This window comes from Malania oleifera, chromosome 8 (genome assembly GCF_029873635.1).
Source record: "Malania oleifera isolate guangnan ecotype guangnan chromosome 8, ASM2987363v1, whole genome shotgun sequence".
NCBI lineage: Eukaryota > Viridiplantae > Streptophyta > Magnoliopsida > Santalales > Ximeniaceae > Malania > Malania oleifera.
Window position 1 is genome coordinate 107551559 of NC_080424.1, and position 127447 is coordinate 107679005.

The window sequence follows — 127447 nt, forward strand, 5'->3', positions numbered from 1 at the left end:
AAAAGTGCTGATATTACATAAAGTATAATAAAATCATTAACTACATAACTAAACATGCCAATCTGTATGAAATTATTTTTCATATTAATACTACTATTTCTAAAAGTCTGATAGTACTCATAATATCTGAGAAATTTCCTTGGATGGCTGTATGTCGTGATTTAACCCCTCATGATAGGGTTGTGCAGTCCGAAGGCGGGACCTATCCTAGCTGGCCGACTAGGGTAAGTCAACTAAATTCCGACAGTCTGATCGCCCCCCCTCAATCCATATCTGATGGAGAGTTTGTCCCGACGTGGGCACGATCGACCTCATACCATTTACTGCTTGAGTAAAGTGGTTACACTCTAAACTAAATATCTGTAGTTACGGTACCGTGCTCTACTGTCTGATCCATAAGGGTATGACACTATATAGGTTACTGATATTTGTATTGTACTATTTTTACTGTGGTTTCTAAAATAACCATAACCCCATAGAATTTATTTGAAATTCTAAATAAATTGACCGAAAATCTGATTTCTGTATAACCGAACTACTGTCTGAATATCTGTTTATTGGGGCGTTATGGTACTGATAAATGTATTATTCTGAAATTACTAAAAATGCATATTTCTGAGTATATTGTACACTGATATAACATGCAAATATCGTGGTATTTATGTTAATAACTACAAACATGGTATTCACAAATTCTATAATATAGTTTTGTTCTGTTATCAACTCAAACCACACAAATACATAATAATATTGTCAAGTTTTGGAAACTATAAATATATATATATATATATATATATATATAATCTGAATAATAATTTGGTAAAAATATATAATTCATGCTGAAATCGTAAAATAGTTTCCTAGCATAGCATATATCTCTTACTTGACTATTGAAAAGCCCCTACTGTATACTGGTCCAACACCCGCAGGGCTTCCTACTCAATACTCTGAAAACAAAATTTGCTAGAACAAAATATCATTATTTATTTGTCTCCATCATTTCCTACAACTTCCAGAAGGTTAAAAACTGACTAAAAGACCTTACCCTGATTGTGGGAAGAAATTCAACTCGATTCCACCGACGATTCACTCTGGTAAACTTGAAGAGAACTTCGCCATGAGTGTTGTAGTGGCCTTAGATCGTCGATCCGACGACTGATGGGGCCGGAATCGAAAAAAGATGGAGGAGAGACCGTAGGAGAGAGAGAGGGGAAGTTTTCCATCAAATTTCTGCGATTAAACCAAATTTAGGGCTATTTATATTACGGCTTTCGTCAGTGAGCCACGTCATTTTGTCGACGAGTCTAGTAGGAAATTAGTCAACGAACTCTCCCCTTCGTCGACAAAATTCAGAATCGCCAAAACCTTCTCACGGTATTTTCTCGTCGACGAAACTTGCCCTCGTCAACGAGACCCTTTTGTACCCTTATTGATGAATCCCTTGTGTTCGTCGACGAGGACATTAGAAAATTCCTTGGGTTATTATATCCAAAATGCAACGTCATTGACGTTCACATTCGTGGACAAAGTCTGCTGGCTTTTTCTATTTCTATTTCCATTTCCTCCCCTCTTTATTATTTAAATATCATTATTCTTTAGGTCGTTATAGAAATGGCCTCCAGGAGAGTCAAAACGGGGGGCTCGTTCACTAAGAAAAAAAAAAGAAGAAAAAAGAAAGAATATATATATATACAAACCCTGATGCGACCCGACCATGCAGGCCAGGTCGGGTCTTCTTGCCGCGTATTCTCGCGGGTAGGGCAGCCCCCCCTTTCTTATTTATTTTTTTTCTCTCTTCTTCGAGAAGCAACGCACCCTTCTCCTTTCTCTGAGCTCCCTCCTCCTTCCCTTTCCTTCCTAACTCTCCCTTCTCTCCCTCTTCTTCCTCAAACCCCCTCTGTTACAACTCCTACCCTTTGTCTCTCTTCCCTTTTATCTATTTTCTTAACTTTTTTTTCTTCCCACTTTTTCTCCCTGTTTTCCAGTGTCATCCCGCTCTTCTCCGGAGTTCTTTCTTCTCAACTTGCATCTTCTACAACAACTCCAGTGGACCCCTCCCTCGGCTCTCTCACCTACTGCCAGCCGAGAAGCTCCAGACCATACCTAAAGACTCCGTCAGCCACTGCTACTGCTAGAGAAAGCCACACCCGTGTTACTCTCCCTTCCTCTAAACGTCATGCAACACCAGCATCATCCTAAGTTGTCGTTGCTCTCTCTTCTCACGCACGAGCCACCCTTCTTCCAAGCACACCCGAGAGCTCCCTCAAAACCCTGCTTCCACTACTGCACATCAAGATAATCAGCTAGGCCACTCTACTGCCAAGCATACCCGAGAAGCTCCATAACTCTCTCTCTCTCTCTCTATCTATCTATCTATCTCTCTCTCATTTTTTTCTTTTATTCTATCATTGTTAATTAGTCGAATATTGTTAGAGTTTTACTGAAGTTTATTGGAAATTTTAGATTTTTAATATTATTTAGGGTGTTTTGTTATTATTGAAGTTTATCTATTTATTTACTTTCTCTCAATTAATTTCGCGATAGATTTAATTAATGCTTCAATTTATTTAATTAGTCTAGTAAGGTCTGGTTTGGTTCTAAATTTTTTTTTAAAAAAGAAAAAATTTGTTTTTGTTTTTAGAAATTAAATTAGTAGCCCTTTTTAAAATTTAATTTTTCATTGATGCTCGATTAGTTTAGGGTTAGCCTTATTAAAGTTTTCATTTTTATCGTGTTCTGTTATTGTTTGAGTTGTTTAAGCATTAAATTTTTGTTGAGTTCGTGTTTGCGTTTAAGTTTGGTCTTGATTCAAATTCTTGATTTTGTTAAAGGTTCGGTTTTTATTGTTCGCGTTTGTGTTTGCGTGAGTCTCATTATTGCGTGTTTTAATTATATGTTAAAGTTACCGTCTTTAGTTTCTATTCTGAAGTTTAACGCGTGTTTCAATGTCTGCTTGATTAAACGCAGGATTTCTGCTCTTGTTATTTAATTCAATGCATGCTAGTATTAGGGTTTAATTTGCGTGTTCATTTAATTTGTCAAATGAAATCTCAAACAATATTGAAAATCTCGAATCTGAATTGAGTTCAGTAACTTTTTTATTTCGATTGGAAACATGTAAAATTTGAGATTAAACCGCATTTCCTGAGGAGACGATCTAACCTTTGGGCTGAATATTACACGATATAACTCCTATACTTGGGATAACTTCCGAGCTGCTCATTTTTCTAGTGAGTTAAGTTTTTCTAGCCATTGCCGGGGAATGTCGGTCTTAGTTTCAAATTAGTGTTTTTCCCATCATTTTAATTGGTCTCATGAAAAAAGAAAAAAGAAAAAAGAAAAAAAAATGAGTTCTGAAAAAAAAAATAAACAAATAAATATGGTTGCACCTGCACCATGCACGCTTATGGATTTTTTGCAGCTTCAATACACCACTGCACCATCTTCCATTATTTTACCTAATGAAGAACTTGATTTTATGATGCAGCATAAAAGGACGTCATTACTACCTCAGTTCTATGGGATGGAATCTGAGTGCCCCTATCGACACCTGTCAAAGTTTGAATTAACTTGCAATATTTTTTTCTCTCGTGCTATAACTGATGAATTTACTAGACTACGTTTATTTCTTGCCTCTTTGAAAGATAGGACGCAAATGTGGTTTAATTTCTTGAGACCTCACTCTATCACTAATTAGGCTGATATGGAGCGTGAATTTCTACATATGTTTTGTCCCTCATAGAGAACTCAATTTTTGTAGGAACAAATTCTTCAGTTTATGCAGCAGGGTGATGAGACTTTTCGGGCTTGCTATGAGAGATTCAAGGATCTGCTAAGTACTTGTCCACATCACGGGTTTGAGTCATGGAGGTTAGTCAATTGTTTTATACAACTCTTACCCTTGATTGCAAGTACTTTGTCAAGACTATGTGCAATGGAGAACTCTTCAACACAGAACCGAATCAAGCACTGTCATTATTTGATTATATAGCTGAAAGTGTCCCATAATGGAATACATGATACAATCAGGCACCTATGACAGTACAACCTATCAGCACAATCGGTGGTAAAGATACATATGAGTCAACATATTACCTAAACACTCTTCTGTCTCAGTATCAGCCACAACAGACCCCTCAGAGCTGTACGCCGTCGAGATTTCAATCGAATGAAACACCTGCTCCACTAGAAAAGTCTCTTGGGGATGTCTTTCAGCAGTTCATGCAGATTCAAATCACAACTATCAATCAGTCTACTCAGGACTTAAATGAATTGCAGGACGCCGTTAATGTGATAAGCACACGGTTGGATATCTTAGAAAAAGAGGAATTTCCAGTGAAACCTCAGCCTAGTCCTCAAGAATACCAGCAGCAACAACAACAAATACATAATGTTTCTCTTGAGACAGCAGAGGCCGTCATTACTTCGAGAAGCGGGAAATAAGTTCCCCAACTTGAGATGCTCATCGACTGACAACCAGTTTTCTCGACACCTGAAGTTATGGCTGAGACATATGAAGTCAAAGAAAAATTAGAGGAAGCGGGCCTAGAAGTGAAGTAGTCAATTAATGAGGAGGCTGATACTAATAAAGAATACCAACCTGTGGTACCTTATCCTCAGAGCTTGGCAACCATGGAACAATCACTTTCGACTAAAATAAATGTCAAGGAATCTAATGCTGAAACAAATCCCTGCCGTGGTGAGATGATTGGTACACCTGATAAAGAGGATGAGCAGAATGGTGAATGTTTAAATTTAAAGGAACGAGGTAAAAATTTTAATGCTAATGCTTTTAAAGAACTAAAGGTAACTGTTCCAACAACTTTTCCTCAAACACCAGTTCGTAAAGAAATAAATGTCCTGGAAAATATGCTAAATAAAGACCCTTTCTTGTTAAAATAAGAAAGTAAATCTGCACACGTATTGTTTGGAATTTTGAAGAGTATTAATTCATTTAAGGCTGACTTTTTTGTAGGTATGAAGACTGATTCACTATGGTGGCTCAAATTTGGAGACCTACTAGTTTAATTTATAGACTTGCACCCACCAGACGAAATTCCTCCAAAGCCTCCGCCAGACAACTGTGATGTTTTTCTTTCCCTTCTTTTCATTTTGTTTGACCTTATTTTATTTTTAGTTAATTGTCAAATACATTTTCTAGTAGTTCAGTTTTCCTTTTCCATTACTTCTCCACCCAGGTACGCCCTACTTTTCCCATGCATAGTTTTTCTATTTCCCTTATACTTTCACATCGAGGACAATGTTCCATTTTAGTCGGGGGGTGAGCATTTGCGTGTGACACTATGCACGTATACATACTGAGTTTTCTATTATAAAAAAAACAAAAACAATTAAAAGAAAGAAAGAAAGAAAAAGCATTTAGGATAAACAATTATGTCATGATTAACACTAACTTATACCCTTCACATACTTGCATATAACCTAGAAATTACACACTTGAGTCATTTATGCATAGTTTCTCTTTATATGACTTTGCAACTCCATGAAGAATTGGTTGGTACTACACTCGTGTTAATTTGGCTATATGATCTCTTATATTTACACGACATCTCACGAGACAGAATAGACACATTCACGTGATTTATTACACTTAGGATTCTTTATGAGTACTGAGAGAACACCCGTGGTGACTATGACACCTTGTGAGATATTCTTGAGCTATTTATCGTCATTTTGCGTGCTAACATCAAATCAGAATTTATGAAACTCAGTTCTCTTTTCCTCTAGATGATTCTTTGTACACTAGTCTCTGTTTTTGATTTGCTAACCTAGAAGTGACATCTAGTGGGGAGATAGAAACTTAGGTCTCGTAGCCTACTCAAGATATGAAGGTTGATGATAGTTATGGTGCAACCCCAAGAGGGGGGTGAATTGGGTATTTAAAATTTATTACCTATGTATACTGATATTAACAATATGTAATTCAGCCTAGGGTCAGTCTACGCAATCATCAAGCTAACATACACGTGCAGTAAATGTAAATTGCAGAAATGTAAAGATCACACACGATATGTTATCGGGGATCGGCCAACTGTGCCTGCGTTCCCGCCTTGGCCACACCAACACAAAGATTACCACTATAATGCTTACTTAAACGGGTGGAGCGGCACCTATACAAATTAGGTCAATTCAAGGGGCTAACCTTAACCGACACACCTTAACAGGATGACGCACCTAGCTTTCCTAACTGAGTCTAAGTCAATTCGTGACTATTCCACAGGGCTAGTCTCTCTCTTAAGGGCCGTGCCTGGAATACAATCAATGTGTATAAATTATTTGTACACATAAATGCGCTTCAACACAAGCATATGTGTGCACCAATATAGCTCAGCCAATAATGCAAGCACAAATGATATGTAAATATGCTCAGTGCTCTAATGTGTGCTAAACACTCAATCACGCATATATTTTAGTCCAGATTTAGAGTGTATATCTAAGTAAGATTTGAAATACACTATTTGAATATCACAAAATCAGATCAGGATTTCAAATATGCTAAGCAAGATAAATCAAATAAGCTCAATCAGATATTTCAATGTATAAAGCACAATAGAGTTGTTTGAAAACTAGCTTTTTATAAAAGGATTTTTGCACACAAAATCTAGGTTTTGGTAACTTGCAACAATAATGCAAGAACCAAAACCCTTAAAGTCTTTCCATACTATATTTATCAAATGAAATCGGTGGAAAAACTTTAGACTATACGCTCAAGTAAAATCAATCGATTAATATACCAAAAGAGAGTATTAGCTAGAAAAATTTAAGCACAATAGCCTTATAGAGATACTCACAATGCTTAGAGAAAGAGAATGAGGAGTATATGAGTGTTTTTAAAAAGTATTTGGCTAATATAGGGTTTTTAGGATTTTGAGAGTTGAGAGAATTTTTGCCCTAATCAAATTTGTTAATCCTTGCTAATTAAGACAAATGAATGGGTATATATAGGTAAGGAGGCATTTTTGACCGTTGGGGACAAAGAGGGTATAATTAGAATTGTTTAAAAGACCATTAAGAAAATTAACCCAGTTTACCCCATTTAAAAACCAGTAAAAAATATTTTTAACACGCGAGGTTCGGGTGCCCGAACAGACAAAGTCAAAAATTCAATTTTCAGAGGTTCGGGTGCCTGAAGGAAGAGTCGGTCAGCTAATTCAAAGTCAGTAGCAAATGTTCAATAATTCGGGTGCCTGACTCTCAATTCGGTCGCCCGAGCCTCTTTTGAACGTAAACGTTCGGTCGGCCGAGTAGTTGAAAAGAGCTACACGGCATAGGTTTGGTCGACTGAACCCTCTAAACCCTTTTCAATTTTCAGTCCAATTTTAGCCAATTATAATTCCCCTTAAATGAAGATGATTATGGGGACTTATTAGTGCATTTGTTTAGAGACCTAAAAACTTTTTATCCAATTAGAAAAATTCGGCGTTGGTCGACCAAAGGGTGATCCTTAAGGTCTGTGTAGGTACCTAAAGTCCAACCATGGTCGTTTTGAGCATACCTACCTACCATGCATGATGCAAATTATTACAAGCCATACACGCGCATAGTTCATAATAAATTACATCCCAGAATAAAGAAATAATCAAATGAATACAAATTACAACACATAGATCTTCATTCTTCGGCACGAACACCGCATGCCATCATGATATGTCTTTCAGTCCTAAAGTGCGCACAAGGTGAACCTGCATGCATTCTCAGTACAACCATTAGTATCAAGAGTATTTGCCATAATCAAAACTGAGTGTGACCAATAAGGTCAACAGCTAAGTCACCCCTAGAAATAGACTTAGTTCATGAACTACTGTTCGAGCTTAATTACCATTGATGATATGAACAACAGAAGAAGTGTAATAATTGTCCTAATTTACCAAGAAAAGACAAAAAATGGAGAATGAGCAGAAAAAGGAATAAGAAATAGAAATGCACATGAAATGAAATGCTAATGCCTGCTCCACAGAAATACCACAAAAAATGTCAATGACACGACACATGTTCTTCACGTATAAAGATTATTCAACCGTTTAATGCCTCGAATATATTCACGTCAAGTTTGTGAATGAGTTTATCTAGGGTGGTTTCGGTTGGGCATGGCAAGTAGGTGAGAAGATGCTAGGGTGAAGGATCCGATGTAGTGACCCGAAGAATAATAGCATTTTAATAATAAGAGGGAGAGAAGATACTTATTCTTAATTGTCACCATATTAATTTCCCTATAATCTATACACATCCTCATGGACCCGTCTTTCTTCTTCAAAAATAATACTAGAGCTCCCCATGGAGATACACTAGGTCGTATAAATCCCTTATCAAGTAAGTTTTGCAACTGATTCTTTAATTCTTCCAACTTTGCGGGCGCCATTCGGTAAGGTGCTTTAGAGATCAGCGTTGTACCTGAAAGCAGATCAATAGAAAAATCTACCTCATGATCAGGTGGCAAGCCTAGTAGCTTATCTGGAAACACATCTGTAAACTCCTTCACTATTGGCGTACTAGTGAGCTTCAATTCATTCCCTAACATTTCCTTTATAAAGGCCACGAATCCCTGACAACCACTCAGGAGCAGTCTCCTCATCGGAATAGCTGAAACTAGCTGAGGTGGGGATTGCACTCGCAACCCTATAAACCTGAATTCTGGTCTACTTAGAGGTCTGAGCATCACTTATTTTGAATGACAATCTATATTGGCAAAATTAGTTGCTAGCCAATCCATGTCAAATATTACATCAAACCCGTGCATGTCCAGCACTATCAAATCAGCAGGAAAAACTTTCCCCTGGATATCCGCTGGACAGTCCCAAAGCACCCTACTACACCTCACTACTGACTCGATCGGTGTACTTACTAACAGTTTAGTGTCTAATAACTATGTTTCTGCCCCACGCAATTTAATACACCCCATAGACACAAACGAGTGTGTGACTCTTGAATCAAATAATACAATAACTTTATATGAAAGCATGCTAACCATACTTGTCACCACGTCACCGGCTGTCTCAATATCACTCGGTGTCAAAGCAAAAACTTTAACTAGAGCCATATTCCTTTACTAGCCTTCACATGGCGCCTGATAGCCTCCCTAAGTAGGTCTAGAAGAGGGAACAGGTCCAATTTGAGCCTAACAGTCTCTCATCTTATGCCCTGACTCCCCACATCGGTAGCAGATACCTCACCCTGTAACGTCCTCCTTAACTCAACACATAATAAACATAAATAATAACAACATCAACCCGAACCCATGGGTAACGGGGACACCTGTCATTTATAGCGGAAACCTATGCAGCAGTAAGTATAAATCACATTCTCAAAATCGTAATATACGTAGTACCATAGTTTACTACATCACCAAAATACTGTGTTTAAATACAATCTCCAAAACATCAAAAATAGACATAGGATCATACAACAAAAATCTCCTGATCCTAGATCAAAGCTTACCCTTTTAGTAAGGAAGCTCAACTCACTCAATGGTGGCCACGACCTGCCGGTCTTTCAGGGTCTCTTGAAAAATCATTTAATGTTCGAGGTGAGACACTTCTTAATAAGGGAAAATAAACTAAATACAGCTGTGTGGCAACATGAATATTTATTGCGATTATACATATACAGTACATTTAATATATTTGTAAACATTTATCATAATATACTGAATCTTCATATACTTTCATATTTGTTGATAAATCATATCGTAGATAAAACATCTGTCATGACTAGTAATACTGAAAACATACCTAGGATGAATAGCTAGTTGATGTCAAGTATTACCCCCCATGATGGGTTGTGCAGCCGGAAGGCGGGACCCGACAATGGTTGCCCGACTACTACCCAGTCAAAAATGTCTGTAAGTACGATGGGTCCGCCTCACCCTGGTCTGGACTTCCAGGTGGACATCTACAGCTCGACACTGAAAGCCACATCGACTATCCATTTCCCACCCTCTCGTGGGGTGGTTAGTACAAGTCTAAACATAGATATCTGATCTATATAGCTACGGTACCGTGCTCCTGAACTGAACTAAACTAACATTCAGGTTCTAATAACATATAGTACATGATAATATAACATTTTTCATAATTTCATAAATACAGCCTCGCGCCGAACATTTCATAAATACGGCCTTGCGCCAAAATCATTCATAAATACTGTTGCGTGCCGAAATCATACATAAGTACGGCCTCGCGTCAAAATCATGCATAAATATGGCCTCGCGCCAAATTCATACATAAGTACGGCCTCGCACCGAAATCATACATAAATATGGCCTCGCACCAAAATCATACATAAATACGGCCTTGCGCTGAAATCATACATAAATACGTCATTCTGAAAATAATCATTTTATCATGTATTTGTTAGAATCATAATGTACTGTATACTTTCATAATTTCTCAAGCCATACTGCATTCATATCAACATCATATCATAATATTTCTCCACGTAAAATAATATTCATACCACACATTTGCTGTATAAAACCATACATTGTATTCTAAAAAAAAATCATGATTTCTGGCATCTCATACATATATACACGTTTCAACATAATAATAGTATTTTTCCCAAACGTGCATTTATTCCATAATATTCAAATATCGTACAAATTTTTCAGGAAATCAATTTGCTTATAAATAATAGTAATTTGCGTGAAAAATAACTGCTTTAATTTATTCCCTTCCCTGGTTACCGAGAAAGCCCCTAAAATATTCTAGCATGATGCTCGTAGGATTTCCTGATCACTACCCTGAAAACGAAAACTCTCAGTCTTAAATTTAAGTATTTTCACGTGTATATCGTTTCCTATAACTACCGTAAGACCAAATTCGACATAAAAAACCTTACCTCAACTCAGGGATGATTTCCAACTTGCCTTCACCAACGATCCGCTTCGGCATATTTGGAGAGAACTTCCCCAAGAGCGTCGTGGTGGCTTCAGATTGTCAAACTGGTGTAAATTCGGCCCAAAATCGAAGAAAGAAGGAGAGGGAGCCGAAGGGAGAGAGAGAGGGTGAGATTTTTGTAAAATTTGACTTTTAAATCCGAGTTTTGGATATTTATAGGACTAGATTCATTGACGAGCCATGTCATCTCATCGACGAGTTCTTTAATAATTTCGTCGATGAAACCCACTCCTCGTCGACGAAATTCAGACTGCTCCAAAACCTCTCTCGGTATTTTCTCGTCGACAAAATCTTGGCTTCGTCGACGAGATCCTCTTATATCCTCATCAACAAATCCCCTATGTTTGTCGACGAGGCCCTGACAACTTCTCTCGGTTATTTTCTTCAAAGTGCAATGTCATCGACGAAGTCAACTACCCTCCTTCTGTTTTTGGATCCATTTCCTTTTCTTTTATTATTTATATCTCATTATTATTCGAGTTGTCACATTCTCCCCTCCTTATAAAATTTCGCCCTCGAAATTTACTATTCATGTAATCTATCATCCCTTAGTAGGCAAAATGGTCTACTCATTTTATTACTCACCCTCACTTATGACGAAGGAATACCGTGATAACATCTCAAGTCGTGGGAGAGTACATATACTAAAGAAAATTTCCCCAAAAACTAAAATACCTCATACTACCTAAAACATTACATGTACCTGCAAAAGAAACATTACATATTTACTCACATTCCTTAATCACATATGGACTTCTTCAAAATAATTGCGGGTATTTATGTCTGATCTGTTCCTCAAGTTCTCAATAAGCCTTTTCTACTGCATGATTCCTCCATAAAACCTTTACTAGAGGAATTTTCTTATTACGTAGTTCCTGTTCCTTTCGATCCAAAATCTGCACTGGTATCTCCTCATATACTAACAAATTACTGAGCTCTAACTCACCATAGCTGATAATATGATAAGGATTTGGGACGTATTTCCTCAACATAGATACGAGGAATACGTCGTGCATCCTAGATAATGTAGGTGGCAAAGCTAGCCTGTAGGCCGTCGGTCCCACTTTCTCTAAAATCTTAAATTGACGATAAACCTAGGGCTAAGTTTACCCTTCCTACCAAACCTCATAACTCCTTTTAACAGAGCTATCTTCAAAAATACGTGATCACCCACATCAAACTCCAAATTCCTACGGCGATTATCGATATAACTCTTTTGTCGGCTCTGAGTTGCACTAATTTTTTCCATGATAAGTCGAACTTTATCGTACGCCTGCTGTACCAGCTCTAGCCTCACAACTTGCCGCTCCCGTCTCGTCCCAATACAAAGGAGATCGACATCTCCTACCGTACAGTGCCTCAAACAGTGTCATGCCAATACTAGACTAGTAACTGTTATTATATGCAAACTCTACCAGTGGCATGAACTGAGTCCAACTACCCCCACAATCTGAAACACATGCTCAGAACATATCTTCTAGTATCTGTATCGTTCTCTCAGTCTGCCCATCTAACTGCGCATGAATGTCGTGCTAAATGATAACTGAGACTCCAGAGCCTCCTGCAGGCTTTTCCAAAATTGTGTCGTGAATCGCAGGCCTCGATCTGACACAATAGATACAGGCACCCCATGAGAACGAACTATCTCCAAAATGTAAATCTTCGCTAAACGGCTAAGGGAATGGCTTATCTCAATAGGGAGAAAATGGGCGGACTTAGTCAACCGGTCTACTATCAACCAAATCGCATTCTGGCCATGCGATGTCGACAGTAGCCCTGAGACAAAATCCAAAGATATATGATCCCACCTCCACTCTAGAATAAATAGCGGCTGCAACTGACCCGCTGGCCTCTGGTGCTCAGCTTTTTCCTGTTGACACATCAAACACTTGGCTACACACTCGGCAATCTCCCTCTTCATACCATTCGACCAATAAAACTCTCGCAGATCCCAGTACATTTTCGTACTACGGGGATGAACCGTATACAAAGATCTGTGAGTCTCATCTAGAATAGTTTTCCTGCTGTCAGCATCAGTAGGAACACATAATCTAGAATGGAACCACAAAGCTCCATCATCTGAAATGCAGAATTCCTCCCCCTAACCACTCTGCACTCTATCCATTACCTCTACTAATTCTGGGTCTTCTTTTTGAGCGGCTTTAATTCTTTCCTGTAGAGTAGGCTATAACACTAGACTGGTAATACATACTGGAGTATTACTCTTGATCAATTCAATGTCGAGTCTCTCTAGATCCATCATGATCAGATGCTGGATCTCCACAGCCTTCAACGCTGATTTCTCAGACTTCCTGCTCAGTGCATCAGCTACTACGTTTGCTTTCCCAGGGTGGTAATTGATGGTACAATAAAAATCTTTAATCAACTCTAATCACCTTCTTTGCCTCATATTCAATTCCTTCTAGGTGAAGAAATACTTCAAACTCTTGTGGTCAAATAAAATCTCACACTGCTCGCCGTATAGGTAATGCCTCCAAATTTTCAGTGCGTGCACCACTGCAGCCAACTCAAGATCATGGGTAGGGTAGTTCTTTTCGTATTCTTTCAACTATCTGGACGCATATGCCACCACCCTACCATGTTGCATCAGTACATAGCCAAGTCCCTTCAAGGACGCATCATTGTAGATAGTATAACCGTCACCCCCAGACAGGATGGCAGGCGCTGTGACTAACCTCTGCTTCAGTTTCGGAAAAATCTGCTCACACCTGTCGTCCCATTCAAATCTGGCATTCTTCCTAGTTAGTCGTGTCAGAGGTCCTGATAAAACTGAGAACCCCTCAATGAAACGACTGTAATAACCAGCTAACCCCAAGAAACTCCTGATCTCCTGTACGTTCCTTGGTCTAACCTAATTCACTACCGCCTCAATCTTACTGGGATCTACAAAGATTCCTTCTCCTAATATAACATGCCCCAAAAACACAACTTTCTCGAGCCAGAAGTCACATTTGCTGAACTTAGCATACAACTTATTCTTCCTGAGCATCTGCAAAACTTGCCTCAAATGCGTCTCATGCTCCTCATAGCTCCTCGAATAGACAAATACATCATCAATAAAAACAACCACAAATTGATTTAAAAATGGATGGAAGATCCGATTCATCAAGTCCATAAATATTGCAGGAGCATTCGTCAGACCAAATGGCATGACAAGAAACTCATAATGCCTATACCTGGTCCTAAAAACCGTCTTCGATACATCTTCTACTCTCACCTTTACTTGATGGTAACCTAATATGAGGTCAATCTTAGAATATACCCGTGTACCCTAGAGCTGATAGAATAAATCATCGATACGGGGTAGAGGATACTTGTTCTTGATAGTCACTTTATTAATCTCCCTGTAATCTATGCACATTCTCATAAACCCGTCCTTCTTCTTCACAAACAGCACTAGAGCTCCCCATGGAAATACACTAGGTCATATGAAGCCTATCAAGCAAATCCTACGACTGATCTTTCAGTTCTGCCAACTCTTTTGGCGTCATTCGGTACGGTACTTTAGAAATCGGCGCTGTACCTGGAAATAGATCAATGGGAAAATCTACCTCTCAATCAGATGGCAAACCTGGCAATTCATCTGGGAACACATCTGTAAATTCTTTCACCACAAGTGTATTAATAAGTTTCAATTCATTTTTTGACATTTCTTTCACAAAAGTCATAAATCCCGGACAGTCATTCTGGAGCTGCCTCCTTGCCTAAACAGTTGAGACCATCTGAGGTAAAGATTGCACTCATGACCCTATAAATCTGAATTCTGGTTCCCTGGGGGTTTGAATATCACTTCTCTAGCACGACAGTCTATAATAGCAGAATTAGCTGCTGGCCAATCCATGCCAAAGATGATGCCAAACCCGTGCATATCTAGCACCACCAACACAGCAGGTAGAATCTTCCCCTGAACATCAACTGTATAACCACAGAGTACCTTACTACATCTCACCGCTGACCCGTTCGGTGTAGCCATTAATAATTCAACATCTAGTGGTTGTGTTTCCACCCCACATAATTTAACACACCTAAAAAACACAAACGAATGTGTGGCACCAGAATCAAAAAGTGCAATAAATTTAAATGAAAACATATTAATCGTACCTGTCACCACATCGTTGGCCGCCTCAGCATTGCCCGGTGTCAAAACAAAAACCCTAGCTGGGGCCATCTTCCTCTACTGGCCTCCACGTGGTGCCTGGTAGCGTCCTTTAGCAGGTCTAAGAGCAGGAGCATCACCAATCTGAGCCTGGCAATCCCTCATCACATGCCCTGGCTCCCCACATCGATACCAAACACCTCACTCGATACGACACTTCCCTAGGTGCCTCTTCCCATAAGTTGGGTAAACTGGAGGTGGCTGTACACCTTGAAAATCGCAATTCCCGGCAACTTGCCTCTGGTCTCTGTAATAGCCACCTCTCTTCCATGAATCACGTTCGACCCCCTGCTGGGAACCAGAAGGTGTGGATCTCTTCTTTTATTTCTGCTCCTCAGCCTCCAACCGCTCTCCAATCTTTGCTATAGCGGCCTTGTCAACTAGCTTGGCAAAGTCCTGCAACTTCAGTATTAATACCTGCCTGTATATTCCTCTCCTCAGGCCTTTTTCAAACTGTCGTACCTTCTTCACCTCATCTGGAATGATGTACGGGGCGAAGCGAGATAGCCCGATGAACCTCGCTGCGTACTACTGCACTGACAGTTGTCCCTGCTTCAATTCAGAAACTCCTCAATCTTAGCCTCCCTGGACGAGGCTGTAAAATACCTGCCAAAGAATATTTCTTTAAACTGCTCTTACGTCATCTCCACAGGTACGGTCCTTTACTGCTTTAATAATCTCACCGTCGACCACCATCTCTCGACCTCTCCATTCAGTTTATATGTGGCAAATAGTACCCTCTGCTCCTCCGAACACTGCAGTACTGCAAACACTTTCTCTATCTCCTACACCCAGTTTTCAGCGATTGCAGGATCTATTCCTCTTGAGAAAGCTGGAGGATGCATCTTTATGAACTTCTCTATTGAGCTACTGTGGCCTGCCGATGGACCACCTTGTTCCCTCGAACTCCAAGAAATTTCTACCATAACTTGCTGTGCCACGCTACTTAAGACGGCATCTGAATCACTACCCGCAACGCTTGAGGGTCCAGCACCCTCACACCCACTAGCGTGGGCACTACTGCTACCAGGGTCCATCCTGAAAAGCAAATAACTTAACTCAAAACCCCCTTCTTTATACATATTATCCAACTCATATAATATATTCTCCTAATTAATTCGTCACTCATGATCTTAATTAAAGGTTCAATCCTGCAACCTAGATACCCAACCCGACGATAGTTTATAATGACTTTCTTGAAATCGTCACCCCAAGAAAATCACACAAACCACCATGGAAGTCCTGCATCTATACTACAAAACCAGACCTCAAATTCCCTTATCCTATGCTCTGGTATTATTACTGCTGCACTCTAGAGTCTACAGAACCTATTATCCTAGGCTCTGATACCAAACTGTAACGTCATACTTAACTCAACATATAATAAATATAAATAATAACAACATCAACCTGAACCCGTGGGTAACGGGGACACCTGTCATTCACACCGGAAACTTACGTAGTAGTAAGTATAAATCACATTCTCAAAATCGTAATATACATAATACCAGAGTTTACTACATCCCTAAAATACTGTGTTTAAATACAATCTCCAAAACATAAAAAATAGACCTAGGATCTTACAACAAAAATCTCCTGATCCTAGATCAAAGCTTACCCTTCTAGCAGGGAAGCTCAACTCACTCAACGGCAGTCACGACCTGCCGATCTCTCAGGGTTTCTAAAAAAATCATTTAATGTTCAGGGTGAGACACTTATCAGTAAGGGAAAATAAGCTAAATACAGTTGTGTGGCAACATGAATATTTATTGCGATTATACATATATAGTACATTTAATATATTTGTAAACATTCATCATAATATACTGAATCATCATATACTTTCATATTTGCTCATAAATCATATCGTATATAAAACATTTGTTATTACTAATAATACTGAAAATATACCCAGGATGAATAGCTAGCTGATGTCATATATTACCCCCCATGACGGGTTGTGCAGCCGAAAGGCGGGACCCAACAATGGCTGGCCGACCACTGCCAAATCAAAAATGTCTGTAAGTACGATGGGCCCGCCTCACCCTGGTCTGGACTGCCAGGTGGACGTCTACAACTCTACACTGAAAGCCATATCGACTATCCATCTCCCACCCCTTTGTGGGGTGGTTAGCACAAGTCTGAACGTAGATATTTAATCCATATAGCTATGGTATCGTGCTCCTGAATTGAACTAAACTAACATCTGGGTTCTGATAACATATAGTACATGATAATATAGTATCTTTCATAATTTCATAAATACGGCCTCGCGCTGAACATTTCATAAATACGACCTTGCACCGAAATCATTCATAAATATGACCTCGTGCCGAAATCATACATAAGTACGGCCTCGCGCCGAAATCATACATAAATACGTTATTCTGAAAATAATCATTTTATCATGTATTTGTCATAATCATAATGTACTGTATACTTTCATAATTTCTCAAACCATACTGCATTCATATCAACATTATATCATAATATTTCTCCATGTAAAATAATATTCATTGTAACAACCTGGAAGAATAATAGTATTTTTAATAATAAAGAGGGAAAGAAAATGGAAACATGAACAGAAGGAGGTTCATCGATGACATTGCATTTTGGAGATAATAAAATTTCAAAAATTTTCAAGGTTTGTCGACTAATACAGGGCTTCATTGACGAGCGCATGAGGAAATTCATCGACGAATACAGGGGTTTGTTGACGAGAAAATACCGAGAGACGGTTTGAGCTACTATGAATTTCGTCGACGAATACAGGGTTTCGTCGACGAATTTACTGAAGGATTCGTCGATGAATCTGGCCCTATAAATAGATAAAAATTAGATTTTTATCACACTTTCACAGCGCTCTCTCTCTCCTCTCTCTCTCCCACGGACCCTCTTACTTCTCTCTTCGTTTTCGGGACTATTTCTCGTCAGATCGAAGATTTGAAGCTACCACGATGCTCCTGGCGGAGTTCTCTGCAAGTTTACCGGAGCGGATCGTCGGGGAAACGAAGTTGAATTTCATCCCAAATCCAGGGTAAGGTTTTTTTTATTCAGTTTTTTGTTTTATGATAGTTATAGGAAATGATGTAGGTTGAGAAATATTGATGTTTAGTTATGAGATTTATGATTTTCAGGGTGTTAAGTGGAGAACCCTGCAGGTGTTAGACCCATAATAATAGGGGATTTTTAGCAGGAAACAGGTAAAGGAAATATGCTATGTTAGGTTATATGAATATGTTTTTAGTATGAAAATTATAAATATTCCACCAAAGTATTGTTTACAATAGAGATTTATACAATTTGCCAAATGTTATTAATGTGTTTTTTTAAAATTATTGTGTGGCTTGAGAATATGTACATTGTTTAGAAACATGCTTTATAGTATTTTTCAGAGATGTGTTTTACAGAATATATAGACAGTGAATGTATTTTACAATAATTACAGAAATACCATGATTATACAGTTTTACAGTACCATGATATATAGTTTTACCGTTCAATACAAAAACACATAGTTATAGATACAGTTTTCTACAATGTCATGGTTTACACAGCTATTATAGAATCATGGTAAAACTGATAGTGGTGTATAGAGATATATTATATAGTATCAGATCCTGTTGGACTATACAGTTTACAGAGCACGGTACCTTAGTTACATACAATTATAAAGTGCAACCACCTATTTAGATAATACGTGGTATAAAGATCGATCCCATAGAGCCCACAAGTGGACAGGCTCCCCATCAGATATGGGTAGAGGAGGGCTAATCGGACTATGGAGTATAGTGATTTATTCCTAGTTGGCTAGCTAGGGTAAATCCCGCCTATAGGCCACACAACCCTGTCATGAGGGGTTAAATCATGACACACAGTTATCCACAGGGAAGTTTACAGTTATTATTATGTTTATACAGCTTTATAGAAATAGAAAATATATACATTTATTAGTAGTATTTTGAATAGAAACCTAAAGTACAGAAATGTCAAGTAACAAGAAAAAATGAAAACTATATTTCTAGTATTGTGCTTTACAGATTCAGTGATACATGATTATATGAAAACAGATTTGCATAATATTGTAGCTCATTTGCCACACACTAGTAATAGCATATTTCGTCTTACTGAGTTTTGACTCATCCCAGTGTTGAATTATTTTTCAGGTGAGCTAGTTGGGCAAGCGGACCAGGCTCGCAGATAAAGAGGTCACAATACCGCCTTGTCAGAGAGAGCGAGTATATTTTTTAGAGTATTTTTGTAGAGTCCTCATCGATTGAGGATGTTGGGGGAACAATTGAATATGTGTATTTTGGGAACCTACTAGCACTCTGGTATTGTATTATTATTATATATGGATATGCTTATTTGATTTTCACTTCTTGTTGCTTAGGTTAATAATTAGAATCAATCTAGTATGGTATCAGAGCATGTTATATATATATATATATATATAAACAATTAAATAGCAGGTTGCTACATTCATGCCACACATTTGCTGTATAAAACCATACATTGTATTTTTTTTTTTTTTAAATCATGATTTCTGGCATCTCATACATATATACACGTTTCAACAGAATAACAGTATTTTTCCCAAACGTGCATTTATTCCATAATATTCAAATATCGTACATATTTTTCAGGAAATCAATTTGCTCATAAATAATAGTAATTTGCGTGAAAAATAACTGCTTTAATTTATTCTCTTACCTGACTACTGAGAAAGCCCCTAAAATATCCTAACCTAACACCCATAGGATTTCCTGATCACTACCTTGAAAACGAAAACTCTCAGCATTAAACTTAAGTATTTCCACGTGTATATAATTTCCTATAACTATCGTAAGACCAAATTCAGCATAAAAAGCCTTACCTTAACTCAGGGATGATTTCCAATTTGCTTTCACCAACGATCCGCTCCAACAGATTTGAAGAGAACTTCCCCAGAAGCATCGTGGTGGCTTCAGATTGTCGAACCAACGTAAATTTGGCTTGAAATCGAAGAAAGAAGGAGAGGGAGCCGAAGGGAGAGAGAGAGGGTGATATTTTTGTAAAATTTGACTTTTAAATCTGGGTTTTGGATATTTATAGGACTGGATTCGTCAACGAATCACGTCATCTCGTCGACGAGTTCTTTAATAATTTTGTCGATGAAACCTACTCCTCGTCGACGAATTCAGACTGCTCGGAAACCTCTCTCGGTATTTTCTCGTTGATGAAATCTTGCCTTCGTCGATAAGGTCCTCTTATATCCTCGTCGACGAATCTCCTATGTTCGTCGACGAGGCCCTGACAACTTCTTTTGGTTATTTCTTCCAAAGTGCAATATCACCGATGAAGTCGACTACCTCCTTTTGTTTTCAGTTTCCATTTCCCTTTCTTTTATTATTTAAATCTCATTATTATTCGGGTTGTCACACGCCCGACACGACACTTACCTGGGTGTCTCTTCCCACAAGTCAAGCAGCTGGGAATGATTGCATACCTTGAAATCCATGATTCCCTGCTTCCTACCTTCGATCTTTGTAATAGCCACCTCTCTTCCACGAATCTCAACTGAACCCCTGCTGGGAACTTGAATGCGTGGATCTCTTCCTCTGTCTCCGCTCCTCGGCCTACAACCACTCTATAGCTTCTGCCATAGTTGCCTTGTCCACCAGCTCGGCAAAATCTTGCAATTTTAGTATCAACACTTGCTTATATAATTATCTCCTCATACCTATTTCAAACTGTCTTACCTTCTTCGTCTCATCTGAAATAATGTACGAGGCGAAATGAGATAACTCAATAAACCTCGCCGCATACTGCTGCACTATTTGCTGTCCTTGTTTCAGATTTAAGAACTCCTCAATCTTGACTTCTTTGGACAAAGTTGGAAAATATCTATCGAAAAATATCTCCTTAAATCGCTCCCATGTCATCTCTATAGGCAATGTCCTTTGCTGTTCCAAAAGTTTCACTGTCGTCCACCATCTTTCAGCATCTCCTGTCAGTTTATATGTAGCAAACAACACCCTCTGCTCCTCAGTACACTGCAACACTGTAAACACTTTTTCAATCTCCTGCATATAGTTTTCAGCGACTGCAGGATCAGTTCCTCCTAAGAAAGCTAGAGGATTCATCGTAATAAACTTCTCAATCGAACTATCGTGGCCTGTAGACGGACCACCTTGCTCTCTAGAATTCCTTGCAATTTCAGCCATAACTCGGTGAGCCACATTGTGCAGTACTGTGTCTGAATCGCCACCAGCTACACCCGAGGGCCCAACACCCTCATTACCACTAGCATGGGTGCTACTACCTCTAGGGTCCATCTTGAAAAGACAATAAATTTAGCTTAAAACCCTATTACCATAACATATAATCTAACTAGTATATTATATCCTTAATTGATTCATTATTCCTGATTTTAATTCAAGGTTCAATCCTATAACCCAGATACCCAACCTGTCAATAGTTTACCAGGGCTTTCCTGAAATTGTCACCCTAGGAAAGACACACAAACCATCACGGAAATCTTGCATCTAGACTACAAAACCATACCTCAAATTCTCTTATCCTATACTCTGGTATTGTTACTACCGCATTATAGAGTCTATAAAACCTTACATCTTAAGCTCTGATACCAAACTGTAATGACCTGCTTAACTTACCACATAATTAATCATGTTAAATACTCCGATACCATTAACTAATGAGATAACAACGTCAACCCGAACCCGTGGGTAACGGGGACATATCTATTATACACAGCGGAAACCTATGCAGCAATAAACATAAATTTCATACACTCAACCATATAATACAATATACCATACTAGGATCTTACAACAAAAACCTACTGACCCTAATTCAAAAGGCTCACCCTCCTAGCAGGGTAGTACAGCCGTCTCAACGGCACGGGGCATAGTCCACCTCCAGGTTCCCTGAAATGGTTTAAGCTGGGGTGAGACACCTCTCAGTAAGGGAAATAAACTAAATATAGTTGTATGGCAACATAAATATTTGTGTGCTATAATAAATATACAGTACATGTCACATGCTGGAAAACACTGATAATATCATAACTGAGCAAACATACAATTTCATAGTGTTACTAAGACATACTATATTTCACTGTTCATAAAATCATCTGATATAACTAGTAACTCTAAAATTTACCAAGGATGAATAGTTAGTTGATGTCATGTATTACCCCCCATGATGGGTTGTGCAGCCCGAAGGCAGAACCCAACAATGGCTGACCGACCACTGCCGAGTAAAAGATGTCTATAAGTACAATGGACCTGCCATATCCTGGTCCGGACTGCTAGGTGGACGTCCACAACTCTACACTGAAAGCCACATTGACTATCCATCTCCCACCCCCTCTACTGACAGGGGCGGTTAGCACAAGTTTGAACTAAACTGAACTATATAGCTACTGTACCGCGCTCCTGATAATTGATCTGAACTATCATATGGGTTTTGATAACATATAGTACTTGATAATATACCGTTTGAACATAAATAAATTAATAGCATTTTTTGAATTCTGTAATAACATAAATATTTACGGCTTTGCGCCGAATATATTCATAACTGCGACCTTGTGCCGAATAATATGCATAATTGTGGCCTTGCGCCAGCTATCAATAACGGCCTTGCGTCGAACATATCATACATACTGATCTGAATAAATGTATTGTTTATTATAAATTCAGAAATCATGGTTTACTGTATTATCATGTTATTCCTGAAAATAACTGCAAACATGCTTTTTTTGTAAAATTGACTTATCATAATACAATATGCGTAAAATAATATTCATACCACACAAATTGAATAAAATCATAAAATTTGTTCTAAAATCACATTTCCTGACATTTCATACTAAAAATATATATTCCCGTGTAACAGTAGTATTTTACCAAATATACATTTTCACAAAAATGCTCATATACAATATATGCTTTATGAAAATTAATTTGCTATTAAATAATAATATTTTTTATGAAAAATTACTACTTTAGTTTATTCCCTTACCTGACTATTGAAAAACCCCTACAATAACTAGTCCTACACCAGCAGGGTTGCCCGTTCAACACCCTAAAAACAACATCTCCTTGAACAAAATTCTAGTATTTCTTCGAGTAATACCTATTTTACAACTGTAAGAAATCCGATTATTAAATAAAAAGTCTTACTCTGAATTTGGGATGAAGTTTAAGTTAGCCCCACTAACGATCAACTCCAACAAACTTGAAGAGAAACTTCCCAAAAGTGTCGTAGCGGCCTCGAATCGTCGATCCAGCAAAGAATGGATCCAGAATCTTAGAGAGAAGGGAGAAGGGACAAACAAGAGAGAGAGAGAGAGAGAGAGAGAGAGAGAGAGAGAGAGAGAGAGAGAGAGAGAGAGAGAGAGAGAGGTTCTTCGCGTAATTTCTGTAGAAAAATCAAGTTTAGACTATTTATACACATGCACTCGTTGACGATGCCTCAAAGGGAGTTCGTCGACGAATGCTAATTCTTCGTCAACGAAATTTAGAGCTGAAAATAACCTTTCGGTAACTTCTCATCGACGAGACACGTGTCCCCGTTGACGATCTCATCAAGCATGTTCATCAACGAACGTGCTGTGTTCGTCGACGAAACCCCTATTGAATTCCAAATTTAATTTCCTTTCTCTCCCATTTCCCTTATTATTCAATTAATATAATTCACTGGGTCTCTAGAGTTTTACTAATGCTAGTTTCATTTATTAATTGAGATTGAAAATAGTCAAAATAAGACATGTCAAATCTTATTTAAATTATTATTATTTATTTGTAAAAATTTTAGAATTAAACCTAAATTGCACATTAGTGCAAACAAACAAATGATTTAGCTCAATTATAATCACAGTCACGTACCTTTAAAATACATACATCAAGGGTTTGAGTGATGGTGTCTTATTTCAAAAACTTTTCTCTATTAGCATGGGTATGATTTATTAGCCTTTAGTTTGGTGCTGCTCAAGAGAGGTTGAAGGATTCATTAGGTTGTTTGGGGTTGGATTTCTAAACTACTAGAATTTTTTTTTTGAAATTTATAATTTAAAATGAGTTTTAAAATGCATAAATTAATTATTCTTTTAATGAGTGACAAGTCAATATTTAAGTATATTTATTCATTATTTAGCTTCTGATAGCCTCAATCTCGAATATGTATTAAGAAAATTATAATCTTTTGAACATTAATAATATTAAAATTATAAATTCAATAGATCCAAGTAAATAATACTATTAAGAGTGAGCTATCCACCTTAGCAAGACCAATATCATCTAATTTAACTAAATACATATGAATCTGTGTTATTTATGACGTTGACGGATGAGATAAAACGAATTATTCTTAATCCCAAAATCTTGCCCCCAAAATAATTTGTCCCATTTACAGTTCTACGTGGAGCCCGCAAAGCTTGCTGTCTATCCCACACATGCTACCAGCGTTCATTCGCTACCCGCTTTCTGCCTTCGCGGGAAAACGACGAAGCTGGCATTCCTCCGATGGCGTTCCAGCCCCAACGGATTAAAGGGGTTCTCGCGCGCTTCAAAAATTGCAGAACCAGGTACAATTCGCTTAGCCTCCATCAATCATTTACGTCGTTTCCATTTTCAACCACCGACTTTCCCGTAGAATCCACGAACAACGAATCATCACAAAAGGATATCGGGAACCAATTCAGTAATGTGGACGAGCGTTTCGTGTTGGATGAACTCTCTGATTTGTTATTTAACTCTCGTAGAACTCCGAACCTCTTTACAGAGAGTTCTTCGGACAAGAATGTATCGACTAGGGCCGTTGATTCGTTTTTACCCCCCGAAGAGAAGTTGAGAGGCGTCTTTCTTCAGAAACTAAGGGGTAAAGCGGCTGTCGAACGTGCCCTAACAGATGTTGGCGTAGATTTAACCACCGATATCGTTGCTAAAGTCGTGAATAGTGGGAATTTAGGCGGCGAAGCGATGGTCATCTTCTTTAATTGGGCAACTAAGCAGCTTTTGGTACCAAAAGATATTTATAGTTATAATATCATCATTAAAGCGCTAGGCAGAAGAAAATTTTTAAAATTTATGGTGGATATGTTGCACAGCATGAAAGCAGAAGGAATAAGCCCTACTTGTGAGACGTTATCGATTGTAATTGATAGTTTTGTTAGAGCTCGTCGAGTGACCAGAGCAGTTCAAATGTTTGGAAACTTAGAAGAGATTGGGCTGAGACCTGATACGGAATCTTTAAACGTGCTCATGCAGTGCCTTTGTCGTCGGTCTTTTCTAGGGGCTGCGAATTCCGTGTTCGATGCGATGAAAGGGAAGGTATCATATAACACTAGAACATACAATCTCATCATTAGAGGATGGTCGAAATTTGGTAAGGTTAGTGAAATCGTAAAGACTGTGAGGGCAATGGTGGAAGATGGTATTAATCCAGATTGCTTTACATTTAGTTGCATTATCGAGTGTTTAGGGAGAGCTGGTCGTATTGATGATGCAGCTTCTGTTTTTGATAGCATGGTGGAGCAAGGCTGTGCCCCGGATGTTGTTGTTTATAATGCAATGATTTCTAATTTTATATCAGTAGGAGATTTTGATGAATGTATGAAGTATTATGAGCAAATGTTGAATAGTAAATGTGACCCAAATGTGGATACCTACAAGAAATTGATTGCTGCTTTTATCAAGGAACGAAGAGTAGCAGATGCACTAGAAATGTTTGATGAGATGCTGGGTCAAGGAATTGTCCCCACTACAGGTACAATAACCTATTTTATTGAGCCCTTGTGTGGCTATGGTCCACCACATGCGGCTTTGATGATCTACAAGAAAGCAAAAAAAGTTGGGTGTAGAATCTCATTGAGTGCTTATAAGCTATTACTCATGCGACTTTCTAGATTTGGCAAATGTGGGATGCTATTCAATATATGGGATGACATGCAAGAAAGTGGTTATTCTTCTGATACAGAAGTTTATGAGTATGTCATCAATGGGCTTTGCAACATTGGGCAGCTTGAAAATGCTGCACTTGTCATGGAGGAGTCTCTGCACAAAGGCTTCTGCCCAAGCAGGCTTATTTGTAGCAAATTGAATAACAAACTTCTGGCTTCAAATAAAGTGGAGAGGGCTTACAAGCTTTTTCTAAGGATAAAAAATGCTCGTTGCAATGAAAATGCACGAAGATATTGGCGCGCTAAGGGGTGGCATTTTTGAATGTGCATGTTTATCAGCTGGCAAATGTAACCATATTATGCGCAGGGTGCTTTGCACTTCCTACAGCAGGTTCTTGACAATTCAGCAGAAGGGGATTTTTTTTGCGGTAAGTATGATGCCTGACATTGTTTTAAGTTCTCTAATCTGTGCAGATCTTAGCGTCTCCGATGAATGTGCATTAGTTGACAATAATAATAAGCTCCAGGGAAAGTACGTCGACATGTGATGCTATTTTTCAAAATGCTAAAAAGTTGAGAATATCGTATGGATAATTGATTTTTGGATTAAGTGCACAAGAATCACTGCACTATGCCTCATGGTGTCAATGTGAATGCCGATTTTAAATTGGTTATTCATACCCATGATTGTTTGTGTTGTAACCTAAATTTGGGATAGGCCAAATGAGTTGAATTCAACCCAATTTAGGTTGAATTGATCATATAATTAATTTAAAAGATTAGAGGGGTCACATTAATATACCAATCTAGGGAGTAGGGACTTAACACTTGATTCTTTAAAGTGCTGAATCTGCATATATTCTCTTGGTTTTTCTTTTTGGGTCAATTCTCCTTTAGAAGTTGTATTGGAGCAAGCCATAAAAGCCATTATGCAGGTGGGGAACATGATTGACGAGTGAAACTTTATCTGATGCATTCTTATATTCTGCTAAGGGCAGAACTACTTTTGCCCTTGCAGTGGAGGGGTCCCCTCAAGCTTTGTGAAATATATAACTCCACTCCTATCACTTTTAGTATGTGAAAATTTTTATTACTGGGTAGCCCCAAACATGGTAAAAAATGCAATTTCACCCCCATAAGTTATTGCAATCTGAAAAATTGTTTACTGTCGTTGGTCCCCGAACTATTCTCAAGTTCTTGATTGATCAGTTAATTAATGTTGGTAACTCTACACTCCTATTCTCTCCACACCTACTTTCCCAAAATGAGAAAAAGAAAACTTCTGAAATCCTTGTTTAGCAAATTGGACATGCCTGCCAGTCTACCACCATCACCATACAATTAATTTGTTTCCTTAATGTGTTCCTTTTATTTTTTTCTTAAACAAAAGCATAAATATTTTGAATTGCATGAAACAATTACTAAATATTGATTGCTTCCAGCTGAAAGCTGTTCTCTAAAAGCTTTGGGTTTCGCTTGCTCAAATGGAAATGATGCAAAGCATTTGAGCTGATCATTGTGATTTATAAGTGAGTTGAGGGTGGCAATGTCCTGGGAGGACGGGGTAGTGAATAGTGATAGGCCTGTTTAGAATGTAAACAGAAGATACTAAATAGAGTGAGGATATATTCCTACTGAAAGGGGACCAGTATCTCTAATACTATAAAGGGGATTCTCCTTTGATGTCATCTTTTAAAAGTGTCAAATTTATCCCTGTAACTACCAATGATTATTCCAAAATACTCCTTTAACTACCCACAACTATTTCAAAATACCCTTATAATTATGTCAAATTATTCCTTATAACTACTGATAATTATCCCCAAATATCCCTATAATTATCTTCAACTACCCAAAATGGCCTTATACTATTTAATTTTTGTTTTTTTTTTCTAATTTTTTAAATTTTTTAAAATAGAGAGCCTGGAGCACGCGCATAGTGCGTGCCCATGGCTAGTATTGACTAATTCTCTTGCAAACACTGTGTTGAAACTGTTGCTTTTACCGCTTGGCTCTAATTTAGTGATCCTTTGTTAGGCAACAAATATTGCTATCATGTGCTGTGGTGGGCTGTTGTGCTGATGATTGGTACTTCTGATACTGGGGCTTTTTGTGGGGCTGCATTTTAGTACATTTTGTTCGGGGTACATTAGTTTTAACACTTTAGGATAGAAACTTTTGTTTAGAATAAAACTCATCAGCTTTCCATAGTTCTGATTCCATTTTTCAAAGATGTAAAGTGAAAAGTTCTAAAGTTATTTTGCGTTTCATTAACTAAAAGTATTACGTTATTTTGAAGTCCAACCTACATGCATAGCAAGGGCTAAATTTACTTCATATTTGTGCCATTTCTGTGTACATGTTTATTATTTTTCCAACATAGTTAGAGGATACATAGAAGTAAAAAGAGTAAAAATTTTGGATCAATGCTTAAATAGCGTAAGCATTGATTTAGATGATTGTAGCAGTTTTAGTTGTCAGTCTGTTGAAAGTTGAAAAGTTGCTGAATTAAGTAATCTAAATTGATTTCATATGACATTTTTTTTCCAGTTTTTCAATGATCAAAATAAAATTATTTAGTTTATATATGAAGAGTTAATTTGTTATAATGGTAAGCAGATTGTAAGTTATGCGTTTAATTTGTACAACATGTTTTAGGTACGATAGGAAAGTACAGATAATTTTTTCATACCATGCATATTTCAGTAGACATGATAATGAAGTAGACATATTGCGCTGATTGTTGGAAAACAATTGGATGAAGTTATGTGTGAATGTGAAGGTAATAGTAAACTCTTTACCAAGGTTTTATATTTTGATTTCGACTAAAATTTGAGCCTTCAAGAATAGAGAAGTTTCAATGACAATTTTGATTTTGATTTTAAAAATGATGGGACTTTGAAGTGAAACATGGTATTTCTAAAGAAAACTTTAAGAACTGTTAATAGACATAATAATGCAAGATTGATAACTAAAATATGTACAATACATTAATGATAAGTATGTGGTAGTAAGGTGCAATAACTGTATAACAACAACAATGTTAAAACATTTTCCATTAATATAAATTAAATACTTAAGGGGTAGTTAATATCTAAGCTCAATTCTGCTAAAAAATTCAAAACACTTGAAGCTATCATTTCTTTCCTTCTTGTTATAATATTTATTTTAAATTAGAAAAAGAAGATTAGTAGGAGGACGATTTCAATTTGGAGGGTAATGAAATTTTGTAATAATGATCATTAAAGTTTTTGAGATTTCAATGAATTGCTTATGATTTGCCAAAACTTTTATGGGGATTTTGCAATACTGACATTGACTGCTAATTTGATTTTAAAGGTGGTGGGAAGTTGAATATGCATGTTTATGGAGAGGATCTGCTTTCTGGCACTGCACCCACCATTTTCAGTATATTCTAGTATTACTCTTGTCACTGTAGTACCATAATGTTCCCGATTTTCAACCATGCGTAAGGTCTGATTCACCTGCTATTTTTTATGCATTTTTTTTTGGCTTAGCTGTTGGGCCTCTGTTTCTTCCCATTGCTTCTCGTTGTATTGTTTTCATTAAAATTATATAAATTATTAAGATTAAAATTTTCACAGCTTTATGATTGGGCAGGCATGTAACTCAAGGTCTCAACACAGATCTTGGGCTCTCTGTGTGTGTTTAGTTGCCGTCATAGTTATGCATACATATCTGTCGTAGGACTAGAAGCTGGACCATGGATAGACCCTTGTCGGAGGCTAATTCAGAATAATTAGGCTAAGGGATTGTTGATATTTTTTAATAGTTTTTTGTGTGTTTAGTTTAATTAGTGTTTGATTATACTTTACCTAAAAGCTTAAGCTGTTAGGTTGTGGGTTAACAATGTATATCAAGCTTTAGCATTCTCCTGCATGTGCACCTTGACAGCACGTGGAGAGATAATTATAGGGAATATTATAATTTTTTAAATACCAAACAATAAATGTAGGCAACAAGACCGGAACCGGGGACCTCCTGGTAACTAGCTTAGATACCATGTTAGATTACCACTTTACCTAAATGCTTAAGCTATTAGGTTGTGGGTCAACAATGTTTGGATTATGTGTATTTCGGGTCTTGTTTGTAATATATGCATATTTCTAGGGGTTTGTAATTTCATGTATCTTTAGGGGTATATGTGTAATTTCTTTTATTTAGGCTTTCTTATAAATAATGTGTGAAATCCATGTAGGAGGTTGGTTATTGATGAATTTGAATTGTAGTGAGCATGTGTTTTTCCCTCCTTGTATCCCGTTTCTTCTCTCTTCCTTCTTCTTGTTCTCCTCCCCTCCCCTCCCCTCCCCTCTATCTTTCCCACCTTCACTCATGGCTGCAAATACATGATTCTGTCCTGCATCAATATCCTTTATGTTTTTCTTTGGAGGGGAGGGGGAGTGAGGGTGGGATGTGAATGAAAACCGACAACAACAAAAACAACCAATCTTAAGTCCAGTAGGCGAGTTTGGCTGCGTGAATCCTTTTCTGTGCTATTTCGCAGGATCTAGGGTAATATCATTCAAAAGTTGGAGTGCTATAAAATCCTTACTCACTTCGTAAGTTATGCTAGGTCTACCATTTTTCTCCCACTAACATTAACTAGCTCAATTCCCTTAATGTATTATTTGATTTACGGTGCAAGTGCCCTAACCATGTTAACTGTCTTTCCTTTATCTTTGTGCTATGCCTAACTTAACCACGGCCGTGTTCATTTCTTAATTTATCTTTTATACTTATACCACTCTACCATCTTAGCATTTTCATTTCAGCAACGTTTACTTTTTGGATATGTTGCTTATTTGCTTACCATTCTAATCCATATGGCATAGTTGGTCTTATGATTGTTTATAGAAATTTTAATTTTTTTTAATGCTATTCTTGTTGGGGTTAGAATTAGTATGCCCTAGATCCAATCTCACATGTAATAGTTTGAACACATTTTTAATAAACAGTTTTGATTAATAAATGACATTAACATTTTTATTATTTAGTTATTTAATTAACTAAATAAAGATCCTTGATTAAATTTATAAGCTTATCATCATGATGGAGATCATGATAATGAGAGTTAGGTCTTTTATTATTTAATCTAAATTGTTCTTGGTCATAGGATCATTAATATTAGGACATTAATGATCCGGTTAGATCAATATATATGTGGTGGGCTCTATAAGATAGAGATTAGTTTATGTCATTAACTAAATTACATATATAGATGATGCATATGGAGATATGATCATTGAACTGACTCAATTGAAAATTCCTAATGGTTAGAATTACCATCAAATTGTCAATAGGATATTTTTTTGAGGAATATGATGTAAGAATTTTCTTTGACCTAAGATCTTCATAGTAATTAACATGTTATTTATCGTACTTTGATTCTGGACACCGTTTGCCCTATGGTAATAATTGAAAGGATATTGGGTACGATTTAATACTTGTAGAATGATTGATCAAGATGGAATCCATCAACTCTTGGTAATGAGTTTGAGCTCCATGTCATTAATTATAACGACTAAAATAAGACCTTGGCCAGGGCAATTGAATGAAAGAAGAAAAGAGTTTCTTATGTCATTCATTGGTCAGTTATAATAGACACGAAACATAGTAGGTTACCTATTGGAATTTGACAATTGGACCATATCCTTGGGTAAACCCGGAGCTGTAATGATGGAAGAAAATACTACATTATTTTTCTACAGGTTCTTGAACGTAATTGTGTACTTCATATTATCTAGTCATTAAGGAGTGTTGCTAGACGCCAACCTTGATTAGTAGATTGTTTTGACCAACTTACTACTAGCTTAGTATTGAACCTATGGGGTTGCACACTGATAAGTATTCTGATCTTTGCTAACGGATTATTTATTTTATTATTTGATAATTAAATTGGAGAATTTAATTTAGTCAAATAAATAAATTTTTAATCCAAATGAAATATTATTATATTTTTGGTTAGCACTGAGAATATAATTAATATTGGAGACAAACTGATGATTTCCTATTTAGAATAGGAAATTGATAATATCTCTGGATTATTTCACTATAATAATTTATCTCCATCAGTGATATCAATGGAGTGTGGCTGTATTATTGCAATAATGGTAAGGAAGTGATAATAATGATATGCAAGGTGCTATGTATACAACAATAGTATATCATATCCATGTGTGAATATAAGATGATATGCATGCTAGTAGCTGTGCTGGTGTGATTGCAATCAATAATGGAGAGGATATAATAATTTACAATTGTTATGAAATTATTGCACGCCGTAATAAAATGTGAAGTGTGAGGGTGCTGTGTAAGATTGGAGAGGATACAATAATTTATAATTGTTATGAAATTATGGATGAATAATGATGACCCTATCCATTATGGATGTATTTTCAATAATAGTGGTTCTCTTCTCTGACAATCAACCACTCACCCACCTATATTTGGATGAGCAAATTGATATAAAAATAATAAGCCACATTGGATATAATGATTTATTATATATAAATCTCTCTCACATGGTTTATGAATTGAATTTGGTTGATTCGAAGTGATAGAGAGATAAGCACAATTCTCCAGACTGAAAAGGGCAAGTTGCTTCTCCCGCTAGAGAACGGGATAACACAAGGAAATTCTAAAACCTAAGAGATAAAGTACCGAGATTGTCTCTTATTTCCATTAATCAAGGAGTTGATTACCAAAATCAGTTTCGGTATGGATACACATAGAGTCTTTGTACTATTGAAGAATTTCTATATCCAAAATTTGCTTCCAAGTATATTGTTTTAACGTTTAAAATAATTTAAACGCAAATAGATCAACCTTGAATTGTTTTTAATTTTTACGCTGCGTGTTTTGAACACCAAACAATCCAACATATCTATCTCCCACTTGCACTAGAGCCAATTGGTAATGTATTTCATTCCCAATTTCCACTTGTGCTTGTTAAACTCCTTTGCACCAAGCGCTTTAGTGAACAGATCAGCTGCATTTTCTTTTCCTTCAATCTTTTGAATTATGACGTCTCCACATTCAATGATTTCTCTAATCAAGTGATACCTTCACAAAATATGTTTGGATTTTTTATGTGATCTTGGCTCTTTTGCTTGAGCAATAGCTCCAGTATTGTCACATAACAATGGAACTGGACCCTCTAATGAAGGAACCACACCAAGTTTAGTAATGAACTTTTTCATCCAAACTGCCTCCTTAGCAGCCTCACTTGTTGCTATATATTTTGCTTCAGTCACTGAGTCAGCTACAGTAGCTTGTTTGGAACATTTCCAACTCATTGCACCACCATTTAAAGTGTACACATAACTAGTAATAGATTTGCTATCATCTTGGTCTGAAGAAAAACTTGCATGGGTATAACCTTCAAGTTTCAACTCAATATCTCCATAGATGAGGAATTGGTCTTTAGTTCTTCTCAAGTACTTAAGAATGGACTTGACTACTTTCCAATGTTCCTCACTAAGATTCGATTGATATCGACTAGTCACTCTAACTGCATAAGCCACATCAGGTCGTGTACAAGTTACGGTATACATGATAGTTCTCATTATGCTAGCATATGGGATTCTACTCATGTGTTCTCTCTCTTCAGGTGTTTTAGGACAATCCTCCCTGCTGAGAGAAATTCTAGTGCCTATCAGTAGATAGCCTCTTTTGGAATTTTCCATGTTATATCTTTTTAAGATGACATCAATGTACATAGACTGAGAAAGCACAAGCAACTTCTTAGATCTATCTCTATAGATCTTTATTCCCAATATATAAGCTAATTCTCCCAAGTCTTTCATGGAGAACTATTTAGATAGCCAACTTTTAGTATTTTGTAATGCCGGTGCGTCATTTCCAATGAGTAATATATCATCAACATACAACACTAAGAAAATAATTGTGCTCCCACTTACCTTTTTGTACACACAAGGTTCTTCCTCACATCTAACAAAATTGAACTTTTCAGTTGTTTTGTTAAAAAAAATATTCCAACTCCTAGAAGCTTGCTTTAATCCATAAATGGATTTTTGTAGTTTGCAAACTTTATTATGATCGGACGGGGATATGAAACCTTCAGGTTGTGTCATATACACATCCTCTTCTAGCTCACCATTAAGGAAAGTTGTTTTCACATCCATTTGTCATATTTCCATAATCATAGTATGCTGTTATAGCAAATAGAATCCGAATTGATTTGAGCATTGCCACAGGAGAGAAAGTTTCGTCATAGTCAATTCCTTCTTTTTGACGATATCCCTTGGCAACAAGACGGGCTTTGTAGGTCTCCACCTTTCCGTCTGCTCCAATCTTTTTCTTATAAACTCATTTACAGCCAATAGGTTTGATATCCTTTGAAGTTTCAACCAAAGTCCATACTTTGTTGATCTTCATGGATTCCATTTCAGATTCCATGGCTTCTTGTCATTTTTTACAGTCAGAACTTTGTATAGCCTCTTCATAGGTCTTAGGGTCATCATCATTATGATCAACCTCATTTGGCGATTCATCTTGCACCATCAAATTTAATCTATTCGGTGCATGATGTTGTCGACTAGACCTTCTAAAAGGTTCGTGTACAACTTGCTCACCTTGCACTGGATTTGGTTGTTGCTCAATCGGATCTAGAACTGGTTCACTAACCTATTCTTGAACCATAATTGGTTCTTGAACTTCAACTGTTGAAGATGGCAACTTACTTGTCAACTTTAGAACATCCAATAAAGGTTGCTCAACTTGAATCTCAAGTTCTAGCTCTTGTGTAGATTCATTAATTTCTTGAACTTCATCAACTTCTATTTCTTCCCCATGATTTCCTTTTAAAAGAAATTCCCTTTGCAAAAAGGTTGCTCCTCTAGCCACAAACACTTTATGGCCAGAAGGGTGATAGAAACAATACCCCATTGTTTCTTTGGGATACCCAATGAATCTACATTTATCAGATCTTGAATCAAGTTTGTCTATTTGCAATCTCTTAACATAAGCTAGGCAACCCCAAACTTTAATATGCTTAAGGCTTGGCTTACGTCCTTTCCATATCTCATATGGTGTCACAGAGACTGACTTTGTGGGAACTTTATTTAATAAATATGTTGCTATTTCTAAAGCACATCCTCATAAGTTAATTGGAAGATTAGTGAACCCCATTATGGACCTCACCATATCTAATGAGGTTCAATTCCTTCTTTTAGACACACCATTATGTTGTGGTGTTCCAAGAGGTGTCCACTGTGAGAGAATCCCATTCTCTTTGAGATATCCAATAAAATCATCACTAAGATATTCTCCTGCTCTATCAATTCTCAGTATTTTGATATTTTTACCAACCTGATTTTCAACTTGACTACGGAATCTTTTGAACATTTCAAATGACTAAGATTTATGTTTCATAAGATACACAAATCCATATCTTGACATATTGTCAGTGATTGTGATAAAGTAAGAATATCCTCCTTTGGCTTGAATTTTCATGGGCCCACAAACATTTGAATGAATTAGTCCCAATAATTTAGAAGCTCTTTCTCCAACTCCAACAAATGGAGATTTGGTCATTTTCCCTTTGAGACAAGATTCACAAGTTGGATATGATTCATAATCATAATTATCAAGATAACCCTCCTTGTGCAACTTGTTAATTCTTTTCTCTCCAATATGACCAAGTCTATAGTGCCAAAGATACATTTGATTTACTTGAACATCTCTTTTTCTTTTAAGATTAGGAACATGCATAATCGTATTAGCATGTACATTAGGTAAGACATAAATACCATGTTGGAGATAACCATTCATATATAAATCATCATTAAGATAAATAGAGCAAACGTTTTTATTGAAAACAATACGAAAACCATACTTGTCCAACATTGAAACTGAAATTATGTTTGAAACAAATTTCGGAACATAATAACAATTCTCTAATACGAGCACTTTGCCCATAGGCATAATTAGAGAAATTGATCCTACAACTCGGGTTGCAACATTGGCACCATTCCCAACTTGAAAATTAACTTCTCCTTTCTTCAACCTCTTACTGATTTGAAGTCCCTGCAACATATTGCAGATGTTAAAACTACTACCAGTATCTAATACCCTCATTGAAGGATCTGTAACAGTTAAAGAAATCATGAAAACATTTTTCATGATAATCTCTCTTGGTTTCTTTAGAGATGCAAGATACTCCTTGTAGTTTCTCTTCCAATGACCTTTCTTCTTATAGAAGAAACATTCACTATCAGCTTGATTAGATTTGCCCTCTTTGCCTTTAGGTTTGGTCACACCACCTTTAGGCGCAATAGGCTTCTTCTTAGGCTTTTTCTTACCCTTATCCTTCCTTTTGGAAGAACTGCTAGACAACATGATAGTTCCTTAATTCTTCTTAGATGCAATTTGATTATCATAATAATCAACCAACATAGTGAGCATCTCATGAGATCACAACTCATTTTATTCATGTTGTTGTTAACAATAAATTGTGAAAAGGAACCAGGTAGTGACTGCAAGATCAAATCTTGAGAAAGCTCCTTGCCAAGTGTGCATCCCAACTTCTCAAGTTGTTCAATAAGATCAATTATTTTGATCACATGGGGCCCAACTTGAGAGCTCACAGTTAGTGCGGATTTAAATAAAGCCTTAGATAGTTGATATCTAGCTGTCTTGCTTTGCGCACCATACATCTTCCTAAGATGTTCGATGATTGCAGGTGGATCCATATCCTAATATTTCCTAAGGAGTTCAGAACTCAGAGCTGCCAGTATGATGCATTTGGCAATAAGACTTTTTTCCAAGTATTTCTGAAAATCCTCGATAGCCTTAGCATCATCTGGGTATGGGCATTCTTTGATAGGCTCATCGATCATATCAATAAGTTTTTCATGCATGAGAACAATTCTCATATTTCGATACCTGTCATCAAAATTTGGTCTAACCAATTCACTGGTATTAAGTATACCGCGTAGTGATATAGCAGACATTTTGAGAATTCTGAGATTAGGAAAAATAAAATAATGTAAGAACACTTATCGTAAAGACATGGGCTTTTATCTAAATGATATTTCCACTAATATCATGAACTACGTTACCCTCATTGTAGTCACAGAAAACTCTATTTTCTTTTGGTGGAGTATAGGAATCTTTTAACAATATGAATGAGCCCCTTGGTGGTCAAATCGTTTCTCACGCATATTTTAAAAGTAGGTACTTTTAGCAATTGTATCTCTATACAACTTCCATAATTAGCTCCATGCCAAGTAGTCCTCTGGTTGTCAGGTCATTCCTATTGGCATAGTTGAGTTCAATTATCACTTTGGAAAAGAATCAATTAAATGTCATACCCCCTGGGTAGTCCAGGCGTATAGTATAAAATTAAATGATTCTTTCCATGCATGCATCAAATGCAATAAATAATTCTATTTTATTCTTTGAACTACAAGTCTCCTGGTTGTCAAGCCGCACCTTGTAAACAAGAAATAAATATAACTATTTATTTTGATGGAAAACTTTATAATAAAATATCTTTTATTTTATTGTCCAAGAACTCAATTTTCAATGAGAGGGAAAAATTATTAAAATAATTTTAATAACATGGTGAGATAATCACCAAAAACATAAGGATTTAAATTTAGGTTGTCTACATGGAATCAATTTACATCACATGTAATAAATAATTCATAATTATTTGAAGTACAAATATGCATGTAACAATTAAACAAAATCAATATGTTAAATTTTAAATACTTCACATGTAATAAATAGAATATTTCATTATATCACATATAATTTGAGTTTACTAAATTTTTTTATGTTATTGTCCAAAAAGTAAAGGTTGTCGAGATGAGAATGCTTAGATGGATGAGTTGTATAACATTGAAAGATAAATTAAGGAATAAACATATTCGAGGTAAGTTAGGTGTAGCTCCTATAGAAGATAAGATGAGGGAGGGACGACTCAGATGGTGCGGACACTTGCAATGTAAGCCACATAGTGCACCAGTGAGGAAGAGTGAGTTAGTTACTGTGGGGGGGCAGTAGAAGGGGTAGAGGTAGACCTAAAATAATTTGGGAGAAGATAGTGAGTAAGGATTTAATATCTATAAATCTGTCAAAAGAAATGGTCCATGATTGTATAAATTGGTAGAAAATGATTCATATAACCGACCCCATCTAGTGGGACTTAAGGTTTGGTTATGTTGTTGTTGTTTATTAACATCACATGCTTCAATAACAATAAAAAAACATATTTTAGAAAACACCAAATTTTTGGTGCGGAAAAATTAAAAACAATCCAAGGTTGATCTATTTGTATTTAAATTATTTTAAACGTTAAAACAATATACCTGGAAGTGAATTTTGGGTATAGAAATTCTTCATTAGTACGAAGACTCTATGTGTATCCACACCAAAACTGACCTTTGATTAATGGAAACAAGAGACAACCTCGGTACTTTATCTCTTGGGGTTTAGAATTTCCTTGTGTTATCCAATTCTCTAGCGGGAGAAGCTACTTGCCTTTTTCAGTTTGGAGAATTGTGCTTATCTCTCTATCACTTCGGATCAGCCAAATTCAATTCATAAACCTTGTGAGAGAGATTGATATATAATAAATCATTATATCCAGTGTGGCTCATTATTTTTATATCAATTTGCTCATCCAAATATAGGTGGGTGAGTGGTTGATTGTTGGAGAAGAGAGCCACCATTATTGAAAATACATCCATAATGGATGGGGCTATCATTATTCATCCATAATTTCATAACAATTATAAATTATTGTATCCTCTCCAATCTTACACAACACACTCACACTTCACATTTTATTATTACGTGCAATAATTTCATAACAATTGTAAATTATTATATCCTCTCTATCATTTATTGCAATCATTCCAGCATAGCTACTAGCATGCATATCATCTTATATTCGCACACGGATATAATATACTATTGTTGCATACATAGCACCTTGCATATCATTATAATAATATATCACTTCCCTACCATTATTGCAATAATACGGTCACACTCCATTGATATCACTGATGGAGATAAATTATTATATTATTATTTTTTCCTTCAATTAGTGAAATAACCCAGAGATATTATCAATTGCCTATACTAAATAGGAAATCATCAGTCTATCTCCAATATTAATTATATTCTTGGTGCTAGCCAAAAATATAATACTATTCCATTTGAATTAAAAATTTATTTATTTGACTATATTAAATTCTCCAATTTAATTATCAAATAATAAAATAAATAATCCATTAGCAAAGATCAGAACACACGTTAGTGTGCAACCCCATAGGTTAAATACTAAGCTGGTAGTAAGTTGGTCAAACCAATCTACTAATCAAGGTTGGTGTCTAACAACACTCCTTAATGACCAGATAGCATGAAGTACACAATTACGTTCAAGAACCCGTAGAAAAATAATGTAGTATTTTCTTCCATCATTACAACTTCGGATTTACCTTAGGATATGGTCCAACTGTCAAATTCCAATAGGTAACCTACTATGTTTCATGTCTATTATAACTGATCAATGAATGACATAAGAAACTCATTTTTTCTTTCATTCAATTGCCCCGACCAAGGTCTTATTTTAGTTGTTATAATTAATGACGACATAGAGCTCAAACTCATTACCAAGAGTTGATGGATTTTTTTTTTATTTTTATTTTTTTTAAAATAAGGAGGATGGCACCTCTATTTATTTATTAATATGTCCTTACTTTTGATGGAGGAATATCGTGGTTACAAGACAAGCATTGGGAGATTACAGATAAAAAAATTAAATGCCTCCCAAAAATAACACCAACATCCAACCAAAATAGGACTACAAATCCAAACAAAGTTAAATAAAAAAAAAATCTAAACAAACCTATTAAAAACAAAAATAATAAAATAAAATAAAATCAAAAAATCAAAAAATCTTAACCTACCAAACAAAAATCGAGAGGTTGAACTAATGACGAAAGGAAGTGAGACCCAACCTATCTATCCAAAGGATACCTTTCAGAGAACGTGGTAAAATATGTTTTTTTTCGTAGATGACATTGTTTACCATTTCTCCTTCTCTAGTGAGAAAATCAGTCGCACTTTTGCCTTCCCTATATTGATGGATCACCATGAAGTTCACTCTTTCTAGCTCCGCCACGAGGTCCTTCCAAAAATCCCAAAGATATCATAAGGTACATCTACCATTCCGAAGCCAATCAACAACAATTTACAAGTCACTTTCAATAATCACATTAAAATAATGAAATCGTTTGTATAAACGAATTCCTTCCAGAATTGCTTTTGATTCCATACTAATATTCGTACTATTGCCAAAATAGCTTGGAAAAGCCACTTTCACCATGCCATGGTAGTCCTGAATAATTCCTCCACCTCCTGAAGTACCCGGATTGCCCCTATAGCTCCCATCACAATTAAGTTTTATCCACCCAGTTGGGGGTTTAACTCACGAAATAATTTTTTTAGGCCTAGCGCAAACTCCCTAATACTAAATTTGAAACTCTTTCAAAATCGTAATGTCCGATATCTTCAATTTTTGAAAAGAATAGATCTCTCAGCTAAAGAACTAACCCAGTATTGAACATTCCTCCACGTTTGATCCGCACTTTAATAAACTCCTTCCATTCTCGCTTTGCATCTTCGATTCCAGAGGCACCACGTAATTAAACACGGAATCGGACTGATTAAAATACCTTTAATAGATGATTTTCGAGCATAGTGGAACCAGTTTGCAATTCTGTTTTTTCAGGGAAGGAACTGTTGGAAAGGAATTCCCAACACCACACTAGCTCGACTCCAAATCTTTGAAGCCACCTCGCCTAAAGAAAGAATGTGATCAGTGTTTTCTTGGCTTCTCTGCACGCAGCAATCACAAGCCGAAGCCATCGATATTCCTTTGGCCTGAATTCTAATATCTACTGTCAAGCATCTAAACCAGGTTTTCCATAAACACATTGAGATTCTTCTAGACAATAAAGAATGCCAAAACCAGTCATTCCACTCAAAATTATCACTTCTGCTCCTCACTGCCTCCCATGTCGTTTTAGTAAAGAACTTGCCGTTAGGGGAAGACTTCCAGATGAATATATTCTGACCACTTTTACGATCTAGCACATTATGCAAGGTTTCCATTGTTCTGTCGGCCCCAACCAATTCCATTAATAAATCAGAGTTCCAGTTGTTATTCAGCCAGCAATCCTTAATACACAACTTTTTGTTTGAAATATCCTCAGTGCGCACGGCTAACGGGCCCGATGTAAGCTGTCTATTGAACCAAAAAGAAGACTTCCCACCTCTCACCTACATTTTAACATTATCCATAACTTCCAGAACGGGTGCCATCATTGATTTGTAGAACTGAGAGTCATTTGGTCTCCCATTCCTTATTAATAAATGATCATTTCTGCAATATTTAGCCTTGAAAAAACCTGACCATAGATTATTAGAAGTGAGCAGTTTGAAGGCAAATTTCATGAGAAGAGATTTTCGGACTTCTTTAAGATCTCTCAAGCCCATACCCCTTTCCGAGGTAGGTTTACAAATTTTATCCCAAGAGCGCCAATGAATCTTCCTTTTACCTTTCACCTCTCCCCATAAAAAATTAGCAAGAAGAGTGTTGATGCGAGAAAATGTGACCTGCGAACATTAATAACCGACATCAAATGTATCGGCATGCTAGACAACACATGTAAGAACCCGACCCGAGATAGGTGAACTAAATAAATAAGGAAAAAGAAGGAAAATTAAAAAGGTAAAAATAGTAGGGCTCGTCGATGAGGCTTCTTTTCCCATCGACGAAGTCTCTTGTGCAGTTCGATGACGAGTTCCAGTGGTTCGTCGATGAGTCCACCTTGTTGACGACGAACTTCCTTCTACAGCTTGTCGACGAGGATGCCGTCTCATCGATGAGTCTGGTCGGGTCAACCAAGTTATAAATATCTATTTCACTTGCTTAATGGTTAAGAAATCAAAATCCTCTCTCTCTCTCTCTAGGATTTCGAGTCATCTATTGCCAGAATCAACGATTTGACGTTGCCACATGGATCAGGAGTAGAATCTCTGTGTTTATAGCGGATCGGAATTTCGTTTCGAGAATTTTCAGGTTTTGATCCAAAACCGAGGTAAGGTTCTGAATCCGTTTTTGTTTCTATAGATCTGTAGAGAATAGTATTGTAAAGAAGTATTATTCTTCATTGTTTAGGTTTTGAGAACTCGGTTCGTAGTTTTGGAGCCATAGAGTTCGGGTTTTGGTATTCGAGAAAAGGTAAGGGGATTCTGTTTATATTAGTTATTTTTGAAATTGGAATCGGTAAACATGTAGTTTACGATTGTATGTATGATTTGGCTACTTATTTGGGAAAATCTATTGGGTGAAAATACGGGATTTTGGGTTACTGTTTTGGGAAAATTTAGGGGTTTCGGGTATCATCTCTATTTCTGTTGGAAAATTGTATGTTGTATAAAATTGTGATATTGAGATGACTGTACCTATATTTGTATTAAATTGTATACTCGAACTAAAAACGTTATGATTTGTTGTATATCAAATAAGTGTGGAATGAACTATTGTATGTAAAATGTTCCAGGTGTGTGAAAACAGCTGTTATGGCTAATTACTGTAAATTGAGAGGTATAAGAACATGAGTTCCAAAATTGTTCCAAGTTTTGTGAAATTGCCACGTCTCGGCTAATTATTGTGGGCAAACGCCATGTCTCGACTAAGTACCGTGGGCGAGAGTGTCCGACTCTATATCCGAGAGTGTGAATATCGCCTGTTTGTTCCGGTTGGTCACCGATGGGTGTGAGTTGACATTGTATTAGCAATGATATCTCTGTGGGGCTTCGGCTAATGCCAGGTTATCGGGTGCTTCGTGTAATGCGGTCGGTTTCGACCGAAGAGTGTGACGACACTGACCGTATGTTTTGTATCTTATGTATTGAAACTGGATTGTGAAAATATTGGAACTGTATCGTGTTATGTTTTATGTCGAAATAACACTTGTATGCTACACACTGATATAACCTGTTTTCTTCCTTACTGAGAGGTGTCTCACCCCGAATATACAAATGTTTTTTAGGTCCTTCGAGTAGCCGTCACTAGCGTCCTAACGTAACAGGAGCGTGATTGTCGGTTAGCTACGTATAGTACTTGTGTAAGTATGGATTTTGTAACCAGGTTGTCATTGTTGGGTTTTGTTGGCACCTGAGGTAAGGTATTGGATTTTGGAGCATAGACTCTAGTTATGTATAGACTTTGGTATGGTATGTTGTATGTATTAGAAAGAACATTTTCGCTGCGTATGTGAATGTGTATAGGGTATATGTGTACCCACAGGGTCGGACCCTCATTCATTGTAGTATCATGTATGTTTTAATTGATATAGAGACAGGTTCGATTACTAAATTCACACCTAGGGTCTGTCTGCGGGTTCGGGGCGTGATAGCTTGGTATCAAAGTTAACTAGGTTGTTAGGTCTTGTAGACTTGGTTAGACATAGTTATGTGAAAATACCAGAGTATAGGATGTAGGAAATGGGTAGAGTAGGTCGAGGGTTGTCTTGTAGTTAGACGGGGACTCATTGGCAGTGTTCTGTGTTTTTCCTGAAATGACAATTTCAGTAAAACCACAGCAAACCATTGTTGGTTTCGTGTCGGTGTTGTAGGACATACTTGGACTCGTGAGAGTTGTAGTTGACATGATTAGCTTTCAATGATTGTGTTAACTGTCTATGATATAGAAATTCTAACTGAATCCTATCTTACTTTCAGAATGGAGCTCAAGGATAATAACTTAGATAGTGGTTCTGAGGGGACTACGAGTGACGAGTCTCCTTCTGTGCCTTGGGATTTGACAAGGCAAGTCATGTGGGAGATTGGGCCCAGTGTTAGGAGACGTGAGCATTCTCTTACTGCTACGGGTTGTACCATAGAGAGGTTCACCCGTATGCACCCTTCAACGTTTATTGGAGGACTTGATTCGATAGTAGCAGAAAACTGGGTGCAGAAGACCGAGAAGATATTGGAAGTTCTGCACTGCATTGACCAGCAGAAGGTTCTTTATTCTATTTTTCAGCTAGCAGGAGAAGCTAAAAGATGGTGGACGGCTGTGAGTCTGCTTGAGAAGTAGAGAGCTAGTCCATCTGGTATGACTTGGAGCCGTTTCAAGGAGGTATTTTTCAAGAGATACTTCTCGGCTTCCACTCGTGATGCAAAAGCTGATGAGTTCTCGAGCCTGACTCAAGGAACCCTAATGGTGCAGAGATATCCTTCCAGATATATTGAGCTATCTCGTTTTGCGCCGTGTTTGATCTCGAACGAGTATGAGAAGACTCAGATGTTCAAAAGGAGTCTGAGGAAAGACATCCGCAGGCTTGTGGGTATACTGCAGATTCGAGAGTTCTCTGTTCTGGTAGAGAAAGCCACCATAGTTGAGGCTAACCTTCAGGGGTACGAGGTGGTACAAGAACAGAAGAAGAGGCCAGTATCTTCTGATTCTCAAATTGATTCTTGACAGGGACCGTGGAAGAAGAAGAACTATGGTTCAGGTTATTTCCAGAATACCGAACGGCAGGGTCCTCAGGGGGATCCATCTTCCGTGCAATGCACCAAGTGCCGTAAATGGCATGATGGTGAATGTCGGCCGTTTTGGGGTAACTGCTACAACTGTGGCAAATAAGGCCACATGTCCCGAAACTGTCAGGCACAGAGGAGCGATGCGCTTGCATCGAGCTAGAACCGTGGAAGTAATCAGATGCCTCGGGAAAACTATCAGGCAAACACGGCTCCGGCGAGGTTGTACTCTCTTATTCCAGCAGATGCAGAACATGCGGGAAACATGGTGACAGGTACCATGTTATTGCTTTCGAATAGAGCTGTTGTATTATTTGATTCGGGAGCAACCTATTCTTTTATATCTACAAGTTTTGTGAAACGGTGTGAGGTTGAAACCCAAGTGATGGATGAGTGGTTGTCTGTGGCTACACCGACTGGGAGTGTAATGATCTGTAGTAAGATGTTAGGAAACTGATCAGTAGTTATTCAGGGAAGGCTGCTGCCGATGAACCTAGTAGTGTACGACATGTGTGTATTTGACGTCATACTGGGGATGAATTGGTTATTCTCTAGTTATGCGGTGATAGATTGTTGTAGGAAGGTAGTAGTGTTCAGACCTCCTGGGGAGCAGGAGTATGAATTCGTAGGACCGTGTGTGCGTTTGACGCTACAGATTCTATCGGCTATACAGGTGAGAAGACTACTTTTGGATGGATGCCAGGGGTATCTAGCTTGCGTGAAGGAACCACCTCGGGATGATCTGAAGTTCGAAGATATCTCCGAGTGGTTAACGAATTTCCGGATGTATTCCCGAAAGACTTAGTCGGTTTACCTCCTGATCGTGAGGTGGAGTTCGCTATTGAATTGTTGTCAGGCGAGGCACCAATTTCTAAAGCTCTATATCGGATGGCTCCAGCTGAACTTAGAGAGTTGAAGGAGCAGTTGCAGGAACTACTGGATAAGGGCTTCATTCGACCTAGTGTTTAGCCCTGAGGAGCTCTAGTATTGTTCGTGAAGAAGGACAGGTCGATGTGAATGTTCATTGATTACCGCGAGATTAACAAGATAACAGTTAAGAATTGATACCTGTTGCCTCGTATAGATGATCTGGTTGACTAGCTGTAGGGAACGTAAGTCTTTTCGAAGATCGATGTATGGTCAGGGTATCATCAGGTGAAAGTTAGGACGGAGAATGTTGCGAAGACTGCTTTTCGAACCAGATACGGTCACTACGAGTTTCTGGTCATGCCATTTGGGTTGACTAACACCCCGACGGTATTTATGGACCTAATGAATAAGGTTTTCCATGAATACCTGGATCAGATTGTAGTGGTATTCATCGACGATATTCTGGTATATTCAAAGAGTTCGGAAGAGCACGAAAACCATCTGAGGTTGGTACTTCAGGTTCTACGTGAGAAGAAATTGTATGCCAAGTTTAAGAAATGTGAGTTCTGGTTGAAGCAGATCGCATTTCTTGGCCATGTTGTGTTGGGAGGTGGTATCTCAGTTGATCCAGGTAAGATAGAGGCAGTGGTGGATTGGTGAAACCGAGGAGCATACAGGATGTTCGGAGTTTCTTAGGACTGGTTGGGTACTACCAGCGGTTTGTGGAGGGATTCTTTAAGTTATCTGACCCTTTGACACAGTTGACGAGGAAGGGTGTGCGATTTGATTAGACTGACGAGTGCGAGCAGAGTTTCCAGGAGTTGAAACACCGACTGGTCGTTGCTCCGGTTTTAACCATCTCATCTGAGGACGGTGGTTTTTTGATTTACAGCGACGTATCGCTGAAGGGTTTGGGATGTGTGCTGATGCAATAGGGGAAAGTAATTGCTTATACTTCTCGGCAACTCAAGGAGTATGAGAAGAACTACCCCACGCATGATCTGGAGTTGGCAGTAGTAGTATATGCGTCGAAGATTTGGAGACACTACTTATACGGTGAGCAGTGAGAGATCTTCACAGACCTCAAGAGCTTCAAATACTTTTTCGCGCAAAAGGAGTTGAACATGAGGTAGAGAAGGTGACTTGAACTGATCAAGGACTACGATTGCACTATTAGCTATCACCCGGGAAAAACTAATGTAGTAGCTAATGCGTTGAGTCGGAGGTCAGAGCACGCGTTAGTATCTGTAGTAGTAGGTTAGCATCATATTAGACGGGATCTGGAAAGTCTAAGCGTGGAGTTGGTGGATGGTAATCATCAGACTTTCATTGCTTGCTTAGTGATCTAGTCGACGTTATTTGAGAGGATTAAAGCCGCGCAGGCTAATGATGCGGAGTTAATCGAGGTTGTAGAGAAGGTACAGTAAGGATTGACTGCAGATTTTAACATTTCCGAGGGAGGTGTGTTAAGGTTTGGGACCAGACTGTGCATTCCCAACGACGAAGGTATAAAGAGAACGATCTTGGAGGAGACGTATCGTTCTTTGTATGCAGTAATCTGGGCAGCACGAAGATGTATTGGGATTTGCGTGAATTTTTCTGGTGGAGTGGCATGAAAAGAGAGATTGCTCGATTTGTGGAGCAATGCCTGACATGTCAGCAGGTGAAAGCTGAACATCAGAGGCCGGCAGGGCCGTTGCAACCATTGAGTATTTCGGAGTGGAATGAGAGCACATCTCCATGGACTTTGTCACTGGATTGCCACCAGCACTTCACGGGTAGAATGCAATTTGGGTGATTGTGGACAGGTTGACTAAATTTGCTCACTTTGTACCGATGAAGGTTAGCTACTCCTTGAGAAGGCTAGCAGATCTATACATGCAGGAGATAGTCAAAATACACGGGCTACCGGTGTCCATTGTTTCAGATCGAGACCCAAGGTTCACTTCTCGATTCTGGACGAGCTTACAGGAAGTACTGGGGATGAAACTTACTTTCAGTACAACGTTCCACCCTCAGACTGATGGATAGTCAGAGGGGACGATACAGATCTTGGAGGATATGTTACGGGCTTGCGTGTTAGATTTCGGAGGTAGTTGGATTCAGTTTCTACCGTTAGTGGAATTTGCCTATAACAATAGCTTCCAAGTTAGTATCGGGATGGCACCATTCGAGGCATTGTATGGTCGAAGATGCAGGTCTCCTCTGTATTGGGATGAGGTTGGTGAACGACAAATATTGGGTTTCGAACTCATACAACAGGCTTCTGAGAAAGTCAGATTGATCAGGGATAGAATCGAATCAGCTCAGAGTCGGCAGAAGAGTTACGCGGATGTTGGTCGCCGTGAGTTGAAATTCGAGGTAGGGGGTATGATATTTATGAGAATCGAGTAGCCGTCACTAGCGTCCTAGCGTAACGGGAGCGTGGTTGTCGGTTAGCTGCGTATAGTACTTGTGTAAGTACGGATTTTGTAATCGGGTTGTCATTGTTGGGTTTTGTAGGCACCCAGGGTACGTACTGTATTTTGGAGTATAGACTCTAGTTATGTATAGACTCTGATATGGTACGTTGTATATATCAGAAAGAACATTTCTGCTGCGTATGTGATGTGTATGTATGTGTATGTGAATGTGTATAGGGTATACGTGTACCTTACGGGGTCGGACCCTTATTTAGTGTAGTATCATGTATGTTTTAATTGATACAGAGACAGGTTAGATTACTAAATTCACACCTGGGGCCCATCCACGAGTTAAGGGCGTGACAACACATGTCTTAATAAAATCAATCTTCCACCTTGCGAGAGCAACTTAAATTTCCACCTTGCAATATTCTTCCTAATCTTCTCCACAAGAGGCTCCAAGATCCTGGAAGGCAATTTTTTAGAAATCAAAGGCGCACCCAAATACGTAACTGAGAATTTACCTTCCTTGAAGCCCGTGATTCTCAGTAAACCATGTTTTCGAGCAGGAGTAATGTATTTTGGAAGGAATAATGTAGACTTTGTCTTGCTGATTTTTTGACTCGACCACTTCTCATACATCTCTAGAGTGTAAACCAAATTTCTAATAGACCTTTTCCCACCATTTGCAAAAATAAGAATATCATCTGCATAAAGCAAATGCGAAACCAAAGGGGCCCTAATCGAATGATTAAATTGTCCAATACGATCTGTCTCATAGTTTTTACTAAGCAACCTTGTCAAAACCTCCTCCATTATGATGAATGAATAAGGAGAAAGTGGATCCCCTTGCCTCAAGCCTTTAGTCAATTGAAAAAACCCTTTAAATGTTCCGTTCATCATAACGGAAAACCACAGGGACTCCACACAATTTTTTATGAGCTTGCAAAACCTCTCAGAGAAGCCAAAAGCCTTAAGAACCTCTAGAAGAAAATTCCAATTCACACTGTCATAAGCCTTAGCCATTATCCAGTTTTACCATCGCATTGCCACCAATCATTTTTTTTGTGCAAAGAATGAACCATTTCCTGTGCAAGCGTAATATTCTCAAAAATACTATGCCCGGGAATAAAAGTGCCTTGCTCATGCGAGATTAACTTTTCAACAATCTCAGTTAGCCTAAAAATAATAATCTTGGAAAAAATTTTGTAAGCCATAGAGCACAAACTAATGGGCCGGAATTTTCGAAGCTAGAAGGATTGTTCACCTTCGGAATTAAAACAATAAACGGAGAGGAGTGCCTTGAAAAAATTTTTTTGCCGCATCCAAGACATCTTTTTTCACAATGTCCTGGCAAGATATATAAAATTCAGAGCCAAATCCATCTGGTCTCGGATTGCTTTCTTTGGGAATAGAGAACACCGCTCTTTTAACTTCTTCTTCCGTTGGATCGGTGCAGAGAAAATTATTATCAACATCTGAAATATGCCTTTGAATTAACTTGGAGAGATCACAAGGTTCAACCACTGAAGACTCTGAGAGAAAATTTTGAAAAAAAACAGCGGCTTCATTATGTATTACTTCCGCACCTTCCAATATCCTCCCGTAGTTCAGAACCATACGGTCTATACGACCCTTATTCCGCATTTGATTGATAACTGAATGGAAGAATTTAGAGTTTTAATCCCCCTCAATCAACCATTTTTTATTTGCAATTTGTCCTAGGCGAGATGCTTCCCTATTCTCCCACACTTGAATCTCCAACTTAGTAGTTAAGTAATCAGCTTCAACCTCCTCAGAAAAACCTAATTGCAGTTGATTTTTTAGAGATTTCATCCTTTCCTTGAGAGCTTGAAGGTTTTCTCCCACTCTCCCAAATTTATTTTAATTCCATGCACGTAAAACAACTTTAGTTCTCTTAAGACAAATAGCAAGTTTCAGGAGACTCGAGGCCGAGTTATTCTTGATCCAGGCATCTTTAACACACGAAAAAAACAAATCATGCGAGCTCTATATATTAAGGAATCGAAATGTAGGGTCATACAAAGAGACTGACGTATTCGTATAAACCACCACAGGATTATGATATGAGGATTTCTGATTTAGATATTTGAATTGAGCCGAACCATAGAGGTTGGAAAAAACATTATTAATGACAACTCGATCAAGCTTAGCCCAGCTACGAGCCACCCCTTCATGGCCATTGCACCATGACATATGAGGGCCTGTGTTTTATAAATAAAAAATATCACAATGATGTAAATAGTCATTAAACTCTATCATAGGTAAGAGTGGTTTTGGATTTCCACCAATTCTTTTGGCATCCGTTCGAATAACATTAAAATCACCTAAGACCAACCAAGGAAAATCCGAACTTTGGCACTCCTCCAGTTGCCGTCATAATTCTCTTCTTTTAACATAAGAACATTTGGCATAGACAAAACTCAACAACATGCTTTGGCAATTGGCCTTCCTTGAAGAACCACCTGGAAATTATGAGTCGTGATTGAAATCACCTCAAAGGCATTCATATCCTTCTAGTTATTTATGGCTCTTATACTTCTATTTTTATAAGCAAAGAAGGAAGGAGGAAAAACATAAAGGGGGCAGCACAGCAGGACTCGTTGACGAGGGGCCTATGCTTGTTGACGAGGGAACAGCAAAGGTTCGTCGACGAAGGCTCTGAAGCTCGTCGACGAATAATTACCAAGAGCAGGAATTTTTCAGATTTCTGGCATCATCAACGAGAGCCCTGTATTTGTCGACGAAGGGTCTTCTTGGTCTCGTCAAAGAGGCCCTGTGTTCGTCGACGAAAGGCGCTTGGGCTGCGACAGTTTTTCTGAATTTTGAATTTTTGAACCTTGAGTGGTTGGGCAAACGGGGGGAAACCTTCGAGGAACTTCTATATATGTCATTTGGGTATATTTTGAGAATGAGGATGATCATTAAAGTAGTGTATTGTGTACATTTTGATTTCCTTAGTGAAATTTGTGTGCCATTGCTTCCGTAGATGTAGGCTTTACCGAACCATGTAAATCTTTGTGTTGATCTTGTTCTGGTTGTGTATGTGTCATTTACATTTAGTTGTTGTTTATTTTGCCGTGCATCTTCATTATACGATCCATATCACAAAAAATTGGTATCAGAGTGTAGTTGTTATGGCATCGGGATCGTCTTTTGCAAGATTTGACATTATCAAATTTGATGGAACTGGAAATTTTGGTTTATGGCAGAGGAGAGTGAAAGATATTCTAGTGCAACGGGGAATGGCTAAAGCATTGCTTGATACTCAACTGGAAGGAATGGATGAGACAACATGGGTAGATTTGAAAACAAAGGCAGCGTCGACAATATGCTTATGTTTGGCCGACGAAGTTCTTTATCGGGTGATGGAGGAGGATTCTCCAGCGGCTATCTGACAAAAGTTAGAAAGTCGGTACATGTCTAAATCCCTCAATAACAAACTTTTTCTTAAGCAGCGTTTATATTGGCTTAAGATGGTAGAAGGATCTAGTCTAGATCAACACATCAATGTGTTTAATCAAATCATAAGTGATCTTATGAGAATTGATGTGAAGTTTGATGAGGACGATAAGACTTTGATGTTGTTAAATTGTTTGCCCTCAACTTATACCTACGAAAATCTTGTGACCACTCTTACGTGGGGAAAAGAAACACTTGATTTGGAAGAAGTACAAGTGATTTCTTAAATTTTCATCAAAGATTGAAAATATGTGATGAAGGAGAATGACTTGTGGTAAAGGGCAATAATGAGCGAGGCAAAGGAAAGTTTAAAATTAGGTCTAATTAGAAATCTCGGAATCAATCCAAGAAGAAGGAAATCCGGTGTTATCAATGTGGTAAAAAGGGGCATGTGAAACCGGAGTATCTAGATTGGAAGAAGGGAAATGCTAATAAGCATGAGGGGATTTCTAAATATGTGAATGTTGTTCAAGAAGAGGATTTAGCAGATGGTGATGTTCTATTAGTTTTAGCGGAGTCGGATAATCTAACAGACTCTTGGATACTTGACTCGGCATGTTCTTATCACATGACTCCAAACAAGGAGTGGTTCAGCACTTACAGGTTAGTAAATTCTGGATAAGTTCTTATGGGTAATGATGCTTCTTGCAAGATCGTTGATATAGGAAATGTAAAGATAAAGATGTTTGATGGTGCAGTAAGAACATTGTGTAATGTAAGACATATACCGGAGTTAAGAAAGAGTCTGATATCTCTTGGTACTTTGGATTGTAATGACTTTAATTACAAGTCCAAAGGTGGAGTCTTGACGGTATGGAAAGGTAATCTTATTGTGATGAAAGGGCAGAAACTGGATGGAAATATTTACACGTTGCTGGGAACTACTGTTGTAGGTGGAGTTGCAACCGTGGATGCTGAATTAGGTGAGACCGTCTTGTGGCATATGCGTTTTTGGCATATGGGAGAACATGACATGAAAGAACTACACAAGAGAAAATTGTTGAAAGGTTTAAAATCATGTCAATTAGAATTCTGCAGATTTTGTGTTCTTGGAAAACAGAACAGGGCAAAATTCAGATCAGCTACTCACAAGACGAAAGGAATTCTTGACTATGTACATTCAGATGTTTGGGGTCCGGTTAGAGCTGCATCAAAAGGTGGACATGTGTACTATGTGAGTTTCATTGATGATTACTCATGGAAGGTTTGGGTTTACTTCATGCGTCACAAATCTAATACGTTTGCTAAGTTTAAGATTTGGAAGGGTGAAGTGGAAAACCTAATTGGGAAGAGAATCAAATATTTAAGGTCTAATAATGGGACCGAGTACGCTAATTCTCGATTTATGGAGTTTTGTGTGGAGCAGGGCATCAAGAGATATTTTACAGTTCGCCGAACTCCTCAGCAAAATGGTGTAGCAGAACGGATGAACTGGACTCTTGCTGATAAGGCTCGGTGTCTCAGATAGAATGCAGGGCTACCGAAGAACTTCTGGGCCGAGGCAGTTAGTATGATTTGTTTTCTGGTTGGTTTCGATCACCAAGGGCATCACTAGTGGGTAAAGTGGCGAAAGAGGTTTGGACAGGAAATGCAGTAGATTACTCCGAATTGAAGGTATTTGGGTGTCCAACCAATGTCCACATGTCTAGTGAAAAGAGGTTTAAGCTTGAACCGAAGTCACGTTTTTGCATCTTCTTAGGATATCCAGAGGGTGTGAAGGGGTATAAGTTGTGGGACCTAATGGCAAATAAGGTGGTGATTAGTAGAGATGTAGTCTTTGATGAGAAGGCTATGGTGAAGCGTACTCAAAAGTTTGATGAACAGAAATAGGAGCCAGAAAGCTGGGGCAGTGATGAACATGTTGTGCAGGTGGAGTTGGAAGCTTAGGGCAATGAAAATGATCATGGTATTGTGGTTGCAGGGAGCTCTAGCTTGGAAAGCTAGCAAGTTTGAAATTAGAAATAGCTTCCCAAGAGGGGGGGTGAATTGGCTTTTAAAACTTTTTTTTAACTTCTTTTAAGAATCCTTAACTTCTTTAAACACTTAACCAATTCTTTAACTTATTTGTTTAATTTCACCAATTACACAACAACTTAATTAAACAACCAATCAATTAAACGCAATCTTCAATCAATTTATTTTCCAAGTATAAGTCAAACAACAAACAACCAAACCAAGATATAAAGTATTCAGCACTTTGGTAATATAACAACTCAAAGATGGTTGTTTGTTTATATTTGCCAAATTTGAACCAAGCCCTGTAATGAATGAGAATTTATGCTTGCTGATGTAAAGCCCTGTATAGATGAATCAAATCACTCTTTCCAAATATTTAGAACTCAAATAAACTCTTGGTAAATTTATCTTTGGGATGTTAACCAAGTAACGTACTCCCGTAAGGTTTCCGCAAGATATGGTGTCACCAACGTACTCCCTTTCGGTTTCCGCAACCCAAATCAAAATCAAACCTTAAGTTTGTTTGATTTTCCAAATATATGTAGTTTATATGATTTTCAAATTTAAAACCATCCACACAATTTAAATATACTGAAAATAAAGAGTAAGGGAAAGAGAGAATGAGACGGAGATTTTTACGAGGTTCGGCTTATACCCAGCCTACGTCCTCGCCTTTGGCAAACCACCAAAGGATTCACTAGTTCAGTTTCGTTGATAGGTAAAACAACGCCGATTACAACACTCCTTGGTTAAGGCTAGAGCCCGCCTTCTCCAAACGATATTTCCTCCTTCGGTCACTCCTTACATAGGCTAGAGTCTGACTCTCTAAGCAATGTCCCCTTGCTTAGCCAACGATCCAAACGACCCTTGGAACGTCAAAGAATTATAAGAAACACAAGATAAGATTTGCATACAAGTATACTCTCTCAAAGAGCAAGTTAGTACAATTTCAGCACTATATACTTTGAATGTAAAATACCAATATGAAATACAATGAAGCTCAAGTGTAGAATTCACCAATATCCTTCTTAGAAGAGGATTAGAAGTAGGAATTCAAAGGAGGAATAATTAGCACTTCAGAATTTCTCAGCAAAATAGATTTGCAATGAGTGAGCAAGAGAGCTTTTGGAAGAACAAGAGTGCTTTCAGCTTTACAAGCAGATTTTTCAATTCTTGGATATATTTTAATTTGCAAAACCATGTATTTATAGGCTTTCAAACTTGTTTCCATGTTGCAAAAGTTTCCTTTGAGAGTTTCCCAAAATTTTAGAAAGTTTAGAGCTCAAATGACTATATTTTAAAACATGAGAAAAAAAAATTTTTTGCCCGTTGAACAGTGTTCAGTTGACTGAAGTCATAAGTTCAGTCAACTGAACTGCTACTGCCTGCTGTATATTCTGTCCAGAAAATCTTCAGTTGACTGAACTTAATCTTCAGTCGACCGAAGTCATCTGTTCAGTCATCTGAAGTTGCACGTGAACAGTGTTCAGTTGACTAACAGCAGTGATCCCCCTTCAGTGTTTTAGCCATAACTTTTTATGTATAACTCCAAATTAGGTGTTCTTGGTGTCAAAAGAAAGCTAAGAGAAAATCCTAAAAACTTTCGTGTTCATCACTTTTTAAAATAATGAAGTTTTGATAGTGAAAAATACACCTGAATACGGTTGTATCAAAATTGTCAGCAAACAGAAAAACCCCTTTTTGGTGCTTTTAATTCCAAAAATGATTCTAACCCTTTTCAAATTATTTTTGACTTTATAAAATTATTTTAAAGATATTTTAAAAGGTATTTAGGTCCAAGATGTTAACCTAAGAGCTGCAAAATATTGCAAACGATATTTTAAACATTTAAAGTACTTGCATGAAAACTCTTAAAACTTTTCTCATTCTTAAGTCTTCATGTTTTGTTTCTTCAAGCTTCCATCTTCTTTGAGCTTTATCACTTTGCCTTTATTTGGATCTTTTAGTATTCCTTGGCTTTCAACAACTCATTCCTGTCTTTCTTCAAGCTTCCATCTTTTCTTCAAGCTTTCAAACTTTGAGCTTTATCACTTTGACCTTTGCTTTCTCATATATAATCCTTGTGGGCACTTTAACCTTGCTTTCTCATATATGAGCCCTAAAACAACATTACTCACACAAATATGTTAAATTCCACTTATTTGTTAGCATCAAAACAAGACAAGAAGATTTTAAGCCTCGTAAGGCCAACAAAGTCGATGATATTCCGTTAAGAAGATCCAAACGTACTATTTAGCCTCCGCCAAGGTATGGTTTTGATGAGTTAGTGTCTTATGTTTTCCTTGTTACAACGATCCAACTTCTTTTCAAGAGGCAGTGTACGGCCAGGAGAAAGATAGGTGGATGGGAGCGATGATTGAGGAGATGGAATCATTACATAAGAACCTAACTTGGGATTTGGTGGAGCTTCCAAATGGGAAGAGACTGATAGGTTGCAAATAGGTGTATAGGAAGAAGGAGACAATTTCAGAAAAGGAAGGAGAAAAATTCAAGGCACGATTGGTGGCAAAAAGATACTCACAAAAGAAGGGAATAGATTATGATGAGATCTTTTCTCTAGTGGTCCGACATACTTCTATCAGAGTTGTGTTGGGGTTGGTAGCTTATTACGATCTTCATTTGGAACAAATGGATGTGAAGACAGCGTTTCTTCACGGTGACTTGGAGGGACAAATTTACATGGTACAAACGGAGGGATTCATTGAACCAGGAAAAGAAAATTTTGTTTGCAGGTTGAAGAAATCTCTTTATGGGCTGAAACAGTCTCCAAGGCAATGGTATAAACGGTTTGATTCGTACATGATGAAGATTGGCTACAAATAATGTGAGTGTGTGCTGTGTTTATGTGAATAAACTTGAGGATGGTTCTTTTTTTTTTTTGTTATTGTACGTCGATGACATGTTGATTGCTGCAAGAGATTTAACTGAGGTGAATCAGTTAAAGGACCTGTTGCATAAGGAATTTGACATGAAGGATCTTGGTTCAACCAAGAAAATACTTGGGATGGAGATTTGCCAAGATAGGACTACAGGAAGATTATGGTTATCTCAGGGTGGTTATGTGCAGAAGGTGTTGGAGAGGTTTAGCATGGTTGATGCAAGACAGATGTGTACACTTCCAGCAAATCATTTCAAGTTGTCTATTGTAGATTGCCCAAGTTCAAATGAGGAAATCCGGGACATGTCAAAGGTCCCTTATGCTAGTGCTGTGGGAAGTTTAATGTATGTCATGGTATGTACGAGGTCAGATTTGGCTTATGCGGTAAGCGTGGTGAGCAAGTTCCTCTATAATCTAAGATGGCAGCATTGGGAAGCCATCAAATGGATACTTAGATACTTGCGGGGTACATTGGGATATGACATCATGTTCGGCAAGCAACAGGGTTGTCCTTCAGTTATGGGGTTTGTTGATGCAGATTATGCTGCAGATATGGATGACAGAAGGTCTACAACGGGATATGTGTTTACCCTTATAGGAGGACCGGTATGTTGGAGATCCATGGTACAGTCTCTAGTTGCATTGTCCACGACTGAGGCGGAGTATATGGTAGTTGCCGAAGCTGCAAAGGAGGCCTTATGCCGTACTGGTTTAGTCAGAGAGCTGGGGTTATAGCAAGATGGTGTGGTGCTACATTGTGATAGTTAGAGTGCAATTTACTTGGTGAAGAATCAGGTATACCATGCTAGGACCAAGCACATTGATGTGAGGTTCCACAGAGTTCGGGAATTGATTGCTTCGGGTGAACTTGTGTTGGAGAAAGTTCACACATTTGATAATGCAGTAGATATTCTGACCAAATCAATTACTATAGAGAAGTTCAAGCATTGCTTGGACTTACTCCATGTCTCCAAGTGATAGAAAGGAGACATACCCAACCAAGCATTTTTAAGTTCAAAGAGAAACAGTTCATGTTTTTGAGATTCTCCTAAGGGGCGTATAATCGACAAGGTGGAGATTGTTATTTATGGCTCTTATACTTCTATTTTTATAAGCAAAGAAAGGAGGAAAAACATGAAGGGAGCAGCACAGCAAGACTCGTCGACGAGGGGCCTATGCTCGTCGACGAGGGAACAATAGAGGTTCATCGACGAAGACTCTGAAGCTCGTCGACGAATAATTACCGAGAGCAGGAATTTTTTAGATTTCTGGCATCGTCGACGAGAGCCCTGTATTTGTCGACAAAGGGTTTTCTTGGTCTCGTTGACGAGGCCCTGTGTTCGTCAATGAGAGGCGCCTGGGCTGCGGCAGTTTTTCTAAATTTTGAATTTTTGAACGTTGAGTGGTTGGGCAAACGGGGGGAAACCTCCAAGGAACTTTTATATATGTCATCTGGGCATATTTTGAGAATGGGGATGATCATTAAAGAAGTTTATTGTGTACATTTTGATTTCCTTAATGAAATTTGTGTGCCATTGCTTCCGTGGATGTAGGCTTTGCCGAACCACGTAAATCCTTGTGTTGATCTTGTTCTGGTTGTGTATGTGTTATTTACATTTACTTCTTGTTGTTTATTCCGTTGTGCATCTTTATTATACGATCCATATCACAACACTTCCAAAACAACCACAATTTACCGCCTTGATTTTCATTCGATATAAAATGGTGATAGTTCAGAAAACTACCCAGCATTACCATCCTCTCCTCAGTCGCGAAAGGATCTGAAATAGCAAACAAACCAACATTAAACTTATTAATCAACTTCTTTAACCTGCCTCTAGAATTGCCCAACCCTCTAATATTTAGAAAAAAAATTGTATCAGTCATAAATTTAATTTATGCGGTCGGATGTGAACCCGATGGGATTTCCTTTATGGTTTTAGTGTTTTTGGGAGTCCATTTCTACCCTGTATTAGACTCATATATTTTTTCTTTGCACTTCAACGCTGAAATTTCACCTTCATCCCTCTCCGACGAATAACCCAAAACCAATTCCCCTTGATGTAAAGCTTGGTTCCCACCTTTAGTCAGTTTAATACTATTTGCATGATCCACTTTCTCTTAAGACATAATTTCACCATATGAAACTCGAGCATCATCATCACACCAGTCTTCCTCACACTCCTCTTCATCACTCTTTGTTGAACCTTCATTTACCTTATTTTTTAAGCCTCCCTGCGGTACATTAGAGTTTTGCCTTGCAAGTTCCCCTTTTTCTTGAGCCATAGGAATTTCTGTTAATACAGGACACCTATCTATGGTCCTCTTCGTCATCGGCACATTACTGGATCCTGCTTCTTGCTCCACCTTCTTTGCCTCCTTATTCACATCGGTATTGGTTTCCATTACACCATCATTAGTCTTTGGTTTCCAAATCTCTTTTTCTTTATATTTTCCATCATCCCTTCGCTTCTCTCCCACCCTACAAACAATTGAGGTATGTCCTTCTTGGTAGCATTTAGAGCAAAAAAAAACCCATCTTTTCATATTTGTCCTCTTGCCAAATACATTGTTTCGGAGATAAAACAAAAGAAAATCCCTTTACTGGCTCCATCGTTAGGTCGACTTCCACGCAAATACGTGCCCCCGAGGCTCTCGTACGGTTGATTGTTGCATTATTGGTTCCAAGATAACGACCAAAACGAATCGTTATAATTTGTAGAAAATCTATTCGGTAAAGATGCATTGGTAACTCTGGTAAGAAAATCCATTGAGGAGCCAATGGAGATTCTTTTTTGACATCAAAATCCTTTGTCCATTTGAACAGCCGGAATGAACTGCCTTCCACAGTTTTACCTTCCCTTGCCCAACCATGCAAAAAATCACGTTCGCTTTTCATGTGAATTAGCACATGGTAATCATCCATAACACTGATCGTTGGAATTTCTGTCAAGCCCCACGTTTTCACAATCGATAACCGAATTTTATCAATAGATGGCCGATTCCTCAAAAATTTCATCATTAATGCAAAACGAAACTCTTCCTCAGCCTTAACTATTTCCGCTTCTGAGAAAATAAATCACAATTCACCATTGATATTAACTGAAAATCTCATAGGAATTTTGAATGTAGGTACCTCCACTTTTTTATTCACGACTTGCGCATACGAATGCACCCCGGAACCAACCTGGACGACATTCCTTGCCGACGGTGAGGCCATCGGCGGGGGACGACACCTTCCCAACCACCCTAGGCGTTGGCGAGCCGACGCCGACGAGACTGAGCTGCAATATATAAAAATTAGAGTTAGAGTTTTCTAGATGGGAAAGAGACTGACCGGCATGCTGTTTGGTCCTCCTCCTTGTCCCTCATCGGGTGAGGGCAGTGGTGATGCCAAGTTATGGAGCGGCGAAACCTCTCGTGCATATCCCCGGAAAGGAATGAGCTTTGTGAGGAGAATCAACAGCGACTCCCCGAGCAGAAACGGCGTGCAGTTTCCGTGGTCTGTCCTCGACGGTGACGACTTGCAGTTTCGATGCAAATTGCCGTTCTGTGTTACCCCTTGTGCGTCTCTCCAAAAAAAAAAAATGACACCTTTACCAGAGATGTCTTCTTGGTGGACAACACCGGAGATGGCAAGGGTGGAGCTCGCTGTCCAACCATAGCAGGCGGTCGGAGATGGTAGAGGTGTCTCTGCGGGTGAACCAAGAACAACTCCGGTGTGCGGCAACGTGCAGCTACGGCGTGCGGTGACCTCAGCGATGGCGTGCGGCGACCGCAGCAATGGCGTGCGTCAACCTCAGCGACGACATGCGGTGACCTCAGCGGCAGTGTGCAAGAATGGCTCCGAAGTGAGAACGGCTCCGGCGTATGACGACGAGCAGCGACGGCGTGTGGCGACCTCAGTGACTGCATGCGGCGATCTCAGCGATAGCGTGCCCTAGGCTCCTCAGCGACGGTGTGCAACTAAGCTAGCAATATGGACAGAGAACTGGACACTTGTGAGAACGGCTCCGGCGTACGGCGACGAGCAGCGACAGCGTGTGGCGACCTTAGCGACTGTGTGCGGCGATCTCAGCGACGGCCACTTCATTATTAAATCCTTTGTTACTACTTCATTTCAATTGACGGTTCCATCTTGATCAATCATTAATTCTACAAGTATTAAATTGTACTCAATATCCTTTCAATTATTACCGTAGTGCAAACGGTGTCCAGAATCAAAGTACGATAAATAACATGCTAATTACTATGAAGATCTTAGGTCAAAGAAAATTCTTACATCATATTCCTTAAGAAAAATATCCTATTGACATGACAGTTTGATGGTAATTCTAACAATTAAGAATTTTCAATTGAGTCATTTCAATGATCATATCTCCATATGCATCATCTATATATGTAATTTAGTTAATGAAATAAACTAATCTCTATCTTATAGAGTCCACCACATATATATTGATCTGACCGGATCATTAATGTGTATTAATGATCCTATGACCAAAAACAATTTAGATTAAATAGTAAAAGGTCCAACTCTCATTATCATGATCTCCATCATGATGATAAGCTTATAAATTTAATCAAGGATCTTTATTTAGTTAATTAAATAACTAAATAATAAAGCTGTTAATGTCATTTATTAATCAAAATTGTTGATTAAAAATGTGTTCAAACTATTACATGTGAGATTGGATCTAAGGCATACTAATTCTAACCCCAACAATTCTATGGTCACACAACACGCCCAAGCACTTCTCCATTTTAGTTAACATACTTTAACTCTATGCATTACATTTTCTTCAACTTCTCTTTTAATTTGCATATAGATTCAAGGTATCAAAATCCAATAGTCTGAATAACCCTCTAGTTTAATAGGTTCTTCGATGTTCCTCCTAAAATGAATGTAAAAATGCAAAACCACATTAGCTTGTGTAATCAGCTCAAAGAAATCAATGGGCATAGGCATAACAACAGAACTGAACTGACACTGTATCATCTATTGTTAACTATAAAATTATGGCTGAAAAATGAAGAATTTCGATCATATCAATACCTGGAAAAAATAACAATAAGAGAGAGAGGAAGGAGGCAAAGAAAAGGAAAGAAATTCAGGATCACCAGAGAATACTGACTAAAAAAATTTGCATTATTGAATCTGTATCTATATGTTGAGAGAGAGTGAGAGATGGAAGGGAGAAGATGGTTAGAAAACATGGTCAGCCTGGCAGCCTGTGCTCACATGGTTATCATTGCTGACGTTGATGTTGGCTGGATACAGTGCAATTAAAGTGAACCATATAGAACTGTGTGTAATATAAGTATATTAGCAATGCCCTTACTATTATTTTAAATTTATTATTTGCATGAAAAGGTATATGTGTTAATAACATAATTTTTGACATGAGTTCATTCCGTTCTCATTTATTGACTGCAGGTACAAATTCAGATAGGATGGTGAACATATATGTGGATTATCTGAATGAGTTGTCAGCTTTGGTTTTTTCTAACAAGGCTGATGATTAGACTTGAACAGGTAATTGTGGTGCCTACGCACTCACATATGACCGAAGACCCTGTAAAGAAAGAAATTGATATTCACCCTTTGTCTTTAAAAGGGAGCATATAGGTTTCCCTTTTGCACCAATTTGTTCTGCTGTTGGCGGTGAGTTATCTCCTGCATCAAGTTAAAGGTAGGGGATTATCTTTGTGACATTTCCTTTTAATTTGTTGCATTTCAAACTAAAATTAAAATTACTTTTGGTACATAATAATTTTTCGGGCTATATTCTGAACTACCAGGAAATATGTTTTTATTTATTTATTTTTGTTGTATTGCTTTCATGGTTCTCATTTATATAAAAAAAATCATGATCGGAAAATTTCTACACATTTTTGAGATACTAGCTGCTTGCACGAGTGACATGTGTGCTGCATGCCTTTTGAAACATGTAATGTTATTATTATTATTATTATTATTTTGGTAAAATCTTAACCTTTAAAAAATAAATAAAAACTGTGCTAAAATACTGCGGGGCACTTGTTAAGAGGATAACTGCTAAAAAATGGTAACCATATAAGGTAAGAATGGTTTAAAGCAAAATTAATTTTGGGAGGACAAAAGCCCCCTATTTGGTTAATTAGTAGTGATGGATACTTCTTTTGGTAACTCCTCAAAGATATACTTATATAATGTTTGTTACTTTGTTTTGATACTCTACAGAGGACAGTGAGTGTCATCTTTTCTCTATCGGGATGTATTTTCTTTTGTTAGTTGTGTTGCATAAATCTCATAATTTTGTGGCTTGCTGCTGCTGCTGTTGTGTTTTCCATTGACTTGACGTGGCAGTGGCAGGGTTATGCTAAATGTCTAATTTAGAAGGATTTAGTTGAAATTGCAGACACTAAAAAAGCATGCCCCAGAAGAAAACAGTAGACAAGGAAGATGAGAACGGACCGTGCATACTGCTTGGAGGATAAAAGAGCTTTATGCCCATTGCAAGTGGTATTTGTTTCTAGGTACTGTGAGAGTAGAGCTGCTGGAATTAATATATCCCCGGTTAGAGTGGGTTGGGAACTTTCTATTAGAAGTAATGGACCTCAAAAATACCTTCAAACAATTCAGGAAGTGATGCTTCATGCTAACTTAAAAAGTTAGAAATCAAGATCTGTTTTCATAAATATCTTGCTTGAATTGCAGAGGATCATCTAACACCTATTTGGCAATTATTCAGTAAAATGTTGCAGAAGAAGTCTCTAAACTAGGGGAAATTACTAGATTTGACCACTTATTTGGAAGTAAAATGAATGAATGATTTCTAAGTGATAGATGAAGTTTTTAGTTGTGGAAAACAGTTTTCATTTCCAAATTTTTAAGGAATTACAAAAATGCCATCTTATTTTTCAGTTTCTAAACAGAGTTTGGAATACAATATGTGTGAAATTTTTTTAATTATTTAGAAAATGAAAATGAAAAAATGAAAATTGTTTTTTAGAACTAAAGAGGCTCTTATTTTTCTTCATCTGCTCTCTCTCTCTCTCTCTCTCTCTGGAATGGGGAACGGTGGTTGTGTTGTAGGTTAGACCTGAATTCTTTATGCGAGACTTATTAAATCTTTTTTTTAAAAATAAATTTGATATTATTTGAAACATTTTTTTTCCCAATGAGTGGCTTACATTTGTTTAATTGGAAGAGAAAATCTGCATTTAATGTGTGATGTTCTGAAACATTTTTAGCTTCTTGACACGTAAGTGGACTGGATGTTTTACAGGAGCCCTGGCTGCTGGCAATAGCGTTGGCACTTCTCATCCTGAAGGCATTTTTGTGTTCTGGTAAAAAAAAGGGCTTTCAAGTTTCAAGAGACTTTTTATGTATTACACATTTCTTAAGCTGGAAAAGCTCATCATAAAAGGTGCTTCAATCATCCGTACACAAGATTGTTTACATCTCTCTCTCCATATCGTGGAGGGCTTCTGGCTATTGACGAAATCCATTTTGTTGCATTTTTAAATCATAGGTGATTTGTATCATTGGCAACACATACGATCTATGATGAATGTGTATATCATTTACGAAATAAGCTAGGAGTGCCACGATTTTAACTTTCACACTTCAGTGTTGATGCCCTTTGACATCTACCGAGGAACTCTTCCCAAACGTGAACTTGGAGACTGAATAAAGAATAGAAGCCTTCATTCTTTGAATTTGGAGACTGAAGCTTCTCGATTGATGGGATTCGAACTGTACTGCCTGAACATGCATGCACTGTTAACAGGTAATGCATAGTTTTCAATTTGAGTATGAGTTGAGCTGGCTGCGAGTTAATCTCGTTCAACAACCACATGCTGAGCACAATTTTGTTTGGTTCCAATCGAGTTATTTGAGTAACTTGATGAGTCAAGTTCGAATTGTCCATTACTAATGAATTTAATCAAGTTTTTGTACTTTTATTATTTTTGTTAGTGATGGCGTATATAACACATTTTATATTATTATATAATCAAATTAAGTTTGATCTTAGTGGAGCCTCAGTTTTAAAAATTGATGGTTGAGTCAAGCTTGAAACAATTTTAAGGCTGATCAAGACTGAGCCAAGTTTTGAACCAAAAAATTTTCAATTAAGTGAACCCGAGAATATATGTCAATTTTACTTGACTCTGATTAGTCGTATATATAATTCAGTGCAGTGGTGTTTCGGAATATGAATTTTAAGTTTTATATTTAAATTTGTGTATATTTAAAAGAAATTATATATAATCTTATATAATATTTTGTTTAAATGAACATAAATTCAAATCCTGGAAGAGTCAGCAGTATTGATATCTTGGATTGTATGTGCCAGTGTTGGGAATGATTGGCACACAGAAAATACCTATTGTTTTTGTTGCTAAGCTTTGGTGGGTTGTAGTGGGGTTCTGGTACTTGAGTCGTACTATGCAATGTGGGCCTCTAATGATATGGGCCCACGTGGGCCAGCGGCCTGCATCCTTCAGCATTTTCTTTTTGGTAGGGTTCTTGCTGTAACATGCTGGTTCTTCTAGGGTGTTTTTGTGGGTCACCATAACTCATTTAATTAATGCCTCCAATGAGCTATATGTTGCTTTTATACAGAGTTGGTTGCTCCTAATGGCCTAATCCCTTTGCAAGGCTTTGTTATTTTGCTTTTTTTATTTTCGATTTATATATATATTTTGGGTCCAAAGTTTAATCTTTGCTCTCAAATTTTGTAGCACAATTTGCAAAAGCAGACTAATTTCTAGGAGCTATTATTATTATTATTATTATTATTTTTTTTTTCAGCCATTCAAAAAATAGAATAAATTATTTAGGGGAGTGCTTGGCTACAGTGGAGGCTTCATTGAATAATTTCTAAAATTGGGTTATAGAGTTTTGTTTTTGTTCTACTTGACGAAATAAAGATATTTATATATTTGATTTAAGATCTAATTTTACAATTTCATTGCCCGTGCTAATTAAAATTGACAAGAGATAGGGGTCCATTTTTCACGTGAAAGTCAATTTTGAAGTTTAAATTTTTATTGAGTAAATGTTAGATTTTGTAGAAGTTGAGGTCCTTAACTAAGGATATTAGATGACTTTGAAATAGTTTCGACAAGTTAAAATGTTTCATATCTTTATGGAACTGATTATGCTCAAAGCTTTGAATTTGGGAGTATTTTTTTTCTCTTTCTAAATTGACAAGTTATTACTAGATTATTTAGGATGTATATATTAGTTTATTTTTATCTCAAGATATAAAATGTGGTTTTAAAGAAATGAAGAGTAACATACATTCACCTCTCTAGGGTTTATTGAAAAAATATAAATTTCTTTTAATATTTAAATAAAGGACTATACTTTCTTTATGTTTTAATAACTAAAGATGTGTATTTCACTACTAACCCAAAATAATATTTATTTTAATTATGATTTTGATCCTCGAAGAGTGAAGTTCCAATGATAGAAAATCTACATATTATCATTACATGAGTTTGATTAATGTTAAAGTGGTCATGTAAAAAATGAATATGTGGAGAAAAGTATCCTAATTTTTCAAAATAGAGAAAATACGATAGTTGTGAAAAGATGTATTGTTATTTGATCTTGTGCTTGTTTTTTTAATTTAAAGTTAAATTTTGAAAAAAGATAATAAAATTGACTTGAATGTATCTTAGGAAATATTTGAATAGATAAAGATGGAGACATTTTTGTTGGAGATCTTGAAATTGAATCTTAGAAGCGGTGGAAATGAATATAAGATTGAAGTAGAATTACTTTTCATTATTAATTTAAATTTAGTATTTTCAAAATAAGGTTTCATGGTATATGTTGTTTGCAAATGATATTGTATTGATGGAATTATGGAATGAAGTTTTGGAATTTAGAGGCTTTAGGGTAAGTAGAAATAAGACACAATATATAAAATGTAATTTTAGTTATGGTAGGAGGATTTAAAGACAAAGTTAAACGTGATGATGAATAAATAAATAGTACTTATAAAATTTCAATACCTTTAATCTATTATGCAAGTTGAAGGAAAAATTGAAGATAATGTAGTGCATAAAGTTAAACTAGGTTGAGTAAAATTAAGAAGTGTTTCAAATGTGCTTTGTGGTTGTAAAATACCCTTAAAATTAAAAGGAAAGTTTTATAGGATGATTATAAGATAAGCTATGCTATATGAATTACAATGTAGAGTTATGAAAATATATAATATCGAAAAAGTAAAAGTTGTAAATAAGAAATGATTAGATGGATGAGTAATATAATACAGAAAGATAGATTATGGAATAAACATATTCGCAGTAAATTAGGTGTAACTCTTATAGAAGATAAGATAAAGAATGAATGATTTGGATAGTTTGGGTACTTACAACGTTCGTAAGTCACATAGTGTGCTAGTGAAAAAGAATGAATTAGTTAATGTAGGGGTAGTAGAAGTAGTATGGGTGACCTAAAATTACTTAAAATGATATAGTAAGTAAAGATTTTAATAATCTTGAATTTATCAAAAGATTATCCATGATCACATAAATTGACGAAAAATGATTCATGTAACCTACCCCACCTAACGAGGCTTAATACTTGATTTTGTTTTTGTTGTTATTATTCATCTTTAACCGAACAAAAAAATTGACTTATGTTTAAACAAAGAAAAAGGAGATGGTGAATGAGGATTTAATATTCCTGAATCTATTAAAATAAATGATATATAATTACATAAATTGGTGAAAAAAGATTTATATAGTTCACCACATCTGGTGAGACTTAAGACTTCATTTTGTTGTTATTGCTGTTATGTTTTTTTTTTTTTCTAAAAAATAGAGCTTGAGCAATGGGTCACACATTTCTGACCCGGAACCGGAACAGGATCCGGACCGGGCCTTTTAACCTTTCAGCTATGAGCTGTCCGACACTGCCTGCAAATCTCTTTTAAAGTTTTGTAATTTTACGACAGTGTCTGGGTAATTCCATAAATTCTGATAAAAGAGATGCAACTCCCATAATTATTTCTCCCTCTTTGCAGTCGCCGTTTCCTCTCGATTGGTCGACAAAAGAAGAAGACAGGGTCTGTTCTCTTTCGCCTCCGCGCTCCAAATCTCCTAACTCTCAGAAAACTTCGATCTCTTGCCTTATTGATTCCGAAGGCACTTCGGATTCTTATTTTTTCTTTCTGATTCTTTCGCTTTGGGGTTTTATTATGAAACGGTTCCTGCGTTCCCGGATTTGATTTCGCGTCTTGATCTGAGTGTTACTTCGAATTTTGTCAAATGGCGGGGCAAAATCAAGCGGGCGGTATGGATCAGTTCGATGCGTTCTTTCAGAGGGCAGATTTGGATAAGGACGGCAGAATCAGTGGGGCTGAAGCTGTTGCTTTCTTCCAGGGATCCAATCTGCCAAAACACGTCCTTGCGCAGGTTAGTATTCTCTTCTTTTAATCCTTTCTCTGTGTGTGTGTGTGTGTGTGTGTAAAGACATGCTTGCTATGGATCAAACTGTTAGCTTTTTTAAGTTTTACCTCTACCTGAATTCTTTATTGTTTTTGTGTTTATTTGCTTACTGTGATATTCAATGGTGTTCCTCTATATAATTTGCCTCGCGTTGTTGAAAATTAGAATCTGTATTGCGCTAAGCTGTACTCGTTAAAATATGCTGCAGTAAGCACCTGGTTAGATTGGGTCATTTGGGTAAAAAGGAAAAAAAGAAAAGAAATCACGCTGTCTCCTTCCAAACCACTCGATTAGACTGCACTTTATGAAATAACTGGGGAGATTAGGAGAGAAAGGGCAAGATATGAAATGCCTTATGACCCCGAATCTCTGTGAAAGCGGAGATGTTTAGAGAGAATAGACACACATCAAAATAAAATCCTTCACTACCCCCTTTTTGTTAAGTTATCTGAACAACATAGGAGTTATCATTATCCTTTCTGTTTGTTTCGTTTTAGTTATCCAACCAAATGGGAGAAATGCCTGCCCTTTCTTTTCTTTCAATCTTTTTTAAAGGTAATGAAAGTAGAATTCATTTGTAAATGAAATGAATTCTTAGGGGGTTCATTTTCAATTGAATTTATGTCATAAGCTGTGGAATTCAAATGGGTTCTTTCATTTGAAATGTGTTTTGCAAAAATATCTTTTAATCTCCAATTTGTCGATTGCATTTCATTTTGCAAATCCTTGGTTTTGTAATTAGAGGACTCAACCCCATAATTTGTTAGTAAAGATTTCTTTTCTATAATTTGCTATGCTTCCCAACGGAGAAAATCATTGATTTGCAAATGAATTTCCACAAGCTTTACATAATTCATTTATTTTAAACAGAATCTTTTTCTCCTCATTGAAAGAAACCCATGACCGTCTTTTCATTTTCTTATACCCATCCGTAGTGTAAGGCTTTATTTGGTTAGGGGAAAATATTTTTCATGTCAAAATATTATACTTCTCTACTATTTTTTTTTGGGTTGGATGGAGTAAGCATTTATTTATTTATTTATTAATTGACCTAGTACAATGATGGTGTTTCAAAACTAACTAGTATCTTAATTGTAAAGCGAAGCAACACATGAATGATGGAGTCATTTGAAGAAACCACATTAATTTACCAAAAAAAAAAAAAAAAGAACAGAAAGGCAAAGCCCACATCAATTTGTTGCTCCTAAAGCCTCATGTGCATTCACATCTTATCTAGAAAAATATCTTCAAACCCTAACAAAGAGAGATATCCAATTGTCTTAATCCCTATTTTGTTGCTGAGAAAACTAACCCTATATTTCAGAGCTTGGAGTTCATACCTTGGATTTGTATTTGTGAGGATTTGGAAAAATACAGTGCAAAATTTTACCAAATTTCAATTAAATCCACATAAATTCAAATCCAATACCAAAATTTGTGTTTCCAAACATAACAACAACAATAACAATTGCGGGCAAATTCCACTAGGTGAGGTCGAATACATGAATCATTTTCCACCAATTTACACAATCGTGGGCAATTTCTTCCAATATATTGAGAGCAAATAAATCTTTATTCACTATCTCATTTTAAGTTATTTTAGGTCAACCCTACACCTTCTAGTACCACTAACAGAATGAGCTTACTCTTCCTCATCAGTGCATGACTTGGCCTATGTTTTACGTGTCCAAACCATCTTTGCCCCCACACCCTTATCTTATCTTTTGCAGGTGCTATTCCTAACTCACAAGGATTAGGTTCATTCCTTAATTGAACTTTTAATTTTTTATACCACTCATCTGCCATAAATTATTTTTGGATATGTTGTTTCTTGGTTGCCTAACACTTTGATCTATATGGCATAGCTCGTATTATATCTGTTCTATGGAACTTTCCTTTTAATTTTAAGGATATTCAATGATCACACAACATGCCCAAAGCGCTTTTCCATTATACCCAACTTGCTTTAATTTTGTGTATGACATCTTCTTTGATTTCTCTTTCAATATGAATAATAGATCCAATGTATCAAAATATACTAGTGCTATTAATTAATTGACCATCAAGTTTAATCTTTTCATTAATATTTCTCCTATCATGACTGAAATTACATTTCATTTATTTTATCTTATTTCTACTTATTCTAAAACTTCTAAATTCTAAAGGTTCTCTCCACTATTCTAACTTAGATTTTGCTACACCCCTAACTTTATCAGTCAAGAGAATATCATTTGCAAACAAGATACACCTTGTAACCTCATTTTGGATACTCTTGTTAAGTTCATCCATCACTAATGCAAAAGGATTAGGGCTTAAAGCTGATTCTTGGTGAAGGCCTATCCAGATTGGAAATTCCATAGACTCTCCATGTGTAATCCTAATGCTAGTCATTACTGTATCGTACACGTCCTAATGACATTGATATACCTATTGCATAATCCTTTTTTTTCTTGGACCCGGAATTTACCGAGATGCCCTATCATATGCTTTCTTTAAGTTAATGAAAACCATCTACAAGTCCTTATTTTTTTTGTTGAACTTTCTCACTTATCTTTTTAAAAGATATGTAGCTTTTGTAGTTGATCTTCCTGACATAAAACCATACTAATTTTCTAAGACCCGCATTTTTTACCTTGGTCGTTGTTCAGTTACTCTTTCCCACAGTTTCATGTATGACACTCATAAGTTTGATTCTACAATAGTTATTACAATTTTGTGTATCTCCTTGATTAAAGTGTTTTTCCTCCATTCATTTGGTATTTTATTACTTTTTATAATTGTGTTAAATAAGTTTAGATAACCATATAATTCTGTTATCACCGAGGCATTTCCAAGCTTCAATTGCAATGTCATTTGTTCCTAGTTTTTCCATTTTTCATCTTTTTTAATGCATAATTAATTTCATGAACTCTAATTTCGCAAATAAATATCAATTTTAGCCTTTATCTCATTTATCAATTCTAAGTTTAAGTCTTTTACTTGGTTTTCATTAAATAGATTATTAGAGTAACTTTGCAATCTTTTTATTTTTTTATTATTTATTTATATTTTAATTTTTTTTGTGCCTTCTTCTTTAACCAAGACACTATCATACTCATTTTTATATGTTTTACTTTACCTAAGTCCTTGATTTTATAATTCTATTGCCTACTCTTTTAACATTTGCAACACTACCTTTTAGGTCGTTGTCTACAATCATTCCCACCTCATTCTTATGTTTTTCTTTTACCAAAGTTTAAATTCCTATTTTTTTTTTTAATTTCTCTAGCTTCCTCCCCTACCCACTTAGTTTTTTGAAGCCAATTGTGTTAGTTTTTCTTCTATCGTTGTGTCAAATATCTCCAAGCTTTTATGTGTCCCTAAATTTCAAGTTTCTATCTTATGTTACTTGAACTAACTTCATTACTCGCCCACATCCAGAATGATATAGGAACCCTTGCATATTTACATTGTCGCTTGGTGCTTTGCTTTGGGGCAATGATCTAGCCCACTCTTGGCCACTTTTTTCATTATGCCCATGGTGTGTAAGTGCAATCTGTCACTCGTAGGGAACACCCCAATGAATAAGCAATTGATAGCATAGAGATTTGACAAGTTGTACACTATCTATCAGCTAACTAATGCAAAAATTTACCCATCCATGTCCATAATGATGCGGGAATCCTTGCGTATTTGACACTACACCCGGATGCGGACACGGCTTGTTGCTTAAGGGCAACGATCTAGCCACCCTTGGCCACTTTACACTACGTCTATGTGGTATAAGTGCAACACATCATTTTTAGGAGAAGCCTCAATGAACAACCAATTCATATCATAGAGATTTGAGAAATTTTATGCTGCTGGTTAGTTGCCTAATGCAACCCTCCTCCTTTACTTGGGCTTGGGGCTGGCTTTGTGTGAAAAAATTTATGACATTGAGTGCTTCGCAAACGGAATTTATGCTCCCAAACACAGTCTGAGGAAAAATAGAAGCAAATGGATATTGCAGAGCGCTATCCCACCACAGATAAATTTGAAACTCAGATTTGTCAAAAAAAGAGGTGGCATGATCGTGATCGACACCAAGAAGAAGACTAGAAGAAGTGAGAGCTGGAATCAAGTCTCAGTGAAGTGAGATTTTATTTTATTTTTTAAAAAAAAAATCAGCAAGGAGGCTGTCTCTGTGTGTGTGTGTATGTGTATGTGTGTGTGGAGTGCTTGAAGTACTGTTTGCATAATGGGTTTTGAAGCTCAAGCACTACTTTTTGAATTTCCCAGTTTGTTACTGCAGTTAGTTGTCATCTACATCAGAATTAAATAATTCTGTTTAAAAATTATTTTCCTTTTATGTAGACTACCAAACAACAAAAAAGAGGACATACATTTTCCAGAAGACTATTCTCGCCTACCAAATGGTGCCTAAATTCGGATTTGAGATGGTGAAATATATCTATTTTCTAAATGCTCCCATAAGGTGGAAAAAATGGAAAGGAAAATGCTGCCACGGTTTCTACGAGCATTTTTTGTATATTGTGTAATATTAAGTCATTAATGGTGCACATAGGCACCATCTTTGGGACAGGGTGTGGTATTTGGCTTCTCTTTGGGCTCATAGTGCAGGCTGTTTTAAGGGCTGCTGCTGTCAGGGGGTTAGCCGAGACTATGTGGTCTTATTAAGTTGATGTTATTTCTTTCCTATGTTTTCTTGAGGATCAACTTCTTGTTCTCCTTCACTCTATCTGTTTCTCCTTGCTATGTTAAATAAAGCTTCTTTGTATACAAACTACTTCTTGTTTTGTTGTTCTTCTTCACACACATGCTCAAATCTAAGTTGATGTGTCGTTACTCATCAGCTATTATATAATAATACTATGTAATGTGCCATGTCTAGTGTTAAAATGAATTTGACAATGAACTGGAGGTCATTTGCTTTTTAAATCATTGTCAAGAATAATGAAATGTATTAGTCCAAACTTTTGTTCCGGTTTGGTGCTTTTTCACTGAGCACATCCCAACTTTTTGTATTTGACTGCAGATATGGATGCATGCTGATCAAGGACGTACTGGTTTCCTTGGCCGAGCAGAATTTTATAATGCTCTTAAACTTGTTACTGTTGCTCAGAGCAAGCGAGAACTAACGCCAGATATTGTGAAGGCAGCATTATATGGTCCAGCCGCAGCTAAAATTCCTGCACCACAAATAAATCTTGCAGCTATACCCACACATCAATTAAATTCAGCAGCCGCAGCTCCTGTCCCACAAATGGGTGCCAGTGTACCAACATCGTCTCAAAATCTTGCCTTCAGAGGGCAAGCTGTACCAAATGCAAGTATAAACCAGCAATATTTTCCTCCTCAGCAACCCCAGTTAACAAGACCACCTCAGCCCATGTCTGTTGGTACTGCTTCACGTCCCCCACAGGGTATTTCAGGTTCAGAACGTAATAGGGGAGGTGGTTTCTTGAGCCCTAGTGCGCCAAACTCAAATATTTCAAATGATTGGTTGGGTGGAAGAACTGGGGGTGCTCCTGTGGGGGCTACAACCCCCAACAGAGGGATTACTCCATCGGCATTCTCAGGTGCCTCAACACCACAAAATCTAGTTACAACATCCTCCCAGCCAGCAGTTAAGGATTCTAAGCCACCTATTGCTTCTGGAAATGGTTTTGCTTCTGACCCATTTTTTGGAGGTGATGTATTTTCTGCAAAACCATCTTCTATGGTAAAGCAAGATTCTCCTACTCCTAGTTATTCTGCTAGCAGTGTACCAGTTTCATCATCCATTGTTCCAGTTTCTAGCGGGGCCCAACCTCCAGTTAAGCATGCCTCGCTTGATTCATTGAGTGCTTTCACGATGCAACCTTCAAGTGGTCAGCCTCAGCGCACTCAGTCATTGGGGAGCCCAAACCAACAGGTTTTCTCTCAAAGTTCATCCTCACTTGCATCATCCAATATCTCAGTGGGTATTGAAAATTCCGCTCCCAGTCAGTCCCAGCCAGCATGGCCAAAGATGACATTATCTGATATCCAAAAGTACACGAAAGTGTTTGTAGAAGTAGACACTGATAGAGATGGGAGAATCACTGGGGAACAGGCGCGTAGTCTATTCTTAAGTTGGAGATTGCCAAGAGGTAGAGATCCTTGAATTTTGAGATTTGGATACTATTAGAATTTAAGCATTTTATGCTCATTTTTTAATATGTTTGAAGAGTTTGGGCACCACATGTTCCACCGTATATTTTCAAGCTTGATAATCATATTATTATTTTCTTCTTGATACTTATTGAGGTCGAAACAATTGGCTATTTTACCTTTTTTTTTGGGGGGTGGGGTGGGGTGGGGAGGGTTGGGATGTTGGGCAATAACATTAAGAGAAACAACAACATCATATAATGCCAAGGAATTACACTCCTCTATTAACATTCTAAGCAATCTTCTGGCATTATCTTTAGGCTTTTGTTCCATGTTTATTGATACTCCTTTTGGGATGCGGCCATGCATGCATGGTGCTTAGTATCTTTTCACATGGTTGGTCCAACTCCGAAGCTTAAATAGAGGGTTGCAGAAGGTAGACAGCTAGTAGACCACAAATATTTGGAACAGATTTGAAGTCCTCTTGGCTCTTTCGAGGATGACAAGCAAGGAAGAAAAAGCTTGAGTGGAATCAAATGAATACTAGCAGTTCTAGTGGAAAATTAATAAACAACCTTAGGAATACGGTCATCAAACAAGAATATAACTTCTTGATTTCTTGCAATAGTGTGCTGACCTTGTTTTCAGAACCTCCATGAAAAGGAGGGTTGCATTAAGTCAATGGGGGCCAAATCAGATATAAAAATTTTTGATTGCATGATAATGACTAATTGGTGCAGCAATTTTGCCTTTTGATAGTGTTTTATGGAGTTTTTTTTTTTTTTTTTTCAATAATATTAAAATTTGTAATGTGATTTCTAGAATCTCATTTACCTTTCTGAGCACACATGGAGGTGCATCGCTGGATTGCATTAAGTCAGTGGATATCATATTAGATGTAAAGATTTGGAATCTCTGGTGATTGATATATGGATTCTTGACAAGAAATTGTCTGCATGCTATGTCATTTGGTTGCAGTTTTTTGTGTGGATAACCTAGTTGGGGCCATGAGATACATGCAATGATCACCTAAATGTACTTGCTTCTGCGCTATAGTTTCTTAATTGAATTGCTTTATGAAGCCAGAATGATTTATTGTGAGGGAGGTGAAACTACAATGGCAGCTTAGGTTTTTTCCTTGCTTGTATTAGAGCATGATGTTATCATCAAAGGCCTCATTTGATAAAGTTGGCCAGATGACTATAGATAGGATGAGATGTATAACAAGGTGTGTTACCCTAAGATAATATAATGTGGGATATGTCTATGACATGCTTTTTTCATACGAGATAACAAATGGGATAAATATATGACCCTATCCTGTGTTCGGTACAACCAATGTTTTGAAAACCGGACCAGGAACTGGACCACTGTCTGGTCCAGTTTGAACGTAAATATAATTAAACATTTAACTTGGATAAACCTGGGAACTTAGTTGACCAGGAAGAATCGGACCAAACTGGGGTTACTCTGTTTTTAGGGGGGTGGGGTGGGAGGATAAAGGTCATGAGAGAGAGAGCAAGCGAGAGAGAGAGAGAGAGTGAGAGAGAGAGAGAGAGAGAGAGGGATGGTAAAGTGAGTCATTGAACGATAGGGAGACTGTAGATCGTTGAACGATAGGGAGATGGTAGAGCTATCCTCTTTGCCAGTCTTGTTGAATAACTGTCGTTTTTCTTTAGAGTAGGATAGTTGGCCTTGGTCTTTGGATCCTTCAAGGGTTTACTCTTGCAAACATTTTTGTGATTTTCTGAATAGGTCATAATTCATTTTTTGCTCTCTATGGATCCATTTGGAAGGCGAAAGCCCCCATTAGAATCAAGGGTTTTATTTGGTTGGTTGCGCTTGATAAAATTAATACCAATAACTCGCTGCAGGTTAGGAGACCTTTGAAGGCTCTATCCCTAGATGTCTGTGTTCTTTGCTTTAATTGTTTAGAATCTACATCACTTTTGTTCATTCATTGTTATATGCTTGGAGTGTTTGGAATAAGCTATTTGGTATTTTGGCGAATGTTGGGTGAGCTCAGAGGCAGTGGAGGACTTTTTTGCAACTTTTTTTTTTTGTTGGTTTTGGCAGGAAAAAGGAAAGGGCAGCACTCTGGAAATGTGTTTTTTTTTGCTGTCTTTTGGGGGTTGTTGATAGAGCGTAACGCGTGTATTTCTTAAGAAGTCATCTCATTTGCTGGTTTTGGAAAAGATATATTATTTGGCAAATTTGGTGTGTGGAGCGGGGAAATTTTAAGGGGGTGAGCTTTTATGATATTCAGCACAATTGGTGTTATGTATTGGATCATTAGTTTGTGCTGGTTTTTTTTAATTAGTTTTCAGTTTTTTTCTTTATTTTTTATCTAGATTTTCCAGAATCTGTTAAGGGGTTGTCTTATTTTCCTGTCTATATATTCTTAATCTATTAATGAAATTCTTCTTTTATTATCAAAAAAAAAATTTACAGAGAAACTGATGTTGCTCTGATGGCGGATCAAGGTAATGAGAGCAAGTGAAGTAGTGAACAATTACCTCCAGAGAGGGAGAGAGAGAGAGAGAGAGAGAGAGGGAGAGATTACAAATTTACAGAGAACCTGATGTTTTTTCCAATGCATGAACCAGTCCGGTGGTGGGGATGGTGAGGTTGCGTGGAGAGAAGAGATATGGAAGATGGAATAGCAGAAGAGAACCCCATAAATTTTCAATTTCTTCTTTCTGACTGCACGGCAGTTTGCATTGGGGATTTCTTCTGGCAGTGTGGCTGATTTCTTGTGCAGCAGAGAGTATTGGGGTTTGGTATAATCTAATTATTAAAATGCCATTATGTGAAGGGTTGAAAAGGGAAAAAATGTGTAAAATAAAAGTGGGAGCAGTAAGTATTGAACCTGCAATTTCTCCAAGTACAAAAGAGCAATAGTACCACTGACAATTTTGAAAAAGGTGATTTGAACTTTATCTATAACCATTATATTTTAAATTTTAAAAAATAAAATAAAACTGGTCTGACCGGTGGTCTAATCGGTTGAACTAGAAAAACTGGGAACTGAACAGCCTTCATGTTTGCTCTCCAATCTAGTTTTAAAAATGAGGTTACAACTGAAAAAACAACAAATTTATTCCTCGTGCATGTGATAAAAGAGTGGGGCCGGGATATCTTGTAATTATGTAGACACACTTATTCTCCCTTCCCTCATCTCATCCTGAGATACCACCTCTGGGATGATTTTATCCCATGTAATGGGATATCATGCAACTAACATGGAATGAGAAGAGTTAGATTATTATCCCATCCCACTTGTCATCGTGTTAAAAAAATGGGGCCAAACTGCCAAAGTCCAAATTGTGTTATCAAATAGTGCTGTCAAATTGCATTTATCAACTTGTGCTCGGTATATATATAAATATTTATTTATTTATATTTTTCAGTAAATAGATCTTGTTAAAGGGCATCATGGGGATGCCACCCAAGTACAACAAACATAAAAGATCATCCACACTGCAGGGTGTCACAAAAATAAAGAATTACAGGAGGATTATTCAAAAACTATCATCCTTAGTATACTTTGTGGATTGCTTTGAGTGCTGAAGCATTGGAAACCCTCATGTTCCTTTGACAGACGCATGCACACGCTCATATAAATTAGTTTTTGGACACATTTATTCTGTAGCTGATTACTTCACGTTCATTAATTGTCTGTATTTGCCTTGTCAGAGGTCTTGAAGCAGGTTTGGGACTTGTCTGATCATGATAATGATAGCATGCTTTCTTTGAGGGAGTTCTGCATTGCTCTCTATCTAATGGAGCGATATAGAGAAGGACATCCTCTTCCGCCTGTGCTTCCTAATAATATTTTGTATGATGAGACGTTGTTACGTATGACAGGCGAACCCAAAACTTCATATGGAAATGCAACCTGGGGAACTCCTGGTCTGAGTTTGAATTGCTTTTTTAGTCGTTCGGATCTCTTCACTGATTTCCCTTTTCCACCAATATTTTCCTGATCAATCTTATGTTTTTTCTTTCTGATTAGGTTTGAGACCACAACAAGGGATGCCTGCTACTCGACCAGTGACATCTACAGCTGGTCTGAGGCCACCAGTGCAGGTATCCACATCCCAGGCTGATAGTCTGATGCAACCTTATCAACAAAATTCAAGAGGTCCAGTGTTGGAGAGCCCCCTCATGAACCAGATGAGTAATAGTGAGCAGAACTCCCAAAGTGGGAAGTTTCGAGAGGCAACAGATACAGACACAAAGGCATAATAATTCTCTTTTGTATTCATTATCAATATCTTGTTTCTTGCTTAGAACTTTCTTGATTATAACAGTGTCTCCCTTTGCCTGGAAAAAAAGAAAAAGAATACCCTATGTTCATTGGGGTTGAATTTGCTAATGATGCTTGCTGAATTGATCGTATTGCAAAGTGCAAACTCTATTGGGTTGTATGGTAGATGAACATAGTGGCATGGAAGCTGTTGCTCTTTTATTGTTCAATTTAATTTTGCAATAGCCGTAAACTTCTGGCTCTATTGTCTTCAATGTGAACATAAAGTTGTTCACAAAGACTGTTAAGTGACTTTATTGAACCTTTTTAGAAATTCCCTACTGGTTTTTCTTCTGAGCCATTATGACATCTCACACATCACTTTTTAAACCTAACTTGCTTCGAAGTAGCTAAGAAACCGTTTATTGCATTTTAGATTTTTCATTTATTTATTGGTCATATAGGCGTAGGACAATCTACAATTTTGGTTCTTGGTTTGAGCACCTTTTATGCTGCATGCAGGGTAAGATGTAATCTCTTAAGAGATCAATGCAGCAGTTCATATGCAGTTTTGAGCAAGGAGATGGAAAAATTGCTAAAAAAAAAATTGTGCCTGAAGGATTTGCCTTTTGATCAGACCATCATGGTCAACTCAATCAAATCAATTGTCTACCAAAAGACAATGGCTCATGCTGAACTCATGGCTATTGTTTTTTTCTTCTTTACTAATTTTCTCATCTCCGTTTTACAAACTTGATGAGATTTAGATGAATTCCTAATTTTCAGTTTATATGATTGCTGAATTTTTAAAAATTACTTTAGAATGATTTTTGAACTTACTTCTATTTTCCTATTATTTTTTCTTACATTTGTTAATATATAATATAACTCTATTTATCCTGAGCAATTTACTGAAAATATGGCCTTAATTTTTTGAAGGTTGAAAGAACAGAGAATGTGATTCTGGATTCCAAAGAGAAGATTGAGCTCTACCGCATAAAAATGCAGGAACTTGTGAGTCATTTCTATCTATTTTTTTGCTTTTAAGTCTTTGGGTTTATAAACCAGCCATGCCATCTTTGCAAGATGTTGGTTTATAAAAAACAATTTGTATGATCAGTTATCCACTAGCCTGCAATGCAGTGGTAAGTTTTTTTTGTTCATCTTCAGTGTCTTAGTGAGTCAGTAAATGTTCTAAGCTGCACAAATTCTTCTTGTCCAGGAAGGAACTCTAACATAGCCTAGCAGTGAGATTCTGTTGCTTTTCTTGTTGGGTTGATTCAGTTGTAGTGTCACACCTTAATCTAAATTCCTCCCTCCTTACACTGCATAAGTAGCACAAACTTGTTCTCAAGTTTTTGTGAATTAACAACACAAAGTCCTGAAGTGAAACATATTTTGTTGTATGTTTTTACCAATTGATTAATTTTTGAATTCTGCGATAATTGCAAACAATTCTTAAGTATATGTTGGTAGCTTGCTTATCTTATCCTGTGATCCTAGTTCAAAGGAGTGATGATTCTGTTCTCAAATTCATCAGTCTCTTGAAAGCATGTTGAGCAGCTTGGCCTACAGGGTCCTGTTGTTCATCGTGTCTGTCGCAGAATGGGGTTGCACCATTGTGTATGGCTCAGTAGAAGCACTAGTTTGGAGCTATTCAGATAGTTTTTCTGAGTTCTGGGCCCACAAAAAGAAGTTTGGTGTCAAATAATGAAATAGATGCTTGACAATCTACAGAATTTAGGGTTTTCTAGGCAGAAGTCCTTACTAAAAAGAAGGTGCAGTTTGAGTGTGCAGAATTTGATATAATAAATAGTTTATTTGGCTATTGTTACTCAATTAAGAAGTACCAGATTGTGTCTGTTGTTCGATTGGTGCATTTTTACTGAGATGGAGCTAGTGAAAATTTTTTTTGGGGCTCATAATTGAAATACTATTTTTTGGAAGCTATGTAGCTCTGCCCCTGTTTTTATTCACGCTCCTGAAGAACTAGAAACTTGCTCTTTGTTATGCATTTATTTTATCACTTTGTTCATTGTTATATATATTATATATGTATGTATGTATATAATTTTTTGCTCTCAGGTTCTTTATAAAAGCAGATGTGACAATCGACTTAATGAGATCACTGAGAGGGCGTCTGCAGATAAACGTGAGGTACCATTTAAGATGCACATATTTATTTATTTATTTATATTTTTGGTGATAGTAATTTTTTTGGCTCTATTGATGCCTATAATTTCAGGCTGAGTCGCTGGGTAAGAAATATGAGGAGAGGTACAAGCAGGTTGCAGAAATAGCCTCTAAATTGGCTATTGAAGAGGCCACATTGCGTGATATTCAGGTTTGCTCTGGCTACATTTCATGATATTCAGGCTGATATTCACATTCTGTAATCACACATAGATGTCTCTGGCTCTGTGGTTCTTACCTGAATGTCCAAACTTATTTATTTGAATGTCCATTACATTTTTCTGACATAACTCTTAGCATTTTAACCTTGCAATTGTCCTTGCTTTATAACCTTGATTCACCCTTAACTGTGCAACCAACTTTGTTCCACATTTTCAAAGAACCCCAGTCAACTTTCTCTGATTTTACTTAAAATTTCAAATTGTATTTGATTTAAATTTTCGTGAATGACTTTCAATTCTTATTGCTTCCGGATTCATGTTCCCAAGTCTGGGATGCTTTCTTGGGTACCAATTGCCAACTGAGCTATACTATTGGTGATGGCTTTATCTTGAGTGCCTGGCTTTTGGTTCTATGAGGCCTTGTTCTATGATATATTTTTGTGGCTTTTTATTTTTTTGAAAATTTTCAAATGATTTTTAGAAATTCGGTTTTGTAAATTTCTAGGGGAGGAAGATGGAGTTGCATCAAGCAATTGTCAAAATGGAACAAGGGGGCAGTGCAGATGGTATTCTTCAGGTGGGTCAAATTAATTGGCAGGGATGAGTAATAATAAATTTTATGTTAAGCTTGTTTCCAATGGGTTTATGGTTTTTGCAGGTTCGTGCGGATCGTATACAATTAGATCTTGAGGGCTTGATGAAGGCTCTAAATGAACGTTGCAAGAAACATGGATTAGATGTCAAGTCAAGTGCAATAATTGAGCTTCCCTTTGGTATTCCATCTTGTCTGTTTTGCTCTTATTGCTCCTATGTTGCTTTCAGCTCATCAACCAAGCCTCCAATTCTGGTTTCCTTTCGGTTGAATATGAGTAGAAGTTGGAACTACATAATGCTATGAGACTGGGCAGACTACAAATTCTGTATAGTTTTACATGTTGACACTTACGCTTGTTTATTTTCAGTTCTTATCATCTATAATAGTTCTTGAAGGATGTTATGGTTTTTGTGTTTTACTTTAAAGTTCATCCATTTCCTTTCCAGATTCAGACAGTTTTAGTGTATTTATACTTTCAGGATGACTACATGGCATGGTAGTGTCATTTATTATTTGCTAGAATATATGGAAGAGTAAACTGTGATTCTGTGATTGTTGGTCTATTTGTCATAGGTCATACCTGTTCATTTTTCATTTGTTTGGTTATTGCTTAAAATTTTACTCATTAGTGTTCCCCGTTTTTATTTGTCCCTGCCTCTTTTTTGCTTTTATTGTTCCTTCTCCGGCTGGGTTGCTTGTCAGTTAGAACTTGTAATGACATAGCAGAGTTGGGAGTTGGGACTTCCCTTTTTATTATCCACTATCAAAGCCTTTTTATTTTTTTTTGTGATTAGTTGCCTAGCCGACCCCACTTAGTGGGACTAAGGCTTGGTTTTGTTTTGATTAGTTACCTGTTTTGCTTCTCAAGTAAGCATTCCTGGTTGTGTTTGGTTTGCGTTGTGCCACCATCTCCATCCCCAATGGGTTTCCTATTCTAAGAATGAGACACATTCATAGGATCTCTGATGAACCCATTCCCCCATTTAGGTATGCTGGGAGTAAGAATTGTTTTTTTATGGTATACTTGTCATTTTCATTTTTGTACATAAAAGGAGGAACATACTGATCGTTTTGAATTATAATGAAAGGAAAAACTCAAAATTTTCTTTTGTTGCACAGATTTATAGGCAGTTTTGGTCAGTCTGAATCAAAGTGGAGTAATGCCCATCATTTATGGTTCATTTTCCAATACTATTATGTGGTAACGCAAAACCCAGGCACCCATGCTCCTTTTTAGTAGAATTTCTCCTTGTAATGACATGCACCATCAAATATTAGTTGTGATGATTAATTTGCATTACATTTTTGAAAGGTAATAACTAATAACTGTTGTTGACCCCAGTATTTAAAAAAACTGAACGTGAAATGGAAAGATATTATATGGATAGGTAACTTAAAATATGAGTTGATCCAATGCTGTGCAGTTTTTACACACACACAGGTAATAGTTGTATTTTCACTCTTGATAGGTAATAACTGTTATTGACCCTAGTAGTTAAAAGGATTAAATATGGCCTTATGGTTTGCCCATGAAATGCTAAAGGGGAACACGTTTTTGTAGATGGGTTAGATCTTCAATAATGCTGTGCAGTGATTTTTAATATTCACACTCATAGTTACGGTAATTATTATTTGGCTCTTCTGGTTCCATTTTTGACGTTCTGTTTTATTATGTAATTTTCTTTTGTTAAGGCTGGCAACCTGGAATTCAAGAGGGGGCAGCTGATTGGGATGAAGATTGGGACAAGTTTGAAGATGAAGGTATACTCTCAAGGAAGGAGCCATGAAAAATTTTTATTGGATCTTGAGCATCTTTTTTTTTTTTAATTTCAAATTTAGATATTGCCATCAATTTGTGGGTAATTTCTCCATAATAAATTTGAAGGAGATCCGTACAAATTATGAAATGCCTATTAGTCCTGACATGGTTTCAACTCTCAAATCCAGGATTTTCATTGGGCAAAGATCTCTCCCTTGAGTCGCAAGGTGTTATATCCTCTCCAAAACAAAAATCCTCATCTGTTTGGAAAGAAAAAGCTTCCCTAGATGGTAGCTTAACCTCCAATTCATTGTCAAATGTTGATGGTACATCAGAAAAACATTTTACAGATGACCATGTTCATAAAAGTGAATCAGCATACACCCAAAGTGAGGATGACATGGCACGAAGCCTGCCCGAGAGCCCAGCTGGAAAAACAGCACAGGAAAGTGCATCTCAAGAGTTTTCAGATATCCATTCTAGAAAGAGCGCCGAAGTGGATTCTGAAATGCACAGGTACAGTTTTTATGGCCATTTAAATTTTTTCCCACTTGTGGCCTGTCATGTTTCTGTCTTGTTTTGTTTTCTTTATTTTTTCCTGCTACCATGATAGTGCTTATGTAGTTCATTCTGGGTACAGAAATTTTGATGAACCAGGCTGGGGTACCTTTGACAATAATGATGACATGGATTCAGTGTGGGGCTTTAACCCTGTTAATACCAAGGTGACCTGATATCCTCACTTGCATTTAGTTACCTTTGAATACTTATGTTGTTGAAGTTAATGTTGCAAATGTGTTTGAGCCAAAGAAAACAAAAAAGGATTCAGTTCTTTGATTTTTAATGGAATGTCTTTAAATGTTTCGGTCATGTAGTGTCCGGTGATGTGTGTGCGCTTGCAGCTGCTGAAGTTCTAGAAATAAATATGTGGCTTCAAATGCACAAAAGAATTTTCTCCTATGGTGCAAAGTCTTATTGAGAAAACTGTGTAGCAGCATAAGTAGGGTGTTTGTTATCATTGAAAAAAAAGGCTGTACACAGTACACAAGGCTCCCACTTTGAGTGGGGTTTGGGAGAGGTGGATGTCGGCAAGCCTTACTCCCATTTTTGGAGAGGCCGCTCCCAAGTCTCAAACCTGAGACCACCCGTACCGAGGCGGAGGCACTTGCCATCGCACCAAGGCACGACCTCTTTTTTGTTATCATCAGATTAACATTTTTTTAGGTTGAACCATTGAAGAGAACAACAAAAATAATAATAACATTAAGGTCGAATAATGATGTTGATGACTTTGGTCACTGCCACTGCTCATGCTGGCGTTGGTTATTAACAATAACAACAAAGAAACTTGTCATTGTAGTAATAGATTAATAATGATAATAATTATAATAAGGTCGAATAGTGATAATGTTGCCAATGTTTACTAGCACTAGTATTGCTACTCTTTGCATGTTTTGGTTATTTGAGCCTTCCATGTCTACTTATTGTTCTTTAAAAAAGATTGTGCCTTATTCAACCTTATTATCATTATTTGTTTACAACAAGAATTATAATAAGGCCGAATAATGATGATGTTGATGTGCTGTTTTCTTTTCTACTACCAATGCATGTGTTGTTTATTTGTGCCGTGCATGCTGTTGTTGTAATTCTTTTTTTTTTTTTTATAAATTGTGCCTTATGTATGTTGGTGTTTTGCTCTTGCCAATGGTTGTATTTCAGGGGTCAGATCTCGAGAAGCATAGAGAAAATTATTTCTTTGAATCTGGTGAGATGGGCATCAACCCAATTAGAACAGAATCTCCATCAGCAGGCAACGTGTTCCAGAAAAAGAGCCCATTTACTTTTGCAGATTCTCTTCCTGGCACTCCTGTCTCCAAGTCTGGCAATTCCCCTCCAAGGTTCAGCGGGGCATCTGGAGACCACTTCTTTGACAATTTCTCGAGGTTCGATTCATTTAGCATGCAAGATGGTGGGTTTTCCCCTGATCAAAAACCTTTTGCAAGGTTTGACTCCATAAGCAGCTCCCGAGACTTCGGCCACTCGCCTGCACCAGCAACTCTCACAAGGTTCGACTCCATAAATAGCACCAGGGACTTTGGCTTCAACCCCTCTGCACGGGAGACTTTCACAAGGTTTGACTCCATAAACAGCACCAGGGACTTTGGCCTTAACCCCCCTGCACGAGAGACTTTCACAAGGTTTGACTCCATAAGCAGCTCCAGGGACTTCGGCCACAACAGAGGGTTTCCTTCCTTCGACGACTCTGATCCATTTGGCTCTAGCGGTCCATTTAAGGTTTCATCAGATGCTCAAACATCAAAGAAAAGTTCTGATAATTGGAGTTCTTTCTAGCTGGAAATTTGATCATGCTTTTCTACATTAAACCCCTTTGTACTCCCCTCTTCTTGAAGGTTTGTTTCTGTTGATATAGCGGCGATTTTTTCACGTGTTGTATAGCTGGAACAGAAGTTGAATTGTTGTAAAGATCAGTAGTGATCTTTCTGCATTCATGCCATCATATGATTTTTTTTGTTTATTTTTTCGGTGTGCTAGGATGAGCAAAGAATAAAAGTTTCCTTCTCTTTTTCGTGGGAACAGAATACTTTTTGTATTTTTTCACTTTCCTATATAGTTTGTCTTCCAAATCTTATTTTTCTTTCCCATAAGATTTGTCAATTTTTTTTCTTATTTATAATTCCAAGGCTTATACATTGCTTGTTTCCAATCTCCTTGGTGCAAGATGGGATATTTTGGAAACACATTCCATCGAGTAATTTGGTGAAAACACAGGATGTGATTAAAATTTGAGCATATATCCATGGGAGTTGTTCATAGGGAATACTTCTTTGATGGTATGTTGCAGCAGCTTGAAGCATGCATATTTTCCTGTTTTTTTTTTCCTTTATACTTGGTTTGGAACTTGGAAAATATTAGGGGAAGGGAAAAAAAATATTAGGGAATTCACGTTTTTATATTTGGTTCTTGAGGAAAGTAAGAGAAAAAATGATGAATATGTTAAATTCATGATAAAATTTTAATTTAACACATCATTAATATTTAATTTTTCTTGATATTTAGTCATATAAAAATAAAATTTTATTTTTAATAGAATTTAATATAGAAGAAAATATAATAAAAAATAATTGTTTTTTATTTTCTTTATTTTTCTTTCCTTTTCTCAATTAAAATCTTATCCAAACTTTCATTTTATTTGGATAATTTATACGGTTTGAATGTGTTGTGCAAGCACACAGATTGATTCAATGTCAATATTGACATTTTATGAACTTATGCAATCAACTCCAAGTATTAATGGCATTAAGCGCATTGATACCCTCCAAAGTCTCATGATGCAGAGTTTCATGGCAACAGTCCAAAGCAAAAAAAAGAAAAACATAAAAACTAACAGAACATTTTTTTTGGGCATCAGAATAAAATTTCTTTTTCTGGAAATTATGAACGTGAAATTTTCTGTAATTCATGATGAATTTGTTTATATATTTTATTTTTAATTAGAAAAGTGAAATTTTATTAATAAGACACTAAGGGGCAACCTATGAACAATAACAATAACAACAAATCAAACCTTGAAGTCCACTAGATGAGATCGACTATATGAATCTTTTTGTTCCAATTTATGTGATCATAGGTAATTTTCTTCAATAGATTTAGAGCTACTAAGTCGTTACTTACTATCTCATATCAAATTAATTTAGGTTTATCTCCACTCATTCTATTATCCCCTATGGTAACTAATTTACTCTGTCTCATTAGTGCATTATTTAATCTATGCTGCAAATGCCCAAATCACCTTAGTCATCCCTCCTCTATCTTATCTTCTACAAGAATTACGCTTAATTATCATGAATATGCTCATTTCTTAACTTATCTTTAGATGATATATCACTTATCTACCTTAACATTCACATCCCAGTAACTGTGTGAATATGATACCAAAGAAATCAAGAGTATGTACATGTACAATCCATTAAACCAACTTGCAAGAGTGATGAGCCCATCTATTCTTGAGGACTGTGAAGAACTAATTGTTCATTCACTATCCAAAAACTAGTGAATGGGATCAAGGAACAATGCTTTTTTACTTGTTCTTAGGTCTACTTTTCATGCTCAAATACTAGTTTTGCAATTGTGAAGCAGTAAAAGGTCTATAGTTCTAATATCTTTGCATAAAAAAAGTATTTGTTGATTGAAAAAACAGTCTCCCAAGCAAAACAAAACTAAATAAAGATTTATAGAGAAAGTTAGGCAGGCCATGAAGGGGTTGTGTAGCTGCTTGCAAAAGGAGTTGAAGGTAAGTAGCCACTTTTTTAGGGCTTCCATATAGGCACGCTCAAATGGGTCCAATTGGATATAAGCAGCTGCACAAATTTGCATAAGAGTCTAGCTCCCAATCATCGGCATTTCTCATTAAACACATCTGTTGTTGCGAATTAAGGTTGCACTTGGTTTGTAAAATGCCTATTCTCATAAATAGATTAATTTTTATAGTTTAGTTACAATTAATTATGTAAGAAATTATATTGTTACTATAAAATAAATAAAAATATAAAACATTTTATGAATCCATAATAAAGAGTAGACAGAGAATAACTATTCCCAAATTTCATCATGAAAATGTCTATTCCTTTCTTATACATTTTGAATAAAATAATTAGAAATTAATAAAGAATAACTATTCCTTTGATTTCTAAAATCTATAATATATTTATCTTATTCCAATGAATAACTATTCCGTTGAGTAAAACGAGCCATAAGTAAGAAGAATGTTCTCATTTCCAAAATGGATGAGTGAAGAAATCCTCCCGAGCTTCACTTCCAAACACCTACCCCATAGGACTGCTTGGATTCTTTGAATTCCCACCTATTGTGATCAAGGTAGTATTTGAAGGTAATAATCTTTCTTCATAACAACTCTCTCTTACTCATGAATCTCCATAATAACCCTCGTTCTCCTTGACAGCATTCACAAACCCTTCTCCTTGAACTATTGGTGCCCAGCAAATCGGAAAGTGGTCAACAGGCAGGCTAGCGAGGAGGTTTGGCGTTGGTGAAGTTCTTTGTCGAGTTTAAAAACCTATCAATTTTTCAGAAAGAGAGGGTCTCTCTTGAGTTCGACCGGGTAAAAGGCACTCTAACATGAGGGAGGTAAATAAAAGCATTCAGGTTAAGTAAGTCTCAAGATCCTTTCATGCTTACATTCTCAATAGTCTCCATCCTTTTTCATGGGAAAATCACCATTTCATGACGCAATCAATGCATTGAATAGAACCATCGGGAAACATTCAGATCGCCCGAACTTTGTTCACAAAAAAAAAGAAAAGGGTGAAATAATTGCTTGGAATTCCTTCTCTGTAATTAAAGAGTAAATATTCACTAAGAACAAAAAATTATAGAATCTAATAAGACAAGAAAAGCCCACTGTAGAAATCGCCTCAGTCTAATTCGAAATCCCATACAACCCAAAGTTGTTGTTAGAAGATTCAAAATACAATTGGCATACTGACATACTATGGGTATGATAAACTTCAACCTGATATGACTAAATTGAAAAAAGGCAGACATTGAAAAAAGTATAAGCCTTTCAGAAAGTTTGGTTAAACATGAAAAGGCCAACATTTTGTCAGCCTTCAGGGCCTTCCAGATTGGACTTGAACAAATGCAGATAGCATCGACGATCGCATGTTTGCTATTTCTACTAGAGTCTCTAATGCTGCATAAACCAAAATATGTTAATAGTATCTATGCTTGCCAGCATGCACCCATGCATGTGTGCATGTGTGTGAGTTTTAGGATAAAAAAAATTTCAAATCTACATGGAAGCACCATTAGATGCATCATACACAACATCTTCGCGGGCGCACGTGAGAGAGAGGGAGAGAGAGAGAGTTTCTGTCTATTTTCATGAACAATTGTATAAGAGTTCTATACCTGTCTCAAATGAATGTTGTGCAGCTCGAAGCTTTGGAGAAACCAATGTTCCAAACACTGATAACGATTTAATTCTCTCCTTTTGTATCTATAGATAGGGAACAAGATTAAAAACATACCCACCTTATCCAGACTATTGGAAATCAAATTCATGAAATAAAACACAACCCCTATGGATTGATGCCATATTCCTAGGAAAAGGCAAAAGGGAAAAGTGGAACTCATCAAGAACTGCAAGCTCAAAAAATAAATAGAGAAACTCATGGTGATAGTTATACAGAAACTCAAACAACCAAGGAACAAGAATGATGAGGAGCCTTGACAGAATGCTAAAGGCTTCATGCACAAATCTAAAGGTCATAGAGGTACAAGTCACAGACAACCTCACAATATGTTAATGTAAGGCTGCATATATCATATCCTCCCCAAACCCCAATATGTTTTGGGAGATTTGTGCATAATGTTGTGTAATTTTCCTTTCGTTTTTTTTGACAACCAAGGAGCAAGCCTCCACAATCACTCTGCAGTATAAAAAGGTCTAGATGGGGAGACTACGACCCATTTTGATACAAAAACAACATTCATCCATTGAGATTTTGGCCACCTAAAACAGCCAAATGTAATTCCCACAAAAAAAATTAACAAGGATTCTTCCAATCAGAATGCTTAAATATAAAATAAAAAAAAAAACTGAAATCCATTCAGCATTGAATAGTAATGTTTAAACTTTAATTTTTAGTTGGATGAGTGGGTAACAAGTATACTATGGTAATTGTATCCAACATATACAATGGGTACATTTCAAACTAAGGAAAATGCAGAAATGAGGCTACTACCGTCACAATGTTTAATAAGGCAAAAATAATACAATAATAGAAAAATCACCCAGTTATGAAAACTAAATTATTAATAGAAAACTAATACAACGATTTTGAATTTGCATATTTGAACACTTACTTGGCAGTCAACCACAGCTGGAGCCCCACTGGTCGTTGTGCTTTCCCCTGGTAATTCTTTGCACAAATGGAAAAGAGATAGGCAAGAAAACAGATGAGTGACTAAAACTGATTAAGAAATCCCTGAATTAAGTAGGCAAAGATGCCAAGCTCCATTGTCATGGAACCTTCATAATAACCACTAAAAGAAAATTCAGCCACCAAAAAGATCTTGCACACAGATTCTGAAGATAAAATACATGCTGTCCTAGGCAGGGCACAGGCAAATGAATGCTCAACTCAGGGTCTACATGAGAAGCAGCTGGCGTTTACACATCAGTTATCTAACCTATGTAAAGGTGGGTTATAGATATACCAGAAAAAGGGGATTTGCTCCGGTGTCGTAGATTTGAGCTATTGGATTTCTTCAGCAACTCATCCTCATTAAATTTTCCTTCCTCAGAGTGGCATCTTCCACATTCAGGGGATGCCCATTTACACAATGTAAATTGTGGTTGTTCAACCACGGAGTCACCTAGAAAAAAAATCATATATAAAATATTTCTTTTTGATATGAAAATTTAGGAAGTCATAAAAATAAATATAATTAAATATGCACATGTTCTTGCATTTTCTTGAGTGTGTGTTTTATTTTTTGGGGTATATGTGTCTATGCGAATGTGTGTGTGTGTGTGTGTGAGAGAGAGAGAGAGAGAGAGAGAGAGAGAGATCCATGTATTATTTCCCATTTTAAAAGTGCTTGAAAGAAAGGGCTGAAAAATTAAGAATAAATTTTTGAATACCTTGTACAATCCAATGGCATTGACAATGATGAGATGCAAAATATGGAAATAATGGATTAAACTGATGTCAAAATGCACATCTAATAGCTTTGTCTATTGCTACTGAGGAAAGTAACGAGGTGTTTATCTAGTAAACTTCACACTCATGAAGCAATCAATTAGTAAAAGAGGACTCAGCAAAAACAATACCATTATCTTGCGTTACTTGCAATGATGTGGCAGCTGGGTGGAATTTAAGGTCAAACAAAGCACTGTTGATACGTGAAGCACCCATGGAATGTCGAGCACTGGCCATTTCCAGCCATCCCTGTAAAAAGTAAGCTCAAAAAACCTTAAGCCTGTGATTGCTTCAAAAGGACATAAAAACTAGATCACTGGCACAAGGGAGAATAATGGATGCAATATTGAGTTGATGATTATCCATTCAGAAAAGTCTTTTGGAATTTAGATGCATCATTATCATGTTGAACTTCTAAAAGATTGCACCTGAAGCTATCTATGAAATGTACTAACTATAGAACCAAACAAAACAACAACAAAACAAGCCTTAAAGTCTCATTATATGGGGTTGACTACATGAATCCTTTCTTCCAATTTACACCATAGATGCAATTTCCTCCGACAACACCAAATTAATGGAATATTAAAAAACAAAACTTTTTTATATTGATTGATTCCTAAGTAGTTAAGGGCCTGATACAATTACAACAGTGTCATCCTTGGGACCTCGGCACTTCATTTCAAGCATATCACAGTGGACATGCCATAATAAACCTGCTGTATTCTTGTCAATTCACTTCAAAGCCTTCTATATGTTGATGGATGTGGATAATTAAGTAACTTGCAAGCATGAAATTATAATGTTAAGTTTTAACTTATAGGAACAAAAACCCTGTGATTTTTTTTTTGGGTAGTTGGAGATAATTTGAGAGACTACCATGAACATAAGCTTGTAAAGGCAACAAAATATCATTATCAACGCTAAACCCAACGCAAACACAATTGAGTTGGGTGCCTCCTAATTTGTATCAACAAAGAATCACAAAATTTTCTCATATTCTTTTTTCCCCTTTTGAATAAATCAAGAATTAGACCAGATTTTTCTCATACGCAGAATTGCGATCGGGATCTCAGAAGATAATTGAGAAGGTTAAGGTCCAAGGAATCACCTGGCGAAGTGTTGAAGACAAGGAATCAAGTAGGGTCACGTAGCTGTCCATTGAATCCAAAAACTTCAGAACGTGCTGCTCTTGTTCATCTAGTTCTTCTTCCTGCTTCTGCTGCAATACTCCCCCATTTTCATTTTCAGAGCTTCGAATTTCATTCCGATCTTCCATGGAGATTGTCGATGAAACTCTGGTCACAGATCGGAGTCGTGTGATTGTGCGGGAAGGACGCAGGCCCTCCTTGGGCCTAAAAGCCCACTGTTGGAAGGCCCAGTTTCCACAAGCCCACGATGGATACTTTGACCTCAACACACCATAGATGAAATTTTATGGGCCGTTGAGGAAATCTTATGGGCCATAGAGGTAACAGTATGCATCACGGCCCACGACTATCGCGACTTCTCCACACTAAAATACTATTTCCTCCTCTCCTCCCATATGGTCCGCACGTATCCTGCTCTCCCTCTCCCGCGGCGGCTTGCGGCGGCATTCCGGCGGCAATCTGACGGTGTCTTCTTCTCTTTCCTCCGCTCCCAGGCAAGCAAAACTTCTACTTCTTGTACTTCTTATTTGTATCCTCATCAATTTTTGGTACGGTGATTATTCACCCACCACGCTCGACAGAAAGTTTCAAATTAGAATGAGTAATAATTGAGTTTATTGTTGCTTAGGCTTTGTAAAATGCTTCCCATATTTTTTGGCATTTTAAAATTTCTCAAATGGAATGAATAATCAATGAGTGATCATTGTTAAGGCATTTGCAAAATGTTGAAGCAATTTTTTTTTTTTTTGTGTGCGGTTTTTGACGGTTCGGGTATGGATGGTTTGGGCATTATGTTGTAGAGATTGGTTTTCTGAACGTGCAGGTCTGTCCTCCTTTCTCTTTTTTGGTTCTTCCACCGTAAAGACTCAAAAGCGCAAAACCCTTCTACCGATTTTCTCACTATTTATGTATCAATTCTCTTTTTCCATAACACACTGCGATTCTGTTGATTATTTCTGCATAGTTACTCCGGCTAATTCTATTTGGGCATTAGCACTGTGTAATACCAGCTTGAAGTCTAATTTCTTTTTAAAAGGACATGGCCCGTGGAACAAATGTTTCCTTTGCTTAAAATGATTCATATACCATGCTCATGTAAGTACCATGTTCATCCTTGTCCCAAATATATTGCTCTCCAAAATTTAGAAGCTTGATGAATTCAAACTTGTATAATTTCTTGTGAAATTTCTGTCTTTATTTAATCCTATTTTACCTTTAAAAGTCATATTTTTTCCTACATTAATAATCTTCATTAAATTTGGTGTACAGTCCACTATAATCCTTGGCTGTGCCTTGTCCCTTTCCGTCAGTTGTCATTTGTGTTCTCTCTCTCAAGCTTGGCAAGCTCTCTCTAACGAAATGCTTAATATTGGTTTAGTAAATTTCATCTCTTTGAATTATCTGGATTTGTTTACTGGCATCTAGCTTTTCTTCTTGCAAAGTAATCTACAATAGATTAACTTTGTACTAATGGTGGACTATGGTATGTGTTTTATTGTGGAATGACTTTAATTAGTATGTGCAGATGCCCTGCATATGTTTGGAGCATAATTTTTGTTAAATACCCTCTAGATTTTTATGTCAAGGCCTAAATTATGTGCTTCTTTGATGTTCTGCAAAGTGTAACTCTATGCAATTTATTTTTTTAACTATTTTTTGCATGGATAATATTTTTTCTTTAATTTTTGGACCGAAAAGTGGTCCTCCTACATCACCATTTACCACCATACAGTCTCAGCTCCAGTTGTTTCTAAGCCAACATCTATTGTGTCAACCCATCGCATAAATAAAGAATCATAAAAACATTCATATCAATAGAGGAAAAAGAAGCTTAAAATTTAAAATCTCAATTTTTATGCTGCATTATGGAAAACCCAAGTGAACCATGCCCAATACTTGAAGGAGGCTCAGTAGAATAGAATTTTTGCTTACAAATGGAAACATATAACATCTAAGGTATATAATCTTGAAGCTTGTTTATTTTCCTGATTTTCTCAGTAAAGAAACAAAGTATAGTAGAAAGGAGAAGAAAAACCCTACAGCGAAGAGTGAAGGAACAAAGAAATTTGTGTCTCACAAACAAACGCTTCTCATAGAGCATCCCTGACTTCTTTGAGACCACTGGCTCTTCCGGCATATTGAAGGATAGTGCAACAACAAAGAAGAGAAGAAGATAGATCAAGAAACAATGTGAATAATAGACAAGACAACATGTGTAGAGAGAGTGAGAGACTTACTCAAATAGTTCATGGTGGCTGAGACCTAGGTACAAAAGAAGGAGAAAGAGGCATAAACTTGCTAGAGCTAGAGAAAGAAAGCGCAAGGATTTATGTAATATAAAATATATGAAGAACGGGGATGATAATGCCTTGGTTAAAGAAGAAGATATAAAAGACAAGTGGTGAAGCTACTTTAACAAGTTGTTCCATGAAAACCAAATTGAAAGCTTAAGCTTAGAAGTGACAAAAGAGGAAAAGGCTAAAAATTTAAGATTTATTTGCAACATTAGAGTCACTGAAGTTAAGATGACTTTGAAACTTAGAGTTAGGGTTGTCCAACAATCCACCTAACTTGCCCAACCTAAACCGAACCAACCTTAAAAATCATCTTTGAATGGTTTATGGGCCAGGTTGACATTTTCCCATATTGCATAACTCGATTGTATAGGTTGGCCTGTGGATTTAGTGTCTAACCCACCCGACCCAACCCGAACTGGCCCTAATGCATATATAAACAGCAACAACAACAAAACCAAGCCTTAGTCCCACTAGGTGGGGTCGGCTATATGAATCATTTTCCGCCAATTTATGCGATCATGGACTATTTCTTTTGATAGATTCAACGATATGAAATCCTTACTCACTATCTCCTCTCAAGTTATTTTAGGTCTACCCCTGCCCTTTCTACTGCCCTTCACAGTAACTAAGTCACTCTTTCAGGTGTACTATGTGGCCTACATTGCAACTGTCCATACCATCTGAGTCGTCCCTCCCTTATTTTTATAGGAGCTACACCTAACTTACCACAAATATATTCATTCCTTAATTTATCTTTTAATGTTATACCACTTATCCATCTAAGCATTTTCATTTCGACAACTTTAACTTTTTAGATATTATGTTTCTTCGTCACCCAACATTCCGATCCATATAGCATAATTGATCTTATAGCTGTCTTATAAAAATTCTCTTTCAATTTTAAGGGAATTCTACGATCACAGAGCACACTTGAAGCATTTCTCCATTTTACCCAACCTGCTTTAACTTCTTGCATTACATTATCTTCAATTTCTCTTTTAGTTTGCATAATAGATCAAAGGTATCGAAATCTACCAGTGCTATTTATTTCTTCATCATCAAGTTTAATTTTGTCTCCAATATTCCTCCTGTCATTACTAAAATTACATTTCATATATTCTGTCTTATTTCTACTTATCCTAAAGCCTCTAGATTCGAAAGTTTCTCTATAATTCTAACTCAGCCTTTACTTCATCCCTAGTTTCGTCAATTAATACAATATCATCTGCAAACAACATACACCATGGAACCTCCTTTTGAATACTCTTAGTCAATTGGTCCATCACTAAAGTAAAAAGATAAGGACTCAAAGCAGATCCTTGATGTACACCTATGATGATTGGAAATTCTCTAGTTTCTCTATCTATAGTCCTTACGCTTGTCATTGCTCCATCATACATATCCTTAATGACATCGGTATACCTATTACATACACCCTTTTTTTCTAAAATCCACCATAGGACTTCCCTAAGTATCCTATCATATGCTTTCTCAAGGTCAATAAATATCATATGCAAGTCCCTCTTCTTTTCCCTAAACTTTTCCATTAATCTTCTTAAAAGATAAATAGATTCTATGGTAGATCTCTCAGGCATAAAATAAATTGATTTTCTAAGGCCTTCGTTTCTAACCTTAATCTTTGTTCAACTATCCTTTCCCATAGTTTCATTGTATGACTCATAAGTTTAATTCCACGATAGTTATTACAATTTTGAATATCTCCTTTATTTTTGTATATAGGTATTAAAGTTCTTTTCCTCCATTCTTCTGGTATTTTCTTAGTTTTTACTATTGTGTTAAATAAATTAGTTAACCATATAATTCCGTTATCACCTAAGCATTTCCAAACTTCAATTGAAATGTTATCTGGTTCCATAGCTTTCCCATTTCTCATCTTTTTTAGTATAAACTTAACTTCGTTAACTCTAATTTTGCGAATAAATCTTATATTTTTAGTCTTTTCCTCATTTGACAATTCTAAGTTTAAGCCTTCTATTTGGTTTTCATTAAACAAATTACTAAAGTAACTTCGTCATCTTTAATGTCTTCGTCCTTAACCAAGACAATATCATCTTCACTTTTTATACATTTTACATTTTTTAAGTCCTTACTCTTCCTTTCTCTAGCTTTAGCAAGTTTAAATATATCTCTTTCCCCTTCTTTTGTGCCTAATCTATCATACAAACTATTAAATGATCTATATTTAGTTTCACTAACGACCTTTTTTGCATCTTTTCTTGCTTCTTTATATTTTTCTAAGTTATCTTTGTTTCTACATTTTTGCCACGTTTTATACCAAATTCTTTTTGTCTTTGTGATTTTTTGTACATCTTTATCCCACCACCAACTCTCTTTGCTATTCGAGAATCTTCCCTTTGATTCACCTAAAATCTCTTTTGCTATTTTTTTAATAGAGCTAGCTAATCTATTCCAAAGAGTATTTGTATCTATCCCATCCTCTAAGGTCCAATCCCTATCTTTGATCATTTTATCTTTAAATTTTATTATATTTTCTCCTTTTAGGTTCCACCATCTAGTTCTCTTACATTGGCTTATTTTATCATTTTTCTTCCATTTATATATATATATATATATATATATATATATATATATATCTAGCATTAAGACTCTATGTTGTGTGGTTAGGCTTTCACCTGGAATAACTTTACAATCCTTGCGTGATAAACCCTCCTAGTTAATAAAAAACCTATTTGACTTCTATTTTGTCCACTTTTAAAGGTTATTAAGTGTTCTTCTCTCTTCTTAAAGCAAGTATTCATTATACTAAAACCATATGACATAGCGAAGTCTAAAATCATCTCCCAAGACTCATTTTTGTCTCCATATCCATATCCTCTACGTATCCTCCCATAATTTTTATTATCTCTTCCAACGTGCCCATTTAGATTTCCTCTCATAAATATTTTCTCAGTCCCTAGTATGTTTTGTATAATACTATCCATATCTTCCCAAAATTGTCTCTTAAGATTTTTTGCTAAGCCGACTTGAGGAGCATAAACACTAATGATATTTATTATCTCTTGTCCTAATACTATCTTGATTTTTATAATTTCATCCCCTACTCTAGTTACATTCACAACGCTATCTTTTAAGTTTTTGTGTATAATAATGCCTACTCCATTCTTATGTTTTTCTTTTTCAGTGTACCAAAGTTTAAATCCTAATTTATTAATTTATCTAGCTTTCTCCCCCAACCACTTAGTTTCTTGAAATCAAATTATATTAATTCTTCTTCTAATCATTGTACCCACAATTTCCATGCTTTTACTCGTAAGTGTCCCTATATTCCTAGTTGCTAATCTAATCTTAGTTTCTTGAACTAACGTTTTTACCTGCCCACGTCCAAAATGATGTAGAAACCCTCACATATTTGACACCGTACCCGAGTGCCGACACGGCGCGTCGCTTCAGGGTGACGACCTAGCCCACCCTCGCCCACTTTTCGCTATACTTAGGTGGTTCAAGTGCAACGTGTCGCTCGTAGGGGACGCCTCAACAAATATTCGATAAGGATTCATATCATAGTGACCTGACAAATTTTATGCTGGCTGTTAGCTACCTAACGCAACCCTCCTTCTTTACCTGGGCTTGGGACCGGCTGTATGTGAAAAAATTAGGACATTAAGTGCATCACAGGTGGAGTTCCCTAATGCATATATGTAAACGAAAATTTAATAAGGGCCCTACAATTACTAGGACCTATGAAATAATGCATAAGATGGACTATGAGATTGGCACATTTTGGCATGTGTTAATTTTTATATTTTTGGTTCCATTTCTTTTGTAGTGATGTTCTGGATATGAAAGTTTTAGTTCTTTTGGAAGACCCATATAGATTGTGCATTTTATTTTTTAATGTGGCTCATAGTATGCATGTTAGACAACATATATAATATTTCTTTGATTCTATTAGAACCTTTGTGTTACCAATGCAAAACTGAAAAATGTAGTACTTATTGAATGTGTTACGTCGTTTCGTTACATGGGCACTATCTTTTTTTTTTTTTTCTTTTTTTGTTCTTTTTTTAAATGAGAAATCTACTAATCTAATATATTTAACTTGAATGCTACTAGTGTAAGTAGTGCTTTCAATGTAATATATGTTATTATGTGCAGCAAAACTTTTATATATATTCATTTATGTTTTTTTTTTTCCTTTTCTATTTCGCCTTTAAACAAGCTAAACTGCCAACCCGACCCAATTAACCCAATAATCAAATCAACCCAAACTAATCTGAACTGCATCCGCAACAGTTCAACTTAGGATCGACTTTGGATCGGGTGGAATTTGAGCCCAATCCATCCCATGAACACCCATACTCAGAATATTTTGGATGACTTTGGCCTCATCTTTTCTGGTCAAAGGAGGAAATGAAGTTAGGCTTGATGGTGACAAATCTAAGGTGAAGAAGGGTCTGAGAAAATTAGCTAATTTGAAGTGTTCGGTGAACTACGATCGGAAGGGATTGAAGAGGGGATTTCTTGACTAATCATAGCATTTTTTTTAGATGACACTCAAACCTTGACAAGCCCTCCCACGGCACCAAACCGGGAGGATGAAAATATTTCCACCTATCCATTAACGCATCCCTAGTAATTCACCAAGAAAACCACTAGTGGGGAATCGAACCTGGGATCTTGGGGGTCACTAAAGTCCAACTTTGCTCTTACCATTTAAGGAAATCCATCTAAGCGTTGATTATAGAAAATTTTATTTTTGTTTTTATTTTATTTCTTAATTTTTATTTTTGAGTTTTTACTTTATTTTATTTTCTTTTTGAGGATTTATATCCTCACAATGATTGTGCAGCCTCTTTCTTAATATATCTTTTTTTATTATAAAAAAAATAGGAAATCTGTAAGATCGAATAACATCTCATTTTGAAGTTTGGAAATGTCTAGTGGATAATGGAATTGTGGAAGTATATGGTTAACAAATTTATTCAACACAATTATAAAACCAAGAAAACGCTAGATGAATGGAGGAAAATCATGTTAATATCTATATTCAAAAACAAAGGTCATATTCAAAATTGTAATAACTATCATGAAATTAAACATATGAGTTACGCGATGAAACAATGGGAAAGGGTAATTTAATGAAGAATAAGGTTAGAAATGAGAGTCTTAGATAATCAATTTGTTTTTATTCCTAGGAGATTGATAACAGAAGAATTATCTTTTAAAAATATTAATGGAAAAGTTTATCCTAGGAGATTGATTATAGAAGCTAATTATCTTTTAAGGAGATTAATGGAAAAGTTTAGGGAAATGAAGAGGGAATTTCATATGGTTTTTATTAACCTAAGAGAAAGCCTATGATGGGTACCTAGGGAAGTTCTCTAATGTGTTTTAGAAAAGAAGGGAGTATGTTGTAGGTATACTAATGCCATTAAGGATATGTGTAATAGAGTAATAACTAACAACTAGCATTAGAACTACAAATGGATAGTTTAGACTTCGGAGAATTTCTAATCACAATAGGTGTGCATCAAGGTTCTTCTTTGAGCCCTTCTTTGGCTTTAGTGATTGATGAACTCACTAGGAGTATCCACAATGAGATATCATGGTATATATTGTTTGCAGATGATTTTTTCTTGATTGACGAAAGTAGGAATAGAGTAGAATCTGAGCTAGAATTATGGAGGGAAGCTCTTTAGAGTCTAGAGGTTTCAAGATAAGTAGAAATAAGATGGAATATATGGATTCATGGAATGTAATTTCTACCCTAGTAAGAGGAATATTGGAGAAAAGACTAAACAAGATGGTCAAGAAATTAATAGCACTAGTATATTTTAATACCTTGGATCTATTATGCAAGTAGAAAGAGAAATCAAAGAGGATGTAATACTTACAATTAAAGTAGGTTGGGTAAAATGGAGGAGTGCTTTGGGCGTGCAAAGTGATCAAAGACCTTAAAATTGAAATGAAAGTTCTATAGGATGACTATTAATCAGTCATGCTATATGAATTAGAATGTTGAGCAATTAAGAAACAACATATCCAAAAAATAAAAGTTTCCGAATGTGTATGCTAAGGTGGATGCATGGTGTAAAATTAAAGAATAATTAAGGATCAAACATATTTGCAATAAGTTAGACATAGCACTAGTAAAAGATAAGATATGGAAGGGGCAGGCTAGATGGTTTGAGCATTTGAAACGGCGGCCAAATAGTGCACCATTGAGGAGGAGTGAGCTAGTTACTATTACTGAGAATAGAAGGGATAAGGGTAGACCTAAAATAACATGGAATGAGATATTGAGGAAGGGTTTAATAGCTTTTAAGCTGTCCAAAGAAAATGCCCTTGATCACGTGAATTGCCAGAAAAAGATTCAAGTAGTTGAATCCACCTAGTGAGACTTGAGGCTTGGTTTTTTGTTTCTACCATAATTCAAGACACTGACTCTAGCTCGGTTGTGCTACTGGCAGAGAGTATTTTACCCTAGTTGGAACTAATTTAATGTAGTTCTAGTTAAGCAATTATTCAATATAGTTTGAAGAAGAGCAGAAGAATGACATCAATTTTAGGGTCTTGTTGTATGATAATGTATGCATACTCTTCCAGAACCTAAGAGTGCAGCTCTAGGGGTTTCTTGCAGAACCCTGTTAACCAGTTATGGAATTTTGATAGGGAATTCTTGAAAACTAGCATTTCTGTGATCTGTCATGGAGGCTATGGTGAAGAAGTATCAGCAGAAGGTGAGAAAAGTTAAAGATGATATGGGTAGATGGGACGAGCTTCAATCTCGATTGCTTTCACAGTTCAGAAATGCATCTTCCATCATTGAGAGATTACAGGTCATTCTCACTCTGACACTATAATTTTTTAGATTAGTTCATTTCCTAATTGTAGTGCATAACCAGGTACTTTGGCACAGTTATTCTTCAGAAAATATCTTCCTTTTTTTTTTGTTATAATTTCCATTTTCTGCTCCCTGTTGTTCAGGTTATCCAAGATGCTAAAAATTATGGTAATTTAAATTGCGTCAATGGCATTACAGACGCTATTTTGGGTAAGCAGATGGAATCTTTGGAAACCATTTTGCTTTCAATGAAAAAGACTTTGTAAGTCCTTTTATTTTTTTAAATGGTTTTCTGTCTAAATATATGACATCCAAAAAATTGGAGAAAAACGAATTCTATTTTAGTTTCAATTTTCTTCATTCCTGATTAGTACTTTTTATGATGCATTTTTAGTTGTATGTATACCAATTCTTTCACAGCAGTCTCACAGCTTTCCTGTTAATGTTGAGGGAGAAAAATATAGGGAAGAGCTTTTTGGCATTGTTTCATCCCTTGAAAAGATGCTTCGGGATGGTAGACAGCTAATTAAAGGGGGATCTGTTCCACTCAAAATGAAACAACTGGAGCAACGAGTTGGCATAAAACCCACTATTGCCGATTGCTTGGATGGGCTTAAGCTTCTTCATGAAATGCATCACTCAGAGTATGCCATTATTAATTTTTGTTTATAATTTCTATGTTATGTTTTTAATTTTGAGTTTTGGATTTTTTTGAACCCATGAGAAATAAGATAAAGCGTTGATTTTAAATTTTTTGATTCCCTAAACCATTGTAAAGTGAATAAATGGTGGGGTCTTGAAAGGTTTGGTCAGGCCAGTGACACTGACTGACCTGTTTCTGTTATTTTGGTCCAGTGCAGAATGATGCATTAGGGTCTGAGTCAATCCTGATATTATTTTTGAGGGAAACTTTTTGTGTTTTGTTTGAATTTAGGAAAACATTGTCCACCATAATACACAGAACATCTTTGTATATCAAACACGATAATGAGGTATTTGTCTTTCAGTTTTTCCCCATCTTCCAGGGTGGTTTGTTTCATAATTCTCATCTAAGACCAACTTTGTAAGTAACAAAAAATTACCTGGTCATTCTATTGGTTGATGGTCAATTGATTATGCCTTCCCCGTAATCAAGTTATATAGGTTCTCACCAATTCCCTTGTATATAAATTTCAGGTACCTTCTTAAAAAGTCTGTACTTTCAGCCCTTTCAGAACTTATTTTGAAACCCAGGTAACAGTGAGTGGGTTTCTTCCCTATACTTTTGGTAAGTTTATCGCCCATCCGTTATATTCACAGTATTCTAGAAACACGCTATTTTGCCTTTTACTAAAAAATAGAAGCACATTGTTTTGTATCCCAATATGAATCCACTACAATGCGTAACAAAAAACAAATTTGCATGAAAGAAAAGTTTTCTACTCTGCAGTTTTGGTGGCTTTTAGTCCCTGCCTTAGATTTGCATTTATTCTGTAAGTACATTCTTTTTCCTTTTTTTATAAAAAAGAAAACAAAAAAAAAAATCTGGAAGCACATTGTTCTGTATTCCAATATGAATTAACTCCAATGCATGATAAAATAGCAACTTTGCATAGAAGAAACAAATTTTGTTTCGTTTAAAAAAGGCTTATGTTTAATGGAAACCAGTTTTAGGAATCGACTGTTCAATTATTCAATGTTGCACTAGTTGTGCTTCAATCTCTTAGTAATCCAAGCCTGTCAATTCCAACATCTTCTATGGAAATATTTGATTTTGAATTAAAACATGGCGTACATGTGTGAATAGATGTGCACGTCTTGATGTGGTTGCACTTTGTACCTTCTGTCATTGAGGTTTATGAATATATCTTGAACTACATATTGCAGTGCCAGTGATCTAGCCGCCCTCCAACAACTCTTGGTTGACCAGCCTAACATCCCCAAAGAGGAAGGTAGGCAATTTATTTTAATATGAAATAAGTGAGGAAATTCAAGCCAAGGGAAAGGAAAGGAAAGTACAAGGAATTCATTTTTTCTTCTTTGAATGGTTATCGTGAAATGAGAAAGAAAAATCAACTATATGGTAATCAATGAACAACATTTTTATTTTTTTGCATGTCATTAACATTTGACTTTTCTAAATTTTTAGTCATAGTTGAACAAATTTTCATTCTTTCATTGTCTTAAGTTTGCTAGGTGGGGTAACGCTCTAATCTTGGGCAATATCCTCTGACAGATGGGAGAGCTGGAAAGTTCTTATTCACTTCTATTGCCACTAACATTAATTAGTTCACTCCTCTTTGATGCATTATTTGCTCGTGTTGCACTTGCCCATACCATCTCAGTCGCTCTTCACTTTTTATCATTTAGCAGTGCCAAACTTACGTCAGTCTATCACACTACCTTGAAATCAAAGGTAAATAATCTTAACAGCTCCATGGAGATATAGTCATGAAAATTAGCACCACGGTTTAGCCAAGATATGTAAAATATTAAACCCACCTTTTCATTATGCCATGCATTTAAACACTCCTATATCTTCTCAAACTTTTTTATTGTATTGTGTTCAGAGTAGAATTTGAAAACCATGTTCTACCATGCTGTCTTGAAAACAGTTGCTGATAATTTTAACAGTTCCACAAAAGTACAACGCTTTTTCGACCCAGTAAGCAGTTCAGTGTTGAACTCTTTATGCATAACCTGTAAAATATTACATGCTCTCTGGCATAAATTTTTTCTTTTTTAGCATATTTAGAAAATTCATATAATGGTTTTATTAGATTACCATTTACCTAAAAGCTTAAATTGTTAGGTTGTGGGTCAGCAATGTATATCAAACTTTAAACTCCCCCACATGTGCAACCTGATAGCACGTAGAGAGATAAACAAATGACAAATAATGCCACAGAATTAAGGCGGGCGACAAGATTAGAACCCAGGACTTCCTAGTAACCAAAGGTCTGATACCATGTTAAATTACCACTTTACCTAAAAGCTTAAACTCTTAGGTTGTGGGTCAATAATGTATATCAAGTTTTAAAGATACCATGTGAAAAATTAAAGGAAGAAAAATATATATAAAAAAAAAACTCTATTCAAAATTATATTTTTTTACAACAATTTACAATCCCTATTTATACTTGTAAGTGGGGAACAATAGAATAAATACAAAATAAATCCTAAATTAATTTCCACGCTCCTGGAATAAATGCAAAATTAATCCTAAATTAATTTTCATGCTCCTTTTTATAATAAGGAGATTTACTAACTTTTCTCAAATGGAAATATCACGTAATTGGGGCCTCACGTTTGCTTCTTGATTTGTGGTCTTTCTCAACACTCCCCCTCAAGTTGGCGTGGATATTTATAGTACCCAACTTGCTAAGTAGGTAGTTAAATTGTGCAACTTCAAGAGCTTTGGTAAATAAATCAGCGGGTTGCTGGCTTGTGTGCATATGGATTGTTTGAATGATCCCATTTTGGAGTTTTTCTCAAACAACATGACAATCTATCTTAATATGCTTGGTTTGTTCATGAAACACTAGATTTGAGGCTATGTGTATGGTAGCTTCATTATCATAGTGCAGTCTGACTGGTTGAGAATATGTCATCTGAGAGTAAAGATTTTAACCAAGTAACCTCACAGTGTGTTGAGGCCATAGATCTATACTCTGCTTCAGCTGAGGAGCGAGAGACCATTGTTTGCTTCTTGGTCTTCCAGGAAATGAGTGATTTTCCGAGTAGGATGCAATACCCGGTGACTGATCGTCTAGTATCCCTACAGCGTGCCCAATCTGCATCACAGTATGCATGGAATTGAATTTCACTAGAAGTCGATAAGAAAAGCCCCTGGCCTAGAGATTTCTTAATGTACCGCAAGACTCTGTGTGCTGCATCCAAGTGTGGTATACGTGGCTTGTCCATAAACTGACTTAGTACATGTACTGAATAGGCTAAGTTTGGTCTTGTGACAGCCAAATGAATCAGTCTTCCAACAAGTCGTCTATATGATGAAGGATTTGTAATGAGTTTACCTTCACTCTTGCTGAGTGCAAGGTTTTGTTCCATGGGAAAGTTGCTAGGCTTAGCTCCAAGGAAGCCAGTGTCTTCCATCTCAAGGGCATACTTCCTCTGGGACCGAAATACTCCCTTGGTTGAACGAGCCACTTCAATTCCCAAGAAATACTTGAGAATTCCTAGATCTTTAAGCTTGACGTGGTCACTTAGAAATTTCTTGACTGCATTGATTTGCTCCAAACTATTTCCTGCAACGATAATATCATCCACATATACTTAAATGACAGTGAAATTGTTCTTGTGGGATCAGACGAAAAGTGAGTAATTTGCCTTGGACTGTGAATATCCTACATCAATAAGGGTGGATGAGAGCTTGGCATACCATTGCCTCGAGGCTTGTTTAAGGCCATAGAGAGACTTAATGAGCTTGCATACTCTAGTCTCCCCCTTTCGTCTGAATCCCGGTGGAAGCTGCATGTATACTTCTTCTTCCAGATCTCCATAGAGGAAAGTGTTGTTGACATCAAGCTGATGAAGATGCCAGTTATGCACGGAAGCAAGTGCTAGAATGGTGCGAACGGTGGTCATCTTGGCGACTGGAGCAAATGTTTCGGTGTAGTCAATGCCTTCTTGTTGACTGTAACCCTTGGCAACGAGGCGAGCCTTGTATCGTTCGATGGATCCATCTAGATTGTATTTGATCTTATAGACCCATTTACATCCAATAGGCTTCTTACCTGGAGGGAGAGGAGTGAGGATCCAGGTATTGTTGAGCTCGAGAGCATCAATCTCAACACGCATAGCAGTACGCCAGTTTGGATCGGTCATGGCCTGCAAGAAAGATTGTGGTTCTTTGGAAAAAGAGATAGTCGTGGTGAAGGCACGGTGAATAGGAGATAAGCGGGAATAAGAAAGGTAATTAGTGAGAGGATAAGGAGTACTTGATGAACGGACCAGCGCAGAGTCAGATGATTGAGTGGGTGGTCGAGATGGTAGAACCTGTTTCACATGAAAATCCTACAAGTATGTCGGTGGCTTAATGGGATGACTAGATCGTCGGGGCACTGGAAAAGGAGATGTTGATGGTGATGGTGACGGAATAGGAGATGTTGATGGTGATGGTGACGAAATAGGAGACGGGTCATCTAGAATATGGTCAAGGGAAAATACAGGACAAGGTAGGACAGGTTCTGTCGGTTCAGGTTTAGAAGAGGCAAAGGAAAAATATCTTCATGAAAAATGACATCTAGGGAAATAAAGACTGTGTGTGTGCTAAGATTATAGAGCCGGTATCCCTTTTGACCATACAGGTAACCAAGGAAGACACATTGGATGGCTCGTGGGTCGAATTTGGTTGGGTTCTGAGAGTGAGTAGAAGCAAAACACAAGCATCCAAATACTTTCAGGTGAGTATATGTGGGTTTGACACCATGCAATTTTTCATAAGGAGATAAACCACCCAAAACAGGAGAGGGTGTGTGGTTAATGAGATAAGTTACAGTAAGAATAGCATCTCCTTAGAAGTGTGTAGGCATATGTGCTTGAAAGAGTAAGGAGCAGACAACATTAAGGAGATGACGATGTTTGCATTCAACCACTCTGTTTTGTTGAGAAGTGGAGACACAATTGGTTTGGTGGACAATACCCTTGAGTGTATAAAATGTGGGCATGTGAAACTTTGGCCCATTATCACTTTGTATGATTTTGATGGTGGTAGAGAATTGGTTTTCAACGAGATGAATGAAAGATTGCAAGAGAGAACGGGTGTCAGATTTGTGGTGCATTAAAAAAACCCAAGTACTACGGGTAAAATTGTCAACAATAGTGAGAAAATAATGTGCACCAATAATAGAAGGGGTGCGCTAAGCCTCCCAAATGTCAACATGTAGTAATTCAAAAGGTTTATGGGAAGAAATAGAACTAGTTGGAAATGGAGCACGAGTCTGTTTAGCCAATGGGCAAATTAAACATGATTGCAAATCAGAATTACAATTTTTTGGTTCTTTAGATAAATTTTTATTGGACAAATGTCCTAAACGTTGATGCCAAACATGAGAAGTCGAAGTGGAGGTGGCCGCCTGACAACAAGCTTTTCTGGTGTTTGCAAAGTGGTAGAGACCATCTCGCTCATTTCCCATCCCAATCATCTTCATCGAGCACAGGTCCTGAATAGAACAAAAATCAGAAGAAAAGATAATGAGACAATGGTGTAATTTGCATAACTTACGAACAGAAATTAGGTTGACATGAAAGGTCGGGACACAAAGAACATTATTTAAAGTGAGAGTAGAAGAGAATCGAACTAATCCAATATGAGTAACGATGGTATGGGAGCCATCCGGTAATGAACTGTCCGACTATGGACTAGAAAAAATTGGGTCAGAATAGTGGGTGTGTAAACCATATGGTCCGTTGCACCATTGTCAAGAATCCATAGATGATCACTATTGGGCGTACCTGCCAATGAAGAGTTGACACTACCTACTTGGTGTGCCATGGATTGCGGAGGGGTGGAATTGTTGAGAATAGCCAAGAGTTTTTTTTTTTATATTTCTTTGAAAGAATTGATTCTCCACTCAATTGAATATTTTAAATATTTAAAATATTGATTTGCCTTGATCCATAAAGCTGTCAGTGGGTCACTTTGGAATTGCTCTTCAAAATTGAGTGGAAGTAATGGTGGGATTCAGAACCCACTTTTGACGTGGGTTGGCTGGGCGCAGATCTGTAGCTGTGAAAAGGAGGTCGTCTTCAACCTCTGATTCAGACGAACCAGAGCGTTCTCTGCTTTGTTGAAGACGACAACGTAGACGATCATGAGATGATGTCATATTGGATGGCAGATCTGCGAAAGCGCAAATATGAAAGAGCAACAAGCTGATCGAGGAAGACGATGTCAAAAAGTTGACGGAAACGCCAATGACAATGTCGAAGACTTCAGCAAAGAAAAACAATAAAGACAACGACGTCGGAGGTAGTTGATGGCAGAAACGAAGATCAGATAGGCAGCAAAGGAGTGACGGTTCCTTTGTTGTCGTCGATGGCGTAGCTAGTGGTGAGCTCACCGGACAATCGGAGCAAAGGTTCAATGAAACAGTTCTGATACCATGTAAAAAATTAAAGGAAGAAGAATATATATATATATATATATATATATATATATATATATATATAAACTCTTTTTAAAATTATATTTTTTTACAACAATTTATAACCCCTATTTATACTTGTAATTGGGGAATAATGGAATAAATACAAAATTAATCCTAAATTAATTTTCACACGCCTTTCTATAATAAGGAGATTTGCTGACTTTTCTCAAATGGAAATATCACGTAATTGGGGCCTTATGTTTGCTCCTTGATTTGTAGTCTTCCTCAATAGGTTTGTTGTGTATAATTTGCTTTTGGAAGTCTCAAAGCCAATCTTCTATATTTCGTGTGTCCACACTCAACGGGGTCATGAGCTAAGCAGAAGCTAATTTTAAGTACATTTATTATGCATAATCTCATTTTTATGTTCTTATTATATTAACTAAGGAGTTGTTTTGAGGGTGGATCTCGAGGTTGCTCTATCTTGACTGGTTGGTCACGGGTTCGAGTCTAAGGAAACAGCCTCTCTGCATAAAAGCAGGGGCAAGGCAGCGTACACCGTGACGACCCTTCCTCTACCTTTGCAAAGCGAGGAGCCTTGTGGCCCAAAGATGCCCTTCTAACAGGGAAGTTGTTTTATGAACATTCATATTGGTAAAAAGCCCCTGCACTTGTTTTCAAACATTTAATACCTACTTGAGATCCTAAACCTTAATTCTTATACCCTAAACGATATATCTTTTGTAGCTCACAGCTATACTTCTACTCTTTGGCGTTACCTCCGAATTACTTCTGCAAATTATAATGATCTTACCTTGTTCTGAATTTTTTCTGATCTTGTTTTGGCTCCAGTGCAATATATCTTCGACATTGTATTTGCGGAAGAGATCCTTTGATTTCCAATTACTGTTGATGGGTAAATATCGTCCTTGGAAAACCTAGAAGCAACTGGGCAAAATGGACGGACAAAGGTTTTAAGGCAAGAGAGAACAATGTCAAGCTACAAGTTATTTTGGAGACAAATCTAAGCCCTAGCACCTTGTTTTCTCCAGGCATTTTATTTTGGAAATTCGTATTTTGAAAATTTTGTTTTTCTAGAGATTGATTTATAAATTTCACGTTTTATTTATTATAGTTTTTAAATTTCGAATCTAACGTATTTAAAAGCTTATATGCAATAATATCGAACGTTATTTATAAATTTTGATAGCGAAGGATTGGATGGACAGGCATTATACCCTCTGGTTTGGCCTCTTGGGAAGAAAATTTCAGTTGTGGACAAATGATGGAATGCAATTCTATTTGTGTATTTTGCAAGTTGAAATTTGAAGAACAATTATATTAAGTGAACAACAGGATTATGCTTACACAAACAAGAACAAAAATATAAAAAAAAACATGGGAGCGCCCGATGATTTATATTTTTGAAAAATAAGAATTATAGCTGTCTTGAAATATAAATTTTTTTTATTTTATAAGTGAAAATAAAAGTTAAAAATCATAATTTAAAATATAAAAAGTTAATAAAGAATGTCCACGATAGGTTTTTAAGTTCCCAAGCATTTATATATATATATATATATATATATATATATGTATATACAATATAATTAAAGGAAGCATGTGTTATATAGAAAATTGTCTCTGGAATCGTTTGAAAATTAAGGCTTCATGCATGCACGCAGTCTGATTTTAGCTGCGGCGGTAAGAAAGGCTGGTGGCTTGTCAGCCTCTAGCCGTCCGACGTGACCCTTTTCCGCCCACGTGTGCATTCTCCCAGCCAGCCAGCCTGGCCTCCCCGCCTGCCTGGCAGTCGGAGTACGGTGGACGCTAGCCATAGCCGGTTGGTGACTCCCGTGGCTCGCTCTAGTCGCGCCGACAACTAACGGCCTCCAGTCAACCCTCTCTCTCTCTCTCTCTCTCTCTCTCTCTCTCTCTCCTTTTTAGAGATATTTTTTGTTTTGGTCCTCTGCAGTCTTCGTTGTAATTTCTCACCGAGAGCCAAGCCATCTTCTTTACTTCAAATAAAAATATTTTATAAAAAAACTCCTCTGCTTTTTCTTCTTTCCAGTGTCGAAGGAAAAGACAAAGGGGAAGAAAAGGAGAGAAGCCCTAATTGCAGTGCTTTGTCCTCCCGAGGTTGAATCGCGCTATGGAGGAACAAGAACTGAGCACTTCTGGGACGTCAAAGAATCGCAGCTAGGGCTCTCGCGGAGGGTGTGGAACTGTGTGTAATTATAACATTTCAGAGCCTCTTGCTGTTAGACGAGGTTTTTTGCAGTTCCCGTTTCAAATAACTCTCTGGGATTTGAATTTTGGTCGAGTCTTGCTCATTTCTCTCTTTCTCTAGTTTGGTAATCGTTGAGTATTCGATGTTGCAGCTGATTAATAATCAGAATTACCTGTTGAATTTTATTTTGGACGCATCAGCTTCGGATTCGATGTCTAGCTAGTTCCCAGTTGATTTTTCTCAGCTGTTCATTTTTTACTTTTACTGAATTCTTGATGCTTGGTTTGCATAGTACTTGCATTAATTGATGCACAATTGGGGAAAGAAGTAATCTACGGGGATAATAATTTATGATACATTTATCCTGAACTCTATCGTCAGTGCTATGCCGTTTCCCCATTCAATTGTAGATTCTATGCGGAGATTTACTTTCCAATGCAAACATTGTGATCATTAGTATCGAGTTGATTTTGTGCTACACTAAATACTCTTGAAACGCGAACAAGTTCAAAATTTTGCTATTCAGCAGAGAAATTGGGTGGCTACAACTTAGTTCAATCGGTCGAAACCATCCTTATTAGGTGATTTCTCAGTTCTCTTCATAAATGTTTGTCTCCATATTACTTTAGCTAAGGCGATTTCTCAGTTCTCGTCATAAATGTTTGTCTCCATATTAGTTTAGCTATCAATTCCCCTGATTAGGAATTGCATGGATTTTTATTAAGGACTTATCTTCTTGAAATTAAGTCTTTGTTTTCTTTTTTTTTGGTTTGGAAAATTCTTCCCTAATTACTGTTGAGATGCACAACTATGGTTGCACTGGTTTATTTTTAAGTAAATTGCTTCTTTGCAACAGGAAGGTCAATTAAGTGGATTGGATGGCTGGGAGCTGGGACGAAAGCTATGATAGTGGTAGCCAGTCAGACGATAGCTATCAATTTGAGAGAATACGCATAGAGCCTATCTATGATGCATTTGTTTGCCCTCTAACAAAGCAAGTGATGCGGGAACCCGTTACTTTGGAAAATGGTCAAACTTTTGAGCGGGAAGCCATTGAAAAGTGGTTCAAGGAATGCAAGGAGAGTGGAAGAAAGCTTGTTTGTCCATTGACGTTGAGGGAACTAAAAAGTACAGATCTGAACGCAAGTATAGCTTTACGAAACACCATTGAGGAATGGACTGCTAGAAATGAAGGTGCTCAGCTTGATATGGCTCGTAGGTCATTATCTTCTGGCAGTTCTGAAAATGATATTCTTCATGCTTTGAAGTATGTTCAGCATGTATGCCGAACAACCCAATCGAATAAGCATGTTTTCCATGATATGATACCCATGATTGTTGATACATTGAAGAGCAGCAGCCGTAAGGTTCGGTGTAAAGCTTTGGAAACCCTTAGAATTGTGGTGGCGGAAGACAGTGATAATAAGGTGTCACTGCTTTGCTTGTTCTGTATACAGCTTTGCTAAACATATCAAAATCATGCATCAGTTGTGCTGTTTGATTACAACTGCTTTCTCTTTCTTTTTTCTAGGAAATAATGGCTGAAGGGGATACTGTACGCACAATAGTGAAATTTTTGTCTCATGAGCTTTCCAAAGAGAGGGAGGAAGCTATCTATTTGCTGTATGAGCTCTCCAAATCTGAACTCTTATGTGAAAAAATTGGATCAGTCAATGGAGCAATTCTTATATTAGTTGGAATGACAAGTAGCAAGTCTGAAAATGTTCTTACTGTTGAGAAAGCTGATAGAACACTAGAAAATTTGGCGAAATCTGAGAATAATGTGCGGCAGATGGCCGAAAGTGGTTGGCTGCAGCCTCTGCTAACGCTACTTCTTGAAGGTTCTTTTCCCCCTCTCAATATTTACCTTTGCATATTATCCTGCACAGTGCTAGTTGCTAGTTTGTTTCTTATTTTAGGCATGGTTGCTTGCAGAAGTGGGGGAATGCATATTTATTTACTACTGGTGGTGAAATTGTTTGCACTGGTCCTAGTGGACCAGGCTGGGTTCACTAGGTACAACTGGCATGCAGTTTTTTGGCTTGAGCAAAAGCCAATATACTGCAGGCTGCAGCTTCCTTGCAGTAAGCATGGTTCTTGAAAGAAACTGAACTGCTGCTCTGCCTTGGAAGAAAGAGATTTGTTCTGGATTCCAGGGCACTTCCGTTTTCTGTTTAAGTTCATATTCATTTGTTGATATAGGTATACATTCCATTGGTGAGAATTGTTCACAGGGTTATTTGGACTACAAAATTTATGTTTTTTTCTTCTTAGACACCAAGGGAACAATTTGCCTTTCCAATGAATGATTATTGGTGCAAGTTTTGAGCTTCTTCAGACTAATTGAAAGCTATGCATTCTTATATTCGAATATAGGTGTTTCTTTTATTCTATATTTTTCTAATCATTGTCTTCCTACTGTGCTCTTTCTCACCATAATGAGGTTTCCGCAGGCCCACCGGAAACCAAACTGTCCATGGCTGCATGCCTTGGAGAGTTGGTTCTGAACAACGATGTGAAAGTATCTGTGGCTAAAACTGTAGGTTCATCGCTGATTAATATAATGACAAGTGGGAACATTCAATCAAGAGAAGCTGCCCTAAAAGCTCTAAACCAGATTTCATCATGTGAGGCCAGTGCCAAGGTGTTGATAGAGGCTGGAATCCTACGACCTCTTGTTAAGGACCTCTTTGCTGTTGGCATTAGTCAGCTCCCCATGCGTCTGAAAGAGGTTTCAGCAACCATTCTAGCCAATATTGTGAGCTCTGGGTATGACTTTGATTCCATTCCAGTTGGACCTGACCATGAAACTCTGGTGTCAGAGGAAATTGTCCATAAGCTACTCCATCTCATTAGCAACACAGGCCCCGCCATTGAAAGCAAGCTTCTCCAGGTTCTTGTTGGACTCACCGGTTCTCCAACAACTGTTCTGAATGTTGTTTCTGCCATTAAAAGCTCTGGTGCTACTATTAGTCTGGTTCAGTTCATTGAGGCTCCACAGAAGGATTTGCGCCTGGCTTCCATAAAACTTCTCCAGAACCTCTCTCCACACATGGGTCAGGAACTAGCTGAGGCCCTGCGTGGCACGGCCGGCCAGCTTGGCAGCCTAATCAAGGCCATATCAGAAAACATTGGAATAACTGACGAGCAGGCAGCAGCTGTCGGCCTTCTAGCTGATCTCCCCGAGAGGGACTTGGGCCTCACACGACAAATGCTAGATGAGAATGCCTTCCAGAAGATCATCTCTAGAGTGATTAGGATTCGGCAGGGGGAGACTAGAGGTTCCCGCTTTATGACCCCATACCTAGAAGGGCTTGTTCGGGTTCTTGCAAGGGTTACATTTGATCTAGCTGATGAACCTGGTGCAATTGCACTGTGCCGTGAACACAATCTGACTGCCTTGTTCATTGAGCTGCTTCAGTCCAACGGTCTCGACAATGTGCAAATGGTTTCAGCCATTGCTTTGGAGAATCTATCGCAGGAATCTAAAAACTTGACTAAATTGCCCGAGTTGCCACCACAAAGTTTTTGTGCCTCAATCTTCTCATGTTTAAGTAAACAACCTGTCCTAACTGGACTCTGCAGAATCCACCTTGGGTTATGCTCGCTGAAAGAATCCTTTTGTCTCCTGGATGGACAGGCTGTGGAGAAGTTGGTAGCCCTTTTGGACCATACAAATGAGAAGGTTGTTGAGGCATCACTCGCAGCACTCTCCACTTTGTTAGAGGATGGGGTTGATGTTGAGCAAGGGGTGATGGTGTTGTGTGAGGCAGAAGGAATAAAGCCCATAATTGATGTGTTGACTGAGAAACGAACAGACAACCTGAGGAGGAGGGCAGTTTGGGCAGTTGAAAGAATCCTGCGGTCCGAAGACATAGCATATGAAGTTTCAGGTGATCCAAATATCAGCACGGCACTTGTTGATGCCTTCCAGCATGCTGATTATCGAACACGACAGATAGCTGAGCGTGCCCTGAAGCATGTTGACAAGATACCAAACTTCTCGGGCGTCTTCCAAAACATGGGGTAGAGTTGGTATACCTGTCATACAGGTGTGCTTCATGTGCAAGAGCAGTTGATGAATTGAAGGATTTGTTTGTATCTTGTTTATTTTCTCCCATTCCCCCCACCCCCTCTGCGCAGGATGGTTTCCACCAGGCCATCTTGAGGTTATGGTTTGTGAAGAATCATGAAACGTAGGTACATAATCCTGTATTTTCATTTCTCTTTCTGCAGAGCGTTTCAAAAACCCGTTATTTGTTTCTTTGATCTTAAGCTTTTATTAGCCTTCATTCCTTGCTTCGATTATTGTATTGGCATTGAGGATGAATGTAATTTTTAGCTTTTATGAGTTTTTGGTTAAGAGTTTCTAAGGAGCTTGGTGCAATCCCTCTCTCTGTCTCCCTGATTTTGGTATTTTGACAGTTGCTCATAGAGTGCTGAAATTCTATTTAGAAGATTTATGTGCATAGTTGGCTTTTGTGTGCGTGCGTGTGCGCGTTGTTTTTATAGTTTTAAGATCTGTTTTGATTGAGAATTTTACTTCAGAAAAGGGAAGAAAAGGAAAATAAGAAGAAATTTATTTTCCCTGTTAAGAAAACAAAATAAGAAAGAAATTTATTTTTCCTCAAATTTTTCTTCTCTATTAAATGTTATAAAAAATGATTTTTTATTTTAATATGAGTAAAAATTAAAAGGAATTAAATATTAATATCTAAAATTAAAATTTTATTTATATATTTGATATTTTTTTTATTTTCTTTGTTAATTTTTTTTATAATTAAATATGAAAATATAGATTCATTGATATTATCCTTTCCTTTCCTAATATTTTTGAGCTCCAAGGTCTAAATACTATAAAAAATGAAAGATTGTTTTAATATTACTAAAAATTAGGAAAAATAAAATGTTAACAATCTGTAAAATTAAAATTTTATTGATAAATTTGGTTTTTTTTTTTTTTCTTAATAGCTAAATATGAAAATGTTGATTCCTGAATATTTTCTTTTCCTTTTCATATTTACTTTCTGGGTCCATTTGGGTAAAAGATTTTGCTTGAAAGAAGGAAAGGAAAGAAAAAAGAGGAAATGTATTCTGTTATATTTTTTTTTTCTTTATTACATGCTAACAAAAATGAAAATTTATTTTAATATTATTAAAAATTAGAAAAAATTAAATATTAATGATGTGTAAAATCAAAATTTTTATATATATATTTTTTATTTTTCTTGATAAACAAACATAAAAATATAAATTTCTTGATATTTTTCTTTCCTCTCCCTAACATTTTCTGTTCCAAACAAAGCCTCCAAAAGGGACCTTAACCATAATAGATTCAAGAAAGGATCTCTAATCTCTTTTCAATAAAATCTTTAAACAGTCCTTTAGGGCGTGTTTGTTTCATGAGAATGCCCCCTTTTGGTTCTGTTTCTAAATTTATAAATAGGAATGCTTAGGACATGTTAAATTCTGTAAAGTAATTTTTATTTTTTTGTTTTAATTTAAGTCTGATTGTTTTTCAGATATTTTAACTTCCAAATAAAAGCTGAAAAAAAATAATAAAAAAACCTGTGTCTTTAGATGAGAACTGAAGAGTAATGTGATATTTTCGATATTTTTAAAAAATCAAAATGAAAATAAAATTATTTCTCACAGTTGAATAGGCTCTATCCAGTCCAACTAAATAGTTCATGTAGACATTGCTAACATGTTGAGTGATTTTTCTTATTATATAGAATTGAAAGGAAAATAAGAAAATTTAATTCATTTTTAATGTACTTTCTCTTTATATCAGATATTATTAAAAATTAAAATTTTTTAATATGATTATAAATTTTTTTTTAAATATCTAACACTAATTATGTAAGAAATTAAAATTTTGTTATGTATTTTATTTTCTTTCTTACTTTTCTTAATAACCAAACACAAGAAAATAGATATTTTTTATATTTTTCTTTTCTTTCCCCAACATTTTTCAAGTTTCAAACTAACTTTTACAATGCAAAAAAAAGTAGTTTTTATTCTCTTTCTAGTTTTTCAATTCAAACAATAACAATAATGCTAGATTATTTTTCATTATTTAAACATTTATGCTTAAAATTTGAGAAGTAATTAAAAGTATATTTTTTAATACCAAAATGAGCTTTATCTGACATTTTTGTATTTTTTTAATAAAATTTAAATAAAAATTATGACATTGTGAAAGAAAATTATTTTTTGAAAAGTCATTAATAGAATGTTCTTTGACATAGTCGGTATAATCCCAAGAGGGGAGTGAATCGGAGAATTAAAACTTCTTAGGTCAATTTAAGATTTCAAACAATATTTCGCAATTTAGAGTCTTTTTAAGCAGTCTCAATTCTTCCAAATAATTAAGTATGCAAATATTTAAAACTAATATGACATTCTCTACAATTTAAATATTTGCATACAAACATCTTATCATATCCCATTTAAATATTATCAATGTATTTTATAAAGTTAGGTTTCAATTAGAGCTCTACACATTTGGAAATTGGAATTTTGAATTCCTTGACTATTTTGACATGACATTTTATCCGTGAGGCAAGTATCTTGATTATTTTCTCATCTCTAAATTGTGTAATATGAATATAAATTAGGTATTTTATCATTGAGAAATGATAGCATGAAGAATTATTTGCAAATTTGAAAGTTGCAAATAATTAGATAACATTTGCAGAGAATTATGTGCGAACTGCAAATTCTTTTGACATTTGAAAAAATTGAAAATAAATCAGAAAAACAATTTATTAACTGGAAATTTGAAAATAAAGTTAACTGTCTTACAGTTAAAAAAAAGTCGGTTCAGTTTCTTTTACTGTTTTGTTAATTATAATAATTGTGGTTATAAAACTTTTACTGACATTTAAAAATTGTCAATAAAGCTATTTATATTTTTTATAGGTAATTTTTGGTCCATTAAAACTGCCTTAATTTGTAGTGAAGTTTACAGTGTGATCTTGTGCTAAATGAAATTGTTTTGCTGATGCATTATTTTGTTTTTATTGACATAAAAATGCTTATTGATTAATAAGTATTGCATTATGAAACTGCCATATATAAAAGTGCTTATATAAAGTTACCTCTTAGGAAAATGATTCTTTAATAACTAAATATTATCAAACACAATGTTTGTATGATAATTCAATGTAGAGTGGTAAAGCAATTTGCTTGGGTGCTTATGTAAAATATTAAGGTGTGTATGTAAAATGATTTACTAATTAATGCAAACATACACGAGTGCAGCATATCTCATTTAATTTAAATGTGTGCATGCAGATAATTATAACAGTAAATAAACAAACATACATATATGGAAATTAAAGTGTAAAAAATAAATGAGAGAGAGACACACATACACACACAATATTTGTTATCGAGGTTTGTCCAAATCAGCTTACGTCCCCAATTTGGGCATGCCCTTGAAAGATTGCACTATCTCTGCTCACTTAAACGGGCGGAGTAGAAGCCGTTACAATCTCTTCTGACGGAGCAAGGTAAACCCCAACTCAATTACCAAACTAAGCCCAATTGTTCTCTTTTATAGGGCGAAGACACCTCAGTTCAATTTACCGGCTTAACCAAAATCGGTCTTCCTTATGGGGCATAGAATCCACAGCTCAATTCACGGTATGAGCCGAACTATTACATAAAACAGTATTTTTGTACATGTAAAAATCCTTCTAAATACAAGCAGAGATGTACAACTTTAAAGTTTAATGCACTCTCAAATATAATATGAAATATGCTCAGTAGAGCAAGAGTGTTTTTCTCAAAATCATATTTTCAATCTTTGAAAGATGATGTATATAATAAGTGCTTCAAAGATTTTACCCTATAAAATATTTCTCCAAAAATATTTTTAATAAGAAGTAGGACAACCTAGGGTTTTGATTTTTCAAATGATTTTTTCAATATAAAAATTTATCTATGGAAACATAGATGCAAGAAGACTTTTCCAAGCACAGGATAAATATGAATGTAAAAATATGTGCTCAAGTCTTTGAAAGATAACCGATAAAAATTTTCTCCAAGAATATTTAACAACAAAATAAACGGGAGAGAGTCAAAGATTACTCTCAAAATGATTTTCTAAAAATGTGAGTTTAAGTGAGAGTAAATGCATTTTGATATGAAAATATATGCCCAAATAAAATGAATGCTCCCTTTCAAAAGTATTTTTCAAATAAATGAAAAGAAAGAGAGTAGGAGAATAAAAAAAAAAATTTACCCCAAAAAGATTTTACAATAAAAATAAGTATGGGGAAACTTTGATTAAGAAAAGATTTGAGAGGATTTTGAAATTAATCAAAGTTACTAAACAGAGTTATGAAGTGAATATTTATAGACTTCTTGAAAATATGACCGTTCAAGGACACAGTTGGAGTTTTGAAATTTATTTAATTAAAATTTAACCGTGTTTAAGCACTGAAAATTATCGAGACCTGAGAGGTTTGGTTGGCTGACCGTAGCGTTAATCAGCTGACCTCACACAATAATTTTGAATATCTGAAGAGGTTTGGTTGGCCAAGTAAAGGGACGGTTGGCTAACCTAGGGCGATTTTCCTTTCTTCGTAGGTTTGATCGGCTGGCCAAATGACTAATCGACCGAGCCATGAAGGCCAGTCGGCTGAGGCAATTTTGAACTGAAATCGACAATTGGCTGAGGAAGGTAGAAAGGCCAATGTTCAGAGGTCAATTGACCGTGGAAACTAAGTTCAAAAGCTGGTCGGTCGACTGAGTCAAGTCAAACTTTTGACTTCTAGCCTAATGCATGGTCGATCGACTAAGCTGTTTTGAACACTCAATGGTCGGTCAACCGAAACCAGTTAAAACATGATTTTTGGCCCTATTTTTGACCTTAAATTATTTTGAAAACTTTTGTGTGATTTTGGCATTAAAGAATCTTTGAAAGTTTGATCCCCTAAGGTCAATCTACAGTTCGTCCTAAGCATTAAGTCATATCATGCAGAGATGTGTATTATTACAAATCAAATATAAAAATTAAATGCATTACAAGATAAAATAATAAATGTCTTCTTCTTCTTTTGCTCTTCTGGTTTTTCATGGAAAATGCCGAACAATTTGTTCTTTAAGCCTTTCGGGCTTCCATTTCTCCTTTACCTCATGTGTGTGCTAAGCTATAAACTTACTCAAACACTAAATGCACACATGAGATATGAGTGTTTTGTCAGCATCAAAATAGGGATCAGACTCAAAAAGTCAACATTCTTTACTTTAGAAAAGAACATTCCTTTTAATATGAGTCATTTATTGTGTTGTAATTATTTTAGAAAAAAATATTTGAGATTAGTCAAAAAAGGACCTGTGTAACGACTCGACCCTTTACACGGACCCAAGTGGCTACCGAACATACGAAATACCTGTATCTGATAAACATGCACGAACAACCTGCCCTAAACAAGGACAAACGGGTGTAACGCATACATAACTGGGATATAAATGTAAGAACCCGGAAAATATAAAATAGATTTCTGCAGATTTCGTCAACAAAGGCAATAGACTTTTCGTCAACGAAATTCAAAGGTTCGTCGACGAATAGAAGCTGAAAGGTCTGGAAAATTTTAAATATCAGACTTCGTCGACGAGACTGCCGACATCCGTGATGAAATTCTTGATTTTTCTTTAACGAAGGTACTTTTCGTCGACGAAAATCGGGCGGGTCAAAGGCTTAAAAAAGGGATATTTGGGTTTCTTCTTCACTAAGTCTCTCCCTCTCTCTCTCTCTCTCTCTCTACTCTCTCTCTCTCTCTCTCTCTCTCTCTCTCTCTCTCTCTCTCTCTCTCTCTCTCTCTCTCTCTTTCTAGATTTCCTCACCGGTCGTTAATAGAATCGGAAATCTGAGGTTACCACGAGGATCGTGGAGGGATTCTCTACAACTTCTGTGGATCAGAATCACTATTCGAGCATTTTCGAGTTTCGGGCCAAAATCGAGGTAAGGTTCGGTTTTCATTTCTGATTCAGCATATGTGTAGGAGTATGAATTATAACCATGTTTAGTATTGTGATTTGAAGATTTTGGAGTCTTGGTTCGTAGTTTTGAGGACCGTAGAGTTCGTGGTTTGGTTTCGGGTTGAGGTAAGGGGATTCTGTTTATATTAGTTCATTTTCGAAATCAGGATCGGTAAGCCTGTAGGTTACGATCGTATGTATGTTTTAACTACTTATTTAGGGAAATCTATCAGGTGAAAACACGGGATTTTCGGGTTACAGTTTTCGAAAAAATTGGGGATTTCGGGTATCATCTCTTATTTGATTGGAAAACCGTTTATGTTGTTTAAACTGTATTATTGAGGTGACCGTAATCCATATTTGCATAAACTGTATACTTGAAATTGTAAACGATATGATTTGCCGTAAATCAAATAAGTGTGGTACGTGTGTATGTATGTATGTTGTTCCAGATATTTGTGAAAAACTGTTATGTGGCGGCTTATTACCGTACATTGAAATGTATAGGGACGTGAGTTCCAAAGTGATTCCAGATTTTGTGAAATCGGCTAGGGGAGGCTAATTACCATACGCCAAGAGTGGCTGGCTCTATATATAGGGTGCGAAATATCACCAAGAGTGGCCGACTCTATATCCGAGGTGCGAAATATCACCAGTATGATTCGGTTGGTCACCGAATGTAGCAACGGACCACAGTGAGCCTGGGTTGACGCAGCGTAGTTTACACATGGTAACGTAATCGGGGTTAGACCAGGTAACCTTGTGTAGTTGCATATGTAGCAATGGATTCACTATTGGGCCTGAGTCAGAAACCTTCGTAGTTTAATGTGTTGGAACGTAACCGCTGTGAGACTAGGTGATTTGTGCAGTTGTGAGTAGTGTGACGACACTGACCGTATGTATGTATGTATGTATTTGAGTATCGTATGAACTGGAATGGATTTTGTGGAAATACTGGAACTGTATGGAATTGTATGGGAATGTATGGAACTTGTTTTGAAACTGTATGTATGTGTTTCAAACCATATCGTATGTATGTGTTATGAAGTATGAAAATGACACTAGTATGCCACACACTGATATAACCTGTTTTCTCCCTTACTGAGAGGTGTCTCATCCTGAATATACACAAATATTTTTTTTCAGGTCCTTTGGGTAGCCGAAATTAACATCCTGGCATCCGGAAGCGGGGGTATGTTTAGCTACTGTTGGTACCTGATAGGTACGAATTTTGTAACCGGGTTGTCCTGATGGATTTTGTAGACACCCGTGATATGTATGGTATTTGTAGGTATGTTTAACCCTGTATGGTATAGACTCTGGTATGGTACAGTTTGATGTAAAGAAAGACTGTATTCCGCTGCGTATATTGATGAGTATAGACATGCATTGTATGTATGTATATAGGGCATCCGTTACCCCACGGGGTCGGACCCTCTTGTATATGGTATCATGTATGTTTTATATTGATACAGAGACAGGTTAGGTTACTTAATTCACCCCTGGGTCCCATTTCAAGGTTCGGGGTGTGATAATAAATGTTGCGGAAAAACATAAACATCTATTGGGATTTCGATCAGTCTTATACCAGAGTTTATTAATACATCCACAATTACATAAAATCAGACATAGAATAAATCTTGTCATTACAACCCTCCAAAAAGGAACTTCATCAAAGTTTAATACAAGATTCAAACGCTTACATAAGCTAACCAAAAATAATCTCCCCAAACCCTTTTTCTACTAGGACCGACATACTAATGGACCTAAAAATAAAGGTTGTATAATAGGGTGAGACACCTCTCAGTAAGGAAGAAAGAGTTACAACAGTGTGTGACTGCATATATGGCCATTTTCATACAAACTCATACATTCGAAATATTTGTTTATAATACTGTATCATATAACATTTATCTACACATCAAGTATTTAAATCATGCATATGATTATTAGAATAACGACCAGCTTGTCATACATGTATTGCCTGTTTACCCCGTGGCACAGGTTGTGTACTAATATCTCTAACAATGCCTTGTTCGTGCAGGCATATGTCAAGTATTTATATATAGTCCGACTGCCCCCATTTGATTTATTATTTTACCAGTGGTTTCATTTCACCTGCTAGCCGACTATCTATCTACCCAAACTGATTTTAAACATGAATGGTTGCACTGTACCCTTCCAGCTGAGGAATATTCCCTGCCATTTGGAGTATCTTTCAACCCCTATTACTGAAACTTTTTCAACTTCTTACACTGGAGTATTTTTCAACCCCTATTACTGGAGTATCTTTCAACTCCTTTAGTAGCAAGTTGTGGTTCCATTTATCATATATATAATTTATAATAACATATAGTAACTTGTGCAATTCCAGTATTTTCACAAATTCAAATGATCACATCGGGTTCAAACCGGCGCCTATCCACTCGATTTACCCCTTTTCACAAATACAGCTCGGTGTATCACCGGCCTCTATTTTCCACATACTCAATATAACAAATTGGAACTTCGTTCCCATAATCTATATCAATAGTATAGAAAATTCATACGTATCCATTTCAACATATATCACACGAGTTTTATCCAAAAATCTGTTAAATGATATAAATCCTGTAAACATCATTTGAAAGGAAAAGTAAAGGATTCAAGCATCTCTTATTACAATATAAATGCAAATAAGTGATTTTCATAAGGTTTGGAGATCATACGCCAAAATCTTCGTTTTTATCACAAATCATAAAATCGTAAAACCGACATTTCTACTCGATAAAATTTAGCAAATAGCAGTTAAATCATACATATAAATATAAACTAACTTTTTAGCGGTTTAATTTTCCAAAAATGTTGTTGTAATCAAATTCCCCTTACCTTAAACTCGGGAATGAAGACATGAAGACATGAATGGTTTGGTGCAAAACAATGACCTTGGATCCTCGAAACCTAAAAACCACAGAATATTACCTCACTGCAATCCCGACTACTATACAAATACCTAATCGAAATCGGAATCAGATCCTTACCTTGATTTTTGGGGAAACCCGAAAATCTTCAAAACGACGATCTAATCCGCTATAGTTGTTGAGTTTCTCCTTCTGATCCACGCAGGAACCTTCGATTGTCGAAACAGATGACGAACGGCGAAGGATCTTAGAGAGAGAGAGAGAGAGAGAGAGAGAGAGAGAGAGAGAGAGAGAGAATGAGAGAATTTATAGAATAAACTTAACTAAGCTTTTAAGTAATTTAAATAAATATCTCCTTCAAGATATTTATATACAAATATCTCAAAATATCTCCTTTCAAAATATCTTCTCCAAAATATCTCCTCCAAAATATCTCTTTATTTATTTATTTATTTATTTATTATTTATTATTATTATTATTTTTAATTTTATTTTTTTTTCGGGGTCGAGTTACTACAACACGTCTTTTATTTTTTAAGGATTAAAGTTGGAACGATTACCCTTTGTTTGGAAATGCCTTCCATTTGGATTTGTATAGGATTTATATAAAATTTAATATAAAATTGTATTTAAATTTATTTTTAAAAAATTATTCACATTCAAATTCAAGGTCTAAAATTCATCTTCAGTCAGTCTTAAAATACTACATTGTACCATAGGGGATAGTGGTAGAATCAAGTTCAGCGTAGTAGGCAAGGGTGGCAAAACGGGTCGAAACCCGATGGGTGGCCCATGACCCATTCATTTAAACCGGATTTGGATTTAACACAACCTTCTTGTTTATAAACGGGCTAACCAGGACCTGACCTATTTATTAAACAAGTTAGGTAGGTTCGGGTCGGGTCACCTCGTTGAAAAATAAAATGAAGGTTTTTTTTTTTTTTTACCAAAAAAGTCATTTTATATGAAATGTTTAAAATTTTTTAAAATAAATATTTTATATTTTTTAAACGGGTGACCCATTTATTAAATGGACAGGTTTGGATTTACATAGTAGACACTCGTTAACAAACGGGTCAATTTGAACTCAAACTCGTTTAACCCCGACCCATTTATGATCCGCTTGAACTCAGCCCATTAACCTGTTTTACCACCTCTACTAGTAGGGACAGTTGCCTCGCTAAAATTTTAGAAAACAATAATTTGTACACTAAAGTATAAAATATTTAAATTAAATATATGATTATACTTCCACTAAAAATTATAAAATAGTTGTATTATATTGATAAAATTAATCCAAATTATGTGAAGCCATTATTTGTTTATTTAGCGAACATAAAAAATCATCCAAAATATTCCCTAAGATAGCCTTTGACATCTATCGATTTCTACATTACACATTACCAGTCTCAAGTTCAAATTTTGAAAAAATATATATTTTTATATTTTCTTTCCTTCTACACAAGTATATACTGTTGCCCTCCCTAAATAAAATTTCAAAGTCCGTCATTAATAGGGGAACACCTTCTCAGCACAATGTTTCACGTAAGTCTACGGTGATGGGGTTCAACATGTCATACCTTTTTCTTTTGCTGATTTGGTGATACGTGGACGACCTCCCGATGTTCACTCCTTTGCTGACATGGTGACATGTGGACGACCTCCAGATGTCTACTATTGTTAAATCTATTTTGCAGGAACACAAGTGATTAATGGAAAATCATACTTGAAGACCATCTAACTATTTGGATAGAAGACTTGTTTTGAAGACATTGTTATTGTATTGTCTTTATATTGTATTATTTCAAGAATATTAGGTAAGACTTTCGGTATAAGAAGACCCCAATGAAGTATCGAAGCAAGAAGACCCATGTGGGCCCCATATGGCATATGGGCCCCACATGGATTTGGGCCCCTCCTTTGGTATATGTTTTATATTTAATTTGTAATAAGTCTAAGTCAACTAAGTGTAAGCATGTGTGTACTTAGTAAGTTGTGAGAGTGTTAGTAAGTTGTGTTAGATTTTAATGTGCCTGGTAAGTTGTTAGTATTTATTATGTTATCTCCCATGCTTGTGTGGGGAGTGTAGGGTTGTTAATGCTTTGTCTCCCCTTGCTAAGTCTTTATATAACTCATTGTAAGAACTCATATAGGAGCTGATATTGATATTGAATAGAAATCTTTTTGTTGAAGTTTGTTTATCTTTGTGTTCAATCTTACGATTGTGCAATGTGAGGCTACGTTCGTTCTCTCCAGAGATCAAGTGGTAAGAAACCACTAATCTATCCAACAATTCCATCTCCATCTCCTCCTTCTCATCCACACGGCCACCCCCTATTAACACCCACACGGCCACCACACTATACACCGCACGACCATCTCCATTACACTCTAGTGCTACATTTGTCTTGATGCTTCAACGCTTGTCAAAGGACCTACGATGTGAACTAGCTATGTGTTGAACCACGTTGAGTCATCCAACGAATCTATTAGTAAAACAGTATTTATTTGAGCCCCATTTTATATTGCGCAAATCTTTGCTTAAAAGCTTGAAATTCCTTACTTACATAGCACATTTGAACCATTAGATTTCAATATTAATACTTGCTAGTTCAAATCAATTGCATGAATATTAGGGTGATAGCTTAAAACTTGTAATCTTAACTTTGAAAATAACATATATATGCATAAGACTTGATTCCTTAATCAATAACACTTGGGACTTATTTGCTAGACAAAATCACACACTGTTTCAAAATTCCAACAACATGTGAAACGAAGCAAAGTGTTTTGAATGTTTGTGCTTATGTGAGAGTTAAACCATAGGACATAGGTAGATCCATCCTGTCCTACATCATATGGTACTCAATCCTTCCACTTAATACAAATTTGGAGTGATGACCTTTTCAAATATGAGTAACAACTCACCAATTTGTGAATTACTTTTGGGTCTGTTTAAATGTGAAAAACATATTTTGTTTTCTATCTTTGAACTTTCTAAAAAAATTACAAAAAAAAATAACTTACTTTTCAAATTTTTAACATTTATATTTTTTAAAAAAAAATCTGAAAACAATAAAATAATTTTGGTAGTATTCATTTTTTGGAAAATAATTATGTTTTTATTTTCAAATTTTCAAATAATTACAATAAATTACCTTATTATTCAATTTTTCTAAATTGCAAAGAAATTTTGGATTTATACCCTTTTTTATACAAATATTTAAAAAATAAATAAATAAAAATAGCTAGTATTTTTATAATTCTTTTAAAAAACTAAAAATATAAAATATAAAATATTTTCTGCAATCATTTGGGCTCCTAAATTTTTTCATTTTTTCCCATTTTTTTAACACTTAATTATTACCATAACTCAAAACTCACGCACAGGTACCACCTAGTTATCAACACAAATAACTCGACTCCCACCTCTACTTCTAACAAGCAGACAGCTTATCATGTTCTTTAACCTAAAGTATAAAAGCAAGCTATGTGAATTGAGAAAAGAACATAATTTCATAATTCTTATAATTACTAATAAGGTACACTTGGCATTAAAGCAAAAGGCATAGATCAGTTATAATTAGTAATATTCTGTATTCATTTGCAAATCTCATTTGTGAACATGATGGCCACCTGATTCTGAGAAGAACGGTGACAGCAAGAGACCCCATATGCTATTGATTACCAAAAATCACAAGAGAGGATCATTAGTGCATACCAATATCAAGACTTTCATTTTTTCAATCCTTCACAAACTCTCAAAGCTTGAATTGCAATTGCAAGCTTTAGATTTGAATTTGTATGAATATAAATAAAATATAATATAAAATTATATTAAATTTCATTCAAATTCATACAAATCTAAATTCAAGACTCAAAATTTATACTCTCAAAACACTATTTTAATTTATTGTGCTCAATCAGGAACACCAAAAACAAAGTGGACGATGATTTGATTGAACAAAATAAAATGAAAGGAAAACAATTTGTTTAGTTGAATGAAGAAAAATGATTTATCCCCCAATCTGTGTCTTCCCATTCATTTTCCTTTCCAGGGAGAGGAGCTCCCACCACTTTTCTCTTTTTAATTCTCCAAATCTTCTCAACCCAGAAAGGGGAAACTTCTTCATTCAGTTTTTGTTTCCTCTCTTTTTCCCTCTTACCAAATAATAGTCGCACATGTCACATGTTTAGAAACATAGATTTCGAAATTGTAATGAACCCTTTTTCGTAATCTACGCACTCACTTGTAATTAATTTCCTCCAACAATTTGAAAATTATCAGCTCACTACTCCTTTACAATACAATATTTGACCTTCATTTCAAATGCCCAAACCACCCCTCACATCTTATCTCAACTTCAAAACATACTATCAGTTTTAAATTATATAATAATAAAAATTTACTTTTAGTAATATCGGATATAGAAAAATAAATTTTCTTCTTTTTTCCCCTCACGGAATAAAACAAGAT

The 127447-nt window shown here is 36.5% G+C and overlaps 6 protein-coding genes across 15 annotated transcripts; 4 read left to right on the forward strand and 2 right to left on the reverse strand.

The window, feature by feature from the left end:
* Positions 1 to 24567: 24567 nt before the first annotated feature.
* LOC131162219 (putative pentatricopeptide repeat-containing protein At5g43820) lies at positions 24568 to 64238 on the forward strand. Of its 7 annotated transcripts, none has more exons than XM_058118476.1 (6): positions 24568 to 26427; positions 29339 to 29473; positions 61656 to 61911; positions 62620 to 62737; positions 63490 to 63630; positions 63736 to 64238. In XM_058118476.1, the coding sequence occupies exon 1, from the start codon at positions 24624 to 24626 to the stop codon at positions 26319 to 26321; it is 1698 nt and encodes a 565-aa protein (XP_057974459.1). In that variant the 5' UTR covers positions 24568 to 24623; the 3' UTR covers positions 26322 to 26427; positions 29339 to 29473; positions 61656 to 61911; positions 62620 to 62737; positions 63490 to 63630; positions 63736 to 64238. The 7 variants fall into 7 exon arrangements, with proteins under 7 accessions (XP_057974459.1, XP_057974457.1, XP_057974461.1 ...); XM_058118474.1 differs by having other exon boundaries at positions 24579 to 26427; positions 62608 to 62737; XM_058118478.1 differs by lacking the exon at positions 29339 to 29473 and having other exon boundaries at positions 24579 to 26427; positions 62608 to 62737.
* Positions 33085 to 33573, reverse strand: LOC131162885 (secreted RxLR effector protein 161-like). The gene has a single exon (XM_058119492.1). The coding sequence runs from the start codon at positions 33571 to 33573 to the stop codon at positions 33085 to 33087; it is 489 nt and encodes a 162-aa protein (XP_057975475.1).
* A 2902-nt stretch (positions 64239 to 67140) lies between the features above and the next one.
* Positions 67141 to 85388, forward strand: LOC131162221 (uncharacterized). 3 transcript variants are annotated; one of them, XM_058118483.1, is made up of 14 exons: positions 67141 to 67636; positions 72687 to 73782; positions 77480 to 77695; positions 77799 to 78025; positions 78972 to 79046; positions 80118 to 80189; positions 80278 to 80376; positions 80892 to 80963; positions 81045 to 81159; positions 82674 to 82742; positions 82929 to 82967; positions 83091 to 83256; positions 83381 to 83465; positions 84460 to 85388. In XM_058118483.1, the coding sequence occupies exons 1-14, from the start codon at positions 67490 to 67492 to the stop codon at positions 85090 to 85092; spliced, it is 3111 nt and encodes a 1036-aa protein (XP_057974466.1). In that variant the 5' UTR covers positions 67141 to 67489; the 3' UTR covers positions 85093 to 85388. The 3 variants fall into 3 exon arrangements, with proteins under 3 accessions (XP_057974466.1, XP_057974464.1, XP_057974465.1); XM_058118482.1 differs by having other exon boundaries at positions 67224 to 67636; positions 83076 to 83256; XM_058118481.1 differs by having other exon boundaries at positions 82929 to 83256.
* A 2704-nt stretch (positions 85389 to 88092) lies between these two features.
* On the reverse strand, positions 88093 to 91973 carry LOC131162223 (uncharacterized). The gene is made up of 6 exons (XM_058118485.1): positions 91597 to 91973; positions 90617 to 90734; positions 90001 to 90159; positions 89647 to 89702; positions 88690 to 88777; positions 88093 to 88471 (listed from the first exon to the last, which is right to left on the reverse strand). The coding sequence occupies exons 1-6, from the start codon at positions 91762 to 91764 to the stop codon at positions 88389 to 88391; spliced, it is 672 nt and encodes a 223-aa protein (XP_057974468.1). The 5' UTR covers positions 91765 to 91973; the 3' UTR covers positions 88093 to 88388.
* An 8-nt stretch (positions 91974 to 91981) lies between these two features.
* Positions 91982 to 109048, forward strand: LOC131162224 (uncharacterized protein At5g43822). 2 transcript variants are annotated; one of them, XM_058118486.1, is made up of 7 exons: positions 91982 to 92130; positions 100588 to 100754; positions 100903 to 101021; positions 101224 to 101403; positions 101936 to 101992; positions 102626 to 102690; positions 108700 to 109048. In XM_058118486.1, exons 2-7 carry the CDS (start codon positions 100623 to 100625, stop codon positions 108741 to 108743), a joined length of 597 nt encoding a protein of 198 aa, XP_057974469.1. In that variant the 5' UTR covers positions 91982 to 92130; positions 100588 to 100622; the 3' UTR covers positions 108744 to 109048. The 2 variants fall into 2 exon arrangements, with proteins under 2 accessions (XP_057974469.1, XP_057974470.1); XM_058118487.1 differs by lacking the exon at positions 108700 to 109048 and having other exon boundaries at positions 91983 to 92130; positions 101936 to 102026; positions 102626 to 102659.
* LOC131162222 (U-box domain-containing protein 44) lies at positions 102671 to 114464 on the forward strand. The gene is made up of 4 exons (XM_058118484.1): positions 102671 to 102690; positions 110934 to 111504; positions 111609 to 111918; positions 112531 to 114464. The coding sequence occupies exons 2-4, from the start codon at positions 110956 to 110958 to the stop codon at positions 114105 to 114107; spliced, it is 2436 nt and encodes an 811-aa protein (XP_057974467.1). The 5' UTR covers positions 102671 to 102690; positions 110934 to 110955; the 3' UTR covers positions 114108 to 114464.
* The last annotated feature ends 12983 nt before the right edge of the window (positions 114465 to 127447 follow it).

Bases quoted from the DNA above. Each gene is read 5' to 3' on its own strand.
- LOC131162219 (XM_058118476.1), top strand. From the start codon at position 24,624: ATGGCGTTCCAGCCCCAACGGATTAAAGGGGTTCTCGCGCGCTTCAAA.
- LOC131162221 (XM_058118481.1), top strand. From the start codon at position 67,490: ATGGCGGGGCAAAATCAAGCGGGCGGTATGGATCAGTTCGATGCGTTC. The intron at 77,696-77,798 runs GTCTGAGTTTGA...CTTTCTGATTAG, and splicing joins TGCAACCTGGGGAACTCCTG to GTTTGAGACCACAACAAGGG. The intron at 83,257-83,380 runs GTACAGTTTTTA...TTCTGGGTACAG, and splicing joins GTGGATTCTGAAATGCACAG to AAATTTTGATGAACCAGGCT.
- LOC131162224 (XM_058118486.1), top strand. From the start codon at position 100,623: ATGGAGGCTATGGTGAAGAAGTATCAGCAGAAGGTGAGAAAAGTTAAA. The intron at 101,022-101,223 runs GTAAGTCCTTTT...AGAAAAATATAG, and splicing joins CTTTCAATGAAAAAGACTTT to GGAAGAGCTTTTTGGCATTG. The intron at 102,691-108,699 runs GTAGGCAATTTA...TTTTGGCTCCAG, and splicing joins TAACATCCCCAAAGAGGAAG to TGCAATATATCTTCGACATT.
- LOC131162223 (XM_058118485.1), bottom strand. From the start codon at position 91,764: ATGGAAGATCGGAATGAAATTCGAAGCTCTGAAAATGAAAATGGGGGA. The intron at 89,703-90,000 runs GTATATCTATAA...ATTTGTGCAAAG, and splicing joins GAGCAAATCCCCTTTTTCTG to AATTACCAGGGGAAAGCACA. The intron at 88,472-88,689 runs GTATAGAACTCT...TGGTTTATGCAG, and splicing joins ACAACATTCATTTGAGACAG to CATTAGAGACTCTAGTAGAA.
- LOC131162885 (XM_058119492.1), bottom strand. From the start codon at position 33,573: ATGTATACCGTAACTTGTACACGACCTGATGTGGCTTATGCAGTTAGA.
- LOC131162222 (XM_058118484.1), top strand. From the start codon at position 110,956: ATGGCTGGGAGCTGGGACGAAAGCTATGATAGTGGTAGCCAGTCAGAC. The intron at 111,505-111,608 runs GTGTCACTGCTT...TCTTTTTTCTAG, and splicing joins CGGAAGACAGTGATAATAAG to GAAATAATGGCTGAAGGGGA. The intron at 111,919-112,530 runs GTTCTTTTCCCC...AGGTTTCCGCAG, and splicing joins GCTAACGCTACTTCTTGAAG to GCCCACCGGAAACCAAACTG.